Consider the following 144,179-nt stretch of genomic DNA (forward strand, 5'->3'; position numbering starts at 1 on the left):
AGTAAATAAAATACACCTGTTTTCACTCAAAAACCTAGAAACGCCTAGAATAATGTTATAATAAATAGCTATAACTTGCTGAGGGATTGTTACATGTAGACAAAATTTAATCTGGAAGTGTAAAACAACCAAGTCTAACTTTCTAAAGGAAAAAATCCAAACTTCATGAAGTTCGAGTTCACAGTAAAACCATCACATTTTTGCTGCCATTTTTCTTGAAATTTTATTAATTTAATCCATTCTCAGAATAAATAAATGTAAAATTGGGACATCAAATGAGCTAGATGGAAACTTCAGTTTCTCCTGTTTAATATGATATATAGCACTTAATATAGCACTTGATGATAACTGCTAGAATGGGGGAGAAAAACGAAGAAAAGTAGAGGCACATCAGGCGCCCCCTAAATGTTCTAGGTCTTTTAGGGTTAACAAGCAGGATGAAATGAAGCACACTGCTCTCCTTTTCCAATCTCTTTCAGTCAGACAGCCCTAACCATAAATAATAATCATCAGATGCATAAGAAATAGAAATATACAGTTGTAAATAGAATAAAAAAACTATAAAATGATGATTATATAGATAAAACAACAATAACCAAAGATAAGAACAAAGGTAAACTAAAAGAGTTATAAAAAGAATAAAAAGTTGATGCATAGATAAGGTAAGGTGCAATCAGTCAGACATACAGTGGCACAGTGCTCATTCAGTAAATGCACAGGTATGGATTTGAATGTGGCTACTTTTAGAGCACATCTGATTTGTTCAGGAAGCTGGTTCCAACTGTGGCTGGCATAATAGCTAAAGACACTTTGCTTTAAGTGCAATATTGGTATTTCTAACTGACTTGTTCCTGATGATCTGAGTGAGCTGTTGGGTTTGTATTTAATCATGCATTGAGGTCCTACACTGTAAAATATTTTGGTTGTTTTTTGTTGGTTTAACTTAAAAAGTGAGTAACCTGGTTGCCTTAAAATTGAGTTTATTGAAATTAAAAAATTGAGTTGATACAATAAAGGAAATTTGTTTAATAAATAGAGACGCAAAATATTATTGTATCTGAACCACATAAAAAATTAGATAAATCATGAGAATAGCACTATTTGGCATGTTTCACTGCATCATCAGAAATAAAACACACACAGTTACCCAATATGCTTACAAACTCTTTTAATAATATTTTAATAAAGGTTGTCGAAGCTCAAAAAATGTTCATTGTATTAACTCAAAATTTTAATTTCAATGAACTCAAAATTTTAAGGCATTTTAAGTCAGTGTAGGTCATTGAGTGATTTATAAACAAGTAATAGTACTTTAAAATCAATCCTAAATGTAACTGGAAGCCAGTGTAAAGACCTGAGGACTGGTGTGATATGTTCATATATGATTCTGCTCAGAATCCTGACAGAAGTGTTCTGTATAAGCTGCAGCTGTCTAATGGTCTTTTTGAGAAGGCCTGTAAGAAGACCATTACAATAGTCCACCCTGCTGGTGATGAAATCATAGACAAGTTTCTCTAAGTATTGCCTGGAAAGCATCTAACTCTTGCAATATTTTTCAGATGATAGTATGCTGATTTAGTTATTGCTTTGACATGACTGTTGACATATGGATTGTCTATGATTTTTAGTCATAGTCTACCTGCCTATTAACATGTAACCCTGCAGTTTTTTGTAAAATAAGTTTTCCTTAAAATATAATAATAATAATAATAATAATAAATATTATTACCGTATTATTATTATTCTATTTTTTTAAATACTTATTTTTTATTTTCAATAATGAAAATTTTACTGTACACTTTACACTTGTCATTTGTAAAAAAATAATACTTGCATTTTAAATCGCAATTCGCAATTTTAACCAGAATAATCACAATTCAATATTTTCCCCAAATCGTGCAGCCCTACTGTGAGATGTTAGGGGGTACATTTTCAATGAATTTGAAAATATACTTGTCACCTCTTAAGTTAAAATCTGTTTAAATTGTTACAACCGTACAAACTTAAATAATAGACTATTAGTTGTATATATATATATTTTTACACTTTTTCATAGTCATGCTTTTTGCTCTGCTTTCAGCGAATGTTGGTATTGAACCTTACAAAAGAATATTTCAATTGGTGAAAGCCTTACCAAGATACAGCCTAACTGCCTCTTTACTTCATGTCAAAATTGAATGCCATTTTGTAGACCAACCATTTTGTATAAACAAAATGCATTTAGTACTTTTTTTTGCTAGGCTGAAGGTTTGAAGATTACCTGACCCAAAGTTAGTGAAGATTTGATTAGAGTGGAACAATCAAATTCATACAATGTATTTCTTAAGTTGTTCAAAATCTTATAAAAGTCTTTTTTATATTATGTTTGACCATGATGAATACATTTCCATCCTAGTCAAATACTTACAGGCCATGGCGTTGATGATACTAGATTTTGTTTTATTATGCATAAAAACGAAACAAAGCTGTTGTAAGAGAGTAGTTCAGAAGTGCTTTATTTTCAAGTAACACAAATGTTCTCACATTAATACTATTTCTTTTTAATAGAAGGAATCATTGATGCGCCTCATGCTCATGAATCTCATGCCACCCATATTGCTGAAGCTCCTGTACTCTCCAGGCCTGAAGTACCACATCCTGCCTCTGTAGTTTGGCTGCTCATACATGAGCCAGTGGCCGTCCATCACATGACAGGACTGGCATTGAGACATGCGGTAACGGTCCATGATGTTGTCACAGTCATCCATCATCTCGTACATCTTACCCATGAAGTTCTCCCTCTCGTAGATCCTCATTCTGAAGGATCCCCTGTGCTGCAAATATTAAAACAGAAATACTAAAATTGTGCTAAAATTAAGAGCATTTTGTGAAGTAGATATTGTTCTCTTACCATAGGGATCATACGGCAAGATCTGATGCAGTCGCTCATTCCAAACATAGACATGTAATCAGCATACTCGCCCCTTCTAAAGAAATACTGATTTCCCATGTAGTTGGGACGATCATACATCATGAAGCAGCCGCTCTCCACTCTGCAAGAGTGACAGCGACTCAAGTAGGGTGACATGTCAGCTGTGTCACTCATGCACTCATAAGAGCGACCCTGGAAGTTCCTGTCCTCATAAAAGACGGCCTTAAAAGATTAAAGATAAGCGTTTACTAGGGATGCATGCATTTCAGTAAATATTGCATTCTACTAGAGAGAGAGTGAAAGATAGAGAGTAAACAGTATTTTGATATTTTTGTATTACTTACCCTGCACGTGTTCATGCTACTGGTAGTCATTTTTATATTTAATTATTGGCTGCTCTTCTGTTTACACTGCTCTGGCCTCCTGACAAGACTCACCCTTACTTTTATACCCGAGCGAACTGAATAAAACTGTGTGCTTGCTATTGAGATTGAGGACAACCTCCTGACTCAGCAGTCCAGTATGGAAGCATTTAGAGTGCATTCATTGTGGACCGTTTTGACTGAACCTACAGGTTATATACACTCCACAATAACATTTTTCATAATGTTTTTCAAAATGTAATTTCTTTATCAAAAAAAAATTGATCAAAATGGATAAAAATTAAAAAGATGTAAAGTAATGTCTAAACATATTGAGATGCAGAACAATAGGTTTTGTCAAGGTCATTTATGTTTTTGCAAACGCTAGGTTAAAAAAATTACATTTTTAATTAAAATTCTTCTGATTTATGATTAATTTATGATTTTTTTTAAATATACCTTTCAAAAACAATGTCACACTTTTGGTGGTTTGATCTATTGATCAAATGTATGATTTTGAGCTTTGAACACAGTATGAACAGCTGTAAGTTGGACATGAACACAGATTTTCATCTTTCTATTATTTGTAATTAAAGTGAAAATCCAGTGATTATGGTAAGAAGTGGCTAAACGCTATACGTTTAAACGTGTGCTTAATTATTTTAAATGATTTTATTTCTTACGTTATTTTGTGGTTTACGTGTGCGTGCACATGCGTGCGTGTGCATGCTGGGGATGCCCATCTTTTTAAAATATTTATATATTGATAGATATTAGATTAAGGAGATTTAAACACTGGTTTAAAACACATACTCTTAAGCATAGGGAAAGAAAAAGAGATCCTGCTCTTTTAAATTTGTACCTGAAATTGCTGGGAATCTTGTTGATACGCTAGATCTGATGAGATGTTTTGAGGGTTATTTTATGATGAATGAAGATTCTTATTGAATAAATGGATTGACCAGCCTCATGTGACTGTAGGTTCACTTAATTGTTAGTTCAGCACAAAGGAAACACCAAGGTGCAAAACCCATCTACTGGCTACTTGAGACTGATAAGCCTAGAAACAAGAGATTCAGTTTTGACATATTACAAAAGAACTTTAGCTTTTCATTTACCATGCTGCTTTGTCAGGAGTTTTCACAATAGGAGGCACATATTCTTTAGGTTTGGGCAGGTATAAATGTAAGTGTTAACATGAGCAGTGTCAGTGTACTAGTACTAAAGTGCTCTAAAAGACTATCACCATGGGCCGGGTAAGTACTACTGATAAAAAAAAAAAAAAAAAATAGTACCCCAGCAAGCAATTTTGCGCTTAAAAGCTAATAGCCATCCAAATACAGTCCTGATGTCTAGGCTAAAACAAGGCAAAATTTGGGCTGTCAGTAAAAAAATGTATAGACATCTAACATAGCCCAAGAAATGTCAAAGAAATGAATCCAAATCTTGTAATCACTGTTGACTTATTTGGGCAAAAACGACATGTAACCAAGTTCAAGATAATTTTTGTTTGTAGCCGGACTATATTGGGCCTATAGTTAACGGAGAAGGTGAAATGGTGGCTATTGCTTGCTGGGACATCTTTAGGATGCTTTTTTTAAAACTAATTTACACAGGTATCTCATTGTTTCTTTTGTGTTCCAAAATAGATAATCTTCTACGAGGACAGGAACTTCCAGGGTCGCTCTTATGAGTGTATGGGCGACTGTGCTGACATGTCCTCCTACATGAGCCGCTGTCACTCTTGCAGAATAGAGAGTGGATGCTGGATGATGTATGATCGTCCCAACTACATGGGCAATCAATATTTCTTCAGGAGGGGAGAGTATGCTGACTACATGTCTATGTTTAGCATGAATGACTGTATCAGATCTTGCCGTATGATCCCTATGGTAAGAGCGTAATACATACAGCTTTACTCCCCTAGCTCTTCACAAAATGCTCTTATAACAGTTTGACAATTTTTCCCCTTTTCAGCACAGGGGATCCTACAGGATGAGGATCTACGAGAGGGAGAACTTCATGGGTCAGATGTATGAGATGACGGATGACTGTGACAACATCATGGACCGTTACCGCATGTCTCACTGCCAGTCCTGTCATGTGATGGACGGCCACTGGCTCATGTATGAGCAGCCCCACTACAGAGGCAGGATGTGGTACTTCAGGCCTGGAGAGTACAGGAGCTTCAGCAATATGGGTGGCATGAGATTCATGAGCATGAAGCGCATCAATGATTCTTATTTTTAAAATGTTTTTTTGTGTACTACAATAAAGTACAGTTTAACCAGTTCCTAAATTTAAAGTGCACTCAATATTTTTTTTTTCATTAAAAAGTAAAGTGAAAGAAAATGTAAGTGCTTCCGAACAAAACCAAAAAGCTATTTTGTTTATGAAGTTCATGGGGCCTGCCGTTTTTAGATCACATGACCATTTATGTCATGCAATTTGACAGATCAACTAATAGAAGTAACAAAACTATATTAAATGCACTTACTTGGTATATTTAATTGGCTCGTCGTGCTTTAACAAACAAAAATAATAAAAAACTCTCCAAAAAAAAATGTGCCCAAAAAGAAAAATGAAATGTTCAAAGAAACAATGGGTCTTGGCGTAAAAAAAAACCAAAAACACTGCAGCGACTAGCACACCTGAAGTGATGAGCATTGTAAAACAATGGCAATGGCCACAGCATAACATTCCTCTGTTGAAGACACTGCTGCAGCACAGGAAACAATCTGAGACAGTTAGCGAAATAACTCTTTTTAAGTACACCACCACAAAGCAAAACATTTGTAGAGATTGAAGCAAATAATATCAGGGATTTTGTTAGGTATGAGATGGAAAAAGTGTGGAAAAGAAGATAAACTCTAATGTGAAGTAAAAACATTTAATAAGCAAACATCATACATCAGTATGTATCAGTAGAAAGTTCACTGGGTTCGCTGAGTTTTGTGAAGTTGTGATGTTGGTAGATGTTTGGGCACATTTGCCTGTTGTTGAACAGTCTCTCTTGCTTATAATTAGGAATGAAGACAAAATAACTGCTTCTGACATTTATATGTTCTGTCATGTTTGGCCTCTAGGTGTCAGTATAAAGTCAAACACAGGGCAAATAAGAGCCTGTGTAATGCTGATTTGTGGATCATCTACAGTGTAGTGAAAGTGATCATAAGCTAAACTCCTGGCTGTTCACAAGGCTTAGTGGGCTTGAACTCTGTCACATTTATTTGACTAAATGGAGAAGTGACAGCAAGGGCCTGTTTTCCTTTTTCCCAATTAAATAGACTGTCACCTGGCATACTCTGACCTCTCCAACATCAAGAACTCAGATCAGTATCACAGACTTGCTCTTGGTCACTTGCCATTTTCAATCTAATTAGCACAGATTAAGAAAAAAAAAGAGTAAATTTTTGGAATGCAGATTCCTTGTTTTCCTTTACTTCTTGATCCATGTTTCCACTTGTTTGACTTGATGTTACTTTTTTCTTTAGAGTTAGTGTTTCAGAATGAGGCTGCTCTGAGGTTGTGAAAGCTGTGTAAGCTGTTGAATCCAAATTATATGTTCTTTGTTTGTTAATCAGATGTATTCAGATACAAGTTTAAACATTTAAAAACAAGTTATTATGGCATGCTTATAATGCTTTAATCATGACACTTATTTACAGCTCTGAAGTAAGTCATTTTCGCCTATAAGGTCTTTAGTGTTTAATACAATTTTGTGAGACATTTATGTGAGGATACAAATATTATTGACATTGAAACGAGTTTCATGACATAATGGTTTTATTTTTATAGAGAAATGAATGCATCACAGTGCTAAAACACTAGTACCAGGAGTCCATGATACGCCTCATGCTCATGAATCTCATGCCACCCATATTGCTGAAGCTCCTGTACTCTCCGGGCCTGAAGTACCACATCCTGCCTCTGTAGTGGGGCTGCTCATACATGAGCCAGTGGCCGTCCATCACATGACAGGACTGGCATTGAGACATGCGGTAACGGTCCATGATGTTGTCACAGTCATCCATCATCTCGTACATCTGACCCATGAAGTTCTCCCTCTCATAGATCCTCATTCTGTAGGATCCCCTGTGCTGTAGTGGAAGAGAAGTAATTTAATTTTATCAGGTTTAAAAACAGTTAAAACTGTTTAGTTATGCCTCTTTGTAGATCACCAATGTGAAATTGGTTTAGAAAAGTAATTTTTTTAAATAATAATAACTTAAAAATCTTTAGCTATATAATGATCCCCCCCACACACAGTAATTCCCCAAGTTGATTTATTATGGACATGTTAAACTTCTAATGGAGCTCACCATGGGGATCATACGGCAGGACCTGATGCAGTTGCTCATTCCAAACATAGACATGTAATCAGCATATTCTCCCCTCCTAAAGAAATACTGATTTCCCATGTAGTTGGGATGATCATACATCATCCAGCATCCGCTCTCCACTCGGCAAGAGTGACAGCGGCTCATGTAGGAGGACATGTCAGCACAGTCGCCCATACACTCATAAGAGCGACCCTGGAAGTTCCTGTCCTCGTAGAAGATGACCTGCAAATTATGAAAAAATTGTGTTAATTGGTTCATCATGTATCCTGAAAGAATATTTATAAGTTGGCAACATTATAATTTTAGTATAAAAAGGTTGCGATATAACAATTTATCATGTTAATTAAAATGTTAGGAACGTACTTTGCCCATGATGTCAGTCTGTCAACTGTCAACAATTTGATATGGCTCCAGTGCACTGTTCTTTGTGCTTGGCTACCTTTTATATACCTGTCCCAGTTCAAAGACTGTGTGTTCCTATTGTATATGAATGCCTGACCCAGCATTACAGTGCACTGGCCTTTTACGTAGTCAACTGTGTTCTCCATTCTACATGTGACTAGATCATGCTTTCCGCCTGCCCCAATGGTTGCTTTTTGATTCAGTTTTTTTTATTTTTTTATTTAGTTCTTTTTGGTCAACAATCAAAATTCCAGTTGCAATCATTTTACACAAAATAGCACTAGTCATATGGGTACATACATACAATACTGTATATGCATGCACACATACATAACCATAAAATAATTTTATTTATTTATTTTTTAAACAAAATAAAAAATAAAATAAAGTTTACACTCTTATTGACCAAAGGTGTAGGCTGAAGCTAAAGCTTATTATGCCTACCCTTAACTCCACACAAGCTGCACTAATTGACATTAATTTAATACATCAAATATAAGATATTCTCAATGTATGTTTGGAAGAACATACATCGTTATTATTATATTTTTCATATTTATTATTATTATTATTATTATTATTATTATTATTATTATTATTATTATTATTATTACCATTATCATTTCCATTACCACTACCATCAGTCATAATTGCCATCATCATTTGTTATATTTTTTCATAACTAGTCCTTTATAAATTATTTTAAACTGTATTAATGAATTAGCCTTTTTTAATTCATCAGGGAAGCTATTCCACACCTGAACACCTTTATTTGATGGGCAGTTTCTTCTTAAATTGGTTCTACAATATGGTATATCAAACACATATGTCCCTCTAAGAGCATAATTACTGTCTCTCAAATTAAACATAGCTTGCAATGACTGGGAGTAAGTGTTGCCTTGCCTTAAACACCAATATAGTAGTATACAAATCTACCATGTCATAGAATTTTAATGTTTTCAGCTCTGTAAACAAAGAATTTGTTGGGGTATTATATGGAGAATGTGTGATTATTCTTATGGCCTTTTTTTTATAATAGAAAAACTGGAGTAGTTCTAGATGTATATGTATTTCCCCAGATTTCTATTCCATATGTTAAATATGGAGTGATGAGAGTACTGTACAATATATATAATGCACTTTTATTCAAAATATATTGCAATTTATATAAAATTGCAATTGTTTTTTATATTTTCTTTTGAACATTTTGTATATGATATGTCCATGCCATTTTATGATCTATAATCACTCCTAAAAACTTAATGTAATTAACTCTTTCTAATATATTATTATCAATTTTAAGTTTAATATCATTTTCTATAATTGTATTACTAAATACCATGAATTTTGTTTTAGATAAATTTAAAGATAATTTATTTGAGCTCTTTAGTTTGTACAGTTCTCTCTCCACTACCATTACCAACTCTTCCAGATTTGGACCTGAGCAAAAAACATTGGTATCGTCAGCAAACAAGATATAATTGAGTATATCAGACACCTTACAAATCTCATTAATATAGAGATTTTTAACAAGAATGAGGGACATTTTTTCAGCGTTTTCCCAGATTGATTTAAAATACTGTGTGGCATGTAAAGGATTCTTTTGAATGAATACATTTGGAATACATTCAAAATATCTAGTGCTAATTTGTTCATCTGAAGGTAGTAGATTAATTTGTGGTCATATTTTCATAATACAATCAATAGTAATACCAAAATTAAATAAAAATGTAACTTAAATTGGATGCAATAAGTGAAACTATATAGTGCCACTCTATGTTGCATATTCCAGGATCCAGTTAATTACCTGGCATGACAATTCATCCCTGCGTATCGTATGATCTGTTTTTGAAAAGTTTTTAATTTATTGGATGTTATGGTATATGGTAATGTTATAACACAGTAGGGAGTAACAGGAACAGGAACAGGCTCAGTCTAGGTGTTAATTCCGGGTTTAACACCATTTAAGGCCAAATTTTCTAGAGAGTGAAATGAAGAGAGGAGAGATAATTCCTTTATCTGTTTATTCCTTCATCTTGAGTGAGTTTAAATGTGAGTGTAATTTCGAGTGTGGTTTCTATAAAGAGAGAATGAATACAAATGAATAAGGAAACATATATATATATATATGTATATATATATATATATATATATATATATATATATATATATATATATATATATATATATATATATACACACACACACACACTCATTCCTCCTTAAGCACTAATACACATTACAACATAAAATAAACAGTAGTCAGAAGATGACTATATCTCTTAAACTGCAAAATGTAAGCAGAGAGAAAGTATTCAAACACTTCTCGGATTTTCTACCGTGCATTAAGTGACCAATAACGTAGATAGAACTCACTGTCATCTATAATATACTTTAAAGCATCAATAGCGGTCCAGATAATTATATTTAAGACCACCTCATATATTACTCAGCCACAGAGTACTTAACATTCATATCAACACACATTGAATAAAGTATAAAATGTCTAAACACGATGTGACCCATTAAACCCGACATACTAAGTCAGGTGGACCGAAGCTTAAAAGAAACGCATGAACTTGGATATAATTAACACAACGGTCTTGTAACGACCATTAAGCTCCTAACTATCATCCATGTCGAATATCAGAAATAACAGCTGACAAAGAAAACAATATCAAGAGTAATGCAACAGATTTACTTACTTTTCTCATTCACGCACACTCTGAGGAAAGTGTCATTCACAATTATAATCTAACCGAATGATCTCTATCGTATTGAATACTAACTGCGTTGACAACTGACTAACTGTCTCTATCGTATTGCATACTACTGCGTGACGTCAGATATAATATACAAAACCAGGGCGCGCTCTGCTACCCTATTACAAGCACTGAATAAACGGGAGTGAAAGTGAAAGCAAAACATAAAGCACATTATGGTCAACTGTACTAAATAATACAAAATAAACTTCTGCCAAATGTGTAGTGGCAGAAGTGGAACCGTCTCCATCTTCTCCAGAAGGAAGTGCAGGGAGGACAACCAGCCTGGCAACTGGCCGGATGTAGATTCTCTTTTTCACCTTTACATCAGTGGACCTGCTGTGCCCGTCAGGGCTGGGATGAGTCTTGACTACTTTTCCACTGGGCCAGAGCGACCTCGGAAGATGCGGATCAGCGATCATCACTATACAGTCCCTTGCAATATCAGCTGGTGTAGCCTGCCACTTCTGGTGAGCTTGTAGACTCGGCACATAGAGTTGGATGAAATGGGCCCAGAAGTGTTTAGCCAAGATTTGGGAGTGTCTCCAACGCCGGTGACAGATGAGCTCACTTTCAGGGTAGACTACCTGAGGTAGCAAACCATCAGGCCGCCCCATTAGAAGAACACTGGGAGTCACTGGATCTGGATCGCTGGCATCTGAAGATACATAACCCAAGGGTTTACTGTTAAGGATCACTTCCACCTCAGTAAGTACTGTCCGAAGCACTTCTTCTGGAACAGGCTGAGCACCAACTGTGGCAAAGAGTGCGCTCTTAACTGAGCGTATCTCCCTCTCTCACACCCCTCCAAAATGGGAAGCTGCTGGGGGGTTACAGCAGAAGGAGATCTTCTGTGGCGCAAGGAGATGTTGTAGTTCTTCAGACATTTCAATGAAAGTTTCACGGAGTTCTCGCTCACCTCCCTTGAAATTTATCCCTTGATCAGAGAACATCTCTGCAAGCGTTCCTCTACGGGCAATGAACCGACGAAGGGACATCAGAAAAGCATCCATATCAATAGAGGTAAGGAGGTCCAAGTGCACCAGAGGTAAGGAGGTCCCTAGTTGTGAGGCTGGCCCACTCTGATCTCAAAGGGCCCAAAGCAGTCCATCCCCGTAGAATAGAAGGCAGGCTTGAAAAGGCGTAGACGGGCCGATGGCAGGTCTGCCACCCTTCGCACAACAGGTTTTGCCCTCCATCGTCGACAGTCAGCACAGCTGTACTGGTAGCGCCGGATAGCCTCACGCCCTCGCAGAATCCAGAAGTAGCGTTGAAGCTCGGCGAACACCCGCTCTGGTCCTGGGTGATGGAGGCGGTTATCAAAGTCTTGAATCAAGAGTGTAGTTACTCGATGACCTGAGTCCTAGATGACTGGATGAAGAGTGGTCAGTTCTAGGCCTTCTGCTCGGCGGAGTCGTCCTCCAACACGAATAAACTTTCCCTTTTCATCCAGCTCCGGAGACAGCGTGCAAAGTCGACTGCAGCTGGGAACAGGTTTACCAGCTTTCAGGAGGCAGTATTCTTGCTGAAAACTATCCCGCTGAGCCCTCTGAAGTAATAGCTGTTCAGCCTGTCGGTAGTCTACAGCTGTGGGCTTATCATTAGAGTTGGCTGCCCCATGCACCTCCTGCACTGTCCCTTCCAACAACTCCTTCCAAGAGCTGTATTGACCCAGGTTTGAACTTGACTGGCTTGATGCAACAGCAGTGACCCCACAGAAAATAGACTTGCGCAGCTCTGAGGTATCTTCTGCTTGGTCAACAGTGGGGTCTTCTGGCCATGAGTCTGGGCTGGTCAGGAGGAAGGCTGGTCCCAGGCTCCATCTATTTGGCTGAATAAGCTCTCGCAGCTTCTTTCCCCGTGTCATGTCATCCGCTGGGTTTCTTGTGGTATCAACATATCTCCAGGCATGCCCGTCAGTCAGCTCTTGTATCTCGGCCACGCGGGTGCCCACAAAGACCTTAAACCGGCAGGATTCAGACCTCAGCCATGTCAGCACCGTTGTGGAATCCGACCACAGGGTTGTCCGATAAATGTGGATGATAAGCTCCCTCTTCAGCACCTGTGAGAGCTGTGCACCAGTAAGGGCTGCACAGAGTTCTAACCTGGGGCATAGACTTAAATCACTTAGGAGCGATTTTGGCACGGGCCATCAGGAATGACAGATACACTTCACCGTGACGGTCTGTGGTCCAGAGGTACGCCACTGAACCATACACCTCTTCTGAGGCGTCGCAAGACACATGCACCTCTCTCTGAAGACAGGAGATGTCCACAGACTTGGGCAATTACGGTCAGGGCAGGGTGACTTGAGGTAAGACTTGTAGTTCTTCTTCCCAGTCTTTTCATTGCTGCAGAAGCTCCTGCGGTAATAGTGGATCATCCCATCCCCTGTTTGTCCCAAAGGTGTCGGACGCACAAAGGTGTTAACACAAAGGTGTTATCTTAGCCCTGGTGGTGAAGGGTAGAATGAAGCCCAATGGATTATACTGACTCGCCAGCACCTTGTAGATATTACGCATCGTGGGGACACTGTACTCCACATGATGATGCTTGTAACTACGAACATCAGTGTGGAAGAGCTAGCTTAGCCGTAGAGTAGATTCTGGGCTATCGACCTTGTTCCGAGCCAGCCACAGCTCAACACTAGCAGAGCAGCTCTCTTCAGGTAGGTGATTTATTAGACCTGGTTCATTGCTGGCCCACTGACGTAGGTCGAAGCCTGCAGATGCAATAAGGGCTCGTAGTGTGTTGACTAGATGCCTCGCCTCAGCAATTGTGGGAACACTCTGGAGGCAGTTGTCCACATAAAAACTTTTCATAACTGATATCCTCACATCTTCATCTGGCTGGCTGTTATCAGAGACATGGCGCTGTTAGGCGAATGTGGCACAGCAGGGGCTACATGTAGTACCAGACGGTAGCACCTGCCACTAGTACACTGCAGGAGGTCCTTCTTCATTGATGTTGCGCCAAAGAAATCTGAGGAGAGCACTATCCTCTGGGAGGAGGCGAACTTGGTGGAACATGCCTCTAATGTCTTCACTAACTGCAATTGCATGCTCTCCGAATCTTAGCAAATCTCCCAGTAGTCATGCTCCTAAGGTCAGCCCAGGCAGTAGATGATCATTGAGGTTCTGCCCCCAAAACTGATAGGAACAGTCGAATACCAGCCTATTCTTGCCATTATGGCTCACCATATGGTGCGGGATATACGATTCCTCACCTTTCTTTTCTGAAACTTTTGGTCCACACTTGATGACAGAGCCCGCCTTTATTAATTTCTCCATCTCCACTCTGTAGGCTTCTGCTCGTGCAGGATCTCTGGCGAGTCGCCTCTCTACACTTCGTAAACAGGGCATGACAGCTTCTTTAGTAGCCTGAAAGAATGACATGTCTTTCCGGCAGAGCAGTGGAGTTGCGTAACGGAGAATACAATCAACCTCTACCCTGATGCTTTTGGTTTTCAGGATGCTGATGGCTTCTTGGTCCTGCCTTGAATGATTAACCAGTTTCTCACTTCTGAATGGAACAATGTCGACCTGCCATAATCTCTTAACAGGTTTCATAAGGTGTTACTGTTGTAAATAGACACTGCTGTGATTGGGCATGGTAACGGACTACACTCGCTGGTCCCTGCAGAGTCCAGCCCAGCCTTGTGTGGATGGCAGCAGGCCCACCTGGAGGTCCCAGTCTGACAGGTTCAATGGCAGTTACGAGATGGGGATGGTCACTCCCAATGAGTAGCAGGGGTTTGGCTTTCATGAGCTTCTTTATGGGAAGGCCAGTGAGGTGCTTGTAGGTGTTCCGGAGTTGCGCCATGGGGTAAGTATAGGCAGCTAGCCCAATGAGATCACTAGTAAATGCACTTGTAATCTTAATCTTGGCCTTTGGCTTTAATGGAGAAGAAATAAAGAACGACACAGAAGCACCACGGAGGATCTGCACTTCCTCTAATTGTGCATAGTGGTAGGTCCTCTTGAATGAACCGTCATCAAGTATAGCATAGGTGTTGATTGATTGGTCACCATGGTGAATGCGGACTTTGACAACTTTCAGAAGGACCCGACTGCCTTCAGTGGGTCTGTCTAAACACAGAACCTCTGTTGTGCCCCTTGTGCCTTGGCTTTCCACTGCCGGTGTTGACGCTGCTTCCTTGGATGATCTCATATTCACCTCATGCAGAACCTGGAGATGTTTCCTTTGGCAGAGGCTGCATGTCTTTTTTAACCCTTGTGCATCCCTCCAATTCAATACCCTTTCGTTACCCTCGTGGCTGAAAACCGCCACTATATTAAATGTAAATGTATGCTGTAAAAATGTATCAGATAAATATTTTTTTCAATTTTTTTTGCATAAATCTTTTAATCTACCTCAGTCCTGATCAAAATAAAATAAAAATCAGGATTTTAACTCTTTAATTGCCATTTTCCTAAATGATGTCACTGATTTGGGGGGAAAAACAAGAGTTTTAATATAAAATGTAATTGTGGATTGGATTTTTTTTTTTTTTTGCCTTTTAATCACAGTCTCGAAAATGTCATAGATTAGAAAAAAACATTGGCTTTGATGCATTGTTAGTTTTTTTGCAGCATCAGATTAAACATTTTTCTCCCTCATTTACTCCTCGCGGCTGTTTTTGCCCCATTGACTTCCATTATAACCGCATTTTTTGATTGCAAAGCCATGACACCATATACTCATGCATTTTTGATTGTTGATGGTTTTCTCTTTTGGGAAGAGGTAATATTAGTACCATTGGCACCATTAAGCCTTTAGATAGGACTGTGAAAAAAAAGCTTAGTTCCCTTTCGGGGAACTCGAGCTGCGTCGAAACGCTGTGAGAACGCCTCTGCGTTAATGCGTCGTGAAGCGCCTGTAGAACCATTCCATCGGAAAAAAGATCGATCGTCGGCGTGATGACGTCATCGACCGGAAGCTATAAAGCGTCCGTGAAAGCGATCTGTGTGAACCTGTCTGTCTATTTGGTGTTTTTGTCTGTCTATATCCAGAGATTTTCCACCCCTTTGTTAAATATTGCAGTATATATTAACAAACAAAGCGAAAATAAAATAGATAGAATGGCGAGTGAAAGCAGCTTTAAGAGGTGTGTTCATCCCTGCCCACGCTACCTTACGAGCGGGGATACACACTCTCTTTGTGTAGCCTGCTTGGGAGCGCAGCATGCCCAGGCAGCCCTCGAGGGGGCTGCTTGCGAGCACTGTGAGCGTATGCCACTGAGAACGCTGCGCTCCCGCCGGGCACTCTTCGAGGAGGGTGCCTCGGCTCGTGTTCCCCGCGGCTCTGGTCCCGCTTCCGCCGAGGCGGAGCGAAGGCTGCAGTCGTGGGGATCACAATTGGATGTTGCAGAGGGGTTAGAGACGGGCGCTGCCTTATCTCTGCCCTCACCTGCTCCATCCAGCGGCTCTTCTCGGGGCATGGAAGCACGCATGGCGGTTTCTTCCCCCCCGAGAGAGTCGCCGGTGCTCCAACTATCTAGCTCCGAGGAGGTGGACGTTGAGAGCATCGCGACTGAAGATTCGCCACTTCAGTCCCCTGCGAGTGAGGAGCTCGTTGAGGTTTTGACGCGAGCTGTGGCCAGACTAAATATTGACTGGCCCATAGAGAGATCTGAGGCAGGAAGAAGAAAATCTAGTAAATTAGATGAAAGGTTCCTGCCCGCTCGCGCTTCAGAACCTCAGCGACGGGGCCTGCCATTCTTCCATGATTTGCACACCGAGGTGGCAAAGTCATGGAGGAGACCGGCATCATACCGTGTGTTCAGCCCTCAGACTTCGGTCTATAGCAACATCATGGGGCTGAAGCACTACGGTTATGGGGCGATGCCAAAGGTAGAAGAGACGCTCGCGAGCCATCTCTCGCCTTCCTCGGCATCGTCCCTGAAGGCCCCGACTTTGCCCACCAGACCATTAAAAACAACGTCGGCACTGGTGGGCAAAGCGTACTCGGCGGCAGGTCAGGCTGCTGCATGCCTGCATACTATGGCAATAATGCAGGCTTATCAGGCTGACCTGCTTAGGGACCTAGATGGACGTGATGAAGTGGGGGGTGATATTATCAATGAGCTAAGAACATCAGCTGATCTTGCTCTCCGGGCCACCAAGGAGACGGCCAGATGTGTTGGCCGCTCTATGGCAGCCTTGGTGGCTACGGAGAGGCATCTGTGGCTCAACCCCACTGAAATCAAGGAGAGGGAGAAAAGCTTCCTGCTCGACGCGCCGCTGTCTCCTGGTGGCCTCTTCGGTGACGCAGTACACACTGTCGCCGAGAGGTTCCAGGAGTCAAAGAAGCAAGCTGCGGCGCTAAAGCAGTTTCTCCCTCTCCGGGTCCAGGTCCCTGGGGCTGCCGCTGACATCAGGCAGCCCAAGCCGAGTACGAGCTCCGCTCACAGGGCGCAACAGAAGCAGAGCGTCGCCGCTCGAGCTCCCCCTCAGCGCGGGGACGAGGGGCGGCGCTCTCAGGCGAGGCCTTCGAGGGGCAAGGCTGATCTGCGGACAGTCCTGATCGCCAAGAAGGCCTTGTCGAAGCGTTCCTGACGCCAGAAGCGTCAGGACGCTGAGGGTGGTTCCCCCCGTAGGGAAACGGTGTTTACCCCTGCCAACGGTACCCGTTTCCCTACGGCACCCTTGGGGGGCCGCGCTGCCAACCCCGCCGCATTGCCGGGGCGCAGTCGGTCTCCGCGGGCCACCCGAGGGTGGTCCGCACCCCCTTCGGGGGTCCCCCGAGCAGTCAAGTCAGTCGTTCCCTGCCGGTCCGCCGCTTCAGGGCACTGTGCTTGTTGCTCAAAATACACCAGAGGCCAGCCTCGAGAGGCTGGTTCCCTTAGTAGATTTTCTAGACGAGTGGAAACGTCTATCAAATATATCTCGTTGGGTCCTGCAGATAATAGAAAAGGGGTACGCCATTCAATTCAGAAGTCGGCCACCTCCTTTCTGCGGTGTCCTACCTACAGAGGTGGGCCCGGAGCAGGCTCTGGTAATGGCACAGGAAGTAGAGACACTCCTGCAAAAAGGGGCTAAAGAGAGGGTTCCCCCTCCCAGCAGGGAGTCTGGCTTTTACAGCCGTTACTTCATCGTGTCGAAGAAGGATGGGGGCTTACGCCCGATATTAGATCTGCGGCTATTGAATCGCTCGGTGGCCAAGCTCAAATTCAAGATGCTTACACTCAGACAGATTGTAGTGCAGGTCAAGTCGGAGGATTGGTTTGTCACCATAGACCTCAAAGATGCGTATTTTCATGTCTCCATCCTTCCACATCACAGGAAGTTCCTGAGGTTTGCCTTCGGGGGAGAGGCATACCAATATCGTGTACTTCCCTTCGGTCTAGCACTGTCACCCCGCACGTTCACCAAGTGTGTGGATGCAGCTCTGGTGCCGCTGCGTCTGCAGGGCATCCGCATTCTGAACTATATCGACGACTGGCTGATTCTAGCGAATACAGAGCAGATGGCGGTTCAGCATCGAGATGCTGTTCTCGCCCACATGTCGAAGCTGGGGTTGAGGCTGAATGCCAAGAAGAGTGTGCTTTCTCCGGCTCAGAGAACCACTTTTCTAGGTGTGAACTGGGATTCGGTAATTATGCGGGCGCAATTATCGCCAACACGCATAACATCGATCCTGGCAGCCGTCAAAGAACAGAAGCTAGGCCGGGCCGTCACTGTGAAACAGTTCCAGAAACTGTTAGGTCTCATGGCAGCAGCGTCCAACGTGATACCTTTTGGCCTACTGTACATGAGGCCACTGCAGTGGTGGCTCAAAACGAAAGGGTTCTCCCCGAGGGGAAATCCGCTCCGCACGATCAAAGTCACGCGGCGATGCCTACGTGCTCTGGTCATGTGGAAAAACCCGGGGTTTTTATCTCAGGGTCCCGTGTTGGGGGCTCATGTTCGTCGCGTAACGCTAACGACAGACGCCTCTCTCACGGGCTGGGGGGCGACCATGAGTGGTCGCTCGTCCCAGGGTCTATGGCAGGAACATCAGCGGCACTGGCACATAAATCGGCTAGAGATGCTCGCAGTGTTTCTTGCATTGAAACAGTTCCTGCCCGACCTCAGGGGCCACCATGTGTTAGTCAGGACAGACAACACATCGGTGGTCGCCTACATAAATCACCAGGGGGGTCTGAGGTCTCGTCCGTTGGACAAATTGGCACATCGGATCCTCCTGTGGGCCCAGGGGAAATTGCTGTCAATCAGGGCAGTATATATCCCCGGGGTCCTAAATCAGGAAGCAGACAGCCTGTCGAGACAGGGGCCGAGGCCCGGGGAATGGAGACTCCACCCAGAGGTGGTGGAGCTCCTATGGAAGGTTTATGGGAAAGCGGAAATAGACCTATTTGCTTCGGCGGAGAATTCCCACTGCCCGCAGTGGTTTTCTCTGACCCATCCAGCCCTGCTGGGGTTGGATGCCATGGTACAGGAGTGGCCGAGGCTACCTCTGTACGCCTTCCCCCCGATTGTCCTGCTTCCAGGAGTTCTGGAGAGGGTACGCCGGGACGGGGCCCAGGTACTTCTAGTGGCTCCGTACTGGCCGACCCGAGTATGGTTTTCGGACCTGATATCTCTCCTGGAAGGCTCTCCGATGGAGATTCCGACCAGGAGGGATCTACTCTCTCAGGCGGGCGGGAGATTCCTGCACCCACGCCCAGAGATGTGGAAACTGTGGGCCTGGCCTCTGAGGGGGCTAGGCTCATAGAGGAAGGTCTCTCGGCCGAGGTCGTAGAGACCATCCTTCACTCCAGAGCTCCGTCCACGAGGAAACTGTACGCTCTGAAATGGAAACTTTTCTCAGCATGGTGCAGAGAACGCCAGTGGGACCCAGTTAACTGCCCGGTTGGTACAGTGCTGGAGTTTCTGCAGGCAAGGTTCTCGGCAGGGTTGACCCCCTCCACAATAAAGGTGTACGTGGCGGCCTTGGGTGCCTTCCACGTCCCTTTGGGTGGAGTGTCTTTGGGAAGACACCCTCTGATTACACGTTTCCTCCGTGGCACTTTAAGGTTGAGGCCTGTGATGCACTCGAGGGTCCCAGCATGGGACTTAGCCATTGTTTTACGGGGCTTGTCCGAACCTCCATTCGAACCCTTGGAGGAGGTTTCGGATAAGTTCCTTACCCTCAAGACGGTATTCCTTTTGGCTATTTCATCTCTAAAGAGAATAGGAGATATTCAGTCCCTGTCTGTAGGGCCCTCATGTTTAGAGTTTGCGCCTGGGATGGTGAAAGCATTTCTGCATCCCAGGCCGGGTTATGTCCCCAAGGTTCCTACGAGCCCACGGGGCCCCATCACTCTTCAGGCGTTCTGTCCTCCTCCTTTCACGACGTCAGACCAGGAAAGATTGAATCTGCTGTGCCCTGTCAGGGCGCTAGATACTTATGTCCACAGAGCTGCCCTGTGGAGAAAAACTGATCAGCTGTTTGTCTGTTTCGGGCCCCCTAAAAAAGGGGCCCCAGTATCTAAGCAGAGGATGAGCAAGTGGGTGGTCGAGGCCATCTCACTTGCTTATGAAGCGGCCGGGCAGCCGTCTCCACTGGCTGTCCGGGCCCATTCAACCAGGGGTATGGCTGCTTCAAAAGCACTCTTGTCGGGGGCTTCCCTCCACGATATTTGTAACGCGGCCGGATGGTCGTCTCCTTTAACCTTCGTCAGGTTCTATGAACTAGACCTGGCATCTACAGTTGGGGCACAGGTACTCTCGTAACCGTGTGCGCTTCGGCTTCACACATACGAGACACTTGGTCCTATGGCGATGTGGGTATAAGCGTTCTCACAGCGTTTCGACGCAGCTCGAGTTCCCCGAAAGGGAACGTCTCAGGTTACGTATGTAACCCTAGTTCCCTGAGGGAACGAGACGCTGCGTCGCTCTGCCATACTCCCGGCGTGTCCGTGATCACTTACTTCAGGCTTTATCAGAAGTTAGTTCCTGTTTGTTTTCACGGACGCTTTATAGCTTCCGGTATAGCTTCCGGTTACATACGTAACCTGAGACGTTTTTGGCTTTTCTATGGAGTTTTCAATGGACTTTTCTATGGACTTTTTCATGGAATATTATAGCATATTAGTGTGTGTGTGAGAGTGAAAGTGTGTGTGTGTGTGTGTGTGTGTGTGTGCGCGCCCTTGAATTGTACCAAAGTTTTAGAAATGATTATGCAGCCTGACCCCCTCCAGTGAGCTGCAGGATGTATTGCCTTCTCCCTCTGACACCGCAGACTCAGGAGAATCAATGACGTAATTTATGAAATTGGCAATTAAAGAGTTAAAATCCTGATTTAAAAATATATATATTTTTTGTAGTTTTGATCAGGACTGAGGTTGGTTAATAGATTTATGCAAAAAAAATGTAAACAAATATTTATCTGTTACATTTTTGTAGCAGTTTAATTTAGTGGCTGTTTTTAGCCACGAGGGTAACAAAAGGGTAGTGATATTTTTCACAGCATTTTCCCAAAATATGTGTAAAAATAAGATTTGTCACCAAAAATCATTCCATTTGCTGAAACACAGAGAAAGTTATGGTCAAATTAAGACTCAAAAACACCTCATAGTGGCTGAAAACGTCCCCAGGGATGCATAAGGGTAAAGTTACACTGGGTTCCCTGATGTGGCCGTGCACATCGCCAACACCTATTGTTACTTTTCATCCATTCAGTCAGCTTTGATACTTAGCCTGGATACTTCTGAGCACCGGCTACGGTAGTGTTCCTCATTATTACAGAATGGACAATATGGCTTGCTCTTGTTCCTTTTGAAGGAGCTGCTTGGAACTGGAGCTTCAGATTTCTTAGCAGTGTCCTTCACCCCATGGAGGACAGTAGTAGGTTGCTTACCCTTCCTACCCTCTTATCTGGACACCTGCTTCTCCCAAGCTCTTCTCACAGCTAACTGTCCTTCAGAGTCCTGACACCAAGACTCATATTTCAACCAATCTGAAAGATTAGTTAAGGTGTGGGTTTGTGTACCCTGATGGTACATGCAGCGGCGAAACTCTGCTCTCTGCTCAGGTGGCAGTTTGCTCAGCAGACGAGCAACATGTGAGCCACATTGTAGTTCCACTTCACCCTCGTGGCCTAATGTCTTCATTATCCCCACCAGTGATTGTATCTGGAGTGCAAACTTTTCAAATGCCACAAAGCCTCCCCGCTTTATGTCTGGTGAGTCCATCACCGCAGCAATACGCCTCAGTGCTATCTGATGTGGCTGGCTAAACTTGTCATTGAGGGCAACCATTGTGTCTGAGAAAGGTGTTGGGGAGTGAAGGTAAGCATCTGCTATTAACCTAGCTTCTTTTAGTTGCAGGTGATCGACCAACACTTTATATTTAAATAGCTCAGATGCATCATGTGGTAGGAGATTCTGAGATCTTGAGCTACGCAAACTCACTTGGGTCCCGACTTGAGAAGTTGCGGATTGTTGGGCGTGGCCCACGGTAACTTGGCTCTGGGATGCTGTAGTTATGACCCTGAGATGAGCTGAAAGGCAGGGCCTGTGTCCATGCTGTGCTTGGTGTTAGGGTTGTTAGGTTGCAGTCAAGCTAACTCTGTTCACTACCATGAGTAGTAGGGGATTTGGGCTCAACTGTAGGTAATCCGTGTGGCTGCGGCAGAAACTGAACGGGCTTAAACCAGGGAGGTGGGTGATGGGCAGTGTCATTCCATGGCCTGGCAGTGGGAAGGGCCCCATGTGCTGAGTGGTTAACTCGTGGCTTGCCCACAAACATGTCAGGAGCTTGGGCTATCAGTGCTTCTTCCTTAATTCTTGGAACTGCATCTATTCTACTAATAAGCAAATGTGCTATAGGTGGGTCACTAGGGAGAGGCTCGTTCCATTTCTGGGTCTGGCCATGGTGCAGACCAATCATCCTCTTTCTCAGCTTTAGGTTTGCGTTCAACAGGTGGCCATGGCGACATAACTCCGACCGTTAACTCTGGCTTTCTGGTATGAATAGAGGTTGGACTCTGCATGTTGCGAACAGCATCTACTCGGCACTCCTCCTGTGGATGTATGGGGTGCAACGCTGAAGGCAGGGGAGTAGAGTAGTCTTGTAGCTGTTTCCTAAACTCTCTCTCTGAAAACTGCTGGGGGGCTAGCTGTTTCTTCTGGCTGTGCTGTTGGTTCTCCGCCCTATAGCCCAGGTCCATCTCCTGAAGAATAGCATCCCGCCTCTGCAGGCGAAGAGAAGAGTCATGAGGGGAGGTGAGGGGTGTCATCCTGGCCTTTCCCTCCTGGTGAGTATTCTCTAATCCTTCTCTGTAGCCCCTATAATCAACCTCATAATCTGCATAGCACACAGGTGGGCAAATGTGCCGTTTGGGACGTGCACCACAAACATCATACTCTGGATGTAATTTCATCTCTGACGTAAACCCAGTGAATCCGGCTTAAAGGACCATCAATGTAACAAAGATAATGGGTAAAAGCTCAGTCTAGGTGCTAATTCTGGGTTTATCACCAGGTTCACTCAGGTGTGTCGGCCAGAACACCACTTAAGGCCAAATTTTCCAGAGAAGGAAATGAAGAGAGGAGAGAGAATTCGTTTATTCTGTTTATTCCTTCATCTTTCTTGAGTGATATGGCTTCTTTTTTGAACTATAGATTTTTAGCCAACAACGGCGAATGGCACGGTGGATTGTTGTCACCGACAATGTTTTCTGGAAGTATTCCTGAGCCAATGTTGTGATTTCCATTACAGTAGCTTTCCTGTATGTGATACAGTGCCGTCTAAGGGCCCGAAGATCACGAGCATTCAGTAGGGTTTTTCGGCCTTGACCCTTACGCACAGAGCTTGTTCCAGATTCTCTGAATCTTTAGATAATATAATGCACTCTAGATGATGAAAACTTCAAACTCTTTGCAATTTTTCTCTGTGAAACTCCTTTCTGATATTGCTCCACTATTTTTCAACGCAGCATTGGGGGATTTGGTGATCCTCTGCCCATCTTGACTTCTGAGAGACACTGCCACTCTGAGAGGCTCTCTTTATACTCAATAATGTTGCCAATTGACCTAATAAGTTGCATATTGGTTCTCCAGCTGTTCCTTATATGTACATTTAACTTTTCCGGCCTCTTATTGCTACCTGTCCCAACTTTTTTGCAATGTGTAGCTCTCATGAAATCCAAAAGGAGCTATATTTGGCATGACATTTTAAAATTTCTCACTCTCAACATTTGATGTTATCTATATTCTACTGTGAATAAAATATACGTTTTAGATTTGTAAATTATTGCATTCCTTTTTTATATACAATTTGTACAGTGTCCCAACTTTGGATGAGAGCAAAAACGCACTGTTTTCGTGCATCTTAAAAAGCCTGTCAGCTACTACCCCCCTTTCCAGAAACGGGCGGGGCCTTTAAAAGCTTGCTCTTTCCCTTACAAAAAAGTATATTTCAAGTTATTTTTATAAAGTGTGGTTAAGTAAAGTTCAAGTATATTTTTAAGTATACTTTGTGTAGTAAATATAGTAATATCAATGTGTACTAGTACTAAACTTGTAAGTGTACTATTTAAATACTGCTTGGGACTAAATTGGCCCACTTTTACTATATAAAAGTAGGCATATAAGTTTAAGCGTACTACAAGTGTAACAGTAGTAAACTCATTTTTACTGCATCTACTACAAGTGAACTTATAAGTATACTAGTAGTTTACTATTTTAATACAATAGGTAATGTTTTTAGAAGTTTTGAAGTGTACTCTCAGCTAACTATTATTTTAGTAGCTTATAACTTAGACTTGTATAAGTAATTGTAAGTAAATAGCAATTAAATTAAGCTAAGAGTTTTCTCTTAAAACTTATTCACAAAGCTGCTTTTACTAAAGAACAGAGAGAAGTCTTAAGCTGAGATGAGGGCAGTGTTGACCTTGTTGCAATGGATGATGTCATTGCGGTTACTAACTATGCCCACAGTGATTAGCTGATAGGGAAGGGGACTCTGTCAGCGATTTAATCGTAGAAATATTGTAGAATGAGGTATCATGTTTCCATATTCAAATAAGGGTTTTAGAATAAAAATGTTGCCATATTCAAATAAATGATGTTAAAAGTGTCCCTAATTAAACAAGTATAAGTACCGCTACTCTCAGCCTCTTACATGTCTGCATCTAAAGAGATTGTAGAATTCAAGTGAAAAATTATGTTTTCAACTCGTCACTCACTCTCTTAATTCTGAGCTTAATGCCCCTGACCACCTGGACAGCATGGCAAACATAGGCTTATTTGACTCTTTTACTTCGTAAAAGTGAACTTGTGAAACAAGACATATCTTATGCAGTGTATATTGTAAATACAATGACACGCCCACACGGCGCTCACGTGAACAGCATTGGCTGTCGTAGAAATCGTAAATGCTGCATTGTTTATGACGTAAACTGCGTAGGAGACGACGGACACAGTCTTTTTTTTTACTACCTTTCCGGGCCTTGAAAGTGTTAATTATATTGCAGTCTATATGGAGGGATCTTAATTTGTGTTCTGAAGATGAATGAAGGTAGTCTGACAAGCCAGACCCACATCAAGATGTTTGGTCTGAAAACTCACCATAGACAGGGCTCAATCCGAAGGGCGGGATAAACGGTTGTCTTTCAAACTCCCTCTGCACGTGATAGGATAGTGCTACGCCAACCGGAGCAACGACGGTGAAGGGGAGCTCGCTGACTGATTAAACATTCACCGTATCCGGTCGGCTAAACTCCGAACACATCTTCCCTTTTTAAGAATGAATTCAGTGCCGCTCTTTGTTCTTTTCTCAGAGGAAAGCTTAACTCCAAGTCTTCCGGAGGCGCGGGCAGAGCTGATTCGAAAGCCCGCCGCCGTTCGCCAGTTTCTGTGTTACTAGAAGCACGCAAACGCAACTCGGCCATCGTCATTATGGCCCCGCCCGCCGACTCTATACACGATGTGATTGGGCTGTCCAGATTCTGAGGAATACAGCTCAGATAGGAATTGAGAGTTGCTAGACCACACTTGCGGGCAAATTAAATTTGCTGCCGCTAGGGTGCGTCTAGATTTCTAGGCTAGAATGAAGGTCTTACTGGTTTAAAACGACATGAGAGTGAGTAATTAATTACATAATTTTCATTTTTGGCTGAACTAACCCTTTAAGCAGTTGCTGTAAATGTGAGTGGATCAATTTGTGGCTCATTACTGTTCTATTTTTAATATTAATGATGGAGGAGAAAGGGGATAAGGAGCAGGAAAAGACAAGAAAGCCAGGACTTGTTGACTCGTAAACATATATCTCATGAGGTGCATGTGTTTTTTGGTGGCTTATATATGCAAATATTGGCAATAATGATTATTCAGACAGTTTTGTTATAGCGTAATCATTTTATTGAAACATTTGAACACTAGTACCAGGAGTCCATGATACGCCTCATGCTCATGAATCTCATGCCATCCATATTGCTGAAGTTCCTGTACTCTCCAGGCCTGAAGTACCACATCCTGCCTCTGTAGTGGGGCTGCTCATACATGAGCCAGTGGCCGTCCATCACATGACAGGACTGGCAGTGAGACATGCGGTAACGGTCCATGATGTTGTCACAGTCATCCATCATCTCGTACATCTGACCCATGAAGTTCTCCCTCTCGTAGATCCTCATTCTGTAGGATCCTCTGTACTGTAGCGGATGAGAAGCCAGTTATGTATAAATTAATTAGGAAAAAACATTATCACATTTAGTCATAGTCTGTTGTCTAATGTCAGTTAATGTATTTGTCAACAGATTAATGGAGCTCACCATAGAGATCATACGGCAGGACCTGATGCAGTTGCTCATTCCAAACATAGACATGCAATCATCATACTCGCCCCTCCTGAAGAAATACTGATTTCCCATGTAGTTAGGATTATCATACATCATCCAGCATCCGCTATGCACTCTGCAAGAGTGACAGCGGCTCACATAGGAGGAGAAGTCAGCACAGTCGCCAGTACAATTGTAAGAGCGACCCTGGAAATTTCTCTCCTCATAAAAGGTGACCTGAAAATTCATAGTTAATCTCTTAGTGATTTTAAGTGAGTAAAACACCACATTAAAGTAATTTGACAGAAATTGTTTGGAAAGGGAGCTGGAGTAAAGTTTACCTTCATGGTTGCGCTGGCTGATTCTCAGTAGTTCCACAAAGGAGAAGCTGAAGCTGATTCTGCTTGTTGACTGACTGCTGTCACCCCTACCTTTATACTAGACCAAGACTAAAGACTACACAGCACCTATTGTTAGTCAGTTCCTGACTGTGCAAGTTAGAATAGATGCCATTCTAGCTAAAGCTTGGTATGTAGATAGTCCTTCCATTTTCAGGAATATAGCATTTCTTAAGTTTCAACATTTACATTTTTTTCTAAAAGTTTCTAATTTTCTAAAATTGAAATACGGAACACCAAGTATTTTTAATTCTTATACACAACACTGATGAATCCATTTGAATCTAACTGTAATTTGAAAGAAATGTATTTGAGAACTGGATTCCAAATTAAGTTTCCACTTGAAGTTATTGTGTTATATTCTGTTCTAGGTTTACAACCTAATATGTTTTTTATTAGTTTAATTTTTTAATTTTTTAGTTTAATTTTTCTTCTTCAGTTTTTTAGAACCCTTATGTTTCTTTTGTCTTTATGCGTTCTGTCTACTTGCATCATTTTGCTAATGGTTTGTTCTTTGACTCTCCAGTTCTGGATTTCAAATTCAAAGCACATTATATCCAACACTTGGGTTAAATCTTCTTTCCTTGAGCATCACCATTTCTCTTTGGAATAGTGAAAAGTTTTCAGTATTTGCAATAAAAGAATGGTTTATAGTGAATAAACCTTATATCCATGAGGGACCTTTCTGATGCTAATCATGTTGCAATAGTTTTAAATGGCAGACCTTTAACAACATACACTCACCTAAAGGATTATTAGGAACACCATACTAATACTGTGTTTGACCCGCTTTCGCCTTCAGAATTGCCTTAATTCTATGTGGCATTTATTCAACAAGGTGCTGAAAGCATTCTTTAGAAATGTTGGCCCATATTGATAGGATAGCATCTTGCAGTTAAACGAGATTTGTGGGATGCACATCCAGTGCACTAAGCCGTTCCACGACATCCTAAAGATGCTCTATTGGGTGGAGATCTGGTGACTGTAGTGGCCATTTTGGTACAGTGAACTCATTCTCATGTTCAAGAAAACAATTTGAAATGATTTGAGCTTTGTAACATGGTGCATTATCCTGCTGGAAGTAGCCATCAGAGGATGGGTACATGGTGGTCATAATGGGATGGACATGGTCAGAAACAATGCTCAGGTAGGCTGTGGCATTTAAACGATGCCCAATTGGCACTAAGGGGTCTAAAGTGTGCCAAGAAAACATCCCCCGCACCATTACACATTCACCACCAGCCTGCACAGTGGTAACAAGGCATGATAGTTCCATGTTCTTATTCTGTTTACGTCAAATTCTGACTCAACCATCTGAATGTCTCAACAGAAATCAAGACCTTTCCAGTCTTCAACTGTCCAATTTTGGTGAGCTCATGCAAATTTCACCCTCTGTTTCCTATTTGTAGTGGAGATGAGTGGTGGGTCTTCTGTTGTAGCCCGTCCGCCTCAAGGTTGTGCGTGTTGTGGCTTCACAAATGCTTTGCTGCATACCTCAGTTGTAACGAGTGGTCATTTTCAATAAAATTTGCTCTTCTATCAGCTTGAATCAGTCGCCCATTCTCCTCTGACCTCTAGCATCAACAAGGCATTTCCACAGGACTGCCGCATACTGGATGTTTTTCCCTTTTCACACCATTCTTTGTAAAACCTAGAAATGGTTGTGCGTGAAAATCCCAGAAACTGAGCAGATTGTGAAATTCTCAGACCGGCCCATCTGGCATCAACAACCATGCCACGCTCAAAATGGCTTAAATCACCTTTCTTTTCCATTCTGACATTCAGTTTGGAGTTTAGGAGATTGTCTTGACCAGGACCACACCCCTAAATGCATTAAAACAACTGCCATGGATTTGTTGATTAGATAATTGCTTTATTGAGAAATTGAACACGTGTTCTTAATAATCCTTTAGGTGAGTGTATGTTGTTGCTACCGATTGTTTTTAATCATAATGAAGCTTTTTAAATGTACAAATGCTCAATACACTTGAGTGTTGAATTTAAATCACAGTTTATTAAACAATTATAGATCAATAACATCTTAAATTACATCTTAAAAGCCTCATAGTTGTATCTGAATGGGTAGCAACCATGTTGATAGATACTGTGTACTCTATTATTGGAAAAAAATCATCTTTCTCAATTGACAGTTCAAAAGTAGTAATGTACAGAGGTGCCCACAGGATTTTTATCAATGATACACAAAAGAAAAACATGTAGTAGCCCAATCATAGATGACTGCATCACAGCAGCTATTTGTTTACGTTTTGTCATCCTAATTAAACTTAAGTAGACTAATGCATAAAGCATAAAGTGTTAAAAGCATAAAGTGTTCTGTATAAATGACCCCTTTGCTTGTTTAGATCAACACAGTTCGTTTTGTGTAAACACTGTATTATTTATTAACATATATGATAAGTGATATACTTGATATAGAAATCATATTACAGAGTTAATATTGAAATGCTGTTGAAGTCAGAATTCTTCCCAGCAACATATAATTAATTATTTTGCATTTAAAAAAACTAATTGATGGTTTACCCATTATGGTTTTCTTTGGATGTCTCTTAAAAGCATAAAATAGACCTTTGTATGCAGTGAAAATAGGCCTGTCGCGATAGTCAATAAATCAATTAATCGCATGATTAAAAAAAAATAGCTCGCAATAATTTCCATTTGCTCGCTTGCAAATGGAAATTACAAAAAAAAAAAAGTTTGTTTTCCTCGTTTCATTGCTGATTGAGCATTTGCCTGGGGAGGTGTTTATACTCGATGCGCAGACTGGGTGCAGGCGTAATGTGATCTGGTCATGCTCGGCCACATATGCCTGGAACTTGTGCTTCTTGGGTTACGGAGCCACACGAAAAGGTACAAAAAATTTCACCAAGCGAAATGGGGTCTCGTGCACTCCACATTGACATTATTTTTACCGTGGACGCGTCAAAACAAGGCTTAAAGCTACACTGAAGTTGACAGTTTGATAAATGCAAGTTAATTCTTCAGTTCAATCTTTGTGTGCTAAAAAGGCACAAGTTCCTGTAGAGATAGAAATACACATTCTGCTTTTTTTGCCAAATAAATTAAAAGCATGTCATCAATATCATCTCTCTTGCTGTATCAAAATCTCACTTAGCTGTCCTCATAGATGGTCAAGTCAAGTTCAGTTTGTGCATGATTACATAATAACATATACATATAACATATACATAACATAACATATATATATATATATATATATATATATATATATATATATATATATATATATATATATATATATATATATATATATATTTTATACTGTATCCTAAATTGTGAATAATTAAGCTATCATATGCTGAAGTAGATTTCTGGAGTGTTAATGAGTAAAAGAAAAACGACAACAAGAACTGTTCAGAACCGAAAACCGTGACCCTACAACCGTGATACGAACCGAACCGTGGGTTTTGTGAACCGTGCCCCCCAATATGCACCTAAAACACAATCATCATCATTTTTTTTTAAAGCCATATGGTATTTGAATCAGGTGATAATCTTTCCTTGTAACAAAATTGTCTGAGCTTGTATTGATTTCTACATTTATACACTAAAATAATCATTAGAGACAGTAAATTAGTAATATTAGAGGCAGTAAGGAATTTGCAGCCGCAGTTTGTTGTAGCAAAATAATTTTATTGAAACACTTTGTATGTGCTGTATAACAGTTAGACTGTTGAAGCCCATTTTTATGATGCCTTGGCTCCTTTAAATCCAACAGGTGAAACTGCTTTCTAGACTTTGCACTTGCTCTGTAAGGATTTCAGGCTTTTAATAGTATTTTTTTTAACAACAACAACAAAAACGTTGTAATCAAACTATTTTAGTCGTCCTAGAAATTTTTTTTTTTATTATTATTATTGAATAGACATGTAAATATTAGTGGCAACAATAATTTTGCAGGCACAGTGTATGTTGTAGAGAAATAGTTTTATTGAAAATTAGTACCAGGAGTCCATGATACGCCTCATACTCATGAATCTCATGCCACCCATATTGCTGAAGCTCCTGTACTCTCCAGGCCTGAAGTACCACATCCTGCCTCTGTAGTGGGGCTGCTCATACATGAGCCAGTGGCCGTCCATCACATGACAGGACTGGCAGTGAGACATGTGGTAACGGTCCATGATGCTGTCACAGTCATCCATCATCTCGTACATCTGACCCATGAAGTTCTCCCTCTCGTAGATCCTCATTCTGTAGGATCCTCTGTGCTGTTATGAAAAAGAAGTTAGGCATTATTTAGCAAGTGGATAAGAATCAATAGGAAACGTAAAACAAAATTTAGAACAAGTTCATGGGTGTGGGAAGTAGGAGTTACTGCAGCAAATGCAAATGTTGCATGATACGGATATTTTTGTTCATGTATTATTTTTAGCATTTAGTAATGTATTTGTAATAAACACTTGAAATGGGCTAATACATTTTTTTATTTCTATGTTGAATTATGTTTTTAAAAACATGCACGCAGAGTGTAACGTCATATTTTCAACAAATTCGTCCACTGTTTTTTGTGTTCCTTTAAATTTCCTGTCACTGTGCAGGCTTTTTTATGGGATATAAAAAGCTTTCATTAAAAGGCTTAATGTATGTTCCATAAACAAGTCGGTTGCTTTACAATTGCAAGCAGTATCAATAATGTTAAAAAAGTGATGTGCAGTCAAATGTCCTGTGTATGCTATTTAAACGAGTGTCCTCACAGATACGCTTTTAGACTCAATATTTGGTAACACTTTATTTTAAGATTCAGTTATTAACTATTAACTAGTTGCTTATTAGCATGAATATTACTAGGATATTGGCTGTTTATTAGTACTTATAAAGCACATATTAATGCTTTATTCTGCATGACCTTATTCTACATCCCTTAATCCTACCCAATACCTAAACTTAAATGCTACAAAAAAATACCTTACTAACTATTAATAAGCAGTAAATTAGGAGTTAGTTGAAGCAAAAGTCGTAGTTAATAGTGAATGTGTGTTCCCCATACTAAAGTGTTACCCAATATTTTTTTAGACTCAATATTGTTTCTTATTCAGATTTGCTGAACATTGCTCCTCTAACCTAGAACATCTTTCTTTGCCAATAACATCACAGATTTTTGAGCTCACCATGGGGATCATGCGGCAGGACCTGATCCAGCTGCTCATTCCAAACATAGACATGTAATCAGCATACTCGCCCCTTCTGAAGAAATACCCATTTCCCATATAGTTGGGATTATCATACATCATCCAGCATCCGCTCTCCACTCTGCAAGAGTGACAGCGGCTCAGGTAGGAGGAGAAGTCAGCACAGTCGCTGGTACAATTGTAAGAGCGACCCTGGAAATTTCTCTCCTCATAAAAGGTGACCTGAAAATTCATAGTTAATCTCTTAGTGATTTTAAGTGAGTAAAACACCACATTAAAATAATTTGACGGAAATTGTTTGGAAAGGGAGCTGGAGTAAAGTTTACCTTCATGGTTGCGCTGGCTGATTGTCAGTAGTTCCACAAAGGAGAAGCTGAAGCTGATTCTGCTTGTTGACTGACTGCTGTCACCCCTACCTTTATACTAGACCAAGACTAAAGACTACACAGCACCTATTGTTAGTCAGTTCCTGACTGTGCAAGTTATAATAGAGAGCATTCTAGCTAAAGCTTGGTATGTAGATAGTCCTTACATTTTCAGGAATACAGCATTTCTTAAGTTTCTAAATTTCTATTTTTTTCTAAAGGTTTTTAATTTTCTAATTGTCTAAAATGAAAATAAAATAAATTGAAATATGGAACACTAAGCAAATATTTAACCCTCTGAAGTTTGAGCGGTTTTGGTGCCCTCTAGAAGTTATGATACACTTACATTTGTGCTTTTTCAGTTGTGTTTTAGTAAACACATTAATGGCAAAAGTGTCATTACACTATTCAGCGCAAACTGGACTACCATAATACAATAATGCAAGCCACTGAATTTAGTCCACAAAAAACTGTGGATTTGTGTCCATAAAACTTCTGACTAATGGGTGTTGTCAGAGTTTTTGCTTCAAACTGATTTTTGTGCCCAATCATTAACTTTAAAATGTGTATTGATTAAAATGTTAAAAAACACCTTTTCTTTACAAAGGCTGTATGCAAAGGGGTGTGAATGATCACAAATAATAGTGTGATAGTGTGAAAAAATAATAATAATGAACTGTATAATGTCAGGTATTTGACTGAGGGAGCTAAAGCTTTGGTTATACAAAACAAAATTAAGTTTAACAGTCAATGTTACAGAAAGGTAAATCACCTGACCCTGATGGAATTCCTCCAAAACTCTACCTAGTTATCTTGGACATTGTTGGTCCCTTAATTTTGAAGTCCATGAATTATGCCATTGATCATGGTACACTTCACAGAGACCAAAATGTAGGCCTCATTACTATATTGCTTAAAAAAGATAAAGATCCATTAAGTTGCTCTAGTTATCACCCAATTTCTTTGATTTCAGCTGACGTAAAGATTCTAGCTAAAGCATTGGGAGCCATACATTGCCAATCTGATCCCTTATTACCAGACTGGCTTTTTGAAGGGTCATCTAGCGGCTAGTGTTGTCACGATACCACATTTTTGACTTCGATATGATACCAGACTAAAATACCTCGATACCGATACTAAATCGATACCACGGTAAAAAACAAACAGAAAACAGGTAATAGGAATAATATGACAACAGAACTTTTTTTTACTAAAAATTCACTTGGCCAGCATGTTCCTGCCCTGGTTTCTGACTATTCCCTTCTGTTATTGCTATAATAACTGCATGCTAATGTGACGATCTTTACAGAGATCATCATTATCAATCATGTTATCATTTACTAACCTTTCACTTCTCAACAGGTTGGGATGACCAAAATCTTATTTTATGATAGGAGTAATTTTATATTTTCTAAATGTAATCTTATAATTATAATAGCCTATAGATTTTTATTGTATCTGTTTTTAAAAATAAGCAAAAAAATGCAAATTACAAACAATATGACAAAAACAGTGCTTTATTTTTCAGCTTCATTAGGTCTATTTAACAGTAGCAAGTCAAGAAAGAAATTAAATAATCAAATATAAAACTGCTTACTTAGTCTTCACTCTATAATTAAACTATAGACTTATTCTTAACAAATAGGCTATATTTTAGTTATTTAGCCAAAAAAGTGGTGGTTTTCTATTTTTCATTGTTTGCTTAACATTAATCACAGAATATTAGGTCTGTCTTAAGACCTGCACTGATCTAATTACCTCAGCTGTATACGTTCACTAAAGACATTTCCAACTGTTTTTACCTGAATACTCCCCAGACCATGCATTTTTACAAAAGTTTGACCATTCAAACCCAAATAATAATCCGCGAAAGAACTGAATGGCGATCGCTTGTCTGTTGTCTGAAAGGCGTGTACGTGCGCTTCAGGTTAGAGTCCCGCACGTCCCGCACCACGCTTTTTCTTCTCATGCGCGCATATTTCTGTTGCGTTCTCTGTCATGCGCTGCGCGTTGTGGGAATATCAATATTATCTGTACTGCCCCTTTTATTTTACTTTCACTTTGACACCTCCTTCCCAAACCATACTCTTCACAGGATTGGAGGAGAGGAAAATTAATGAATTGAGTACATGTATATAAGGGCCGGGTTAAACAAGTTGAAAGGAATGTCCGACTGACGAGTAACCTTGTTCTCATTGGAGGCAGTCATTGCGGGTGGAACGTGTGCATTTCCGGGAATCGTGAGGAGGAGGTGGGGCTACCAGGTTAGCCTCACGACAGTTGTCTCTTGGCCTGTGTGTGAAATACTCTGTCAAGTTTTGAATGGGACGGTGGTCTGTACCGTACTCCTAATTTCGGTGGCTTGTCGGAGAAAGAATTAAAGTCAAGAGCAAGACGGACTGACGCTGACGATGTCCCAGGGTCACTCTTAACCACCCGTGCTGCCAACCTGGGTCAGTGTTACATTCCCAAGAGACGCATTCAATCATTACATATCCCTGACACACACACACACACTCACACATCACATCCAGCACTCCATACCACAGATTTAACAAGTGTTGATTTGTCTGACTATATTTTTTTTCTTCTTTTCTTTAATTATATTATTAACGTGATTTAAAGAGTACGGATACTTGTTTATTTTGTTAGTGTTTTTTTTCTCTCCTTTTTTTTTATTTAAAGAAAATTGTGGTTATCAAAAATACTTTCTAATCTTATTAAAGAAAGTTGTATCCATTATTTATGTGAGTGTAGTTTTTCGTTTTTTTTGTATGTATGGTTTGTTTTGCTGTCCGCGATGGTAAATCTTTGACAAGTATATACTTGTCTGGCGCCCGAACATTATTGCTTGCTAATATATACATATTTTTTGTTGTTGAGGTTTTGGGACTGCGAGTCGACTTAACCCAGTTGTCAGCCAAAAAGCATCATCGTTACAGTGGTCTGGCGGTTAGCGCTCTTACCACCCACGCTGGCGACCCGGGTTCGATTCTCGCCTCTGAAGATTTTTTTTTGTTTTGTTAAAATTGTTATAGTGTTGGGCGACCACCGTTACAGAAGTGGCGCCCGAACAGGGACATGAACTTTATGTGAACTCTACACTAAATATGAACACTTGAAATTTGTGACTGTGAAAAACTTTTTTGAAAATGTATGGACTGTGAAACTGCTTGATGTAAATTGATGAATAACTGACCCCTTGGGGAAAAAAGACATCCATGTGGTAGCTCTTTTTTCTTTTTGTTTTCTTTATTTTGAGTGAACATTTAAATGCTGTGTTTTTGGAAATTGTGAAGTGTATTTGAGTGATCTTAGTATTTTGGGTCATCTGCTGTTGAATATGTATCTGTTGTTTTTTTTTCTTCTCAGAGATGTTTGGGGAAATTTTCTAAACTGACTTGAGCATGTTGATTTTGTCATTGTACTAAGCCTTGTCTCAAATACATTATCTTTATTTATTTATTTTTTCCTTCCCCCACTATTTGCACTACACTCAAACATTACTTGACATGGCCAATACCCCTCCCCCCCATTCCACTTATGTGGACATTGATGCACCAGATGCACCCAACATTGCCACTCCAATCTGGCCACCTCTTGTACAATCTCAGATCCTTCCTGGGCTTCCTCTGCGTGAGCCGACCCTGTATAACATTTCCACTCCACCCAGCTTCACTTATCCTGGAACCCAGGTGCGGATGTTCACCCCTGCTCTAGGAGGCAGCACCCCAGTGCAACCCCTCACTTGGGCCCCAGAATCTGACCACATGCAACTTTGTACATCCCCTGATGTTACCGCTCCTTCCTCAATGGATCAGCATGATCTGCCCGGCATCCTGCCAACCCCTGGTAGGGGAATTCACCATTTCACTGCTCAGGTACAAGGTAACTGGAATGATCTGAGGACGTTCATGGAAAAACAGGAGAAAACTGTAAATGATCTTACCCAGGCACTGAAGGCCTCTTCTTCACACCGCGAGAGCCAGATCAATGATCTTTCAGCCAAGGTGGAGACCAACAAGCAAGAGGTTCTTACTCTACTGACTGCATCTAAACAACAAGAGGCAGCTGAGGCCGACCAATTGGTTAAAGCAATGAAACGGCTCGGGTTATGTATATAACCCTTGTTCCCTGAGAGGGAACGAGCACTGCGTCGAAACGCTTTGGGGATGCTCCCTAAGCATCAGCGAATCTGAAGCCTGAATAAACACTAGTCCAATCCGATTGGTCGTGCGTGATGACGTCATTGTGACGGCGTACCCGGAAGTATAAAAGGGGAGCCGGCGCATAATGGCGGCAGTTCTTGCTCTGAAGCATGCGCTCCAGGCGTGCCGAGGTGTGGCGGTACGACGCAGTGCTCGTTCCCTCTCAGGGAACAAGGGTTATATACATAACCCGAGCCGTTCCCTTATCGAGGGAACTTCCCACTGCGTCGAAACGCTTTGGGGAACGAGTACCCACTAGGCCACACCGAGGGTAGCGCCTGTCCTAGTGTGAAGCCGGAAACCGGGCACAACTAGGGTTGGAGCACCCTCGCGCCAGGCGTCGCAGGGAGATCCAGGCTATAAAACCTGATAAAAGTGTGTGGAGTAGCCCACCCCGCCGCCTCGCAGATATCCTGCAGGGGGACCCCAGAAAGGAGGGCCACCGAAGAGGCCATGCCTCTGGTGGAATGTGCCCTCACGGCTACAGGTGAAGGCAAACTGCGCACCTGGTAAGCCATGGTTATTGCCTGGACTATCCAGTTACTGATAGTCTGGGTAGACGCAGGCAACCCCTTCTTGGGTGAGCCAAAACACACCAACAATTGTTGCGATCTCCTCCACTGTGCGGACTTCGCCAGATACACCCTGAGTGCCCTGACCGGGCAGAGTAGGTGAAGCCTCCCCTCTTCCGCCGTCACGTGAGGCGGAGGATGAAATGCCTGCAGAACCAAAGACCTGACCACCCTTGATGGGACCTTGGGCACATAGCCCGGCCTAGGGTGCAAGATGGCCTTTACTCCACCCGGGGCAAACTCCAGGCAAGTCGGCGTTACTGCCAAGGCCTGGAGATCCCCTACTCTCCTTAGAGAGGTAATGGCGAGTAGAAAGGCCACCTTAAGGGTCAGATTCTTAGGTTCTGCTGACTCTAGTGGCTCGAAGGGGGCCTCAGCCAATCCCTCGAGAACCACTGCCAGGTCCCAGGTTGGAACTCTGGACTGAGCCACAGGCCTCATCCTCCGAGCCCCACGGAGGAACTGTACAACCAGCTGGTGCCTACCCAAAGGCCCATCACCCAGAGGAGTGTGGAAAGCCGCAATGGCAGCCACGTACACCTTGAGTGTGGACGGGGTTAGGCCCGCAGAGAAGCGATCTTGGAGGAACTCCAGCACTGAAGCCACTGGGCAGTTAACTGGGTCCTCCTCACGCCTCCTGCACCAAGTGGAAAATACATTCCACTTGAGGCTGTACAGTCTCCTTGTGGACGGAGCCCTGGAGCTGAGTAAGGTCTCTACCACCTCTGCCGACAGGCCAGCCTCTAGGTACCTGGCCCCCTCAGGGGCCAAACCCAAAGGTTCCATATCTCCGGCCGGGGGTGGAAAATCGACCCCGCCGCCTGAGACAGGAGATCCCTCCTCAGAGGAATCTGCCATGGATGACCTGCCAGCAGGGCTATGATATCCGAGAACCAAACTCGCGTCGGCCAACGGGGTGCTACCAGAAGTAGACTGACCCCCTGCCGACGGACCCTCTCCAGGACTCCCGGGAGCAGAGCAATCGGGGGAAATGCGTACAGACGCAGCCTCGGCCACGTCTGCACCATGGCATCCAACCCCAACGGGGCTGGATGCGTGAGGGAGAACCACAGTGGACAGTGGGACGTCTCTTGAGACGCAAACAGATCCACTTCCACTGGGCCGAACCTCTCGCATATGGCCTCCACCACTTCGGGGTGGAGCCGCCACTCCCCGGGCCTCAGCCCCTGCCTCGACAGGATGTCTGCTCCCTGATTTTGAACCCCCGGGACATACATTGCCCTGATGGACAACAGTTTCCCCTGGGACCACAGGAGGATTAGATGCGCCAATCTGCACAGAGGGCGCGATCTTACCCCTCCCTGGCGATTGAGGTACGCTACGACAGCCGTATTGTCTGTCCGCACCAGGACATGTTGGCCGCGGAGGTCCGGGAAAAAGCTCCTGAGAGCTTTGTAGACCGCCATCATCTCCAGGCAATTTATGTGCCAGGAGGAATGACGGCCCTCCCATGGGCCCCTCGCAAAGCGGCCGTCCATGACCGCGCCCCAACCAGTGAGGGAGGCGTCTGTTGAAACGGATTTCCGGCAACAGGACGCTCCCAACACTGGTCCCTGGGACAGAAACCAAGGTTTCTTCCATATGACTAGGGAACGAAGGCATCTGCGCGTTACCCTGATCATACGAAAAGGATTCCCTCTGGGGGAAAACCCCTTGGTTTTCAACCACCACTGGAGGGGTCTCATGTGTAGCAGGCCGAACGGTATCACGTTGGACGCTGCTGCCATGTGCCCCAGCACTCTCTGAAAGTGCTTCACAGTGATGGTGTGGCCTAGCCTTATTCCTGAGACCATCGCCAGTATGGTCTCGACGCGCGCGGGAGACAATTGTGCCCGCATCGTCGTCGAATCCCATACTACCCCTAGGAACGTAGTCCTCTGGGACGGCGTCAACACACTCTTGTTCGTGTTGAGTCTCAGCCCCAAGCACTTTATGTGGGCTAGAACGACATCTCGATGCCGAACCGCCATATCGTACGACTGGGCCAGTATGAGCCAGTCGTCGATATAATTCAGTACACGGATGCCCTGAAGCCTCATAGGAGCCAGGGCTGCATCCATGCACTTTGTGAATGTGCGTGGGGAGAGGGCTAGGCCGAAGGGAAGAACTCGATATTGGTATGCTTCGCCCCCGAAAGCGAACCTCAGGAACTTCCTGTGACATGGAAGGATGGAGATATGAAAGTATGCGTCCTTCAGATCTATCGTGACGAACCAGTCCTGGGACTGGATCTGACTCACGATCATGGGGATAGTGAGCATTTTGAATCTGAACCTCCTTAGAGACCGATTCAAATCCCTTAGATCTATAATCGGACGCAACCCTCCATCCTTTTTGGGAACTATAAAGTACCGGCTGTAGAAGCCGGACTCCCTCTCTGGCGGAGGAACATGTTCTATGGCCCCCTTTGCCAGTAAGGTCTTTACTTCTAGTTCCATTACCCGACCCCGCTCTGGTACCACTGTAGTCCAGGTCACCCCCCTGAACCCAGGGGGAGGCCGACCGAACTGCAGTCTGTACCCATTTTCTACAATGCGCAGGACCCATGTGGATACACTCGGAAGGCATTTCCATGCGCCGAGATAATCTACTAAGGGAACCAGCCTCTCGAGGCTGGCGTCGGGTGTTACACGAGCCTCGTCCCCGACCCCCTGAAGCGGTTGCCCGGCAGGAAGTGGTTGGGGACGAGTCTCTGTGTGCGGACGCGCCAGCTGCCCAGCCGCAGGTCTTTCCAGAGGCGGCTGGAGCAGCGTGCGTTCGCGGGAAATCGATGTGGCCCGAAGCGTCGTAGACGGCGGGATTACCACATCGATTTCCCCAGGGCGCCGCGAAGGAAGCAACCTCGGTTGCCCCCTCGCGGGAGGGACCGCCCTGAGAAGTCCTGCCGAGGCTAGGACTTCTTTGCGGCAGCCTTTCGCGCCTGAAGGACGTTCCTCAGATCGCCCTTCGGAGCGGAAGGCTGCTGTTGAGCGCGCCGCCTCTGTTGCCAAGCTCCCGGAGGAGGGGCTCTAGAGGCGACGCTCTCTTTTTGCATCTGACGATGCGAGGAGGAGCTGGTCGGCGGCTGAGGCTGCCCGCTAGGGCCAGCCTTCCCGGGCTTAGAGCGGCGAGGGAGGTACTGCTGGAAGGCCGCTGACTGTCTCTTCGCCTCCTGGTGTCTGGAGACGACGGAGTTAACCGCGTCCCCAAACAGACCAGAAGGCGAGATCGGGGAGTCCAGGAGGAAGGATCTGTCCTTCTCCTTTATCCCCGACAGATTCAGCCAGAGATGTCTCTCCGTTGTCACCATAGCTGCCATGGAGCGGCCGATGGCACGGGCCGTCTCCTTGGTAACACGGAGAGACAAATCTGCGACCTTCCTGAGTTCCAGTACGTCCTCCGGAGAGGGACCCTCGCCCTCATCCAGCTCTTTTAGAAGGTCAGCCTGGTAGGCCTGCAAGATCGACAGAGTGTGCAGCGCACTACCAGCCCGCCCAGCCGCCATATAAGCCTTGCCCACCAGCCCTGAGGTGTCCCGACAGGGTTTGGTGGGCAGCACCGGGGTTTTAAGGGACGATGCCGATTCGGGCGAAAGATAGCTCGCGAGAGCATCCTCCACCCGCGGCATCGCCCCATAGCCCGCCTCGCGTGCCCCCAGAACGTTGGAATAGTCCAACAGTGGGGGATTAGAGACACGCGAGGAATAGGGCTTCCTCCACGATCTACACACCTCGGTGTGCAGATCGGGGAAAAAAGGCAAACCCCGGCGCGGTGTTTGGACCCGGTGTGCGAGGAACCGGTCATCCAGCCTACTGGGTGGCCGAACTTCCTGTTCCTCCTGTGGCCACTCAATGTTGAGTTTAGCCACAGCCCGGGTCAACACCTCGACCAATTCCTCCTGGGCGGGCGGATGAGGCGATGGAAAAACCTCATCCCCCGCCCCGATGCCCGCGCCCTCCGGCTCCTCAGAACCGGAGAGAACGAGCATCGGACCCTCCGCCCCGGGGGAAGAAGCCGCAAAGCGGGCTTCCACACGGGGAGGAAGATCATCGGAACTGTCCGAGGAGGATTGGGAAAGTGCCGCAGCAGTCCCAAAGCCCTCGGACAGATCCCGCTGTGAGCCCCATGATCTGCGACGCCGCGACGCCTCAGCGACCGCGGGTCCAGAACCCTGGGGCTCACGAGGCTGGCCGGTCTCATCGAACACGGCCAGCCTAGAGCGGAGCAGCCTGAGTGTCAGCCGCTCACAGTGCTCACAGGCGGCTCCCTCGAGAGCCGCCCGAGCGTGCTGCACACCCAGACACTGCACACATAACAGGTGTGTATCCGATCCCGAGATGAAGCGGGGACACGGATGCACACACTGTCTAAATCCGCTCTTTCCTTCCATACTTTTACTATAAAGTTTTCACTCACACACACACTCGCAACTGGACAGACAACAGTAAATAGACAGACCAAACAGAGAGCGCTATGCTGAAGAGCAATAACTGCCGCCATTATGCGCCGGCTCCCCTTTTATACTTCCGGGTACGCCGTCACAATGACGTCATCACGCACGACCAATCGGATTGGACTAGTGTTTATTCAGGCTTCAGATTCGCTGATGCTTAGGGAGCATCCCCAAAGCGTTTCGACGCAGTGGGAAGTTCCCTCGATAAGGGAACTGATGTTCTCAGAGGAAATTCAGAAAATGGAATCAACTATCACCTCTGCAGTTCAAGATCAGGTCAAACAGCTACGGTTGGAGGTCAAACGAGACGTCCAAGCCATTCAACACACACTTTTGAGTAGCATGGATCAGGTAACCACAAATGTTCAACAATGTGAAACACAAATTGACAAATGTCTTACCTGTGTAGATGAGCTGCGACAGGATTTCCAAATGTACAATAAGAAAAGTGGTGACTCGCCAATGAAAAAAACAATAGCTCCACCCCCTAGTACCACACTTCCAACAACTCCTCTGGTAAAAAGTGACCATATTAAGTTAACTTTTCCAATGTTTGGTCGGACTATAGATGATACTGATCCCTTGTTGTATCTGACTAAGTGTCAAGATTTTCTGGCTCTACATCCTTTAGCAGATGCAGATATCCTGGCTACCTTCCCCACAGTGTTGCATGGCACTGCACGGGACTGGTGGGAAGTAAGTCGTGCCACTATAAACACATGGAAGGAATTTGAGATGGCATTCCTCTCTGCTTTTTTGTCCGAGGACTATGAGGACGAGCTGGCGGAACGCGTTCGTATTAGGGTTCAAGGAGACAGAGAATCGGTGAGAGACTTTGCATTCACTTATAGAGCACTGTGCAAAAGATGGAAATCTTCTCTTACAGAAAATGAGATTGTCAAAATGATCCTAAAAAACATCAAGCCCTACCTTGCAAGCCAGCTGCGGAGTCGGGTAAACACTGTTGAAGATTTGGTCAAACTCGGACACCAACTGGAAAAAGACCATGAAGAACAGCTTCGTTATGAAAGTCGTGGAGGTGTTAAACAACAAGCCAATTCACCAAAAAATGTACCCAATCGATCGGCTGAGAAACCACAGGTTCAGTGTTGGAAATGTAATGGATCACATCACCCAGGAAATTGTCCTCAATATGTACACCCACCTTCTCATCAGTCTTCTGGTCAACATTTCAGCCAAGGGAAGTATTCTCATCACTCTGGAAAATCAGGGGGCCGACCTTCTACTAACACTGTCTCAGCCTCTGCAACATCCCAGTCACCAGCAGAATCCCAGGTTTTAAACACTCCAAGAGCCAACACATTCAAGACTGTACCACAGCAATTAGTAGTCCCAATCAGCATTGGATCCTGGATGGGAAAAGCCATCGTGGACACTGGAGCAAGCTACACGTTAATACATGAGAGTCTTATGAAGCAGCTTGTAACTCCGGACCAGCTCCACCCATGGTCCTGTGGCCCTCTCTATTTGGCTAATGGCAAAGCTGAGAGTCCCTTAGGATGGGTAAACATCCCCATTCATCTGCATTGTAAAACCATTACCTTACCTATTGTTGTCCTCCCTTCTCAAGCCCTTGCCTATGCTATCGTCCTGGGTTTGGACTTTATCTTCTTCAGTGGCCTGCAGATTAATGTCAGTGAACAAAAATATTCCTTCAAGTCTGACCTTGCTGAAGAATACCCATTTCAACCTGGTAATGCTAGTGAACCCCTTGTTAACTCCCCAACCATAAAGGAAGAGAAAAGAACCGGCAAACTAAACTTGACCCTATTGAGTGCTGTTCCTCCTCCCCAATCCTTCTTGACTGTGCTACACACAGACAGCGTGGATGATGCAACACTAATCAGGGATGCTGTAAGTAAAGCTCATCTACCTCTGGATGGTAAGCAGAAGTTACTTCAGATCCTAGAAAGCAACCCACAAGTATGTACTCACCGAACTGGGCGAACAGATGTACTGCAGCATCGTATTTACACCACCTGTCAGGCACCTATCAAGCAACGACCCTATCGGTTGTCCCCTGTAAAACAACAGGCAATGGAGGAGCAGTTGGAGGTAATGTTGAGGGAAGGAATTGTGGAGCCATCACATTCTGGTTGGGCATCACCAGTGGTGCTGGTTCCAAAGAAAAATGGAGAACTTAGGTTCTGTGTAGACTACCGTAAAGTTAATGCAACTACAGAAAATGACGCTTACCCTCTCCCAAACATCACAGAGATACTAGAATCACTCTCCGGGGCATCCATTTTCTCTACCATAGACCTCAACAGCGGGTATTGGCAAGTGGCAATGGACCTTGATAGTAAGGCAAAGACTGCTTTTATCACACCTGCAGGTTTATATCACTTCAATGTTATGCCTTTTGGTTTAAAAAATGCACCGGCTACCTTCCAAAGGCTGATGGAGACAGTGCTGGGGGAGTTGAGAAGGAAGGTATGCTTTGTCTACATCGATGACATCATTATTTATTCCCCCTCAGTGACCCAGCATTTCTGTGACCTTCAAATTGTGCTCCACAAGCTGGAAACCGCTGGTTTGACCATAAACTTGAAAAAGTGCAAGTTTTGTCTTTCAGAAATCTCTTTTCTGGGTCATGTGGTAAGCACCAAAGGCATTACGGCTGATGCAAGTAAAGTTGAGGCCATTCGCGCTTTTCCTGTTCCCAACAACTTAAAGGAAGTTCAGCGGTTTTTGGGATTAGCCGGCTGGTACCACCGTTTTGTGCCAAACTTTTCCAAGATTGCCGAACCCCTAAATTCTCTGAAAAAAAAGGGACAGGTGTTTAAATGGACGATGCTGTGTCAACAAGCGTTTGACCAGTTAAAAGCATGCCTCATCTCGCCACCCATTCTCGGCCACCCCGATCTTCGAGTCCCTTTCATCATCTATACAGATGCCAGTGACACGGGACTGGGGGCCATTCTCACGCAGCGGAAGGATCTAGGCAGAGAGGAGGTCATTGCTTATGCGAGCAGAACATTAACTGGAGCAGAAAGCAACTACACAGCAACAGAGAAAGAATGTCTGGCAGTTGTATGGGCTTTAGAAAAGTGGCAACATTATCTTGAGCACAAACTCTTTACAGTTGTCACGGATCATTCCGCTCTGCAATGGGTCATGGGATCCACAAAAACCAACAGTCGTCTCATCCGATGGGTCTTGAGACTGCAAAAATTCAACTTTGTCATTGAATACCGTAAAGGGAAATTAAACGTAGCCCCTGATGCTTTGTCCAGGTCGCCCATTACAGAAAGTTCTTCCATCACACCAAGTTGTACACTATACACAAAGCAAAAGATGGACCAACACGCAGAGCTTCCTGTATCAGATGTTATCCTATGGGAGGAACAGCATAAAGATAGTGAAATAACAAAGTTGTTACAGGCAGTAGCGGAAAAGAAACACCCTCAAATGGACCAATACAAAGTGGTAGAGGACAAGCTGTATCACACAACTCAGCTGAAAAATGATCAGATACACTATAGAGTGTATGTTCCCAGCAGTCTTCGACCAACACTCCTTCAGCATTACCATTCACATCCTCTAAGTGGCCATAGGGGAATTTTTAAGACCTATAAGCGGCTCCAGGAAGTAGCATTTTGGCCAGGAATGTGGACTGAGGTAAAACATCATGTCAGGAGTTGTGTGAAATGCCAAACCCTCCGGCATGATAATCAGAAACCTGCAGGAAAACTGCAATCAATTACCACCAACCGTCCAAATGAAATGCTGGGAGTTGATATTATGGGTCCACTACCCCGGAGTACACAGCAAAATGAGTATTTGCTGGTTTTTGTTGATTATTACACCCGATGGGTTGAGTTTTTTCCCATGCGTCACGCCACGGCTCAGAGTGTTGCAACAATTTTCAGAAAAGAGATCTTAACCCGTTGGGGAGTCCCAGACTTCATTCTTTCTGACAGAGGCACCCAGTTCGTTTCCTCTGTGTTCAGAGAAGTATGTGAAAATTGGAGTGTTTCCCACAAGTTAACCACTGCGTATCACCCTCAGACCAATATGACGGAACGTGTGAACAGAACTCTTAAAAACATGATTGCGGCATATGTGGATGACAACCACACAAAATGGGATCAGGTTTTACCAGAGTTAAGATTTGCCATGAATTCTGCAATCCAGGAAACCATTGGGGTGACCCCTGCAGAATTACAGCTCGGTAGGAAACTGCAAGGGCCAATGGATAAAATACTTCACGGTCCAAATCTCACTCCTGACGCTTCCTCCTATGATGTGGTTTGTCATGTACAACAACTGCAGTCTCAAGCTAGAGAGAGCAGCAGAAAAGCCCAACATCGACAACTCCGGAACTATAATAAAAAAAGACAAGACATCATTTTCAAAATCAAAGACAGGGTATGGCTTCGAAACTTTCCTCAGTCCAGTGCACAACACAAGTTTAGTGCAAAATTGGCACCTAAATGGAAAGGGCCTTACAGGATTCTGAAACAATTGGGACCTTTGAATTACCGCATAGCGTTGGAGGAAACTGGAGAAGATGTGCGAACTGCACATGTGTGCAATCTCAGGAGGTGTTTTCCAACAGCGGAGGAGTTGGAGGACCAGGCGAAGAGGAGACTTCAGGACCTCTTTCAAGAATCCTCAGATGAGGAGGAGTTCTTGGGTTTTTGATTCTCTTAACAACCATGGGTTGTTTCAGCCAGCGGGGGAGAGTGTGGCAATATCAATATTATCTGTACTGCCCCTTTTATTTTACTTTCACTTTGACACCTCCTTCCCAAACCATACTCTTCACAGGATTGGAGGAGAGGAAAATTAATGAATTGAGTACATGTATATAAGGGCCGGGTTAAACAAGTTGAAAGGAATGTCCGACTGACGAGTAACCTTGTTCTCATTGGAGGCAGTCATTGCGGGTGGAACGTGTGCATTTCCGGGAATCGTGAGGAGGAGGTGGGGCTACCAGGTTAGCCTCACGACAGTTGTCTCTTGGCCTGTGTGTGAAATACTCTGTCAAGTTTTGAATGGGACGGTGGTCTGTACCGTACTCCTAATTTCGGTGGCTTGTCGGAGAAAGAATTAAAGTCAAGAGCAAGACGGACTGACGCTGACGATGTCCCAGGGTCACTCTTAACCACCCGTGCTGCCAACCTGGGTCAGTGTTACATTCCCAAGAGACGCATTCAATCATTACATATCCCTGACACACACACACACACTCACACATCACATCCAGCACTCCATACCACAGATTTAACAAGTGTTGATTTGTCTGACTATATTTTTTTTCTTCTTTTCTTTAATTATATTATTAACGTGATTTAAAGAGTACGGATACTTGTTTATTTTGTTAGTGTTTTTTTTCTCTCCTTTTTTTTTATTTAAAGAAAATTGTGGTTATCAAAAATACTTTCTAATCTTATTAAAGAAAGTTGTATCCATTATTTATGTGAGTGTAGTTTTTCGTTTTTTTTGTATGTATGGTTTGTTTTGCTGTCCGCGATGGTAAATCTTTGACAAGTATATACTTGTCTGGCGCCCGAACATTATTGCTTGCTAATATATACATATTTTTTTTTGTTGAGGTTTTGGGACTGCGAGTCGACTTAACCCAGTTGTCAGCCGAAAAGCATCATCGTTACAGTGGTCTGGCGGTTAGCGCTCTTACCACCCACGCTGGCGACCCGGGTTCGATTCTCGCCTCTGAAGATTTTTTTTTGTTTTGTTAAAATTGTTATAGTGTTGGGCGACCACCGTTACAGCGTATATATATTTAACTCTTCTACTTGCTCCAATGTTTAGTGAACAGTGGAAGCAGGGCTCTGCAAACACGTCCTGACACCTGCTGTCACACATCCACGCACATTAAGAAATACAGCTCATATTAGCGCTGTCCTCCTTAAAGGGGTACTTCAGCGCTGGGAAGATGAATCTGTATTTAAACTGGGTCATTAATGTAGTAGAAATTTGAAATTATTTTTGAATTTGGTGCTTTCTAGACTGAGAAAAGATAGAAAATGTATTTTTGTCTCATGGGGATGAAAGACTACAATTCCCAGAATGCTTCGCTGCCCTTTGAGGCCATTCCCAAAGCCACCGCTACTGGATTACAGTGACTGAGTTCAGAAAGTACAATTAAATACTGAACGTGTCTGTGCAATATAACGATCGAGTTGCCGCGTGAGTCTCACAGCAGACTCAGATTAGGAGTCAGATTACATTTAACGTCATAAATAAGTTGATGAGCTCTCGTGATGAGAGCTGAGGTAATCGCGACCACATTTGCGGCATACATTCACAACGCGTTTTCAGTTCATGCCTTTGAAAGCTTAACTTTCATAGAAATTAATTTGAGAAGTTAAAACACTTACATTGCTTAGCATCCGTTTAAATTAATGCCTGTAGCTGAGCTGTGCTGTAAGTGTGATCTCCATTCCCCATGCACGAGTTGAAAACATGCGGAAATGGCTCCCTCTGCTGGCTGTAGTCTTTAGCCTCTGGGCAAACATTCCTCTCGTGACGCAAATATCGTCAATTTGCGTCACGAGAGGAATTTTTCCAGAAATAAAATGCATAAATCTCTCGTCTCAGGGGGATATAAGAGGGGGGAGCACGGTCATTTGAATATACTCCAGGGTTTCTACTGATACAAAGCCATATGTTAATCACTGAAGTAACCCTTTAAAGTGCCGGTACTAATAAAAGTCCATATCGTACCGTTTGTAATAGCAGAGTATCGCAATACTTTTCTAGTACCGGTATATCGTGCAACACTACTAGGGGCAGATAATATGCGCCGACTGTCACATTATCAACCATGCTCGCAATAACAATGCTACCACTGCTATTTCCTCTTTGGATGCTCTCAAAGCGTTCGACAGACTTGAATGGGACTATTTATTGGCTGTTCTGGTGCGATTCGGATTCGGTTCTAAATACTTAATTATTATATGACTGTTATATAAATGTCCAACTGCTTCTGTATTGACAGGTTCCTGTCAATCTCAGCCTTTTCCACTCCAAAGGGGTTGCCAGCAAAGTTGTCCCTTATCACCACTTTTATTTGCACTAGAACCTCTCGCCCAAGCCCTTAGACAAAGCCAAACAATTTCACCTATAACTATTAATAACTCCCATCATCACATCTCATTGTATGCTGATAATATTATGCTTTATCTCTCAGATTGAAGTACTTCCCTTCCAGAGGTTTTGCGATTATTCAATACCTTCAGCACTATGTCTGGATATAAAATAAATTGGGATGAGTCATTCTTAATGGCACTTAATAGTATCACCAAAGCAACTGCTCTTCCAAATGGTCTTACATTTGCTAATTTATGTACTTATCTCGGTATCAAAATTGTTGACTCTGTCTAGGATTGCTCAGACAAATTTTTATGAAACTGGTGAGAAAATCAAGAGGGATATACAAAGGTGGGATAATTTAAAAATGTTAATGCAAGCTAGAATTAGTACAGTAAAGCTTAACATCCTAGAGTAAACTTTTTATTTTCTATGCTTCCGTGTTTTTCTCCCCCTAAATTCATCAAAGAAATTAATTTATTAATATCCAAATTTATCTGGAGTGGTAAGAACCCCAGAGTTAGTTTTTCAATATTGCGGCGCGCAAAAACGCATGGCGGTCTTGCTCTCCCTAACTTAATTCTTTACCACCTTGCTTTCCAAATTAGGGTCATGCGTGTCTGGATGGACGGGACACTCACTCCAAAATACCTTGGAGGAGTATTGAATCTGAATGTTCTCTCCCTCATAGGCTTCAAGATCTGCCTTTTACTGGTATAGGCTCAAGAAATCTCGATCAAAAATTCAGAAACATTATTTCAGCTACTTTAAAAGCCTGTTTTAATGCAGAAAAGATTACAGGTAATTTTAAAAAGTATTCACGCCAGTCTCTTCTCTGGAACAATATTCTGTTACCTGGTGGCCAACCTTTTAAGTTTCCCTGCCCTGGTCCTTAAAAGGGCTACACACATTTGGCAACAGACTGTGCACATTTCAGGATATTCAAAAAGACTACTCCTTGCCAGGCACTTATTTTTTTATGTATCTGAAATTAAGGTCTGCAATGAAAGTGTATGGTGTGCCTTGGAACTCTATCTTAGACGATCACCCATTGTTTAAGTGGATAAAACACACCGGAAACTCTCAGGGCACAGCCTCCTTTTTCTACAAGCAACTACTTGAATGGCAGAGAGAACTTTACAGTCCTGATTGGAATAGAGTCTGGTTGTTTCTCTTCTCCACATCCAAAAACCGCTCGCACATTCTTATTCATTTCAAAACACACACAAAATGTATTGTACCCCATATAAGTGATACCTGATGAAACTTTAATTCAATCCTAATTGTAGTCTGTGTATTAAAGGTATCTTTTTGCATATGTTTTGGGATTGCCAAGTCATATCCAACTTCTGGAAACATGTAGTTCAGGTGTTAAAAAACATCACAAAGTTGCAGTTTGACCTTGATCCCTGTCTCATGTTGATAAATGATGATTCTTCTTATAAGCTTACATTATTTTAGAGAAGACTGTTAATGTCCGGCTTCACCTAAACCAGTGGTCACCAACCTTTTTGAGCCAAAGTTCCATGACCTTGAAAGGCAAGATCTACACATAGATTTTTCATGGGCGATTCATTTTTTTTTTTTTGGAGACATCTGGCGATTTTTTGTTTTGTTCTTTTTTTTAAAGCAAATTTATTTGTTTATTTGCTCTATAACAGGCCAAACTGGCCCTAAAAAATTGTCGTTTGAAATGAGGCAACCCATGCATTTTAATCCTGATACAAACAAAAATACAAACATGTAGCATGAGCAGTTTTTTAAATTATTTAAATAAGATTGCATAATTTCAAGACTTAGAGCAAATACAAAATGGTCTGACTTTAGCTTTGTGAAATTGTTACATAAGACACCTGCACAAAACAAAAAACAGATGGACTGAATAAAAATGCAAATTCCCACTCTGACAACAGGTGCACTGTAATTTTTTTTGTTGGTTTAACTTAAAAAAGTAAGTAACCTGGTTGCCTTAATTTTGAGTTGATACAATGAAGGAAATTTGTTTAATAAATAGAAACTCAAAATATTATTGTATCTGAACCACATAAATAAATTATAAATCATGAAAATAGCACTATTTGGCATGTTTCACTGCGTCATCAGAAATAAAACACACAATTACCCAATATGCTTACAAAATCTTTTAATAATATTTTAATAAAGGTTGTCGAATCTCAAAAAATGTTCATTGTATTAACTCAAAATTTTAATTTCAATGAACTCAAAATTTTAAGGCAACCAGGTAACTTTTTTCAAAATATTTTTTTACAGTGTGGTGCTTAAAGGAAAGAAGTGTTTTTTTGGGTACTGCTGTAGAAATGCCATCGAAACTTTAGTGAAGACTGTCAGTTTTGTTCAGAGATGCATTCATAAAACCTATTCACCTATTGAATATTTATATTTTTCTTCCTATATTTCAAGCATCCCGAACAGTGATCTTCCTGGGCTAATTTATACCTGGTCCACTTCATGCGTTTTAAAGATCAAACATCTGATTTATCAAAACGATTCCATTTACACTTGATCACATAAATGTGTCTCGGCAAAACGGATATAAATCCAATCTTAAATTCCCACTCTATGCATTTTTAATGGAGTTCACGTCACCGAGATCAACAAATATGAGCTGCATTTTATTGATTAACAGCATTTTATGAGAGTAGCATAAGCACTGATAATTTAGTTTCTTTAGTTTTAATGATCATGATTGTGTATTGAGCGTCTGCATCTTTTACTTTCATTTGCGGCAGTTTGCTAAAAGAGATATTCAGCTGCTTGTCTGCAGTGATGCATGCTTCAGTAGTGTTGTCATATCTAACTATATCATCGGTCGATTTGTCCGGTGCAAATTTTGATGTTGCAGAGAATACATTTTGGGAGCATATGGAGCGATTTCGAGCCTTTATAATGCTTAATGCTTTACACAGAGAGGCCAGATAGCTGGCTTGAATGGTTGTAGCCAAGTGTAAGCACAACTCACATATCTGATATTTCACAGAGGTTTATTATCAGCGTCGTCGATCCCACACACACATGGGGCCATTTGCAAAACACTCCACTAATAATTGTGTTACTGAACAGAAAATAAACATTGCAAAGGGCAACAGAAATATTAAACGCATGCGATGTTCACAGCTCGCACTCCATCCAAGCACTGCCCACTCATCAGCGAGTAACGAGAGCCCTTCGTTCTGCCTTTACTTGCTTATTTTTTGGTTATTAATTGGGAGCTACCGAGACCACTTAGATCTACCAAGATCTACCAGTCGATCGCAATCGACGGGTTGGCGGCCACTGACCTTAAGAGTAATAAACAAAAACTCAATGGCCGTGTGGTCAGAGCAGGGTGTCAAGTCGGCGTGCCTGGAATGGTGGCGACCACCAGAGCTGTAGCCACTGTAACTAAGTCCACCGGAACACAATCCACCGAAACTGGGATCACCAGAACACGATCCACGGGAATGGAGCCCACCTGAACTGGGACCACCGGAACATGATCCACCGGAACTGGGGTCACCGGAACACGATCCACTGGAACTGAGTCCACCGGGACAGGGACCACCGGAACGGAGTCTACCTGAACTGGGACCACCGAAACACGATCCAACGGAATGGAGTTCACCGGAGCTGGGACCACCAGCACACGATCCATCGGCACATGATCTAGAAGGAACAGGGACCACCGGAAACCAGGACCACCGGAACACAATCCACTGGAACACAATCCATTGGAACAGTCGCGGAGGAAGCCTTTCTCCTCCTCCTTTTCAGAACCACCGGAACAGCGACCACTGGAACACGATCCACTGGAACACAATCTACCAGAACAGAGACCACCGGAACTGGATCCACCGGTACATGGACAACCGGAACCGGGTCCACCGAAACACAGACTGCTGGAACACGGACCGCTGGAACGGAAGGGAGCCTTTCTCCTCCTCCTCCGATTCTGTACCGTCAAACTCTGGACCACTGGACTCAGGACCACTGGACTCAGGACCACCGGAACACAATCCACCGGAACTGGGACCCTTCTAACTGGGCTCCTGAGCCAGGAATGATGCCTGGAATGGTGGCGACCACCAGAGCTGTTGCCACCGGAACTAAGTCCACCGGAACACGATCCACCGAAACTGGGATCACCGGAACACGATCCACCGGAACGGAGCCCACCTGAACTGGGACCACCGGAACATGATCCACCGGAACTGGGATCACCGGAACACGATCCACCGGAACTGAGTCCACCGGTACAGGGACCACCGGAACGGAGTCTACCTGAACTGGGACCACCGGAACACAATCTACCTGAATGGAGTTCACCGGAGCTGGGACCACCAGCACACAATCCATCGGCACATGATCTAGAAGGAACAGTGACCACCGGAAACCAGGACCACTGGAAACCAGGACCACTGGAAACCAGGACCACCGGAACACGATCCACCGGAACTGGGATCACCGGAACACGATCCATCGGAACAGTCGCGGAGGAAGCCTTTCTCCTCCTTTTCAGAACCACCGGAACAGGGACCACTGGAACACAATCTAACAGAACAGAGACCACCAGAACTGGATCCACCAGTACATGGACCACCGGAACTGGGTCCACTGAAACACAGACTGCCAGAACACGGACCACTGGAACTGGGTCCACGGAACAAGGACCGCTGGAACAGGGATGAAGGGAGCCTTTCTCCTCCTCCGATTCTGTACCGTCAAACTCTGGACCACCGGACTCAGGACCCCTGGACTCGGGACCACCGGAACACAATCCACCGGAACTGGGACCCTTCTATTCTTGCAGTGGTATAGATCATTTGAAAAATTCCAAAAGTTCAAGTGGCTCACCAACTCCATCTCACAATCCAAGCAGAGATTAAAAATGTCCTTGAGGCCCATATCAAGGCAATTAATTAAGGCTCTCTGCCCTCTCCCAGAACCTCTGGGCAAATCTCTGTATGTCAATACCCCTTTGGTGGAGCATATTCAAACAGCAAGGATGGACCGGGTTTCCACTTATCCTGCCTCTGTAGTGCCTCGGAGTCCTCTGTAGTGGTCGGATCGTTCTGTCACATCAAAAAAGGAAAACTGGTGCGAGGACTCAAGTGCAGGTAAAGGAAGGTTTATTTAGTGATGTTAACAGTGATACCAAAGTTCAGAAGCTAGTGTCAAAAAAAATATGGAATGATTTTCAGTGAAGCTTTGTATCGATGCTTAATTCGTTCGATCAAAATCAAGTGACTTATGACGTCCGAAGCTTCGTTTCAAACACGCCCACCTGACTGCTTCATGCTCTGATTCAAAAAGCACGACACGGGTGGTTAGAACCTTTGTATTGTGCTAGTTTATTTTATGTGTGTGAGTGTGTTTATTTAGTCTACTTGCTTTATTCTGTATCAAGTTTTATTTGTTTACAAACAGGAAAAATGTCCTCATTCACCTAGAGAATAGAGGGGAATGCATGTGACGTCACCGTCAGCTGGAGCGACTGCAATTACGCCCCGCTGAGTGGCAGAAAGACAGCACTGGTTTACAGCGTGAATGCAGCAAAAACACACAAAACCAGGCCCGGCGCCAGAGGGGGGGGGTAGGGGGAGGCTTGTCCACGGACCCAATGGACATTGCTGTTCCGAGCTTGAGACAGACTTGTTAATAGCGTGCAGTTTTCTCACTCAAGGCAAGGCAAGGCAAGGCAAGTTTATTTATATAGCACATTTCATACACAATGGCAATTCAAAGTGCTTTACATAGAAAGGAATTAAAATAGGGCTAAAAAAATGCATAAGAAAAAGAATAGTGAAAAGAAGAGTGAAAAGCTGCCCATAACTGCTTAACTAGGATATGTAATCCTCCGTAAGAATTCGTAATAATTAGGGGTTGTAACGATACGCGTATTCGTATTGAACCGTTCGGTACAAGGCTTTCGGTTCGGTACGCGGTACGCATTATGTACCGAACGGTTCTTGGTCTAATTAATTAGATTTGGAAAATAAAAAAGTATGTAAAATATAATATTATGCGTTCAACTAGGAAGCCAATAACCAAAACGACGTAACAGGCAATGCCCCTGACTAAGAGAAAAAAACAAAAAACAAATATTTTTTAGACTGCTCAGTCAGGTGCTCGCTTACTCAGTACACGCTGAATGCTCATTGCAAAATGGCTATTGCGTTTAACAGACCAGAAATAGAAGATCCTCCAATAACCAACGGGTCTGGTGTGTTAATGAACTTTGGATTCTCTGTAAGCTATGATGGTGTTGGCAAGAGTGATGGATTAAAAAACAACGGTATGTCGCATTTGCTACATGATGGTACAGCAGCGGGAATAACTCATGTCATGTCAATCAACTCATTTACGCCGACAACAAGACAATAAAAAGAATAAACAGCCACAAACTATCCCACAAACTATCCCCGCAGCATTTAGACAGACATTTCCAACTTATTCAAATGGATAAAGACATTTATAGCCATGGATATGAGACCTTACGCCCGTTTCACACAAATTCCGTCTGCAGTGCGTAGCCTATGCGGTGCATATTTTTTCTGTACCTATGTTAACGGTTGCGGACTGAAAACACAACATGAAAGGACAACAGGGCGTGCGGCTCCTGCACCGCATACGCACTGCAAAACGCACCGCATACGCACTGCAGACGGAGTTTTAAGAATGTGCTTAAAGTAATTGAGCCCCGTTACAATGTTCCTTCACGAGCCCATTTTAGCCAGTAATTCCTGCTTTGTACTAAAAAACAAAAGCCCAAATAGAGAACAAATTGGCCAAAGCAACAGCGGTTGCTCTGACAACAGACGGCTGGACGTCAAGGGCTACACAAAGCTACCTGAATGTAACGGCACATTACATTACCGATGAATAGGAGCTGAACAGCCACGTTCTTCAGACACGCCCCTTGAGTCACACAAGTCAGGATTTGGCCAAAGGGATGACAGAAGCAGTAGTGTGTGAAAAAAGTGTGGAGAGAGCTATTGTAAAGAGCGAATGTCTATTTCTGTAACTTCATAGGAGATGGGTAAAGTATAGCTCCATCTTTGTTCAATGTAAAACATTTTTTTTTTTAAATCATACTTTGTTAGTTAAAAAAATAAATAAAAAAAGGTAATTTATCTGCCAATTTTTTTTTTTTTGCTGTATCTAAAACGTACCGAACCGTACCGAACCGAACCGAACCGAACCGTGACATAAGTGTATCGTATTGAACCGAACCGTGAATTTTGTGAACCGTTACACCTAGTAATAATAGCATATTATTAACAAAAAGAAGCTTGCAAATGATCCAGTGTGTATCTGTATTTGCACTTGTGAAATGATTACATTTCCAACGTGTTTTCGCTTCGGTGAGTAATGTAGTCAATCACAGACTTGTTTGTAGATATCTACAACGCAGTTGGCCAATCACAGGTGTTGAACTTGGAATCCACACACCGCTTGAGTGTTTGTCCAGGTGCTGAGTTCAGTTAAAACGCGCGTCTCTGTAAAGTAAGCCTCTCAGAAAATAAGAGCTTCATTGTATACCAGCTTCACTGTGGAAATCTGTGAGATTGCGTTTATTGAGTGACAGCTTTTAGTGATTATAAAGGGAGCACTCTTTGCACACTGTCTTGGCAATATAATATTTTTTTTTTATTTATTAATAGGTCTTCTATTCAGAATTTGAATAAAACTTTTCCATTCGTGACAAGCGGCCACATACACGCTTCAATACACTGACCCATCCACATATACAAGCGGGATTCCCTCGAAAAATGAGATGACTGATCAGTTATAAATAATCATGTTGAAATCAGGCTCATAAAAATGTCAGGAAAAGATGATTCCTGGCTGCATGTCATTTTCCATGGATCACTGAATCTGTGGTAAGTTGTAAGGACCACTATATCGAGCCCAACCTTTAGTTTAAACTGATAATTGTTTGCTATACTCGTGTTTTCCTCTAACGGCTGTTTCACACCGCAAGCGTGAGTGGCGTACGTTATGTGTGCTGAATGTTGCACTGGTACAGTCTGTGGAAGCATATTTCCTCTCCTGAGGACAAATAAAGTATAAATCTGAATATGATGAAAACATTGAATTGTACCTATGTATGACTTGTTAGCCTAGAAATCTAGACGCACCTTAGCGGCAGCAAATCTAATCTGCCTGCGAGTGTCGTCTAGCAACTCTCAATACCCATCTGAGCTGTAAACGGCAAGCTCTTGACGGGCCAATCACATCATGTATAGAGTCGGTGGGCGGGGCTTAACATAATGACGCCAGAGTTGCGCTTACGTGCTTCTAGTCAACACAGAAGCTGCCGAACGGTCATTCGAATCAACTTGACCGCGACTCTGGAAGACTTGGAGTTAAGCTTTTCTCTTAGAAAAGAACAAAGAACGGCACTAAAGTCATTCTTAAGAAGGGAAGATGTGTTCTGAGTTTTGCCGACCGGATACGGCGAATGCGTAATCTATCAACGAGCTCCGTTTCACCTTCATTGCTCTGGTTGGTTGTGGTGCTATCCTAACGCGTGCAGAGGGAGTTTGAAAGACAACCGTTTATCCCGCCCCTCGGATTGAGCTGTCAATGGTGAGTTTCCAGACCAAACATCTTGATGTGGGTGAAAATATGAGACAAATCTTGTTTGTTCCAGAACTTATTTGTTTATAGATCCTTTTCCACTATAATACAATTTCATTAATTGCACTAAGGACGATTTCCCCTTTGAATTCTTGTAGCTTGTCCAGCATAACGTAACTGGGACGGTTATAGTGTTTTCCAGATGATCTACCAAAACATAAGCCCTTTGGGAGCCCGGTGAATCTCAAATAGTGAAATAATGTTCCTTTCTTGATTCTTGATGAATGTTATCATTGTGGATAAAGACGTTTACGAGCACTGTAATCGAGAGAATCATTCCAGTTGCCGCTTTCAAAACAATCTCTCCCTTTTGTGAACTGACAGGGCAGGGAGCTGAAGCTCATTAAATATGAAAATCGTATCCAATCGTAACCGTGGGCGTTTACTTCCAAGTCTCCAGTGCGGCGCGCCCATCAAAACCCAGCGTTCAGGAGAGAGCCTCAAAACCAGTGTAGAAAATAGCCTATTACTTATTCATTATGATGTTTTTGAATGTAAAAACCACACAAATATCATTTGTTGACTAAAGACAACAGTATAAAAAAAGCCAGTTCATAAAACCTTTAATATTCACAGACACTAACAAAATAAACATACCTCACAATCAGCGGTTAAATCTGCTGCTCTCAGAAATAAACTGGCTAAAGCAGTTACTGTTCAACAGCAGGCTACAGAAATGTCATTTATTAATCATTAATTTTGGGGGGCTTTTATTTGCTGCTTTCATACCATTTTTATACAGTAAATGTGTTATACAGATATCTTTGACCATTATGCTGCATTTAACTAATTATTCAGTGTCTTAGGCATGAGTGGCGAGTTCAGCTTATAAGCATAAAATGTTAAAAGCATAAAGTGTTCTGTGTAAACGACCCCTTTGCTTATTTAGATCAACACAGTTCATTCTGTGTAAACAATGTATTATTTATTAACATATATGATAAGTGATATACATGATGTAGAAATCATATTACAGAGTTCATATTGAAACGCTGTTGAAGTCAGAATATGCTGAGTATGACACTCATCTTACATGCAGGTACAGATGCTCTATTCTGACAAAATACAATTTTTCCCAGCAACATATAATTTGTTATTTTGCATTTTAGTAGATGTTTTACCCATTATGGTTTTCTTTAGGTGTCTCTTAAAAGCATGAAATAGACCCTTGTGTGCAGTGAAAATGACTTTCCCTGTATGTTGCAAAGAGCTTCTAATTTTATTTAAAAAAAAAAATAGCCATATGGTATTTGAATCAGGTGATCATCTTTCTTTGTAACAAAATTGTCTGAGCTTGTATTGATTTCTACATTTCTACACTAAAAGAATCATTAGAGACAGTAAATTAGTAATATTAGAGGCAGTAAGGAATTTGCAGCCGCAGTGTTTGTTGTAGTGACATAATTTTATTGAAACACTTTGTATGTGCTGTATAACAGTTAGACTGTTGAAGCCCATTTTATTGATGCATTGGGTCCTGCAAATCCAACAGCTGGAACTGCTTTCTAGACTTTGCACTTGCTCTGTAAGTAATTCAGGCGTTTAATATCATTTTTTGACAACAACAAAAACTTTGTAATCAAACTATTTTAGTCTTCCTCTTTTGAACCTAGCTTTAAATAAAAACTATTTTTTTTGTTTTAAATTGTTTCCCCCTGTTTAATTAATTATATTATTATTATTATTATTGATTAGACATGCAAATATTAGTGGCAACAATAATTTTGCAGGCACAGTGTTTGTTGTAGAGAAATAGTTTTATTGAAAACTAGTACCAAGAGTCCATGATACGCCTCATGCTCATGAATCTCATGCCACCCATATTGCTGAAGCTCCTGTACTCTCCAGGCCTGAAGTACCACATCCTGCCTCTGTAGTGGGGCTGCTCATACATGAGCCAGTGGCCGTCCATCACATGACAGGACTGGCAGTGAGACATGTGGTAACGGTCCATGATGCTGTCACAGTCATCCATCATCTCGTACATCTGACCCATGAAGTTCTCCCTCTCGTAGATCCTCATTCTGTAGGATCCTCTGTGCTGTTATGAAAAACAAGTCAGGCATTATTTTTAGCATTTTTTAGCAAGTGGATAAGAATCAATAGCAAATGTAAAACAAAATTTAGATCAAGTTCATGGGCGTGAGAAGTAGGAGTTACTGCAGCAAATGCAAATTTTGCATGATACGGATATTTTTGTTGATTCACTTGTATACATTTTTAGCATTTAGTAATGTACTTGTAATAAACACTTGAAATTGGATATTACTTTTTTATTTCTATGTTGAATTATGTTTTTCAAAACATGCACACAGAGTGTTACGTCATATTTTCAAATAATTTGTCCACTGTTTTTTGATTTCCTTCAAATTTCCTGTCACTGCGCAGGCTTTTTTATGGGATATAAAATGTATATAAGTCCAAATAGCTTTTATTTAAAGGTTTAATGTATGTTCCTTAGACAAATTGGTTTAGTGCAGTATCAATAATGTTAAAAAAGTGATGTGCAATCAATGCACATCAGTCAAATGTCCTGTGTATGCTGTTTAAACAAGTTCTTCATAGATACGCTTTTAGACTCAATATTTTTGTAGACTCAATATTGTTTCTTATTCAGATTTGGTGAACATTGCTCCTCTAACGTAGAACATCTTCCTGCTCCAATAACATATAAGTTTTACTTTAGAGCTCACCATGGGGATCATACGGCAGGACCTGATCCAGTTGCTCATTCCAAACATAGACATGTAATCAGGATACTCGCCCCTTCTGAAGAAATACCCATTTCCCATATAGTTGGGATTATCATACATCATCCAGCATCCGCTCTCCACTCTGCAAGAGTGACAGCGGCTCAGGTAGGAGGAGAAGTCAGCACAGTCGCTGGTACAATTGTAAGAGCGACCCTGGAAATTTCTCTCCTCATAAAAGGTGACCTGAAAATTCATAGTTAATCTCTTAGTGATTTTAAGTGAGGAAAACACCACATTAAAGTAATTTAACAGAAATTGTTTGGAAAGGGAGCTGGAGTAAAGTTTACCTTCATGGTTGCGCTGGCTGATTGTCAGTAGTTCCACAAAGGAGAAGCTGAAGCTGATTCTGCTTGTTGACTGACTGCTGTCACCCCTACCTTTATACTAGACCAAGACTAAAGACTACACAGCACCTATTGTTAGTCAGTTCCTGACTGTGCAAGTTAGAAAAGAGACCATTCTAGCTAAAGCTTGGTATGTAGATAATCCTTACATTTTCAGGAATACAGCATTTCTTATGTTTCTACATTTCTATTTTTTTTCTAACATTTTCTAATAGTCTAAAATTAAAAATAAAATAAAATTTGAAATAATGAACACTAATCAAATATTTAACCCTCTGAAGTCTGAGCTGTTTTGGTGCCCTCTAGAAGTTTTGACACACTTACATTTGTGCTTTTTCAGTTACTTATAAACACATAAGTGGCTAAAGTGTCATTACACTATTCAGCACAAACTGGGCTACTATAATACAATAATGCAAGCCACAAAAAAAAGTGGATTTGTGTCCATAAAACCTTTGTCTAATGGGTGTTGTTGTCAGAGTTTTTGCTTCAAACTGATTTGTGCCCGCTCATTTACTTTAAAATATGTTTAACATTTTATAAGACATTTTTTCTTTACAAAGGCTGTATGCAAAGGGCTGTGAATGATCATGAATAGTGGTGTGATTCATACCCGAGAGAACAAAAAGAGAGATGCACTGTGCAATGTAATGATTATAGGCTATTGTCTGCTATATTTGCTTCTTTATTAAATCCATGCATTTGGCTAATGAAACCTTGATTAAAATTAAGAGAACAATTATACAAAATGAAATTCAGTTTAACCCATTTGCAGTCGCCCCTATTTTGGCAAGTGGGGGGTATTTTGACCTACCCCAAATAAAAGGGCTGCTGCTCGAAAGTCTTACTGAATATACACATAAGTAAGGTAAATCTGAAATCCAACACTTGAGAGTTTACAGCTGAATACTCAGAATTACTCAGACTGTTATTGATATATAGGCTCAAGCATAAAAAATATATTTTTTAGAGATGCCATCAAATATGTTGTTGGCCTCCAGACACCGATTTAAATTATTTTGTCTAATGTCTGGTGAGGTGAACAGCTCAATTAATGCTACAATGTGCTCACTCGATGATTGTTTTACAACTTTACAGAGGTGGACAAAGTACATAACTCTATTACTTGAGTAAAAGTAAAAGTACTATTGGTCAAATATTACTCTGTTTCAAGTGAAAGTTGTAAAAACAGATTTTTACTCAAGTAAAAGAACAGAAGTATTTGTTTTCAAATGTACTTAAGTATAAAAGTAAATTTCCTTTTTTATGCCAATGCATTATTTTATTATTGTTGTATAAATGCACACTGTCATCATGGTTTAAGCCATTCAGTGATGCTCCATCTGACGTACTACCATACGACTAACTTAAACTCATTTAAATACTTGTATCATTTAAATACTTGTATAAGTTACAAAGCTCTTTACAAAGCTGCTGTCACTTTAAGGCCGAATGCACGGATCCAATACACTGATACACATGATATTCTCCCAACTTTGCCATTCTCTTTCTCCCAGACATTTATATTTTTAATATTTTATAAGGCATACACCAAGTGTATGGCAACTAAACTAATCTTGATTATTATTTTTTTACTGGCTATGGGTGCACACACTTGTGTCTAAGAACTGTCTTCTTCCATTTTGCTATGAACAGATCAGTGGTTAAAAAAAGTTGGGGAAATGTATAAGACCCTATAAGAGTGATTTCTGTTAGACTGTCTGCAACAACAACAACAAAAAACCTTTTAAAGAAGGAAAAAATCATCCATCAACATTCAGAGCTGCTACAGAAACGACTTTCAACCTTGATAGAAATGTAGTGGAGTAAAAAGTGTGATATTTGTCTTTCAAATGTAGTGAAGTAAAAGTCATAAGTTTCCAGAAAAAATAATACTCAAGTAAAGTACAGATACTCAAAAAGTGTACTTAAGTACAGTACTCAAGTAAATGTACTTAGTTACTGTCCACCTCTGCAACTTTAAGTATATGAGACGTAATTGTCATTATTCTTTTATTGTGAATCTTTTGTTTTTTAACAGCAATTATTCAAATCCATTACAACATGTATGCCTGGCTAAATGGCCCATTAACAGTGCAGTATTTCTTTTAGTAGTCCATATATTATGTAAATTCTTTCTAAAAGAAAAAAAAAACTAAACTAAAACCACATTATGTGAATTATTGTAACAAAATAGACAAAGCTCCTGGTCCAACATGTGCATTAGAGCTTCAGTTAGCATCAAGCTACATAACACAATTCAAAAGATTAAAATTACATCCTCAATCTATGTCACTTTAGACCACCATATAGTGTTTGTATTAGCTTTTTGTCGCGATATAATGGGGATTTCATTCATATGGTGATGTTAAAACAAAGTTGTATTTATCATTTTATATGGAGCTAATCGCTACACCAGTTAGCAGTCATAATGTAAACATCCATTTTTAATATAAAATAGCCAAATCACATGAAAAATCAAACACAATCTTATTCCATATTTATTGTGTGTTTATTAGCTTCTTAGTACACGTGTAGAAATGTAGAATTGGCTCGTTCTTCACAGAGACAGAATGAAGAAGTGTCCACACAGAAGAGTGCCTTATGTGGAGGGCAGCATTGAGCATGTAAGATGATTGACAGCTCAGTGAGCAACTGAACGCCTGATGACTCATATCTGATGTATATCATGAAGAGGCGACACAGAGAGAGCTCTATACAGGCTTTAGCTCTATCAGATCGGATAATTCAGTGAGAAATTAATATAAATGGTATTCTGTATGACGAAATATTTTGCAAACGTGATAATAAATGAATATTTCTCCAAATATGAGCACTTTTGAACTAAGAGCTAAACTGAAAGCTGTTCTTTGCGAGCTGTGTGAACACAACTGAGCCACTGCAGATGAGAGAGAATTAATGTGCGTGTGATATTCCATTTAAAAAATCGTTCATAACGGATCGATTATTATGCACTCTAACCGCTAAAGCCAGCACGCGCACACTACCAGGGATGTGGCAACTATATTAGCTATGGCATGAAATATCTGATATTCCGATTGTCAAATACATGCAAGTGGAAGTATATTGTTGTTTAAACACCTTTATAACTATCACGTTAGTTGAGCTGTATGCACGATGGGCGCCGCCGTGTTAGTTTGTGCTGCAGACGCAGTTCAGAGAATCGGTTCTGTTGGATTTACAACCTCTATGTTTACAACATATGAATTCATCCATTTCTCCCGGAATACTTAAAAGTAAGTGGCTGGTGAACTGGGTATAGAATAGAGTAAACATTGAAGTTACTTACACAATGTGTATCTGATATGAATAAAACGTGTCGAATTTTAATGGAAAGGATTATTATTACCTCTTCCATAGACATGTGTATTTTACAAACTCTAAATGTATTGTTTTTTTTTAGTACTTATGTGAATTTATATGTTTCAAACCTAAAATAAACAGTATTTGGTTGAAAACACTGAAAAGTTGTGATATATGACAGCTCTGAGCGCGCCTGTCTCTGGCTAAATTCAACATTTGAATTTAGCAGTTGATCGTGATGCACTTGATCATACGCTCCAGGGACCAGCCTAGACTGATTACACCTGTGTGATCGTACATGCGAAAGGCTTAAAAACAATACATTTTCTGACACAAATTTTTGAAATGTAGGCTTAAAGCTTTTATTTTTCTGAGAAATGCTTGCTTTTCACCGAACACGTAGTCATATTGTATTGTATCGATATTGAGATATCGGGCATGAAAATCGAGATATTAAATTTTGTCCATATCGTTCAGCCCTATTTCACGCCCGCTGTCGTTACGAAGAAACCGTGTTAACAGCTGCTGCTTTGACGCTCTACTCTGAAAGATTCATTAGAGGCAGTAAATTAGTAATATTAGAGGCAGTAAGGATTTTGCAGGCACAGTGTTTGTTGTAGAGAAATAATTTTATTAAAACACTTTGTATGTGCTGTATAACAGTTAGACTGTTGAAGCCCATTTTTATGATGCATTGGGTCCTTCAAATCCAACAGGTGAAACTGCTTTCTAGACTTTGCACTTGCTCTGTAAGGAATTCAGGCTTTTAATAGCATTTTTTTTTATAATAACAAAAAAACTATGTAATCAAACAATTTTAGCCTTCCTCATTTGAACCCAGCTGTAAATGAAAACAAAACCTAAATGTTGTTTTATTTGTTAGCCTGTTTAATTCATTAGATTTTTTTTATTGATTAGACATGCAAATATTAGTAGTAGTAAGGACTTTGCAGACACATTGTTTGTTTTAGAGAAATCATTTTATTGAAAATTAGTACCAGGAGTCCATGATGCGCCTCATACTCATGAATCTCATGCCACCCATATTGCTGAAGCTCCTGTACTCTCCAGGCCTGAAGTACCACATCCTGCCTCTGTAGTGGGGCTGCTCATACATGAGCCAGTGGCCGTCCATCACATGACAGGACTGGCAGTGAGACATGTGGTAACGGTCCATGATGCTGTCACAGTCATCCATCATCTCGTACATCTGACCCATAAAGTTCTCCCTCTCGTAGATCCTCATTCTGTAGGATCCCCTGTGCTGTTATGAAAAACAAATCAGGCATTATTTTTAGCATTATTTAGCAAGTGTATCAGAATCAATAGGAAATGCAAAACAACATTTAGAACAAGTTCACGGGTGTGGAAAGTAGGGGTACCGCAGCAAATGCATATTTTGCATGCTACGGATATTTTTGTTAATTTACATGTATTCATTTTTAGTATTTAGTAATTTATTTGTAATAAACACTTGAAATGGTCTATTAAAAATTGTTATTTGTATGTTGAATTATGTTTTTAAAACATGCACGCAAAGTGTGACATTTTGACATTGCAGTTCAAAGAATTTATTCACAGTGTTTTGTAAGGTAGGCAGGCTTTTTGTGTTCATTTTAATTTCCTGTCACTGTGTTTTTTTATTGTATATAATAATGCAAATAGCTTTTATTTAAAGGCTTAATGTTCCATAGACTAGTTGATTGCTTTACAATTGCAAGCAGTATCAATAATGTCAAAAATGTGACGGTTTTAGCAATGTATATTTTATCTCCTTCAAACTTGAAAGAGAAGCATGCAACTGCAATAGTAAGGCACATACATTTCAAAATAAGAGTCAATGTGTATTTCGAGCTTGTTAATTAAAAGTCACACATTATATTTACATTTTTGGTTACACAGTAAACTATTTAATTACATACCCATTTAATTAATAGTCTGGAGGAAAAACTAAGAACAGTATTTGACACATATTATTCAATAAAGTATCGGGGTTATAATAATTAACTAAAACCATTAAAAAATATTTGTTACTTGAAATGAAATAAATGTTAGCTGAAATAAAAAAATAAAAAATAAACTTAAACTTATTTGAAGCTTTAGCTTAACCTGATATACTAAATAAAACAGAAATACAACAATATAAAAACTATATAGATATTTAAAAAACAAAAAACGTATTGAGCTGTCTTTCATGTATTTGTGCGTTTGAACGGTCAAACACACAATTATGTTAAAATGTTAGTTTTGGCATGTATTTAAGTAACAGTCAGTTATATAATGTGTAAATGTTCAGTTAATGCATTATAATTTAATCTTATGATATCTAGTTGACTAAAACTAAAAACTTTTCATGTGACTAAAATATGACTAAAACTAAATAGCATTTTAGTCAAAAACCTGACTAAAACTAAATCAAAATTTGCTGTCAAAGTTAATACTGCGTGCAGTCAAATGTCCTGTGTATGTTGTTTAAGCAAGTTTTCTTCATAGTTTGTATGAAGTATTTTTTTTTAACTCAATATTGTTTCTTATTCAGATTTTGTGAACATTGCTTCTCCAACCTAGAACATCTTCCTGTGCCAAGAACATATAACTTTTAGATTAGATTAGATTAGATTAGATTTAAATAAGTTTTGCTTTAGAGCTCACCATGGGGATCATGCGGCAGGACCTGATCCAGTTGCTCATTCCAAACATAGACATGTAATCAGCGTACTCGCCCCTTCTGAAGAAATACCCATTTCCCATGTAGTTGGGATTATCATACATCATCCAGCATCCGCTCTCCACTCTGCAAGAGTGACAGCGGCTCAGGTAGGAGGAGAAGTCCGCACAGTCGCCGGTACAATTGTAAGAGCGACCCTGGAAGTTTCTCTCCTCATAAAAGGTGACCTGAAAATTCATAGTTAATCTCTTAGTGGTTTTAAGTGAGGAATATACCACACTAAGTAATTTGAGTGAAACGTTATGGAATGGGAGCTGGAATAATAAAGTTTACCTTCATGGTTGCGCTGGCTGATTCTCAGTAGTTCCACAAAGGAGAAGCTGAAGCTGATTCTGCTTGTTGACTGACTGCTGTCACCCCTACCTTTATACTAGACCAAGACTAAAGACTACACAGCACCTATTGTTAGTCAGTTCCTGACTGTGCAAGTTAGAATAGAGACCATTCTTGTTTCTTTTTTTTTTAATTTTCTAATATATATATATATATATATATATATATATATATATATATATATATATATATATATATATATATATATATATATATAATGTGTGTGTTTGTGTGTGTGTATATATATATATATATATATATATATATATATATATATATATATATATATATACACACACACAAAGTAATACTATATATATATATATATATATATATATATATATATATATATATATATATATATATATATATATATATATATATATATATATATATATATATATATATATATATATATATATAGTATTACTGTTTTTTATTTTAAATACGGAACACCAAGCAAATATATAACCCTCTGAAGTCTGAGTTGTTTTGGTGCCCTTTAGAAGTTTTGGCATACTCTTACATTTGTGCTTTTTTCAGTGCCTATAAACACATTAATGACAAAAGTGTCATTATACTGTATTCATCACAAACTGGGCTACCATAATGTGTGAGCAACATGCAAATACATGCTTGTATTTTTGAAAGAAATGACTTTTAGGCATGTTTTTAAAAAGTAATTGAATTAAGTTCACAAAACACACAGTACATTTGTGTCCACAAGATTTTTTAATAATTGATGTGACTAACTGTCTTCTGTAATTTTCCAGAATGATGTGAGAATCATTGTGCCTGCTCATTCACATAAAATTATATTCTAATTTTAATTTTGTAAGACAAAATTACTTTTCTTTACAAAGTGGTGTGAATGATAATGAATAATGCTGTTGTCACACCTAAAGAACAAAAGACCCACATAATGAGCTGCATACTGAATGAGCATTTGAGTCAGGTATGTGACTGAGGGAGCTAAAGAACAGAAGAAAAGGAATATATTGTTGTAGTTTTTTTAGAATATAGTTATCAAAGGCACATTACATAGGCCTATCATATTTTAAATTATCAAAATATTTGGCTACTATTTTTAATGTTTTTGAAAGAAGTCTCATGCTAAAAAAATGTCTCAGTTAACGACGCCTTTGGCATATTCTGTAACTGAGTTCAAACAGAGAGAACAATTAATCACTTTAACCACGTTACTGGGCATCCACATCTTTTAGTGGCTCTTTCAACTGGATACAAATGAGAGAGCGGTAAGTAGGTTCGGACACAGCAATGGGCATTTACCACTTTTAGCATCTTCTGTAACTGAGTTCAAACAGAGAGAACAGTGAACCACTTCAACCACGTCACTGGGCATCCACAGCTTTTAGCGGCTCTTTCAGCTGAATACAATAGAGAGAGCGGTAAGTAGGTTCGGCCACAGCAACGGGCATTCACCGCCTTTAGCATCTTCTGTAACTAGATTTAGCAGAGAGAAAGGTAAGTATTTTCGGATTATTGTCCCAGAGTTAGGGCTGGGCGATATGGCCCCCAAAAAAAATCCCCGATTTTTTTCACTAAAAATTCGATTTACGATTTAAAACGATTTTTTCCCCCTCCTACTTAAAATCAATCTGCAGATGACAAAGAAATTGTTCATATCAAAGGTTTATGAATTGATATGCAGATAAAATTAACTTTTATTAACAACAGTAATGTGCAAAAAAAGTATAGGGAAAATTTAAATGTTATGCTCTTATCAAATATAGATTAGCATTGCTTTTCAATAGTCTCACACTGAACTGATCGACAGCTTCAGTGATTATTAAAGGAGCTCTTTACTTTACTGTAATTTAGTCACAATTTGAAGAAAAGTTTAGTTTTTCCTGAGACTGTGACTTCGTACTTTTCTCCATACATTAGGGAGTGGAAATCGCTAATAAATCAATAAGTGCTCTTCTGCTGGTTATAGTGGTGGGCATTTCATATCTTTTTTTAAATAAAAATGCTACAAAATGTATTACACATTTTAAAAAAATAAACTTAAAAAAACATTCCACTATTTCTTTCACAAGACCCCTTTAAACTTTTAGTTTTACAAACCATCACATTAAAAATAACATTACAATCGGATATTTAGAGCTTTGAAGTGCTGGAAATAAGTGTGAAGCTCTTGAAAACCATTGGAAAGTGCTTGAATTTCGATCTCAAAAGGTTGTACGAATCCTGAGATAAATAATGACAACAACAACATTAAATCCATGTGGTTTTACAGTAATTCATGGTGAATGTTGGTGATTTGTGACTGAAACCCCTGACCTTCGCTCAGCTCTGTTTGATCTCATCTGATATCTGTGGTTTATAACAGAATTGTGCGCCGACCGCTTCCACTAGATCACAGTAGCGATGGTGTGTTGATTTAAACGGTCTCTCACTGGATCACCAGCGCTGTGTATCGTGTCTGTCACGAGATTGGCCCGCGTGTGAGCTCGCGCTGCGTTCGTGTCAGCGCAGCTTTAAATGAGTATAGCGCCTAGCGCGGTTCCGTTCAGACTTCAAACACACTTTGCAGCGGGTATTGTTAACTGTTCTGTGAAAAACTGAACCAATTACGAATGACACTGTATGTTGACGCTATCCTTGTTGTTTGTGTGTACCTCTGTGGCAAACGCGCGCGGGGAGTGCTGAGCCATTACGGGAGCCCAGAGGGGAGCGTCGGCGGATTTTAAAGAGAAAACCGATTTTCATTCACAAAAATCGTCGTAAACTAAAAACTCGAATTAATCCATAAAATCGATTTATCGCCCAGCCCTACCCAGAGTCTTCCGCAATTCAATCCCACACTCGTGTTTTACTGTAACCCACACAAATCATCACACGTACACTTGTATAAATGACACTGCAAATCTCATAACTCACAGAAAAGGTGTGGACATGGGGTCTCCTGCATCACTCACTAATGTTGAATTAGACGGGAAAATAGCTGTATAGCGTAGGTCATTTGATGCAGTCACAATCCTCTTCAAACAACTTTCAATCGTCATCTAGTTCCATAGACTTCATCAAGGCAACTATTTTTCCGTCATTCTCCGTGAATTCGACTTTCTCACCTCGGGTGCTGCCCTCACATCAATCTCTCACACAATCCCCCTCTCATGCCTTTTCTCTCCTTGGCCGCACCTCTGCCCACCGCTCTTTTGCGTTTCCTCTCTTGCACTGCCCCTCAATTCAATCGCAATGCCCTTTTTATATTCTCTTCAGTCGAACGCGCCCCTATCGCCGTTCTGTTTCTCCGGCTTCCACACCTGATGGTAATTCCCATAATCAACTCATACATCTGGAACCAGCAGCCTCCTCTTTCCTTTACCGCAAGTGTTTCCCACGGAAACTCCTTACTCTCATTTCGGGTTCCGCTTTGGTTCTAAAATTCGTCACCCGTGACAGGTATATTCTGCTGGGCAGCAATAGCACTAGATCGAGGTATGGGTAAGGGGACTCCACCCTTCCGAAGGTAGGCGAGTCTTACCCTATGTGCCAAGATAGTGGCCACAGTGGGCACATGAACTATCCACAAATGCTGCCTTAGTTTGCTCTAAGTCCAGGCATGTGATGCAGCGATTGTGACCATCAGACCGCAGCCACACAGGAAAATAGTGCAGCCTGTGTGGGCAATCACTGACAAATGCCCTCTGAACCAACAGCAGTTTATCACAAGCAGCTTGAGATCGCGGTCGCGCTGATCGTGCCTTCTCACCAGCACCCGAGTGTCTTTGGCACAATTCTCTCTATATCTCTCTGTGTATGTTCTAGTTGAACAGCTCTTCATCAACGCCTATTCGGCTCCAAGGTGATTGCTTTTGCTTTATACCCATGCCACGGTGCGGGGTATATTTTCAATGGCCTGTTCTCTATATCTTGAAGTTGATAGGGCTCTCTGAAGTGATCCCTAATTCGTCTTTGATGTCCGACATACAGTAAAGGTCCTTCTCAAAAAATGTGCATATTGTGATAAAGTTCATTATTTTCCATAATGTAATAATAAAAATTAAACTTTTATATATATTTTAGATTCATTGCACACCAACTGAAATATTTCAGGTTTTTAATTGTTTAATACTGATGATTTTGGCATACAGCTCATGAAAACCCAAAAATTTGGGGTTTTGAGATTTTAATCAAAGATTTTTTTTTGCATATTTCATCCGACCAATAAAAGAAAAGTGTTTTTAATAATACCATGGTCAGTAAACCATTTACCAATGGTTTTGGCACTGTGAGCAGGTGCCAGGTCGTGCTGAAAAAACAAATCTTCATCTCCATAAAGCTTTTCAGCAGATGGAAGCATGAAGTGCTCCAAAATCTCCTGATAGCTAGCTGCATTGACCCTGCCCTTGGTAAAACACAGTGGACCAACACCAGCAGCTGACATGGCACCCCAGACCATCACTGACTGTGGGTACTTGACACTGGACTTCAGGCATTTTGGCATTTCCTTCTCCCCAGTCTTCCTCCAGACTCTGGCACCTTGATTTCCAAATGACATGCAAAATTTGCTTTCATCCGAAAAAAGTACTTTGGACCACTGAGCAACAGTCCAGTGCTGCTTCTCTCTAGGCCAAAAGTTCCTTGACCTGGGGAATGCGGCACCTGTAGCCCATTTCCTGCACACGCCTGTACACGGTGGCTCTGGATTTTTCTACTCCAGACTCAGTCCACTGCTTCCGCAGGTCCACCAAGGTCTGTAATCGGTCCTTCTCTACAATCTTCCTCAGGGTCCGGTCACCTCTTCTCGTTGTGCAGCATTTTTTGCCGAACTTTTTCCTTCCCACAGACTTCCCACTGAGGTGCCTTGATACAGCACTCTGGGAACAGCCTATTTGTTCAGAAATTTCTTTCTGTGTCTTACCCTCTCGCTTGAGGGTGTCAATGATGGCCTTCTGGACAGCAGTCGGGTTGGCAGTCTTACCCATGATTGCGGTTTTCAGTAATGAACCAGGCTGGGAGTTTTTAAAAGCCTCAGGAATCTTTTGCAGGTGTTTAGAGTTAATTTTTTGATTCAGATGATAAGGTTGTTAGTTTAGAGAACCTTTTCATGATATGCTATTTTTTTGAGACAGGAATTTTGGGTTTTCCTGAGCTGTATGCCAAAATCATCAGTATTAAAACAATAAAAGACCTGAAATATTTCAGTTGGTGTGCAATGAATCTTAAATCTATGAAAGTTTAATTTTTATCATTACATGATTACATGAACTTTATCACAATATGCTAATTTTTTGAGAAGGACCTGTATGTCAAATGTGACCGACTGAAAGGGAACAGTAATATTGTGACATTGAACACAATTCAGTATTAATAATTAATAACTGGTAAGGATGAATGGTATAAGTAAATTGGCTGATGAATTGGCTAATGAAACATTAATTTAAATTAAGATACAATTTATACAAAAATATATTATTCACTTTAAATAAAGGCTTTCTACTGAGGAGGAGGCCTGAGGAGAACTGGCACCCCGACTGAGCCTGGTTACTTCCAGGTTACTAAGTTTTTTTTTCCTCCATTCTGGCCCTGAAGGAGTTTTGGTTCCTTGCCAACCTTGCCTTTGGCTTTTGGCTTGCTCTGTTGGGGACACTTACATTTGTTCTGCCCGCATTGGCACTATATGATAATTTAAATTAGCTGGATACTGTGTTGGGGTTGACGAGTTACAAAGTAACGGATTACAGTAACGATATTACTTATTTGAGTAACAAAGTAAATCTCTGTTCTCAGGAGAAGAGATTTGTTCTCATGTTTCCTAAAGCCTGTGTTTTGAATCTTGTGTGTTGACATTTTAAAATGACCCCATTATAGCCTCCTTTATCCTGTTGTTTGTGGATTTTACATAAGGCATATTTCTTTGTGCAGACAGGGATATTGTTATTTCATATGGTTTTACATGCCATTTTGTAAACATTTATATAAAAAACACTATGCTGATAGGTTAAGTAATGATAGGGCTATGGTTTTTGTTCCATGTATCTACACTCTAAATTAAGAAACAGGAAGGTAAAGTAATAAGTAGTGAAGTTACTTTTCAAATGCAGTAACTAGTAAATAAATCTTATTACACTTCACCACGTGACAGTAGTAAGCAGGCTTCTCATTGGTTAACGCGGCGCGGATATCCGCCAAAGTTCAGATTTTCAACTTGAGCGATTTGCGTGATCCTTGCCGCGTCATTCGCGCAAATTCGCGCTATTTGCATTTCTGCATTGACTTAACATGTAAATCACTCGAGCAAAATGCATCATTTGCATGCGGTGTGAAAGCAGCATTACTCATGCTGTTCACTTTTCATAATCAACATTTCATAATCTGTACAAAACAGGCCACAGAAATCTTGTCTAAACAGTCTTGCGTCTATGGCATTTTATGATGCAGCAGGATTCATATTAAAATTTAAAGTGGTCATATAATGGTACATGCACATTTACATGTTGATTGTCCACCATTGTTTATACACTGGCTTTCATGTTTGCGCAAATCATTTCTTACCAGACTGTTTTATAAACAAGGGTCAGTATAAAGCAGGTTTTGCTAAGAAGCTGCTCCTGAAAAAAGGATTAGTAGCCTAACAACTGTTAGTGTTCCTGCTGCACCTACAGAAAAAGTGAGTGTTACATTTGAATCGCTTGCATGCTTCATGATGAATGCAAGACAACATATGCATGAGAAAAAAGAATACCATGTGTACAAATTAAAATTTAAAAACAAGGATAGTTAAAATAGTTGTAAAGATAATTTAAAATATAATAAAATTAAATAGTCACATCCACAAAAGTGGTCTGAAATAGAAATAAAACATCCTTCAGTTTACAGCCTACATACATGTACTATCTTAATTAGAACACCTCTCCTTCATTTCTTTCTCAAACACGTTCATAACATCCATTTTAATCATTATTCCCTGATTTTCACTCGGGAACCTACTTAACCCATTTTCACTCATCATACCCTTCCATAGATTTACACATACTCAAACCTTGTATGCGGCTAAAGTTTACATTAGTTACATTACGGCATGCTTTCTATGTATGACGTTCTTAATATAATTCATAATCCCAAGTTTATAATGGACAACGCGTTATGGCTGTTGTGTTAAAGGTGCCCTAGAATGAAAAAATGAATTACCTTGCCATAGTGAAATAATAAGAGTTCAGTACATGGACATCACATACTGTGAGTCTCAAACACCATTGTGCTACAACACCTTGACTCGAGGAGAAGTAACATGAATAGAGAGGCCATACACGTAATCCAGTTTGCCAAGCAATAAGTGTTTAATCAAAAAGACAAACATAACTACAAGTAAGGATTAAAATAACAAGTTACAAAACACATCAAGTCTTGACTGGAGAGGATGAGAGAGCCAACAGGATGTCCAAGCTACCAGGACCGCAGAGATCACGCTCCTAGCCTTTTGTCCCAACACATCATATACCAACTTGTCAACTCTCAAACTTCTTATAAGCAGTATGGTCAATCACCGTCAATTCTCCACACCTGTGTCACAGCCCTCAACCTGAAAACACACAACATTTACCCAGAGACTCCTGCTGGACAAAATGAAGTACTACACCCAGTGAGTCTTCACAATTGCCTCATCCTTCATATGTTAATCTCGTGAATCAAAAACACCACGGAAAAATAAGTGCTTCTCAACATAACGCCAACCGTGACGCAAGCATCCAAACATTTTTATTGTCAGGTGGAACTGATGGAGCCGAATCATCGGGACTGCAGGTAAACAAGACACTTGAGAATAGCAAAAACGGCAACTCTCATGGACACACGTCATGTTCAGGCTGTGCAGGGGAAGTGAGGACTTTTCAAATGTCATGGCAACCGCAAGCACGCAAGCTCTTTCTTGTGCTCGGATGATCTAAAAACACCAAGAAACAAAGTGTGCTGCATTTTAGCAATCTCCATTTGAGATGTTCTGCTTAAAGGATCATACAGTCGGTTTGTGTTCTGTCAGGACTCATGAGCCGCTTCGCTGAACTGCTGTGAGCGGCTGAAATAAGCCAATCAGAGAAGAGCTCAACATTAATATTCATGACTCTTCCAAATAAGGCAAAACAGAGCATTACATCCTAGGGACAATTTATAGGGTGGTAAATGGACCTGTAAAACTGTATCTGGACAATTTTTGCCCTTAAATAAGCATCATACCCTCTATGTAGATATCAGAGAACAATTAAACATAGATTCAATTCATTCTAGGGCACCTTTAATACAAACTGTGTACGCTGGTGATAACGTTAATGTGGTAACACTACACTAAGCTTACTTTTGTAGATTGTTTATTACAGTGTCTATTATTGATTAAGAAGTAATGTCAAAAAAATCGTGTTGTAACAGTTATTACACTGCATAGATAACATTACACACCACTGACAAGCCTACATTTACCGATAAAATGTTTTTATTGGCATTAGCTGTAAAAATCAATCTGTCAATGAACTAACGAATACATCAATAAACACATAGCATTTGTATCTCACTATGCTAACATTACCGTGCCATACCTACAAAGATAGATCAAAGTGACATTACGTTAACCAACCATTTTGAAACATCCTATTTGAGCCCACATTTTCGAACTTCGTTGGGGCCGTCATCTTGTTCCAGGTACGACTCAAATTGATACAATGTGTCCTCAGAGACACCCTTTGACATTCTTTCTCTAAAATTTACCCTCAACTATTGTCAAGGCAACACTCCATGTGCCCCACAGAACAGAGGGGTGGGGTGAGCAAAGCTTATTATCATTTAAAGTCACTTGCATTGAAATGACTTGCTGAAAACAGAGCTGTTTTTGACCAGGTAAAATGAGTGTTTTCTTACAATACTGAGAATTTTGAATTGAAGTATATTACAAACTTTTCATTAGACACTAACAAATCATATTAACTTTGAAAAAAAAGGCATTTTATGACGCCTTAAAATATTTAAAGTCTTTTTGTGGTTTTTTAATTCACAGACACTAACAGAATAAATGTATCCTCACAATCAGCGGTTTAATCCTCTGCTCTTAGAAATTAAACTGCTTTTCTTTTGAGGTAAATTATTCCAGTATTATTCCTCACAGCATCTTAAAATTAGGTAAAGTAGGCCTACATGCACGAATCTTGATGTGTTTATTTGAGTTGATGTGGGCTTTGACTCAAATTGTCAAATTGATCGCGTCAGTATTTGAATCTCAAAAGAATGTGCGCTCCATGGGCGTGGCCACATTAACACTAATGAATGTCTTTATTTATTATTGTTCTGCATATCTGCATCATTCTGCTAATTGTTTGTTATATGTCTCTCCAGTTCTGGATTTCAAATTCAAAGCACATTATATCCAGCTCTTGGGTTAAAACATCTTGCTTTAAGGTTCAACATTTCTATTTAGAATAGTGCAAAGTTCTCAGTATTTGCAATAAAAGAATGAAACTTACCTGACCCAAAGCCTCATAGTTGTAGCTGAATGATAGCTTTGTACACTATTATTGGGCAAAAATCATCGATTCTCGATTGACAGTTCAAAAGTAGTCATGTACAGGGGTGCCTACAAGATTGCCTAATCATAGATGACTGCATCACAATAGCTATTTACAACAGCTCCTAAGCTGGCATCCTAATTAAACTTAAGTAGACTTAGGTTTTCAATTTCACTAAATAGTTTTTTCTTGTTTACCACATCATGCCTTTGAATAATGATGGTTTGTTGAACCTCCTGAATGAAATTCCTACCTACTGGCTAACGCAGTTACTGTTTAACAGCAGGCTATATTAATGTCATATAATTTTTTTCGGGCTTTTATTTGCTGTTTTCAAACTGTTTTTATATGTGTGTTATACAGATGTCTTTGATCATTATGCTGCATTTCACTGCTTATTCAGTGTCTTGGGCTTGAGTTCAGCCTTTAAAAATGTGCCTCAAAATCCTGTAAGTTTTCAATTACACTGCACTGCATGGCATGTTTTTTAAAGCATAAAGTGTTCTGTGTAAACGACCCCTTTGCTTATTTAGATCAACACAGTTCATTTTGTGTAAACACCGGACACCTTATTTATTAACATATATGAGTAGTGATACATGATGTAGAAATCGTATTACAGAGTTCATATTGAAACACTGTTAAAATCAGGGTATGCTGACTTCATCACAGTCTCCATGCAAGGAGGGACAGTGCTCTATTCTGACAAAATAAGATTTTTCCCAGCAACATATAATTCATTATTTTGCATTTAAAGCTGTCATGAACTGGCTTTTTAAAATGTGTTATACTGTTGTTTGAGGTCAACTAATGACGTTTGTGTGGATTTCACATTCAAAAACATCATAACAAATAAGAAATAGGCTATTTTTCTACACTGGTTTTGAGGCTCTCTTCTGAACGCTGGGTTTTGATGGGCGTGTCGCACTGGAGACAGTAAACACCCACGGCTAGGATTGGATAAGATTTGCATATTTAATGAGCTCCAGCTCCCCTGTCAGTTCAGTTCACATGAGGGAGAGAGGGATTGTCAAACAAACACAATGATTTATTTCTCATCCATCCGCGATTGATTGGAATATTATATCTGTATTACATGGCCCGCCTGATCGGTTGATATATGCGTGAAACACACACACCCACACACACACACACAGCACGCACCCAGATCTAGAAAGGAATGTAATTAAATTTTATTTAATTACAAACCAATTATGTATAAAGCTTATGTAGTGACTGTGTTCTTTCACGATATCTTGCTATCTTCTTCGACATGTTTCTTGCTACTGGCTATTGTGAGTCGGTGGGCAGGGCTACTGAATAACGTGCTTATTATTCTGTAGAGGCTGTGTTTCTTTGTGCGACGACGTAAGGATAAAGTACACAATCGTTTCTGTGGCCTGGTGTCTATAAAAGCTTTTATTTGACTAATAAGGAAGTTTTCAGCTCTGAAACTTACAGGATATTCTTATATTACCATGACCTTTCATATATCAAAATCTCAAGGGAAAGTTGATTTCTCAATTCATCACCCCTTTAAGTAGATGTTTACCTATTATGGTTTTCTTTGAGTGGCTCTTAAAAGCATGAAATAGACCAGTGGTTCTCAAACTTGTCCTGTAGGACCACCAGCCCTGCTCATTTTGTATGTCTCCCTATATCTGACACACCCATTTCAGATCTTGCAGTCTCTACTAATGAGCTCATGAGTTGAATCGTGTGTGTTAGATGAGGGAGACATACAAAATGTGCAGGGCTAGTGGTCCTCCAGGACAGGTTTGAGAACCACTGAAATAGACCCTTGTAGGCAGTGAAAATGACTTTCCCTATGTGCTGCAAAGAGTTCTAATTTTATTTTAAAAAATAGCCATATGGTATTTGAATCAGGTGATCATCTTTCTTTGTAACAAATTTGTCTGAGCTTGTATAGATTTCTACATTTCTACACTAAAAGAATCATTAGAGCATGGGTCTCAAACTCGCGACTCACAGTATGATATTTTGTGGGCCCCTACTTGACATCAAAGTTTAGCCCAAACATTGTTGCATTGCATGTGCCGTGCTTACCACGCTTTTATTTTCAGAAATGGAAGCTGCCTCACTTTCTCTGTGTGTGTGTGTGTGTGTGTGTGTGTGTGTGTGTGTGTGTGTGTGTGTGTGTGTGTGTGTGTGTGAGAGTTGGCTTGGCCATCCCTCATGCAGTATAATTGGTTGATGCCGCTTGATTGACAGGAACAGAATGTGAGGCTGATCATACAGTTGAAAGGAATGGGGTCTAACAGCGCTCGTCAATGTCATAATGATTGAGATGGCCAAACAAATCAAAGTAGGCAGGGTTTACGTTCTCTTTTGGCTCGTACACCGTCTTCACACACAGACGAGTGTGTCAATCTCGCTTAATGTCGTTGCGGAGATGGACTCTATTCTTTCCAGTGAAATCACAAAATGCACACAAACATGTCCATGCTCTTAATATACAATCATTGATGGAAATCTTTGGTTTTAATAAAGAAGAGAAAAAAAAACTATAGGAGGGCGGATTAGATATAATAGATATAATTAGTTGTTTACTATTATAAGTAATAATAGCAAATTTATGTACAGATACTGGTCATATAATTAGAATATCATCAAAAAGTTGATTTATTCCATTCAAAAAGTGAGACTTCTATATTATATTCATTCATTACACACAGACTGATATATTTCAAAGGTTTATTTATTTTAATTTTGATAATTATAAATAACAACTAAGGAAAATCCCAAATTTGGTGTGGTGTGGCATGGAGTCGATGCGTCTGTGGCACTGCTCAGGTGTTATGAGAGCCCAGGTTGCTGTGATAGCGGCCTTGAGCATTGTTTGGTCTGGCATATTGCATCTTCCTCTTCACAATACCCCATAGATTTTGTATGGGGTTAAGGTCAGGCGAGTTTGCTGGCCAGTTAAGAACAGGGATACCATGGTCCTTAAACCAGGTACTGGTTGTTTGGACACTGTGTGCAGGTGCCAAGTCCTGTTGGAAAATGAAATCTGCATCTCCATGAAGTTGGTCACGGGCAGGAAGCATGAAGTGCTTTAAAACTTCCTGGTATACGGCTGCGTTGACCTTGGACCTTAGAAAATACAGTGGATCAACACCAGCAGATGGCATGGCAACCCAAACCATCACTGACTGTGTAAACTTTACACTGGACCACAACATGGATTGTGTGCCTCTCTTCTCTTCCTCCAGACTCCGGGAACCTGATTTCCAAAGGAAATGCAACATTTACTTTAATCAGAGAACACAACTTTGGACCACTGAGCAGTCCTTTTTGTCTTTAGCCCAGGATTAGACGCTTCTGACGCTGTCTGTTGTTCAAGAGTGGCTTGACACAAGGAATGTGACAGCTGAAACCCATGTGTTGCATATGTCTGTGTGTAGTGGTTCTTGAAGCACTGACTCCAGCTGCAGTTCACTCTTTGAGAATCTCCCCCACATTTTTGAATGGGTTTTGTTTCACAATCCTTTCCAGGGTGAGGTTAAGCCTATTGCTTGAACACCTTTTCAAGCACGCATCTACCACATCTTTTCTTTTCTTTCAATTTGCCTTTCTATTAATGTGCTTGGACACAGAGCTCCGTGAACAGCCACCCTCTTTTGCAATGATCTTTTGTGTCTTGCCCTCCTTGTGCAAAGTGCATTACCATCTTTTAGAGAACTGTCAAGTCAGCTGTCTTCCCCATGATAGTGTAGCCTACAGAACTGAGAGACCATTTAAGGGCCTTTGCAGGTGTTTTGAGTTAATTAGCTGATTAGAGTTTGGACTCAGGTGTCTTCAATATTGGACCCTTTCAAAATATTCTAATTTCCTGAGATATTGAATTTGGGATTTTCTTTAGTTCTCAGTTATAATCATCACAATTAAAAGAAATAAACATTTGAAATATTTAAGTCTGTGTGTAATGAATGAATATAATAAGTTTTACTTTTTGAATGGAATTAGGGAAATAAATAGACTTTTTGATGACATTCTAATCATATGACCAGCACCTGTATTTATTCACTAATGCAAAGAATCTAAGGACTAATAATATATTTGATGCAAATGAGTGCAAATATTGTTTGTAAATAGTCCTAAAAAGATTATTTTCCAACTAGAATTAAACCTAGAATTCTGTTCACTGTTCTGTTTAACCTGGTTACGTCCTTGCTTTGAATTAGTCTATTATTTTTTAATATAATTAAAATCATTCATAATTTCAATGATTTAATTTCTATAGGCTATAGTTTAAAAAAGATCATTTATATTCAGAAGGACTGTTCATGAAGAACAGTTCATGTTCATAAAGCAATGCTCAAATTCTGAGGAACAGTTCATGTTCAAAAGAAACATTCATGTTGATAATAATAATAAAGATTGTGAAGACCGGGTCAGTTGTGCTCCTTTTTTTTGGAAATCTTAAACTTTTTTGTGGAATGCTTGATGCGGCCCAGCTTGACCCAGCTAGAGTCTATCTCTAGCGGTCCCCAGGTAAGTTGTTTTAGATCCCTGCATTAGAGGCAGTAAATTAGTAATATTAGAGGAAGTAAGGATTTTGCAGGCACAGTGTTTGTTGTAGAGAAATAATTTTATTGAAACACTTTGTATGTGCTGTATAACAGTTAGACTGTTGAAGCCCATTTTTATGATGCCTTGGGTCCTTCAAATCCAACAGCTGGAACTGCTTTCTAGACTTTGCACTTTCTGTGTGAGGATTTCAGGCTTTTAATAGCATTTTTTAAATATATATATATATATATATATATATATATATATATATATATATATATATATATATATATATATATATATATATATATATATATATATATATATACAGAAACTATGTAATCAAACAATTTTAGCCTTCCTCATTTGAACCCAGCTGTAAATCAAAACAAACCCTAAATTTTGAATTTAAAAAAATGTTTTATTTGTGAGACTGTTTAATTTATTAGATTCTTTTTATTGATTAGACATGCAAATATTAGTGGCAGTAAGGATTTTGCAGTCGCAGTGTTTGTTGTAGAGAAATTATTTTATTGAAAATTAGTACCAGGAGTCCATGATACGCCTCATACTCATGAATCTCATGCCACCCATATTGCTGAAGCTCCTGTACTCTCCAGGCCTGAAGTACCACATCCTGCCTCTGTAGTGGGGCTGCTCATACATGAGCCAGTGGCCTTCCATCACATGACAGGACTGGCAGTGAGACATGCGGTAACGGTCCATGATGCTGTCACAGTCATCCATCATCTCATACATCTGACCCATGAAGTTCTCCCTCTCGTAGATCCTCATTCTGTAGGATCCCCTGTACTGTTGTGAAAAAGAAGTCAGGCATAATTTTTAGCATTATTTAGCAAGTGGATAAGAATCAATAGGAAATGTAAAACTAAATTTAGATCAAGTTCATGGGCGTGGAAAGTAGGGGTACTGCAGCAAATGCAAATTTTGCATGCTACGGATATTTTTGTAAATTTACATATATTAATTTTTAGTATTTAGTCATTTATTTGGATTATAATTGGATAATGTTTTTGAAACACTTTTTGTTTCTGGTGTTATTAGAGGATGCTTTAGGCCAGTCTAAGTTGTTTACTCACAGGCCTGTATTGCAGTTACAGGAAAGTGAGACCTTTTTGGAAAAAACTCAATTGTTATTGGGAGATTATTTAGTAAGGGCAAGTAGGGTGTTTTCACACTAGCAGTATATGTGGGAGAGAGTTGCTATAGTTTGAGTACACTGTAATGCAATACAGGTGGTAACTCATTCTGAGGGGCATTTTAAGACTCTCAGAATTTGCTGCATATCCGTATGGACCGTTTTATCAAGCCAGAACAGGTTTGTCCTACTGTAGCGTCCCATGGCCAAAGCCTGGCTCCCCACCGAAACTAAGTGGGTTCAAGCCAGGATGTAACGTGAATTGGATACTGTTTTTGAAACACTCAATTGTTATTAGAGGATGCTTTAGGTAGGCCAGACTTAGTTGTTTACTCATAGGCCTGTATTGCAGTTACTTTTTTTTTTCTATGTTGAATTATGTTTTTCAAAACAGTGTGACGTCATATTTTGACGCTGCAGTTCAAAGTAGTGATCAACCGATACTGTTTTTTTATAACCAAAACCGGTTTATTTGCATGTATATGTGCCGATAACCGATATATAGAACCGATATTTATTGAATGTATTATTTGTATTTTTTACAATTATAGCAACAGCACCGGACTGAACTTTTTAAACACTGTAATTTTTGCATTTTCACTCCCTTACATACAGAACAAAAGACAATTCTTCATCAATAAATAGTCAGAAAGAGGTTTTTTTTTTTTTATACAGTGCAAAGTGTTTAACATTAACCCAGTTGGTAACACTTTATTTTAAGGTTCAGTTATTAACTATTATCTAGTTTCTTATTAGCATGCATATTACTAGGATATTGGCTGTTTATTAGTACTTATAAAGCACATATTAATGCTTTATTCTGCATGACCTTATTCTACATGCCTTCATCCTACCCAATACCTAAACTTAAATGCTACAAAAAATAACTATTCATTATTATAGATAACTATTAATAAGCAGTAAATTAGGAGTTTACTGAGGCAAAAGTCGTAGTTAATAGTGAATATGTGTTCCCCATACTAAAGTGTTACCATGCTGTTTCATCTTTTTATTTATAAATACAGCATATGTGACCCGTCACGGATACCTCGGACACAAGTCGGCAGCACTACTTTCGAGCAAAAGGAAAAAGGCGCGTTTTTTTCTTCTTCTTAAAAATAGGTGATTTTCTCTTTTTTGCAGAATCTGTTAGTTGAAATCACGAAGAAGCCTCTCCTTGTTTGAGAAAGCAGTATTGATATTTTTAAAAGCGTACATTTTGAGGTTGAAATCGGCTTGTTTTTCTGAGATTCTACATTGCAGTAGGGGCGTTTCATTGTCAGTGTGTATTTGCATACTGGATAAACTGGCTTGTTATTGCCCCGCCCTCCAAAGGGAAGCATGGTTACTTATGCGACGATGAAAGCGGCATAATAAGACTGAATAATATCCCTAATCTACAACTGAGCGAAGATGAAGAAGAGGAAGAATGTATCGGACTGGCGTCAGACGAGTTGGACAACAAAAAAATTGGAAATGGAAACTTTCACTGCACAAGGAGCCTGTAGCCAGAAACTTTCTCCAAACATTATGTACAACATACGGCTGGATTCTTTAGCTGTGAAAAAAGAGTGGCAGGACATGCAAATTATTGGACATTATTGGCCTGAATCCACTTGAATTAGTTTGGACTACTCTTTCAGTAGCCGCGTTTCCATTACAGATTTGCACAAAACCTTTGCTATATTTAGGCTGCTAAATGTCGATAAAAAACTATTGTGAAATGATGGCGTTTCCATTAACCGCTTTTATGCATCTAAAACGTTTTTTTCCTCCTGAGAAGTCATTCCAAAAAGTATGCAAAGTATGTTGGTAAGTTTGTGTATATTCCAGCTCCGCAATAGCCATTATTTTTAATGGAAGGATAGGTGTGTTATCCAAGCATTAATTAAACTAAACTAAATGAACTAAATGTTTGATTTTGCATGGTGGTAACTTTGTTTTGACAAAGACATTTTGGCTTTGAATTTCGTTTGTTAGAAATATGAACTGAATTTAGAAAACTTTGCAGCGTTTTAAATGAGTGCATTCAAAATAATCCATTCTCTGAATCAACAACCTTTGTGAGTGTACAGAAATAAAAGTTGACAGTTTATAGTTTATAATTATGTTTTGCACATATCTGTGTGGTATTGAGTGTTATATCTGCTGCCATAAAGGACAATGTCCATCAGAATTCACCGACAACTTTGTCGGCCATGGGTTAAAGAAAACGTATAGCCTATTTAATTAGGCTTTGTTTAAATATTAGCCTGTAATATTTTTTTATTTCATGTGTTGATAATTTAAAAAAGCAGCATGAGTAAGATAGGTTTGAATGAATTTCAATTCCCGAATAAAGCTCTCTCTACGGGCCTGATGTGCGATGCCGCGCTGAGTGACATATCACTGTCTCACGCAAAGAAAAATGTTGCAAGTTAGCCTACTACATAATACACATTTGAACACATAGATAATACAGAAGACAAACAGAATGTGGGACCGGACAGCCAAAGGTGAAGGCTGTTCGGCCGCCACATACGACAAACAGAAAGTGTGCCTGAATGACTTATTTCATTGGAGGCAACGAGATCTGCAAGAATACTATTCTGTTTCTTATGAGGTGTTTCCATAAACATTAAAATTTCTCATTTTGTGTGCATTCTCAGAACACGTAGACTACACGTTATCTTATGTTGAGACCTTCCCATACCTACCTATTGTTATTAACTGTCGTTTTAATTTTAATCGTTAGCATCGTATCATTGCTAAAAAAACCAATTACTATAATGGGCTTTTAGATGGTAATGTTAGCTTCTGCTATCCTTTATTATTAATGTGCGGTCCGATTTTTATCTGTTGCGTCTGTCGTTACTATGCATTATGCAACCATGCAACCATGCAACTTTACGGGGGGAGCTTTACAGGGGGTATGACTTATCTAAATGGGATGTAAATAACCCCTATTGTCACTCCCCGCAGGTGAGAACTGCAAAAAGTTTTCTCCAATTTAAACATTGTTAAATGTCTACATTCAAATGGCCAAAACTTTTCCAAATATTATCAGATTTCCATGTGTTACACATTATTGGAAAGCTTGAGTCTACAGTTTCAAGACTACAATTCAGAATCTGCAAATAAGCCCCAGAACTGACTTGTGTCCCTACTTTCTGTGATTGGTCACATATTAACAACAGGCAAAATTAATTTACAAAGTCTAATGTTTTCAAATGGAAAAAAAATAAATGAGAGTGGAGTCTATCAACTCCCCATAACTATAAGCATAAATATAAGCATTCATTTTAAACTATAGTTTTAAAAGGTTTATGTATTTAATAGACTAAAGAGTGAATATTTCTGGAATAATAAAATAAACAAAACCACAAATTCATCATAGCTATTAGTCCATCTCATTTTGCACGTTATCAAAATTATTAATAATGTTTGTGTCGATCTAGATTATGAAATACTGATGAAAGAGCACTGTTTCATCTCAGTGTTTACACGTCTAGCCGAGGCCTAAATTAATTTTCACAGAGCTGTAATTATTTAGAGGTTTATCATATAAATGGTTTATTCATATAATTTATGAAAATAAATAGCCTATTAAGTCTTTAAGTATTAATTATTTGGTGCTGAGCCTATAATGAACAATATTGTGATTACAAAAAATGAATAGCTGTTTGGAGCATTGAAAACTACACTAGCGCGGTTGCTTTTGTTTGCGGGGTTTCTGGGGTTACTGCTGCATTCTGCAGTTCCATCAGTCTCCTTCGTTCAGCTCATGCATGATGGGCTTGTTGTTTACATCTGTCCCTTCGACACGGAATACAGCGGTGTTGAGCATTTTATATGAGCAAAGTATTCTTGAGTGCATTATAAATTTTTTAATAATTGTTAATAAATTATTATTTATGGTATTTTGAAGTGCCCATGATAAAAATATTGTGCATATTTATTATCGTGATATATCGCATTACCGAAAATCGGCACGTCTACTAAGCATAAAGGTACAATGTTATACACTTAGCCATTAGTAGAGATGATAAATACTCAATATGCTTAGGTCAAGTTGATTGCTGTCATGTTGAATTTCGCAAAATTTAATTGATGACAAAATGCATGTGTTGCTAGTATGCTGCATCCAGGAACTTTTTTTTTAGAACTAAGTTAGCTTTAGCTACTACTAATCGACAATGCTTTCATCATGGAAACTCTTACATGCAAAACACAGTATATGTTATGAATCTTACACGAAATTCATCTTTATCACTGTATAACTGATGTTATTGGAAAAACATGTATCAATGCTACCCGTTTTTAGATTTGCCTTATAAATATAACTAGCTTGTTACCGAATCAAACAAAAATATATTTAAAACTTTACCAGTATCGGTATTCTAGCTTGATAGTGAGTACTAAAAGACATCTTATTTGTTTATATTCATACTGATAAAGTTAGATTTCTTATTACATGTGGTTTTGACATGATGTCACTACATACACACCGCTCCTCTCAGGTCAATAATGCGTCTTCCAGCTGAGCGGTCGGTGAGGCGCGTTCATGTATTTTGGGGGCGTGGCTTTGGAAAGAGCCCAGAAGGGAAAAGGTGGAGTGAATGAAAATAATGAGCTGTCTTTAAAACTGTCGTGATAGGTCTACAGACACTCAATTTTTATACTTTCTTTTTCAAAGTACTTACATTTTAATTATGTATTGATATATAAATAAAGTTTAAACAAATTTGAAAACCTTAATAATTCTTACCTACCCTACCTTTAATATAATTTAAGAAATTTAAAACAAGTCGGTCTTGTTTAAAGTTACATACAGTGACCTTTGCTGGAGGCTGGAGCAACAACCAGTGAGTGAACGGCTGAATGTTACTTCACCAGATGAACATAAACAGAGAGATAAGTTCAGCGCTTATATTTCCAACATGCTTTCATTCATGGCTGTTTTATTTAATTCATGTAAAGTTACGTCTTTATTGTGACATGACGGATTACCTGACTGACTCTGAGTTTGTCTCTACTTTTAGCACCAAGTTTAAACTACATAACTACATAGTAGCATCTCACAATTGTAACATCTTATTTGTGCATTACTGTTATGATGGATAAAGTTAATTAATTAAGGGATTTTAACTTTGAAAACTGTTGTTGACTCATCTCCCCTCAGACGCATGTGCACTTGTATGCATTTGTCAAAACGCCTACAAGATGGGCCATTTATCGGTGAATCTGATATTACAAAACCGATACCCGATTATGGGAAATTGCTTAAATATAGGGAAACCGATCTATCGGTCGACTGTTTTTTTTTCTTCATTTTAATTTCCTGTCACTGCACAGCCTTTTTTGTTGTATATAACAGTGTGAATTGCTTTTAAAGGCTTAATGTATGTTCAACAGACCAGTCGGTTGCTTTACAATTGCAAGCATTATTATTAATGTCAAAAAGTGATGTGTAGTCAAATGCCCTTTGTATGCTGTTTAAACGAGTGTCCTCACAGATACGCTTTTAGACTTAATATTTTTTTAGACTATTTTGTTTCTTATTCAGATTTGGTGAACATTGCTCCTCCAACCTAGAACATCTTCCTGCGTCTAAAACATATCACAGATTCAAATAAGTTTTACTTTAGAGCTCACCATGGGGATCATGCGGCAGGACCTGATCCAGCTGCTCATTCCAAACATAGACATGTAATCAGCGTACTCGCCCCTTCTGAAGAAATACCCATTTCCCATGTAGTTGGGATTATCATACATCATCCAGCATCCGCTCTCCACTCTGCAAGAGTGACAGCGGCTCAGGTAGGAGGAGAAGTCTCCACAGTCACCCATACACTCATAAGAGCGACCCTGGAAGTTCCTGTCCTCGTAGAAGATGACCTGAAAACACAAAGTACATATTTTATAAGTTTTCACTTTATATAACTTTATATCAAAGTAATTAGGTGAAACTGTATGAAATGGATGCTGGAATGAAGTTTACCTTGCCCATCATGGTTGCGCTGGATCCTCAGTTGTTCAGACAAAGGAGAAGCTGAAGCTGATTCTGCTTGTTGACTGACTGCTGTCACCCCCCCTATATACTAGACCAAGACTAAAGACTACACAGCACCTATTGTTAGGCAATTCCTGACTGTGCAAAAAGAACTTATTCTAGCTAAAGCTTGGCATCTAGATGTTTGAGTTCACTTTTTAAAGGAATGTTCAGGGTTTTTAAAATCAAATGTAATGTATTTAAATATTTTTTTAATGAACACATACATACTTTTTTTAATGAGCATAAATAAGATAAATAAAGTGTACCAGTGTAGGTGTTAATGCTAACATGTTAAACTATAAAATGACTGTAAAACAATGATTTTAAGAACTTTATAGTTTTGACAAAAACAAGTTTTACACAATTATAAACCTCATATTTTAGCCTTTAAACCATTTTTTTAGGAAAAAAACATTTGACCTAGTTTCTAGTTTATTCCTTTGTTAGCCTTATTTAATCCTGTTAATTAATTAATTATATCATTAGTCCCTTGTTTGCTTTAGTACTTATAGTCCTTGGTTTCCTGAAGTTCCTTTGTCCGTTCTCATCTAAGTATATCTAATATATGGGCAAGTATGTTAAAAACAATTCTACATATTCCTTGTTTTCATGAGCTTTGCTACTACATTATGTGACAATATGATATGATATGGATATACTATTCTAGATACCTTATTATTTAACTTTTTTTGAATGTACATTAGTTTCATATCGATAACATTTACAACATTGTGTGAAAGCTTCCTGGACAACCTGGACGTAGGCCTATATTTAAAAGTACAAGGCAGTAGTGCCTGTGAAGTATGATGATGAGTGTAGCACACAATCTAAAGCCCTATTCGGAATGTGGAAATGAGTGGAAATAATTAATACAATTTACCCTATATAACATTACTGCCATAATAACAGCTGATTTCAAATGTTTAGGTGTTTTTCTTCTCTGAGCGGTGATGAAAGATTATTCTTGTAAATATTTTCCAGCATTTCAGTAATAAAAGTGTAGGCTATAGATCTTTAAAATGTATTCAAAGCAATTATACAGCAAAGCGCAACTATACGGTGCCCTGCAGGGGTCCAAAGCAATCTTTTCTTGAAAACTTAGAGATGTGGATTGCAATTAAATTACCACACGACCTAGGTGTTTCACGAGTTCACACTTACATATAATTATATAGAGTAATATAAATGCGTATTTGGCGTGCTGTCCGGGGGGAGGGATTCGAGCTCGAACTTAGCCCGAACCCAGAGTACCCCCCCTCTTCGTGTAAGTGGTTAGAACTAAAAGAGCAAAATGTGGAGAAGGGGTGGAGGAGGGATGCTGATAAACTGTCAACAGAATGGAGGTAAGACTGCTGTGTATATATATGCACCTCTCGTTGATTAGCTGAGTGCTATCCACCTGTGTCAATTATCTGAAAGCCCTCCTCCTGAATCTTTGTTAATTAACATCGTTTGTCAAAAAACAGTAGGTATTTCGACCAGAGTTTTTTACACGGGTGGTGGGAGAAAAACTGACATTCTAAAATAAAATCCGAAAAATATACGGCAGTAAAATCACTGACTACACTGCAAAAAAATACTTCTCTTACTTAGTATTTTTTCTAGTCCATTTTTCCTAGTCTTGTTTCTAGTCCAAACATCAAAAAATTCTTAACACAAGACGTATTTACTAGACAAGCAAAAGTAATTATCTTGTTTTGGGAAAAAAATAACTCCACAGTGGGGTATGCAAAATAATCTTAAAACAAGATTATTTTGCTTACCCCACTGGCAGATCATTTTTTCTTATTTCAAGCAAAAACTCTCTTAACTCTCTGCACCCCCCCCCCCCCCTGCATCATCATGATCTTTAAAAAAAAAACTTGCGCACCACAAAAGTCATATATGGTATAATTTGAAAGATTAGAACATCAGCTTTCTTAATAACCCAATAACTTCTGCATTTATATTACATTGAAGAAAAAAATACGGTCTGAATTAGACCCCCCCCCCTTTGAGAAAATCATGCAAATAATATACAATGTCATATTTTTATCACACAAACACACCTAAAATAGACAAGTCATATATAAAATGAAAGCTATCGGCCTCAGGAATATCGCTGAGCAGATCCAATTTCACCGATCCAATAATTTACAGAAAATTTATTATCAAAAGAATCACAAAGATGGAAATGACTCCTTTGAACAAGCAAACACATGAGTCAAATTCCTGTTCAGATCACAAACTCGTTGTAAAAAACGCTATATCAGCTTGTTCCTTAGGTTGTTTGCTTCAAAATGAGACTATTTTTACATGTCTGAGAGCAAGCATGTCCAAATAACACTGTAATATGTCACCGATGTCCAGATCAAAACGTGATGCAGACAAATACTCTAATTATTGCTAGTTTTGATTGTCGATGTTAGCCATGATTTTTGATGTCATCACATATTGTATCTTGCGACAGAAAAGCTGAGAATCTCAGCTCTTTATATACATATGGATCATGATTCTAGACCAATCAGAGCCCGAGATCTCCCTTTACAAAGTTGAAGAAGCGGAGCCTTCTTTTCGATTTCCTAGTGGCCAGTTTGTCATTGCAGATGAGTAGGAGTTATTAGACACTTTGGTCAGATAAACTTTTATTTGCATTTCCCCTGTTTAGTGCCAATTTATAGAATCAACAGAAACTTCCAAAAAGCTTGGAGAACAAAATGATTAAAAAAAAAAAAAAAAAATATATATATATATATATATATATATATATATATATATATAGGTTTTTAAACAACAAATTAATTAAGAATAAATCAAAATATTTATTTTTATATATGTTTATCATAAAATTGTGAATAGATACAATAGAATATATGCAATATTCCACCTCTGAGTTTTTTCTGTAAAATGAGACCATTTTTATCAATTTAGTCCAATGTATGTGGGTAGGGCGCTCTTTTAAATTCAGATATTCCTAATTCTCTACAAAAAAAAAAATGCTAAATGTGCTGCAGAGCTGAAGTGGTTAATTTTGATTTATTTTTCCTAAAACAAGGCAATTATTTTTACTTGTCTTGTAAATGTTTCTTAATGTAAGAATTTTTTGTAATTTTGACTAGAAACAAGACAAAAATACTAAGTAAGAAAAGCATTTTTTTACAGTGTAGCCCCTGTAAATGATGAATATACCTTACGACCACACGAGAAACACTTACCGCCCAAATAGGGCTTTATACAGCTAGTAAGTTATCGTTACATTATTTTGTTAATAAATGTTTTCAATTTGACAATGTAGTAGGGATGTCCCGATCAGGTTTTTTTGCCCTCGAGTCCGAGTCATTCAATTTTAGGTATCTGCCGATACCGAGTCCCGATCCGATATTTCTATAATACATTAAAAAAAGAATAAATAAGTGCGGAAAAAAAACGATCCAGGATGTTCCTTATTTTTTATTTAATTCACCTTATTTTAACATTCAACAACTCTGTTAACAAACAGAGCACTTCTGTAAGGTAGCTTGAACAATCAAGTAATAAATAACATAAATTCTTCACTTTTTAATTTTAGTGCAACAGTAAATATATAAAAAGTCTGGGACCGGAGTTGCGCAGTAGAGAGCACAAAGTCCAATGGCGATATCAAAAGCTCGCCCATACTCTCACATAATGCAGAACAATTAATTATGTTGGTGTAAAATAAAGTTATTTTATTTTATTTTATTTTATTTTATTTTATTTTATTTTATTTTATTTTATTTTATTTTATTTTATTTTATTTGTCTGTTTATTTTATTTGTTTTATTATCTGCTCCCAAAAATCCAGAAAAAAAAGTCCATTAGTGCCTTAGTGACAACTTCACTCAGAGAAGACATCTATCTCTGCTGTCAAGCTTGACATCACACACCCGTTTTTATAGCATCAAATAATTGACTAAAACTAAACTTTAAAAAAAAAAATGAACACTAGAAATGAAATCTTTGTGATGATAACTGCCTACAGTGACATAAACTAACTTTGGGGAAAAAAAGATTGTTTAGTTTGCCTCGCATCCATTAGAAAACACAAAGATGTGGCTATACTGGGAGCGGTCACCTGGGGGCTGTTTCTGTGTGGAGTTAAAAGGTTCTAACTCTGTGCCACCGCATAACTATTGATGTGTTAAAAAAAATTATGAGATATCCGAGTCCTGATAGGGAGGTAACGTCCCAGTCTTAATCGGGAGGTAACGTCCGATTCCGATCAAGTCTGAAATCACGTGATCGGGCCCATTTTCAGATCACGTGATCGGATCGGGACATCCCTACAATGTAGTGTGGTACATTGAGAACAATGGTCAGAATGGTCCCCCTCCCCCCTGACTCGAGGTTGCCAGACAGGCTGCAGGATCCAGCAGGAACGTTTGTAGCTGCAGCTGTGGTAACTAGAGCAGATCTGGCAACCCGGGTGCCGAAACACTACTGACTCGTGATTGATAGATAGGTGGAGGGTGGCGCTTCAGGCCAAAACACAACATGTCAACATCAGTTGATGGCTGCAACAACAAATTTTAAATGACAGTATCCTGGCCAGACTACTGTTGTCAGTGATAAAGATTAAGTATTTGAAATTAACATCATTTCTTAATGTCTAGTGACGTAACAGGGCCATTTTAGGATTAATTGAAATACATTTCTTACATATAGTTCCTTTAAATTTCATCCTTAAACCTTAACATAGGTGTCACTTATAGGTGTCACGGCCTGCATGGGCTTTGCACTGGGCAGGTTCCATGCTACACGCCATGTTTGTTTTAATGCATTATACACTAGTTGACAAAGATATCAGTAGTACAACAATGAAAGCAGACATTCTTATAAATAAAAAATAAATAAATAAATAAAAACATAAAGATAGGGTCAGCGTGGCATGGAACAGCTGGGGGATGGGCATGGATTTCAGGACCTTGGCAGCACCTCACCTTGGCAGCACCTCACCTTGAATGATAGCCCATTGCATTGTGACTCCATGAGGGGTATCAAAGCTTTAAATACCTTGTTACTTAGAGCTGATCAATATTATCATAATTATTATTATTATGTTTATTGTTATTATTATTAACATCATTGTTACTACTACTATTATTATCACTATTAATGGCTTTATCAATATTTGCCATTATTAATATAATTATTGCTATTACTACTATTGCTTCTATTTGTCCTCCTCCTGACCCTTTAACCTTCCCCTCATTCCGGATGAAATGAGTATTTGTTAATATGTTTGTCATTACTACTACTGATAACACTATTATTACTATTTGTCATTTCTAATTAATTGGATTTATCATTATTATTGTCATTATTATTAATATTGCTATTACTATTGCTGTTATCACCTTCTGCATACCCCATTTTATTTTCCTTTTTTATACACATATATTTTTTGGTTATGTCTGTTGTACTTCCCTACATGATCCTTTATTCATACATCAACACTCCCACACCAGTTACATTCACAGTTACACACACACACACACACACACACACACACACACACACACACACACACACACACACACACACACACACACACACACACACACACACACACACACACACACACACACACGTACTGGCATGTTATGTTTTGTTGCCCTTTGTATTTGTATTTTGCATCTAACTTCTCTTTTGTAACTATTGTACTTGTCTGTTTGCATAATAAAAATAAATAAATTAAAAAAAAAAGTATATTTGCATTAAAGCCAAAAAAACAAAAAACAAACAAACATAGGTGTCATCTCAGGACATTTATTTATAATATATATATATATATATATATATATATATATATATATATATATATATATATATATATATATATATATATATAATATATATATATAATGTTAGCAGTAAACTTTGTACTGTCTTACCTGATATTATTCTGTAAGAAAACTAGGGTTACCACAAATTTGAGATCCAGGTTAGAACTTAAAGGCCCGTGGAAGTGCCTTGAAAAGCGCTGCGTTATTCAATGTGTTGAAATGATTTCCCCTGAAATGGCTCCAGCGGTTAGGCTCACCTTTTTTGAAACAGCCAATAACGTTTCATTTATACTAGTGTTGTAGTACTCGAGATCGGTCTTGGTCTCGAGACCACTTTTTAAAGGTCTTGGTCTCGTCTCGGTATCGACTGCATTTTTACTCGGTCTCGTCTCAGTCTCGGGTGAAGATGACTTGGGATTTTGTCTCAAGATTGGTCAAGACCACAGCTGAAGGCATATAAAGAACAGAGAACTCCACCCCGCGCACACTCTCTCTGTCTTCAAAATAAGCACCTTCTTAGCTCTCTCTCATATTTCATATATTAATCTAAATCAAAAGTTCAGAAGACCGAATCCATGTTGAACGTTGCACGTTCGGACAGTTGTTTTGAATTACCGCTCGGCGTGAATTGCGCTCATAAAACGTTGATCTTCTCTGACCATCTAAACAGCTGACATAAATCATACTTTAAATAAACAATAAACAAATTCTATTCAGTTATGAAGTGTTTTCTGTGTTACAAACCTTCCGCGATGTTCTAACAGCTGGGATTCACACACAACGGGTCTGCTAATGTCCAATTCACGACCAAATGACTAATTTGAACCAAATTATTTTAACAACGGTAATAAGAACTAATCTGTTGAACACTGAACTGAACAAATCAGTTTAATCATTTACTCAGAACACCTCAGAAATGAGAACACAAGTGTGCTTACCCAATTTAGCAAGAGTGGAGAGTAAGAATGATTAGTTTTAACAATCCACAGTATCTGGTGATATGTAGTAAAATAAATAGTCTAAAATAATTTAGTTTAGACTGGAGTGAGGTGAAAACAGAACAAAGTTGTTTGTTAGCTAGCTGATCATTTTTATCATCACACTATTTGTACATTGTGTGAGTGAGATCCCACTCCCTATGGGCAGGTTGAAAACCTGATTTAGCTCCTACTAGTGATGCAGAATTAGCTCCTACTAGTGATGCGTGGGTAAATCCAAAATGATGGGTGTCCACGGTTACGAGTCATCCAAAAATATTTGTAATGATATTCGGGTCGTAAGAAATAAAGATGACGCAGGACAAAATGCCAATTTCCCAACACGTTAAACACTTTGATAGGCTATCCTTTTTTAAACGCATATAGCTCAATAATGTCCAACACGATCACATGGTAATGCGTATCAATAGTATGAGTGTGCAATCCCATGGCATGTATACGGCAAAATGAGTTTTGGCGTGCATATGTTACGCAGTTTTTTGTGTGCATATGATACGCACTTTATGGCGTATCTTCCCTAAACCTACCCATTTGTGTATAAAAAAACAGGATATAACAGGCAGATATGACTGCAGACAAAATTTATTCAGAAAGTACAAATATCCCAAGTGTTCCAAGGCCAAATGATTTATTTGTGTGAAATAAACCCCCAAAACCGATCAGTAATGTCGAGTCCACCTAAAAAAGAGAAATACATTTCAAACATTGCCGCCGGAAGAAACGTCACGTCAGCTTTGACAGCATTGGTTGTCATGTGTCTCGTGATCAATTGTGTCATTACGTCAGCTTTGATTGTAAAATGCCATTGGCTCTCGTGTGTCTCGTGACCGATCGCGTCATTCTAAACTTGTCGAGTGTATCATTTGAATCAGAAATATTAATGAGTGCATGTGTGCTCTGTTCACAAAGGGGCACAATCATCATTTCAACGACTAAAACATTAAGATCAACTCTGTTCTTCACATGAAGATATCGTATGACTCCAGAAGACTTGGAATGCAACATGAGTTAATACTTTTATACTGTTTTTTTTATCCTTTTTTGCAATAAATACATATGACTGTACATTTATTTGCCTGTTACGTGCTTTATATTGTTGAGAGTGGGTAGGTTTAGGGTAGGAGTTAGTTGCTACAAAATATAAAATTAGGCTATAAATATTAGATCTGTGAGATCAGGTTGGCGGAATCACATGGCGTAAACATGCACACGGAGATGATGGTTCGTTTAGGTGTAGACATACACGCGGAATCACACAGTGTAGACATACACGCGTATAGCTCAAAATGCATACAGATAACACGCCACTTGGCTTTAGAAAGTGCAGTGTATGTTTACCCAAAGTCATGATGTCATGTTGACACCCCCACGGCATGATGCTGCCCCCACCATGCTTCACTGTTGAGACTGTATTGGACAGGTGATGAGCAGTGCCTGGTTTTCTCCACACATACCACTTGGAATTAAGGCCAAAATGTTCTATCTAGGTCTCATCAGACCAGAGAATCTTATTTCTCACAATCTTGGAGTTATTTCTCACAATCTTGGCGTTTCCTTACAGAATAATATTGGGTAAGACAGTTCAAAGTTTACTGCTAACATTTTATATATATGTTTTTTTTTTTTAAGCAGTGTTTTTTTTAAGCAAAGTCCATGCAGGCATTCATGTGTCTAACACTGAGAAGAGATTTCCATCGGGCCACTCTGCCATAAAGCCCTGGTGGACGGCTGCAGGGATGGTTGACTTGCTACAACTTTCTCCCATCTCCCGAATGCATTTCTGGAGCTTAGCCACAGTGATCTTTCGGTTCTTCTCTACCGATCTCACCAAGGCTCTTCTCCCTTGATATCTCAGTTTGGCCGGATTGCCAGCTCTTGGAAGGGTCCCAAACGTTTTCCATTTAATGATTATGGAGGCCACTGTGCTCTTATGAACCTTAAGTGTAACATAATTTTTTTGTAACCTTGGTCAGATGTTTGCCTTTGCCTTTCTCTGAGCTCTTGAGGCAGTCCTTTGACCTCATGATTCTCATTTGCTATGACATGCACTGTAAGCTGTAAAGCCTTATATAGACAGGTGTGTGGCTTTCCTAATCAAGTCCAATCAGTATAATCAAACCCAGCTGGACTCAAATTAAGGTGTAGAACCATCTCAAAGATGATCAGAAGAAATGGACAGCACAGTTAAATTATATGAGTGTCACAGCAAATGGCCTGAATACTATACCATGTTATATTTCAGTTTTTCTTTTTTAATAAATCTGCACACAAAAAATCTGCAAAAAAAAAAAAAAAAAAAAAAATTCTGTTTTTCTGTCAAAATGGGATGGCAATTTTTTTTTTACTTAAGCAAAACAGAAGAGATGGCTGACCGCACACTGGATCCAAAAAAGACTAAAAAGTCTAAGAAACTATATCATTTTTATTTTTTCAATTGCATAGTGCAATAACGTGCAAAGTGCAAGTGCGTTAAAAACAGAGGAGCATGAGCAAATGTTTCAGCAGATTGCTATCCTCAGTGCTCAAAATGCAACACAAAATCACTCCTTTTCTAGAAGGAAAAGGCAATTAGAAGCCATCAGGTTAATCCAATTATCACAATCATCAATTAACACCGGTCACAATCGATTATCATAAGTGACACAGTAGAAGAGTCTGAAAAGCAATGTCCACCACAGACTACATGAAATATACATTCAAAGAAATGAAAACAACATTGAATGTAGAGGATCACAAGAAACAAGAAAGTTCAAGTTCTTCATTCATGCCATCAGGAAATAAAGATTTAAGTTCAAAAATCCAAAACGCCTCCCTTTGCAGCAGTTTCTTGTCTCTATCTCCGCCTCTTCTATGAGGTAAAATCCTCTCGATACCCAGGAACCTCATGTCTGACAAAGAATGTTTGGCAAGATTGAAGTGACGATAGATGGGAGATGTGTCATGCCGTCTACGAATTGCACTTGTATGTTCAATCATCCTAGTGCTTAAAGAAGCTTATGTTTTACCCACGTATAACAGAGAACATGGACAAATGATAATGTAAATCACATATGTGCTCTTGCAAGTTATCAATTGTTTGATCTTATATGTTTTTTGTGTACACGGATGTACAAATGATTGGCATTTCACATATTTTGTGCATGAGGTACACCTGTAGCATGGAAAATTACCCTGGGCATCAGCTAAGGTGGTCGGAGAGGAAACATGAATATCTGCATGAACAAGCTTATCCCTCAGACTAGAACTCCTGGAAGAAACAAAGAGTGGTGGATCATTAAATGATGTTTCTTAAAAAACTAAGTTCGGGAGAAGCACGTTCAAATGATCTACCTAATCATGATGTCATTCCAACCAGCTGTCAACAATCAGTAATCAACATGTCTACCAATCAGCTCAAGTGGAGGATCACATTAATACCCAGTCAACTCACCAACGTTCCTTGACAAAGTTTGCAGCATTCTGGCTGGTCACTTTTTCTACCCACGCTGTCAACATGGCTCCACACGCTGCTCGAAGCTATGCTACAATGCTAAAAAAAAACTTTCCTTACAAATTCCTAAGCTACCTAAAGCCCCTTTGGCCGCTTTTCATCAGCATTATTTCAAACCAATGGCTCCTCAACATCACGGTAAAAGAATTCCTGTTTTTTTCCAAAGTGTAATGTGGTCTTTGCCACAATTCAATCAATGAGGAGTCAATTGTTTGAGCAGCGCTCAGACACTGTAAAGAGTGCACACTGCACAGACTTGCAGCAGGACAGCTACAACAGCTCCTGTCCCAAGAAATAGAAATGTATCTTAAATAACATAGTTCCGGCACGCATCAAGCTTTGTTGTGATCTTGCTGCCTCTGTGTACAACAGACAGAAACTTGTCACACACAAAGTGCATTTGCCGTGGTGATGAACAATAAATTTACTCGCTCGCAAAGCGAATGAATGTATCGTGAGGCTAAGTAACTTAAATGTTGACAATACAGCATAATGATTATTTAAGCCATCTTATATTTTGAAGACAGAAACATACACCATATCTTCCTAATTGTGATTAAACTTTTGAATGTGGCGCCGTGTTGCGTTCAGAATAATACAGTTTCAGAGCATTTACAATCAATGTATGGCGCCAAGTTCTTATGAACCAGGACTGTTTTCTTTATTGTGATTATATTGTAATGTTGTATGCTAAATTTAATAAGAGTTGGACCCAAATGGGGCTCCTTCAAAATAAGAGTCCCATTATGGTTTTACAAACATGCTTTTCCATTTTGTTCCATCTAACTTTTTCTCCACCACAGAAGCAGTGATGTTCCATCTTCTCCCACAGGAGCTCAGTTTCTCTGGCTAATTTCTCCTCTGCCATAACAGTGCTATTCTCTCTGCTCCCACAGGAGCTCAGTTTCTCCGGCTATTTTTCTCCTGTGCCACAGCAGTGCTGTTCTTTCTGCTCCCACAGGAGCCCAGTTTCTCTGGCTAATTTCTCCAGTATCCATAACAGTGTGTTTCCTTTTGCTCCCACAGGAGCTCAGTTTCTCTGGCTAATTCCTCCAGTGTCCATAACAGTGTGTTTCCTTTTGCTCCCACAGGAGCCCAGTTTCTCTGGCTAATTTCTCCAGTATCCATAACAGTGTGTTTCCTTCTGCTCCCACAGGAGCTCAGTTTTTCGGTCTAATCTCTTCTCTACTGCTGTAGCAGTGCTGTTCCCTCTGCTCCCGCAGGAGCTCAGTTTCTCTGGCAAATTTCTCCACCGCCAAAGCAGTTGTTGTTACCTCTGCTCCCACAGGAGCTCAGTTTTTCTGGATAACCGTTTTTCCACTGCTCCCACAGGAGCTCAGTTTTTCTGGCTAACCGTTTCTCCACTGCTGCAGCAGTGCTGTTCCCTCTGCTCCCACAGGAGCTCAGTTTTTTCTGGCTAACCGTTTCTCCACTGCTGCAGCAGTGCTGTTCCCTCTGCTCCCACAGGAGCTCAGTTTTTTCTAGCTAACCGTTTCTCCACTGCTGCAGCAGTGCTGTTCCCTCTGCTCCCACAGGAGCTCGGTTTCTCTGGCTAACCGTTTCTCCACTGCCAAAGCAGTGTTGTTCTTTATGCTTCCGCAGGAGCTGAAGAAAATCAGCATTTGGTCCTACCCATTGCAATGTTTGAGAATGAAATTTATCCATCTGACGAAGATCCTCTACAGCATCCCACAGCTGCAAGGAGCACCACAACCCAACAAGACACCGTGACTGAATCTCCAGCAACACAGCGTGGCCGTCGGCCCAGCCGAGCCACATCCCGTACACCGAGACGCAGAGGCTTGCCATCGCCTCCACCTTCAACACATCCACCATCTCCAGCTTCCTCCTACTCCTCAGTACAACCTACGATTCCAGCAATAGAGAAATGGACCGTACTAGGGTTAAGACAAGTGCTAATCAGTGTCGATGATAATTTTTCCAGAAGAATTAATAAAGCCAAATTATACAACCTGTACGTGTCACTTCAAGCAGCTTCTCCATCTCCAAAATCCACTCCACCTTCCAAAACTACAAACAGGTCAAGGAAACATAAGGATCCGAACTCACGCTCTCAAAAGACCCCTTCTCCCACAGAACTGGTTCTTCCTCGAGCACCAGGCCACTGCAGCAGGCCCTCAGCTAGCCCGGGCCGCGCCCCAGTTCCAGCCACCGCTGCCATCGTCGCCGCCACCCAGCCCAACTCATCTCTCTGCTCCGCCGAGCCAGAGACCGTGGGTGTTTCCAGCATTGCACCTCAGGTTACAATACCAGTTTCCTCTGCCCCAGGCAATCCTTTAAGCGTAAGTACGCTTCCGCCAGCCGCTCAAGCTTTGTATCACAGCCTTTTCCTGTCACTTTTTCTAACCCCTTCCCTTGGCCTGCAGCCCCACCATCAAACTCTAGTGCGAGGCTGCCTCCGCTAGCGGTGCAGGCCCAGCTGCTTTTTGTCCTCCTTAGCTTTCCTCTTTCCCCTTTTTTCCCATTCCTCCTTTGTCGGGGACCGACCGAAACGAGAGGTTGCCTCCGCAAGCGGTTTTCGGCCCCTGGTTTCTATCCGCCTAACACTTTTTCCGAAACTAGTGCTCCATTCACTCTGTTTTCTGCAACACAGATGCCCTTCCCGCCGAATGCTACAGCCTTGGAACTGCCCCCTGTCGCCAGCAACATTAGAGCACAGATCCTCACAGTAATTCAGGCTGTTGGCGCCAGAGGCGGACCCATTCCCATTCCCAACCCCAGTACCAAAGTATTGAGAGCTAATATTCCCATAAACCACCCATTGAGACCCCTCATTGACGCTTCTCTCAATTCCATCCTTCAAGCTGTTTCCCCCAGAGCCCTTCAATCCTACCTAACTGCATGGAAGTGTTTCAAGTCTTTTCACTCCATATACAAGCTGAATTTTCCAGATTATTCTTTGCTTACCATCACTTCATTCATATCTTATTTCAACAGCATCAAGAACCTCCAAGTCAGCTCCATCAAGGGTCATCTAAGCTGAATTCAACAAACTTGTGTTTGGTCTGCCCTCTCCAGAAATAACCAATTCACAAACATCCATGCTCATCAAAGGCATTCAAAAAACTCAACCCACCCACCCAGACAACCAATAACTCTAGACATACTTACCAAATGTATCTCCACCCTCCGCCAAGGCTACCACTCCACCAATACTGCCTGCACTCTGGATGCAATGTTCATATTGGCTTGCTCCGGTTTTCTCAGAAGCTCAGAAATTACCATCACGTCCACCTTCAACCCAAAGCTTCATTCTATAATTTCAGACCTAGCAGTGCTAGATGACGAAACAATCTCTTACTTCATCAAACAAAGCAAGACGGATCAAATGAAAAAAGGGCAATCCATTTACATTTTCAACCTTCCATCACCAATCCAGCCGTATCAATCCATTTTAGCCAACCTACATTTCAGAAGTTTGCAGACTAAACTTTATCTGAACCACTCTTCACAGACAATGCTAACCGCCCTGTCACACGTTTCTGGTTCCAAAAACACCTCAAGTCTATACTGATTCTATCCGGCATCTCGGCAGACAACCTTTCTAGCCATTCATTCCGCATAGGTGCAGCAACCACAACTGCTCAAAAATGTCTCTCCCAGCACCAGATCCAAAAACTTGGTCGCTGGTCGTCAGAGGCTTTCAAGAGCTACATCCGCTCCAATCGCTCCCACATCACAGAAGCCCAACAGACCCTCATCAGCTAAAATTGTTTCAGCTTCAGCTTGTTTCCATACACTCAATCCTACAGGATCACCACATCCACTCCAATTCAACATCACCAAATTCACTAAATGAATCAATAATATTCACTGCCGTAGCAGCATCTCTCCAGTCACTCCCGCAGGAACCCACCTCAAATTTTTCACTGCAGCAGTGTTATCTCCTCCGCTCTAACAGAAGCTCAGGATTCTCCATCCAGCTGGCTCTCACTGCCACAGCAGTGTTATCTCCTCCGCTCTAACAGAAGCTCAGGATTCTCCATCCAGCTGGCTGTCACTGCCGCAGCAGTGTTATCTCCTCCGCTCTAACAGAAGCTCAGGATTCTCCATCCAGCTGGCTCTCACTGCCGCAGCAGTGTTATCTCCTCCGCTCTAACAGAAGCTCAAGATCCTCCATCCAGCTGGCTGTCACTGCCGCAGCAGTATCTCCTCCGCTCTAACAGAAGCTCAGGATTCTCCATCCAGCTGGCTGTCACTGCCGCAGCAGTTATCTCCTCCGCTCTAACAGAAGCTCAAGATTCCCCATCCAGCTGGCTTTCACTGCCGCAGCAATGTTATCTCCTCCGCTCTAACAAAAGCTCAGGATTCTCCATCCAGCTGGCTCTCACTGCCGCAGCAGTATCTCCCCCGCTCTAACAGAAGCTCAGGATTCTCCATCCAGCTGGCTGTCACTGCCGCAGCAGTTATCTCCTCCGCTCTAACAAAAGTTCAGGATTCTCCATCCAGCTGGCTCTCACTGCCGCAGCAGTGTTATCTCCTCCGCTCTAACAGAAGCTCAAGATCCTCCATCCAGCTGGCTGTCACTGCCGCAGCAGTATCTCCCCCGCTCTAACAGAAGCTCAGGATTCTCCATCCAGCTGGCTCTCACTGCCGCAGCAGTGTTATCTCCTCCGCTCTAACAGAAGCTCAAGATCCTCCATCCAGCTGGCTGTCACTGCCGCAGCAGTATCTCCCCCGCTCTAACAGAAGCTCAGGATTCTCCATCCAGCTGGCTCTCACTGCCGCAGCAGTGTTATCTCCTCCGCTCTAACAAAAGTTCAGGATTCTCCATCCAGCTGGCTGTCACTGCCGCAGCAGTGTTATCTCCTCCGCTCTAACAGAAGCTCAGGATTCCCCATCCAGCTGGCTTTCACTGCCGCAGCAGTGTTATCTCCTCCGCTCTAACAAAAGCTCAGGATTCTCCATCCAGCTGGCTCTCACTGCCGCAGCAGTATCTCCTCTGCTCTAACAAAAGTTCAGGATTCTCCATCCAGCTGGCTCTCACTGCCGCAGCAGTGTTATCTCCTCCGCTCTAACAAAGTTCAGGATTCTCCATCCAGCTGGCTCTCACTGCCGCAGCAGTGTTATCTCCTCCGCTCTAACAGAAGCTCAGGATTCTCCATCCAGCTGGCTCTCACTGCCGCAGCAGTGTTATCTCCTCCGCTCCAATAGAAGCTCATTATTCCCCATCCAGCTGGCTCTCACTGCCGCAGCAGTGTTATCTCCTTCGCTCCATTAGAAGCTCAGTATTCCCCATCCAGCTGGATCTCACTGCCGCAGCAGTGTTATCTCCTTCGCTCCAATAGAAGCTCAGCATTCCCCATCTAGCTGGCTCTCACTGCCGCAGCAGTATCTCCTCCGTTCTTACAGAAGCTAAGCTTTTACATCCAGCTGGTTTTCACTGCCGCAGCAGTGTTATCTCCTCCACTCCAATAGAAGCTCAGAATTCCCCATCCAGCTGGCTCTCACTGCCGCAGCAGTATCTCCTCCTTTCTAACATAAGCTAAGCTTTTCCATCCAGCTAATTCTCACTGCCGCAGCAGTGTTATCTCATTCGCTCCAGCAGAAGCCCAGTTTCTCCAACCGACTTTACTGCAAAACAGTGTCATCTCCTCCGCTCCAACAGAAGCCAGTTCCTCCACCCAAAGGCCTCCACTGCCACAGCAGTGATACCGCCTCAGCTCCCACAAGAGTTCCGTTTTTCCATTCAACTTGCTTGTACTGCCGCAGCAGTGATTTCTCCATATTTCCGCAGGAGTGTCAGTTCTAAGTCCAACCCGGCTCACTGGTTTCGAAAAACAAGTTAAAATGGCTCGTCTCCACGGCTGCAGCAGTATCGACAACTCAGCTCTCGCAAAGCCCGATAATCCATTCAAACTCGTTTCAATACCACAGCAATGTCGTCATCTCCATTCCCACAGGAGCCCAATCATCCGTGCAAATTGTTCGTTTGGATAGTTGGAAAGCAAGTTGAAACGTCTCGTATCCTCTGCCGCAGCAGTTATAGTCAATTTCGCTCCCGCAAGAGCTCTGATACGTCTTTTCAAAACCTGTTTCACTGTCTCAGCAGTCTCACCTTCTCCACCCCACAGGAGCCCAATTCTCTGTACAACTGGGTCTTCGGATAGTTTGGAAAGCAGATTTAAAAGGGCTCATCTCCACTGCCACAGCAGTATCACCAACCTCACTCCCGCAGGAGTTCTGTTCCTCCATCCAAACTTGTCCCACCCCCACAGCAGTGTCATCTTCTCAACTCCTACAGGAGCCTAATTCTTTGTACAGCCAGCTCATTGGATACGTTTGAAAGTATGCTGAAACAGCTTGTCTCCACTGCCACAGCACTGCTATCTCCTCTCGCCTACACGCAACCACCCCAGCTGACTACCAACGAGGTTCACCTTTCTGATATCACGACCATACAAACCTCAGACAATAATGAACAAGATCTCCCGATCCAGTGACTATCCCCCCCTTCGATTGGCACAGCACCAGTTCATGCTCTGCAACTTTTGGGGGGCATCAACATCATTTACTGGCTGCTGTCCTATGCTAGTAGCAATTTTTTGGGGGAGTACTCTGGGTTCGGGCCAAATACCGAGCTCGGAGCCCTCTCCTCGGACAGCACGCCAAATACGCATACCATTTATTCTATCTGAATTATTTGTAAGTGTGAACTCGTGAAATGATGTTTCTTAAAAAACTAAGTTCGGGAGAAGCACGTTCAAATGATCTACCTAATCATGATGTCATTCCAACCAGCTGTCAACAATCAGTAATCAACATGTCTACCAATCAGCTCAAGTGGAGGATCACATAAATACCCAGTCAACTCACCAACGTTCCTTGACAAAGTTTGCAGCATCCCTCCACCACCCCTTCTACCTCACACGCACCTGGTTAACTTTCCTAACCAGAAATACGGGGGGAGTACTCTGGGTTCGGGCCAAATACCGAGCTCGGAGCCCTCTCCTCGGACAGCACGCCAAATACGCATACCATTTATTCTATCTGAATTATTTGTAAGTGTGAACTCGTGAAATACATTCAACAACTGAGGATCACTTTGAATGATATGCCAATGACTTTTGATAATCCTCCTGATGTCATTACTCAATGGACTAAATGTGGATTTAAAAACGCATGAGTAGCTTTTTTTGCTTTTATCTACGCTCAAGTTACCTTCTTCACGTTCTCGTAGACTACTTTTTTTTTTTACTTAAATTATTTTAGCAAATGGCTGCAATATAACAAAAAGTGAAACATTTAAGGTTGACATTTAAGTCTGAATACTTTCCGTACCCACTATTGAAGCATGTGTTGAAGTTAGTGTATAAGAATATGTATATTAAGTGTATATGTAGATGTATACTGTATGTATATTGAAGCAGCAGTGGATTTCAGAATCCACCTTTCAATGCTAAATAATAATTTGTGCATCACCTGAGGGTTTTTTTCATACACAAAATACAGAAATCTCTCGTCTCAGGGGGACATGAGGGAAGGGTAAGCACAGTCATTTGAATAAACTACTGGGTTTACACTTAAGTGCCCCCCCCCCCCACACACACACAACTGTTTTTTGTTTTTGTTGACTGAACAAGCAAATATTAAACTCAGTTTTCACAAGCTGTTTTCAAACCACCTTTGTGGATTCAAATCAGCTTTTGTTAATGCATCTTAGATTTTTCTTGTTATGTTATGTTAATGCTGTTGTCTGTCACATTCTTTATGTAAAATCTATTACTTAAGTCTTGAAATCTATTGGTTTAAAGTCTATTGCTAAAGTCTGGTGTTGCCAACCCCTGTAAAGAGTGTTATTTTCAATTTTCTGTTTCTAAGTTAATTTACACTGGTATTTCAGTTCTCAGCCAAAACAGACAGGTCAGGATAAAAAAAAAAAAGGTAGAAATTCGTAGAAATTTCAGTTCAGTTAGAACCAAATGCATATTTGTATTGATGATTGTGATTTTATTATTTTATATGGAAATGTTAATGTTTGACTCCTATCCAATTTTCCACATTTTAAAAAAGGTTGGGCTAGTTAAATTATTCGGGCTAGTTAAATTAATTTTGGGCTACCAAAATCCCAAGAGATGAGAATTTAGTCAGAAGGGCTACCAGAGATTTTGAAATTTTGCCAGCCCTGCATGGTTGTAGACTGCTCATAGAAATATTGCCATTTAATGACTTTTCAAGACAGTGTTGTAGAATAATTATTTTATTAACAATTTAAGAAATGCTAGAAAAATACTAGAAAACTAGTACCAAGAGTCCATGATACGCCTCATGCTCATGAATCTCATGCCACCCATATTGCTGAAGCTCCTGTACTCTCCAGGCCTGAAGTACCACATCCTGCCTCTGTAGTGGGGCTGCTCATACATGAGCCAGTGGCCGTCCATCACATGACAAGACTGGCAGTGAGACATGCGGTAACGGTCCATGATGCTGTCACAGTCATCCATCATCTCATACATCTGACCCATGAAGTTCTCCCTCTCGTAGATCCTCATTCTGTAGGATCCCCTGTACTATAGTGGAAAAGAACTTAGTTATGTTTACAGTGTAGTGAACCTCTCTGAAAGTGTTGTCTTTTTGAGATTTTAACATTTTCCTTGATTGTAACATTTTCCTCTTTCCTCCATTTTCCTCTAACATTTCCCCCAAAAAATGTAATCGGCTCTATGCTTTGTGTAATATTATTTTAGTTTATTAAAAATAGCTTATTAGGAATAAAAATATTTATGGAGCTCACCATGGGGATCATACGGCAGGACCTGATGCAGTTGCTCATTCCAAACATAGACATGTAATCAGCGTACTCGCCCCTCCTGAAGAAATACCCATTTCCCATGTAGTTGGGATTATCATACATCATCCAGCATCCGCTCTCCACTCTGCAAGAGTGACAGCGGCTCAGGTAGGAGGAGAAGTCTCCACAGTCGCTCATACACTCATAAGAGCGACCCTGGAAGTTCCTGTCCTCGTAGAAGATGACCTGAAAACACAAAGTACATATTTATGAATTTTCACTTTATATAACTTTATATCAAAGTAATTTGGTGAAACTATGAAATGGATGCTGGAATGTTTACCTTGCCCATCATGGTTGCGCTGGCTGATCCTCAGTAGTTCCAGAAAGGAGAAGCTGAAGCTGATTTTGCTTGTTGACTGACTGCTGTCACCCCCCCTATATACTAGACCAAGACTAAAGACTACACAGCACCTATTGTTAGGCAATTCCTGACTGTGCATGTTGGAAAAGAGGCCATTCAAGCTTGGCATACTAGATCTTACTACTCACATTCATCACTCTTTCTGAAGAATTTCTGAAGTTTAATTATGAAGCACTATACTAACACAATAATTGAGGTTTTAAGTACTTTACTAATTGTATTTTTTTTTTTTTTTTTTTTTTTACTTGAGGACTACTGCAATAATTTAGTTTTTACTCATTTACATATTCAAGGAAGGAATGATATTGCTTACAGTTTCATTTTGGAAATTAGAAGTATAACAAATATTTTGCACGTCATAATGACTAAAAAGATGACTTCATGTTTAAAGGCCCACTGAAATCAAAATTGAAGTTTCGAAGCTTTTAGTATGACTGTGTTAGCCTTAAAGTTATGAATAAGCTGGTGTGTTCTAAAACAATGACAAAATTAGCATTTAGAAGATATAAGCTGTAAGAAATTGATTCGGATCAAATAACTCAAAGGGGTATTGAATTACAGTGAAAGGAACCATGATACATATAAAAGGATTCAAAATATTGAGTACATTATCAATCTTGAATCGGGATATTACCCGTTGCAACGGCAATAATATCAATTTTATGTTCACTGTTTGTGAGCTTAGGTAACACAATCGATCAGTTTGAGGCAGTGACTTATAAACACCAAAGACACTTGTATAGATGAAAAAGGTAAACAAAAGTTTATTGGACTATTCTAAACACACACAAACTAACAAAACACACATTCATTCAGTTACTGGGAGAGGGATGTTTGTTAATGGAAAGGAGTGAAGCCCCAATGATTTCTTAACCACAACCTGAGAATCAATATACTAGCAGGTCAACCTTAGTTTGCACACTTAGATACGATTTTTACCAGTTCAGCCAGAATGAAGAGTCATGTACTTGCGTTTGAATGCTCCGACGAGCATGGGTTCCTCTTAGCACGGTGTTGTTCGGCTGGTGGTCAGTTGTTGTGGTCAAAGGGACAAATAGTTGGTTTTGCGGGGTGAAAAGCCGGATCCTGGATTGCGTTCGCTGGTTGCTACGCGACGGGCATCTCTGTGGCGCTACTGCACGGTCTCCAGGAAGTTTTCTACGGCGAGGTTCAGACAGAGTTTTGGAGTGGTGATGAAGAGCTCTGGGTAGCTCGGAGGATGCTGCGTTCAGGCAGGAAAGACCCGCACAATCAAAGCAGAAGTCACTGCAAAACCATGGCAGTTAGTAAAGCGCGAAGCAAAACAAAAAGCAAAGATATCTCGTTGCCCGGAAGATTTAAACGGGCCCCAAGGTCCCTCCTTGGGGGTGTCTCCGGCCAATGAGATATTGTTGTGGGTGGGTGTCTTGCCCACTTGTCCTGTTCATGTATATCATTAGTGTAATGTCTGATTAAACACTTTTAAGGACCCAACTTTCTATTGTGATCACAGTACATTTTACACATTTACCTTGCATCAAAATGATGAGAATCATTTATCCATCACATAGACATCAAACAGCTTGCTATTCCCATGATGGGAGTAGGAAATAGTAAAGATTCATATGTAATACATGTCTCGCGTATAGAGAAACTCTACAAGTTACATGAAAGTATACATAATTCCTTAGTATATGTTTAAGTCGCTGTTGGGTGGATTAATTCATGTTATTGAATCTATGGTTTAAGTTTACTCCTCATGTCTACATTGGTGTGAGGTCTTTGGGTAATGTTCAAAGAGCCTTTGGAATGCGCGGGTCAAGAAAGGAGGGGGGACGACAAGGTATCCTGGATGGTGTCAGGGTTGATTTCGAGCCTTCGAAAAGCTCTTAGCAGCTCTGTGTCCCGATAACGATTTGAATTTATGCCTGTCGGTAATAAATGAGTTCCTTCTTCGTGAGGTTCTATTCGCTGTTATGCTTGTAGAACAAAGAGGAAACACGTCATGTGACTCATCTTGTCCTTGTGCTGGTTTTGAGATAACTCAGATAAAGGGGGAGAGATGTTGTCTTTGGGCCAGTTGGGGCATCCTTGATTGGTTTTAAGATCGGTTTAGGTTTCAGAGAGGGGGTCTCTGGAATGCTTTGTTATGTCGACTCACTGCTGGAATATACATATTCCTACAAAGCATTCAAAACGTACAGTCTCTCACTTCCGTTAAAACGAATCACAGATTTTGATGACTTCATCGCAGACTTCACTTTCTCATCAAATCTAAAGCCCACCCCCTACACTGCTGAAGCTGCTGCTGAAATCGGTCAGTTACACATTTACTGATTTCTACATGGTGAAAGGCACATAGCATACTATATAAGCGATAGGAAACGATTCAGTGCAAATATGCTTTCAGTTGAAGCAAATGAAGTCTGGTTTCACATTAGTTTCACACACTGCGGCAGTGCGAACACACCCACACACCAACACATTGAATAATGTGACGCGTTTCAAGGCACTTCAGTGGGCCTTTAAAGGGTAAGTTCACCCAAAAATGAAATTGATGTCATTAATGACTTACCCTAATGTAATTTCATACCTGTAAGATCTCGGTTCATCTTCAGAACACAGTTTAAAATATTTTATATTTAGTCCGAGAGCTTATGCAAGTGTATGCACACTACTGTCCATGTCCGGAAAGGGAATAAAAACATCATCAAAGTAGTCCATATGTGACATCAGTTAGTTAGTTAGAATCTCTTGAAGCATCGAAAATACATTTTGGTCCATTTGGCATTCAGCATTGTCTTCTCTTCCTTGTTTGTTTTCAATCCTCAAATAAAGATTCAAACAGTTGTGAATCAGTGTATTGATTCATGAAATCACGTGACACTGGAGATCCGAATCATTGATCGATTTACTGATTCATAACCAATCTTTATTTGAGGATTGAGCACAAACAAGGAATAGAAGACAATGCTGAATGAAGTCATAGTTTTTGTAATTTTTTGACCAGAATGTATTTTCGATGCTTCAAGAGATTCTAACTAACTAACTGATGTCACATATGGACTACTTTGATGACTTTTTTATTAGCTTTCTGGACATGGACAGTATAGTGTGCATACGCTCTCGTACTAAATATAAATTATCTTAAACTGTGTTCTGAAGTTGAACGGCGGTCTTACGGGTGTGGAACGACATTAGGGTGAGTCATTAATGACATCAGTTTCATTTTTGGGTGAACTAGCCCTTTAATACAAGTTAAATACAAGCTGCTCTATAGACTTTTAGCAGAGAATAAAATGTGTATATTTTTCTTGTTTTGTTTGTGAAATAGATTGTGTTTTCAGTAATGTAAATTAGTTTTAAGTTGTATTGTCTTCTAAAATGTCTTTGAGGTGGGGTTTATTTTTTAAATTATTGTTCTTGGAGTTTGTTTCTAATAAAAATTGCATTACTAGCCACATCCTGTCCTGGCCTGCCCTGCCCCTCATATTGTTGTAGAGGGATTTGATGCAACTGTTTATTTTATTTTTAGCATAGTTAATTTGAATGTATCCTAATTTTCATTTTATTCATCTGAATATCATAAAAACTAAATGAGATTAGGATTAGTCTGTAAAATCATAGCACTGTATAGTAGGGCTGCCCCTTAATAGGCGACGAGAAGAGGCTTAGTTGACCAAAATTGTATTAGTCAGATAGTCGCAGAAAAGAAAAGAAAAGAAAAGAAAAGAAAAGAAAAAAAGAAAAATCAACTCCATAGGACGGGGTGATGTCATGCAGACCATAAGAGACAGGCCGTTAAGGGCAGGTCCTTGTGGTAATTACAGTATGTCTTGCAGTAAATCCAAATGTTCGCCTATTATCCATCAACATTCATCATAGAAACTTTACTTGGCAGCTTACTCTAATGTTAAAGGGTTAGTTCACCCCAAAATGAAATTGATGTCATTAATGACTCACCCTAATGTCGTTCCACACCCGTAAGATATTCGTTCATCATTGGAACACAGTTTAAGATATTTTATATTTTAGTCCCAGAGCATAATGCAGTCAATGCCCACTTCACTGTCCACGTCCAGAAAGCTAATAAAAACATCTTCAAAGTAGTCCATATGTGACATCAGTTGGTTTGATTAGAGTCTCTTGAAGCATCGAAAATACATTTTGGTCCAAAAATATAAAAAACTACGATTTTATTCAGCATTGTCTTCTCCTCCATGTGCCTCCAAAAAGAATCAAATGGTTAATGAATTAGTGAATCGATCAATGATCCGGGTCGCCAATGTCACGTGATTTCAGCAGTTTGGCACTTCAGAACTGCTGAAATCACGTGACATTGGCGACCCGGATCATTGATCAATTCACTGATTCATTAACCGTTTGATTCTTTTTGGAGGCACATGGAGGAGAAGACAATGCTGAATAAAATCGTAGTTTTTGATATTTTTGGACCAAAATGTATTTTCGATGCTTCAAGAGACTAATCAACCAACTGATGTCACATATGGACTACTTTGATGATGTTTTTATTAGCTTTCTGGACATGGACAGTGAAGTGGGCATTGACTGCATTAAGCTCTGGGACTAAAATATAAAATATCTTAAACTGTGTTCCAATGATGAACGAATATCTTACGGGTGTGGAACGACATTAGAGTGAGTTATTAATGACATCAATTTCATTTTTGGGTGAACTAACCCTTTAAAGCTACACTGTGTGATATTTTCCCCTATCTAGTGGTGAAAAGGTATATGACCATTCAGTGAATAATAGTTTCTGTTCCTCTCAATTTCGATTTCGTTTCAACTCCTACTGTGGCCGATTTAGTCATGGCTTCCAGTTCGACCTCTTCGGTGAGTGTTGCTTCAAGTGATGAGGTTACTTTTGAAAACTATTATAATTTGCAGTTATTTAATTTGCCAAATGATCTATGATCAAATTAATCTATGTAAAATGAATAATAGTTTTACGTTTTCGTTATTTTTTACCATTTCATTGCTAACATCAGCTATCAGGTTCCCAGACGAATGCAAGCTAATCTTAGTAAAGTAACTTTTATCAGTGCTATCGTTATTCTGTATATTGTACGACATCACTAGCGTAAGGCAAACAAATTATAATGCAATTAAAATATTAATCTCATGTTATCCGTCATAGAACACGGATTTATGTTATAAGGTAAACAATACTTTTTCATCATTGACGCGAGGAAAACTATCCTAGACGTCATTCTAGTGTTATGCACAGCACACCATGATATAATTAGCCAAGCAACAATAAAACTTCCAATATACACAAATAGGCTGAATTAATATTACCTGTCGAGAAAAAAGCAGGCAACGTCGGCGTCCTTTTTAAAATCGTTGCTCCTCATGAGCTCTTTCCATCTTAGAAAGGCCACTCCAATATTTACTTTTGTCTTGTTGATTTGCCCGTCGCGTTGCCGTCTTAATTCTCTTTTCCGCTTCCTTGGCGACTCTGATACATATCCCGCAATGTTACTAGGTCCCCGACCCGGGTCGAATTCGGTAATCAATTCCGGGACGTGGTTGCATTCACACAGAAGGCGACCCGGCAATGTTCTGGGAATATTGCGGGTCCGACGTGCAGTATGAAAGGGGCTTAAGAGTGATCCTCCATCATCATATAGCAGCCTCAAGCAATCCTCCTCTTCACATTCGACACAGTGCCATTGAGTGTAAAAACGCGAAAAAGCGAAGCTTGAATTTACGGATATGTCCCTCTTTGGTAGGGATGGGTACCGAAAACCGGTATTAAACGGGCCCCGGGGGTGAATTTTGAAAGACCGTTGTATCGATAAGCTCGGACGTTATCGGTTCTGCTGTCGGTACTTTTGAAAATACACGTGGCGAGAGAGAGAGAGAGAGAGAGAGAGAGAGAGAGAGAGAGAGAGAGAGAGAGAGAGAGAGAGAGAGAGAGAGAGAGAGAGAGAGAGAGAGAGACGCAAAACGACAGCCCTGATTAGTGATGACGGAGGACAGAACTAAACATTAAAACATAGCCTGGTTACACTTTAGATCTGTGATAGTCTGATTTTATTTTAGATTTTGGCTTCCAAAGATTATAATAATAATATTTATGTCTAGCGCAACTTAATTCCCTTTGCAGCAACGCTGTCATTTCTAAAACTCAAACGCAATGACAGAATCAGCACGATCAGTGATTGTTGTAAAATACAGTCTAGCTACTGTTGGTAAATTGTGGGATGCGTTTAATAACAAAAAGAGCGATTAAAAGCACAAAAATGTGCGCAAGAGATTGTTCCCAAATCGGCGCGCGCTCTGAAACAGCCGCAACGAGACGAGCAAATCACACTTTCGGTTTCGCATTTTAAGTGAAAACGGTTTCGTCTAAACGATCAAATGTACACAAACATCAAGTCAAAATGACCGGCTTGGAGAGTCTCTTTAACACAACACAGTTTGTGTCTAAAATTGACGTTGTTATTATGGATACAGTCGGGAGAAAATGTAGTGCATCTGCCTATATTATCAGTCGCCTATAGATCTGCACGTCTGTCTTAAAGAGGCAGCAGTGTAAATAAATATGCTGATGAATTAATGCGAATTAAACAACCAAATGCAAAGAGCAAATCACTCACAGCTCTTGAATAAATAACTTCAGCTTTGATAAGCATTATTTAGGCTATTTATGATAAACTATGCAGTGTTATTTTACATTTGATTACTAGAATTCTTCCTGAAATGTAGGCTGTGTATTTTTGTTAAGAGTGTGTGTGTGTGTCTGTATATATATATATATATATATATATATATATATATATATATATAAATCAAAAAGTACCGATAAGAATACCGTTAAAGTACCGGACCGATAAGCAGTATCGGTAAGAGTAGTAATACCGTTAAAACCTTAACGATACCCATCCCTACTCTTTGGCAAATGTACTTTCAAGATGGAGGAGGAACATGGCAACCGCCATCCGAACCCTCACCCGTATGTATTTTCAGTGGTATATTATAAAATTACGAGAATACATTATTACTTGAGAGAAGTAAATATACATTAATGAGCACATATATATTTGAAATAACTAAGTGATTTTAGCTAAGAATGAACTAAAAAACTTACACAGTGTAGCTTTAACCTAGATAAATGTGTGCGGCATGTGGAAGCTAAAGCTCACTACATGACATGAAGGTGCCATCGCATTCAATTGTATTTTTTCCTAATAACGTTGGAAACAGCTTTTTCATTTTTGGTCATAAAGAGAGTAAAACATCATTCAAAACTGTAAAGGGTCTGTAAATGGTAACTGTAAAGGGTACTTTTGTGTAAACTCACAAAAACAACACAACCATGTTTTTGTAAAATAAAGAAAGCAAACGCAACACATTTTAGCCATCTCAGTCTTCGTGAACTGGAGCATTTCACTAACATGAACCGAAACTCGGTAGTAGGTTACTTGCCTCACAGACATAAATATATCTACATAAAGCTTGAATTTTCTCTCTAAAGGCATGTCCATTATACAGTGGGGATGGTGAGTCGGCATCATCAACTTTATCTTTGCAGATGACACGGACTCTAAAAAAAAAAAACCTAGTTTATTAATAAATTGTTAAAGGGGGGGTGAAATGCTGTTTCATGCATACTGAGCTTTTTACACCTTTAACGACTTGGATTCCTATCCTAAACATAGACAAAGTTTCAAAAACTAATGTTGGACGTTTGATGGAGTATTTCTGTGTTAAAAATACTCCTTCCGGTTTCTCACAAGTTTCGGCTAGTTTTTTTCGAGTATGGGTCTACTTGACGTTAAATAGAGCGGAAGGTCCTTGTATGGGCTGTACGGGCTCTTCTCCCGGAAGGGTGCGCGCGCGCGTGACTAGAGGGAGAGAGAGGAAATGCACGCTGTAAACAGTCTCTCAGGTGCAGATCCAGTCGTCCGTGAACACTTATGTCGCGCCGTGCTCCACTTTATTCCTATGGGTGACGTCGAGCGACTTCAATGCTTCAGCACAGCATTCCGGGAAGGCAGCGCTGCATTTGAACCGATTTGAACGCAGAAATGACGGGAAGCTTCAAGGCATCGCTTCAGTCGCGTCGCAAAGTGGATTTCCACGGTCACTGCTGTCACAGGACTTCACCAAATCACACCAAAGAAGTGTGTTTTTGACAGAGCGGTCCTGCTTTGGAAGATGCCGGTGAGTGAATCAACTTCAAATGTCTCTGCTATTGGCTACCGTCGCATGAGTAAACATCAGTAAACGATACGATCGCGTGCTTCGTCATTCAAATGCGCTAACGGTTACTCCATTGTTGTTCTGTATAACGTTACACTATTCTGACGTGCAAAACCGTTTTGCTTGCTACCTCTAAGGTCTAGTCACATACAATAGTCCATAAACTGAATCATGTCCTCATAAACTGCACACAAAGGCCCCTAAATACAGTACATACCACAGAGACGGACATCCTGATGTTGCCGTTTTTCCTGTTCAATTTATTTCAGCCTCAGATTTGATTGTGGATCATTATCTGTATTAGCTGAGATAGATGGGTTTCTCCACGCTTGAGGACGTCACCGCTTTGCGCGCTTGTCATTCTTTAGCTCCGCCCACACGATACGCCTCCAGGCGCTCGGTTTTTTCCGGAAAGACTCGGTACAGCCCATATTTCTTTTATAAATATGATAAAACTAAAGACTTTTCGGAGATATGAAGGATGCAATACTACTCTATAGGTACTCAAGATTGACATGAGATTGACTGAAACTGAGTGTTTCACCCCCCCTTTAAAATGTCTCCTGGACAATTTTTCTGGCACATTCATAATAATTACTTTTGCCTCACCCCAGTAAATATAACTCACATAAATGTGCGATTAGTAAACCAATTGCAGGGCTGGACTGGGATACAATTTCAGGCCGGGAAATGTCACACATCCAGGCCATCCCATACACCTACTAAATATAGAGAACCATATTTTTTTGTATGGTCATCATATAAAAAAGGTTTGAATCCTTAGGATGAGGTCATGCAAAATAAATAAAGGTTCTCTCTTGAACTGCATCTTTACTTCACTTCCCTTTTCAATTTCATTATCTTAATTGTTCCTGATATCTCTCTGTCTTGAGTCTCCCTTGTGTGTTTACTCTTTTGCTACTTTTCTTGTATCTGTCACTTCTTCAGAAGGTCTAAACATATAAATTGATGTGAGTATCTTTCTGCTTAATTACTACTGTAACTTTACAATAGAAAATTATGTAATTTAGCATCCAGTTGTTTTACGATAGTAAAGGGGTTCTACTGCTAACATTCGCTAGCAGTTTAATACTTGGTTACATTAAAGAAGACAAAACCACAGTAGTAATTGTTCTGGGTAATTTTGGTGGAAACGGGGCTATAGTCTGGACATAGTCATAGTCTGAGCTAATGTTGCTTACTCACAACCCCTCCCTCAATTCACTGTAAAAATATTTTTCAAAGCCAAATAAACAAAACAAAGATCTGAGTACATTTTACAAGGAATACTATTTAAAGGTGCCCTAGAATGAAAAATTGAATTAACCTTGCCATAGTGAAATAATAAGAGTTCAGTACATGGACATCACATACTGTGAGTCTCAAACATCATTGCCTCCTACTTCTTATGTAAATCTTGTAAATCAAAAACACCATGGAAAAAAAGTGCTTCTCAACATAAACCCAACCGTGACGCAAGCATTGGAGATCATTTATATGCACGCCCCCAACATTTACATCTGTCCAAACATGTTTATTGTCAGGCGGAACTGACGAAGCCAAATCTACTGATGGTAAACAAGACACTCGAAGATAGCAAAAATGGCAGCCCTCATGACACGTGTCATGTTTAGGCTGTGCAGGGGACGTGAGGACTTTTCAACAGTCATTATAATCGGATACCACAACAAATCGTTCGTTTGTTCGGCCCATTTTAAGCAAGCTTCGCTCAGAGTCTTAAACTGAAGAAAGGGGCAACTGTATTCCTGCAAGCAGTAAGGAATGATTTTATCCACTTATTGACAGTTTAAACAATTTCTGATTGAATTTAAAGTTTTTTTAGAGAGACTGCATTGTCTAGATGACGCAAGATGCTAGTACAGTAACAATAGGAAACTCCAAGTACCATACAAAACTAAATAGTGTGTTTAATGACAAAGGGTAATATTATTTTGTATTACAAAATACAACCGTAGATACGTTGCTTACAGATCATTTACTCGATCCTTCTAGCAAACATCACCTTTTTCACCACATAAGTTAAAAGGGACCTGTAAAACTGTATCTGAATCATGAAATATAAAAGAGCTACCTGAAAAACCTGAAAAGCATTGTTTATTTTAATGATATATTTGCTCAATAGTATATATTTGTGCTGCTGCTTGTATTTAAGTTATTTGTTCTTATTTTCTTTATTTTTATTTGATAGTAGTCCTTTTTTCCTTGAACATAGTAAAAACAGAACCGTACTGAAACCGTGAACCTAAAACCATGATACAAACAGAACCGTGAGCAATCTGTACCGTTACACCCCTATCGTAACGTATGTTAGAGGGTGCCTCAAAATTTTCCTAAAGGTGCCCTGACTGAAAAAAGGTTGGGAAACACATTTATTCTTCCAGTCTCGAGTACCTCCTAAATGCATACTTTTTTGTCATTCCGATTGAAAGATTCAGTGGACTGTTTACATGAGACGTTAAATAAACCGATCTTCCCAGTAGCCATAGCAACTCTCAACAGCCACCAGGACTTATACGGCTTTATAAAAGCTATTTATTTCTTGTAAACTGTAATAATCAACTCAGAAAATAAATTATTCTGTCAGGCGCAGTTGAAGTAAAAAGTGCCTTGGACAAACGCTGTCAAGATGAGAGGGTGTACCCAGGCTGTGTCTGTCATTATTCCAACATTATCGTCATAACTTCTTACGAAATAAAAAGTTTAAGTTACCCCTCAGAAAAATTAACTTTCTTTTCTTGTCAACTTTATAGCCTGGTGTGAGCGTGGCGCGCGCTCTTCAGGAGTGAAGGCATGTGATATATAATACCTCACATAAGGACGCACACTCAAAAGTAATCAGGTCAGGTCATTTACATTGTGAATTTTTCCGTTTGATCAGTTTATGAAAAGGTTTATCCCACCCCTCTCAAACCGATTACAGTTTCCTTCGGTTTGGCCTTCCAGTTTGTTTATTCTGATTGTGGTGTTAATATGATGCATTTTCATTAAGACTGGACTTTTAAGCCAATTACAGTGCTCCCTTAAACCAACATATTATTTGGGTAGCACACACATTCTGAAAGCCTTTGGCAGAATTCAGATGAGCCATTTTAATCTAGATTAATTTAAAAATAAATCTAGATTAATCTAGACTAAAAAAAATCTATGCCCACCTGTAATATATATATATATATATATATATATATATATATATATATATATATATATATACATACACAGTCTTGTTCAAAATAATAGCAGTACAATGTGACTAACCAGAATAATCAAGGTTTTTAGTATATTTTTTATTGCTACGTGGCAAACAAGTTACCAGTAGGTTCAGTAGATTGTCAGAAAACAAACAAGACCCAGCATTCATGATATGCACGCTCTTAAGGCTGTGCAATTGGGCAATTAGTTGAAAGGGGTGTGTTCAAAAAAATAGCAATGTCTACCTTTGACTGTACAAACTCAAAACTATTTTGTACAAACATTTTTTTTTCTGGGATTTAGCAATCCTGTGAATCACTAAACTAATATTTAGTTGTATGACCACAGTTTTTTAAAACTGCTTGACATCTGTGTGGCATGGAGTCCACACATTCCACAATTCATTCACATTTCTTGGTTTTGTTTCAGAAACAGCATTTTTGATATCACCCCACAAGTTCTCAATTGGATTAAGGTCTGGAGATTGGGCTGGCCACTCCATAACATTAATTTTGTTGGTTTGGAACCAAGACTTTGCCCGTTTACTAGTGTGTTTTGGGTCATTGTCTTGTTGAAACAACCATTTCAAGGGCATGTCCTCTTCAGCATAGGGCAACATGACCTCTTCAAGTATTTTAACATATGCAAACTGATCCATGATCCCTGGTATGCGATAAATAGGCCCAACACCATAGTAGGAGAAACATGCCCATATCATGATGCTTGCACCTCCATGCTTCACTGTCTTCACTGTGTACTGTGGCTTGAATTCAGAGTTTGGGGGTCGTCTCACAAACTGCCTGTGGCCCTTGGACCCAAAAAGAACAATTTTACTCTCATCAGTCCACAAAATGTTCCTCCATTTCTCTTTAGGCCAGTTGATGTGTTCTTTGGCAAATTGTAACCTCTTCTGCACATGCCTTTTTTTTAACAGAGGGACTTTGCGGGGGATTCTTGAAAATAGATTAGCTTCACACAGACGTCTTCTAACTGTCACAGTACTTACAGGTAACTCCAGACTGTCTTTGATCATCCTGGAGGTGATCATTGGCTGAGCCTTTGCCATTCTGGTTATTCTTCTATCCATTTTGATGGTTGTCTTCCGTTTTCTTCCACATCTCTCTGGTTTTGCTCTCCATTTTAAGGCATTGGAGATCATTTTAGCTGAACAGCCTATCATTTTTTGCACCTCTTTATAGGTTTTCCCCTCTCTAATCAACTTTTTAATCAAAGTACGCTGTTCTTCTGAACAATGTCTTGAACGACCCATTTTCCTCAGCTTTCAAATGCATGTTCAACAAGTGTTGGCTTCATCCTTAAATAGGGGCCACCTGATTCACACCTGTTTCTTCACAAAATTGATGACCTCAGTGATTGAATGCCACACTGGTATTTTTTTGAACACATCCCTTTCAACTAATTGCCCAATTGCACAGCCTTAAGAGCGTGCATATCATGAATGCTGGGTCTCATTTGTTTTCTGAGAATCTACTGAACCTACTGGTAACTTGTTTGCCACGTAGCAATAAAAAAATATATGAAAAACCTTGATTTTTCTGGTTAGTCACATTGTACTGCTATTATTTTGAACAAGACTGTATATATATATATTAGTATAAAAGTATATCAGTCTGGTTACTAAACTAAATAATTTACTTGCCAATGGTGATTCTATTGTGTGCGTAGAGGGTTGAGCCTAGCAGCAATATAAAAAACACTTCATTTTGTAGTTCTATTTAGCAACAATATAATACAATATGTATAATTAAATTATTAATTTTCTCTTTATTCAATAAAATGCATAACATCAGCATCAAATGCATACATGCAATTATAATAGTCATTGCAATTGAAGTGATATCATAAATGGTAAAACTTGAAAGCCAAAGAAAACATCTACATTTTTTCTATACAGCTTTCTTTAGACAATATATAATATTACTCAGTATTACTATTAAATACTATGGTAATGCCATATGAGTCCTATCTCTCACGAGATTCCCTTCTCTGCCTTCTCTTATAAAATTACCTTTTTATCATAGTAAAATCTACATATAATTCCCAACATAAGTATTGTTTATCATAAAACATATTGAAATTTAGTGGACAGGCAGTCAATTCACTAAATGATAAGCTATTTCCTCACAAAGGCGGTGTAATGAAGCCTTTTCTCCATTGACATTCATTAAAAAAAATCCATTCCCTGCAGTGTTATGCTTTGCAGGCTTTCCTTCTAGTGGAATTGAATCATTAAAAATCCCAGAAGATGCTGTGGGCAGTCGATGTCATTTTATTTAAGTGATAAAGTAAAAAAAAAACACAGTGATAAAGTTAAGTCCTCTCACGTGGTGGAGAGGACGCTGGCGTTGTCTGTTCGCCGCTTCTCCACCCACAAATCATGTTAATGTACTATTAGATTTAGATTTTATTTTAACAGTCAGAGCTACAATTGGGACTGTTGCTGATTGCTGGCAGCCACTGAGAGGACGTTGTTCGTCGTTTCGCTGTTTTCCACCGCTTCTTTAATGTTTATGTTTGAATTGCTGCGGTTGGTTCTGGTTTGGAGGACATTTGATGTTTCTCGCCGCGACTGCTCACTGGTGGTCTCCCTTGGGCTTAAGCTGCATGGTGGCTGAAGTTTGCACCGGGCTAGCGTCATCCGGGCCATCGTCATCAGCGTCCGGCATGATGTTGGGATGTTCCGCTTCTCGGCTGCGCCGCTGTTCCGTCCTGCATTGTGGCCGTGGAGCGGCTTGGACTTCTGCGCCGACCCTGGTGTGTCCACAGAAGTGCCCGGAAAAATGTTCTGCCTCCTGCATGGTGCTGCGTCGATCCCCATCGTTTGAATCTTCATGAAGACCCATCATCTGGTCTTCAGCTGTCGTGCCTCGACGATGTCATCAGGACACTGCCGCTGGGAGAAATTTAAAACATGGAGTGGACCACAGTGTGCTGCGGCGCTAACAGAGACTTCCACCATCAGCTGTTTTCTGTTCACCATCAGCTCTGTTTCTGTTCACCATCAGCTCTGTTTTCTGTTCACCATCAGCTCTGTTTTCTGTTCACCATCAGCTCTGTTTTCTGTTCACCATCAGCTCTGTTTTCTGTTCACCATCAGCTCTGTTTCTGTTCACCATCAGCTCTGTTTCTGTTCACCATCAGCTCTGTTTCTGTTCACCATCAGCTCTGTTTTCTGTTCACCATCAGCTCTGTTTCTGTTCACCATCAGCTCTGTTTTCTGTTCACCATCAGCTCTGTTTTCTGTTCACCATCAGCTCTGTTTTCTGTTCACCATCAGCTCTGTTTTCTGTTCACCATCAGCTCTGTTTTCTGTTCACCATCAGCTGTTTTCTGTTCACCATCAGCTCTGTTTCTGTTCACCATCAGCTCTGTTTCTGTTCACCATCAGCTCTGTTTTCTGTTCACCATCAGCTCTGTTTTCTGTTCACCATCAGCTCTGTTTTCTGTTCACCATCAGCTCTGTTTTCTGTTCACCATCAGCTCTGTTTCTGTTCACCATCAGCTCTGTTTCTGTTCACCATCAGCTCTGTTTCTGTTCACCATCAGCTCTGTTTCTGTTCACCATCAGCTCTGTTTTCTGTTCACCATCAGCTCTGTTTTCTGTTCACCATCAGCTGTTTTCTGTTCACCATCAGCTCTGTTTCTGTTCACCATCAGCTCTGTTTCTGTTCTGTTTTCTGTGTTGGCTGATTGTTTGCAGTATTCTATATTTTTACTTGTTATTCTTTTTTTTTTTGTTATCCCCCCCCCCCCCTTGTTGCACTTTGAGATTCTTCGGAATGAAAAGTGCATTATAAATAAAATCTATTATTATTATTATTATAAAGTCCTGTAGAAAGCCTGCAGCATTTTTATTGGCATATTAAAAATAATCTTAACATCTTAAGTCAAAAGAGTGTACAACACAAATCAAATGAGGATTTTTATTTCACTATTTATAATAGCCTATTATTCAATTCTAATAAAACATAAGCATTTGTAATTTCACCGGCTATGAGGAAAAAAATATTTTAATTCAATCTGTGTCTAATTTCATAGTTTTCATAGTTTCAGAAAAGGGTTTGACTGGAACTTGACATTTGAAAGCCTGCATCTCTCATATTTACTGTACATTGGTTAGATTTTACTATATTATACAAAACATTTATTTACAGTTCTGTTTAATTTATGAGGTATTTTTTGTATTGGCTACTGATGCAAATATTATTGACATCAATAATTGTCAAGACGGAATGTGTAGTGTTGTAGAGAAAATATTTTATTTATATGAAACCTAGTACCAGGAGTCCATGATACGCCTCATACTCATGAATCTCATGCCACCCATATTGCTGAAGCTCCTGTACTCTCCAGGCCTGAAGTACCACATCCTGCCTCTGTAGTTTGGCTGCTCATACATGAGCCAGTGGCCGTCCATCACATGACAGGACTGGCAGTGAGACATGCGGTAACGGTCCATGATGTTGTCACAGTCATCCATCATCTCGTACATCTGACCCATGAAGTTATCTCTCTCGTAGATCCTCATTCTGTAGGATCCTCTGTACTGTAGTGGAAAAGAAGTCCATTATTTACAAGTTTAGCCAGTAGAAACAACATCTAATGTAAAAAAATAGGACTAATGGAGCTCACCATGGGGATCATACGGCAGGACCTGATGCAGTTGCTCATTCCAAACATAGACATGTAATCAGCGTACTCGCCCCTTCTGAAGAAATACCCATTTCCCATGTAGTTGGGATTATCATACATCATCCAGCATCCGCTCTCCACTCTGCAAGAGTGACAGCGGCTCAGGTAGGAGGAGAAGTCTCCACAGTCACCCATACACTCATAAGAGCGACCCTGGAAGTTCCTGTCCTCGTAGAAGATGACCTGAAAACACAACGTTCATCTTTTATGAGTTTTCACTTTATATAACTGTATATCAAAGTAATTTGGTGAAACTGTATGAAATGGATGCTGGAATGAAGTTTACCTTGCCCATCATGGTTGCGCTGGCTGATCCTGAGTAGTTCCACAAAGGAGAAGCTGAAGCTGATTCTGCTTGCTGACTGACTGCTGTCACCCCCCCCTATATACTAGACCAAGACTAAAGACTACACAGCACCTATTGTTAGTCAGATCCTGACTGTGCAAGTTGGAAAAGAGGCCATTCTAGCTAAAGCTTGGTATGTAGATCTTAGTGTTCACATTGTTAGGTCTCTATCATTTCTGTTTATATTTATGTTGCTAAAATAAAATAATATAAATTGCTAGTACTAAAGAGCTTTTATTCTTGCAAATAGTTTTTTCCAGATTGTAGTATAGATTTGGTTCTTTAAATAAAAAAAAATGTTTAATACTGAAGGGTTTTTATACAGATTGTTTGGCGTTTCACATTTCCACATTCTGGTTATTTGGATTTGGTTTGTTTTTGGTTTGCATTGGTGTTAATTTCAAATGATGCTTCCATTTGATTATACTCTTTATGTAAAATATTGGGGATGGAGGACACAATGAGGAAAGGCATTCATATCCATTTGAACCTGGGTGTATTATACAGTATATCTAATTAGAATATTGTTACCATTTGTTCATATTGCTGGTAACCAATGGAAAATGTAAATGTATATGTATAAAATAATTTAAGTCTTTTCTTCTGCACAGTAATTTAATATTTATGTTACTAATGTTCAAAGCATCACAGTAAAAATTCCAGTTTGTATATATATATGAGAGTAAATACTGATATATAAATATAAATCCCCTATTTGAAAATATTTTCTAACAAAAGCTCTATTAGGATGGTAATTGTTTATCGTGGGGTCATAAGTTATTTTCATCCTTTACAGGGGCTAGTCAGTGATTTTATTTTCGTCTGAATCCAGAATGTCAGTGTTTTTCTCCCACACCCTCATAAAAATCCTGTTATTTGACAAATACCAAGGTTATGTCGTAATTTAATTGCCATCCGAATCCACATTTCTGAGTTAAGAATATATAACTGCAAAATTCACTGTTTATATCCTTTTTAACTACTGCAGAGTGCCGTACATTTGCGCTTCACTGTTGTAATGAACTGTTAGAAGAGTCAAAGGTTGAGGATCCAAGCACAGTATTTATTCAGAGGGTAATCTAAAATCATAGTCAAAAACAGGCAAAATGTCATAGACAGGAAAGCAGTCCAAACAGGCAAACAAGGCAAAAGGGTAATCCACGAAACAGGCAAGTGAGATAAGAGACAAGGTTCAGTAATTTTTTTTCAAAACCACAGTTCTTTCTGCGTGATTTAGATGTTCGTTCACATGCAAACGCTGTATCCAGTTACTGAAACCAGACTTTTTTGAAAACTTCGGCCAGGGTGAAGATTTTTAGAAACTCCGGTTGCAGCATTGTCTTGTAGATGGTGAAACCAGAGATTTCGGCTTGTGAAGTCGAAGTGTGTGCCATTTTCTCTTTTGTTTGACATCAGATTGTGCACATTATCTCCTTTGTTTACAGAACAGAGGTGTCAGAATGCAATAATACAAAATAGCTAGGCAAGTGTGTGAAGCTTTTACTGTCAACTTGGCCCCTGCCCCTGTCTATATAAAGTTACCTGTCAATTTCACCGAGCCCATGGCATCCCTCTGTGCATCGGTGCCGTGGATGGGACCCATGTGGAAGTCAGACAGCCAATCATAGTGTGTTTTTTGCGTTTTGCTGTGGACATAGGTTTTTTAAAACCATACTTGTGTCGACTGTTTGGATGATTGTTTTTTAAAACAGAGGAGGAAAAACTGGTTATAAAAATACCCATGTATGTGTGAACTAGACCTTAAGGCTGCAACACACTCCGCAAGAACAGACAAAAAAGTTCTCGCTCCAAGGGCTGAGAGAACAAAATGACGTCATTTTGTTCTGGCAGCCCTGGTTTGGGAGTTCTCACAGCTTGTTCTCGACACATCGCCTCAGCAGAACTTTTTTCTTCTGGGTGTCCGAGAACTATTGTGTGATTGGTCATACATTTAAAGTAGGCATGGTTAATGCGGAGAAACGCAGATGATCGGCACCTGCTTTTCTTGTGAAGTATGGAATGTACTGACAAGAACAAACTTTATTCTTGTTCTTGCCACCATGAGAAAAGTAACAAATTTCTTTGTTCTTGCAGAGTATGTTTCAAGCTTTACACTTAACAAAACTTCGCAGTGAATGATAGAGTGAACATGATTCATATAGGCTGAACAGAAACAGATTTGAAGAGAGAAACACCACCTTTACAGATACATTTGTGCGCCTGCTTCCGTTGCCCTGTCCCCTGACGCGTGCAGCTAAACAAGCAATAAACATGCAGAAGATAGCAAGATAATCATTTGTCAACATGACACAGGTCAACACTGGATTTGCAGACATATTGAGATTAAAACACAATGCTGTGTCTTCTATATTGGATACGACAGGAATGGTGCAACACTTATGTGAGTAAATCATGTTTTTTATTTGCAATAGTATTGCTTTGTTACAGATCATATTGATGATGTGTACGTGACATGTCTAACAGAGCATACCAGCACGCTGTCACAGGCTGATTCGGGATCAGACTCCAAGGGCTCGCAAAGACCAACATCACAGGGCTATGTGTTTTCCAGACGGGCTACCAAAGGGTAAGCTCGTCGGCTGACCAATGAATCTCAAATAGTGAAATAACATTCCTTTCTTGGAATATCCACCAGTTGGGCGGGCCAAGTAATAAAAAAATAAATCAAGCACAGGTGGATGAGAGACAAACCATTGTGTTTGTTTGATAAATACGTTTTAAGAGCCCTGTCAGAGAATTATTCCGGTTGCCGCTTTACAAAACAATCCCTCCCTTGTAACCTGACAGTGAAGCTGAAGCTCATTAAATATGGAAATCTTATCCAAATTCTAGCCGTGGAAATTTACTGAATTGATTCTAAAAACACTGTCATTAATCTGGGATGTAAATTAATAAATACATCAATATCGATACAATGTTTATCTCAAAACGTAACGTTGTTGGAGAAGAGCAAGGTAAAGGTGCGTGCATCGCTAATGTTTGCATTAGCAAACCCAACTCACAAGGCAATATAATTATTCCACTCCCGCATTATACAGAGCTGAAGTTTGGACTCATTTTGGCTTCAGCAATAAAAAAAACCAACTAAGGAAATCGAAAAGAGCCATTTTTTAGGCATTTTCTGCTGTTAAATAGTTTAGAAATGAAAACCTGCTATGCTGTGAACCTTTAAAACATATACACATAAAGAATCCTACAGTCACTATGTATTACTTAGATTGCACAAAGTAGTGATTAGTGATAAAAATTATACTCTTATATATTAATTAAATAAAATAGCTACTTGTCATTTATTATGTATATAGTTGTGTTCTTAATTATTTTAAATTCGATCGTTCTTTAAAAAATAAATAAATATAGCAATATATTGCCTTTCCTACAATATCGCAATATTTAACAATATTGTAATTGCTGTATTGTAATACGTATTGTATCGCCAGGTTCATGCCAATACACAGCCTTAATCGGTAATAATCAAACTACAATAATGTAGACAAAAAGATCATTTAATAGATAATAACAATGAGTAATTTAATCAAATTAATTTGACACATAAATTTGATATTCTATGTAAGGGTGCCTAAAGATACCCACCCCTAGTCAGTAACTAATTTTCTTTCCTTCCAGAGCAAAAGGTGGGTGGGCTAGTTGGTTAGAAATATATATTTGCTTGGAAAGTCTTTCAAACACTGTATAATAAAATTAATAAATAGCTGTGATAATACTATAATTATAAAAGTGATGACAATTTAACAATTTAATTGAAATGTTTATATTTTTTCCTACCAGTGATCCCTAAGTAATGTCTAGTCCACGCTATAAATATGTGCAAATAGATTTGGGAAGTTGTAAAGTTAAAAAAAGAAAACTACACATGTAGGCCTACTGAAAACACATGTAGGCCTACTGTAAACCTACATGCTATCACATTTTATTGACAAACTTGTGAAGGTGTTTTTGTGGAGTCCTTAATCAAATATTAGTGCCATTAATGATTTTCATGAAGACAATGCTTAATGTTTTTAGAGAAATTATTTTATTATTAAAACACTAGTACCAGGAGTCCATGATGCGCCTCATGCTCATGAATCTCATGCCACCCATATTGCTGAAGCTCCTGTACTCTCCAGGCCTGAAGTACCACATCCTGCCTCTGTAGTGGGGCTGCTCATACATGAGCCAGTGGCCTTCCATCACATGACAAGACTGGCAGTGAGACATGCGGTAACGGTCCATGATGCTGTCACAGTCATCCATCATCTCGTACATCTGACCCATGAAGTTCTCCCTCTCGTAGATCCTCATTCTGTAGGATCCTCTGTACTGTAGTGGACGAGAAGTTAGTTTCATTTAAGTTAAGCAGCCATAAAATATTTTAAAATAAAAACATAAATATATAAGAGTTCACCATGGGGATCATACGGCAGGACCTAATCCAGCTGCTCATTCCAAACATAGACATGTAATCAGCGTACTCGCCCCTTCTGAAGAAATACCCATTTCCCATGTAGTTGGGATTATCATACATCATCCAGCATCCGCTCTCCACTCTGCAAGAGTGACAGCGGCTCAGGTAGGAGGAGAAGTCTCCACAGTCACCCATACACTCATAAGAGCGACCCTGGAAGTTCCTGTCTTCGTAGAAGATGACCTGAAAATGAAAATAAAGTGACAGTTATTTTTTTTCCACTTTTATTTTCAATTGAGTAAAACTTGTGTTTACCTTGCCCATCATGGTTGCGCTGGCTGATTCTCAGTAGTTCCACAAAGGAGAAGCTGAAGCTGATTCTGCTTGTTGACTGACTGCTGTCACCCCCCCTATATACTAGACCAAGACTAAAGACTACACAGCACCTATTGTTAGTCAGATCCTGACTGTGCAAGTTGGCATAAAGGTTGCTAGTAAGCGTAGTATCTAGATCTTAGTACTTTGTCATGATTGTCTTCTTAAAATAATATTTGTAAAAATTAAAGACTTTAGCCTCACGATTGCATATACGATAAGAATATGATTTTTTTAAATACATACATTTATTTCCTAGAATAGATATATTAAAAGACTATGAAATGATAAAAAAAGAAACATTAATAAAAGGTTTTCATCTTTTAACATTTTAGTTTTCCTTTTTCCCTTTGGTTTGTTTTTTTTGATGGGGGTTAGGGTAAGGAATGGTGTATATGTTCTGTACTTTCTGATTTCCCGAGTGTTTTCTATGATTAGAAAAGGTCTAGATCATTACTGTAGCCATGGTTCCCTGAGAAGGGAACAAGATACAGTGTCAGCTATGGGGATGCATCCTGCGGAACCCAATGTCTGAGGCATGTAGACCAACAATTTATTTGTGCTAAGCATTTTTGGGACACCTGCTTTTTTATGTTACACTGAATTCGTCATCCAGAGTACACATCTCTACTGCTATAGAGTTCAGTGCAGCATGCTTTACAGGACTGCATCCAATGCTTTGCATTCCTCTTGGTTATATAAAGCTTGAATGCAGCTGCTTGGCTATGGAAAACTATTCCATTAAGCTCTCTACACACTGTTCTTGAGCTAATCTGAAGGCCACACAAAGTTTGGCGGTCTGTTGCAATTGACTGCAGAAAGTTGGAGCCTTCTGCGTATGGTGCCTCAGCATGATTTTATGTGCTGTACCACTTCATAGCCGAGTTGCTGTTTTTCCCAAATGCTTCCACTTTGTTATAGTACCACTAACATTAGCCATAGAATATTTAGTCGTGAGGAAATTTCATGGTAGACTTATTGCACAGGTGGCAACCTATCATGGTACCACACTTGAATTCAGAGGTTTAAAGGGGTGTTCCAATATTTTTGGCAATATAGTGTAAATTGCACAACATTGCTCACAGTAATCTAAGGGATGATAGGAAAGATCCTGAAGCTTCTATTCCCAATTTGGAGGGACAACTAGTCTGAGTCACACTCCTGGAGTGAAGACCCCTTAAGTAGAGCTACCAGAAATTTGACATAGCCCACGTCTAACAATTCCGCAATAATTGGGGCATTGCGAAGAAGCATAACCTTACTTAATTTCCAGTTGCTTGGAGAAGGTGACTGAGAAGAAAGAATAACTTTTAGTCATTGAGATCATCATCTCAAACTCCTGTCAAGCACTATTCCCAGGAAGCCTAACACCACAGTGCTGGCTTGACTTTTTATTCTCCTCTAAAAATAAGTTTTTGTTTATTTTTCTCTAAAAACAACTTAATGTATTCGAACAGTCAGAGGTGGAGGGATGAGATTAGGAGATTTTTATTCTCCTGTAAAAAAAAGAAAAGTTCTTGGACCTCTTGAAGTCCACTTTTTTTCTCTAGGAACTCATCCCTAGTGGAAGCTCAGATGATTTAGGAGTGGCCTACTCTTGGCAATGGATACACTTGCCAAAGGTAACTGATTGCATTTTCACCTCTCTAAACCTGACCCCCACCATTTCAACAGCAGTGCCAAATAGTCCAGAGTGTGAGACAGGGGCATCTATGAGGACATTCTTGATACCAGACAAGTTAAGCCACAGATGCCTCTCTGTAGTCACCAGTTCCAAAAGTTGCAAAGGTCCACCAGTCTGACCAGCCTTTGCATACATTTTGCCTCTGCAGGCACTCTGCATATCCTTTGATGAGGATGTGCCTTGAAAAAGGTAATTCTCTAAATTCCTCTCCCCTGAGTCATCGTCCCATAACCTGCTTAGCCCCTTTACGTTTGAATAATTGAAAGTTGAATGAGTCACACGAGTGGAATATGGAGTTCTCCATGACCCCTCCGTGTGAAGATCTAAAAGATCTGAAAGAAATGGAAGGCTCATTAGGACTTTGCAGTCTTGCATTTCAGGCCGGACCATTCCAAACTCAGTCGGGGTGTGGCAAGAGTCAAAAGTTCCACTAGCTCATTGTATTTAGTACAGCTGCAGGGAGTGGGAAACCATTATCCATTTTAACTGACACCACGTCTAAATGATCAGTCACCAACAAGCAGTGAGTCCTTGCTCTCTGTGGAAGAAGCCTCTGACTGGTCTTCCGCTTCTGGATTAAGGACAATGTAGCTAGTGCGAGATGTGAGGGAAAACCCCCACACTGCTTAAGCCTCTCTGTCTCGGCAGGCTTGTGACTAAAGAGCAGCAGCTGAGAGCGGAGCTTTCTCAGGGAGAAACCATCACAATGAATGCATTCAGCTCCCTCGAGGACTGAATGTGCAAACTTCACTCCCAGACAGATAACACCCAGCTTCTGACCATCGCCAGACATTATAAAACGAGGGGATGGAGGGGACACACTCTCTGCTTTTTGCCATTATTCTGCTCTTACCTTCTCTTCCTTTAATATATTCACACAGCACACAGACAAGTGGCTTCCTGATAAAAATGTTAATTAAAGTTTGTGGAACAACATGGACCGGAGCTAAACTATGAAGATGATAATCTCAGGTCCTGATTAGTTTTAATATCATTTTGCATGACTGTTACAGCCCAGCTGAGAGCAACAATTGATCATTCACCTCAGATCTTGAAAATAAATAGAAGGAAGCAAGCATGTTCAAACTGTGAACTCAATGTGAATTTTGTGGCAAAGATTGTCAGTCCCTCATTAGGTATTTTTCAAAATGTGTATTAATGAATTTGATTATGTACTTATCCATTTCAATTCAAGTGATTATGATTATAAAGAATTTGATTATATACTTATCCATTTCAATTCAACTTTTGATTGCCCTTCAAAATTTTTCACTTATAAGAGTCATGCCGTGTCTGGTTTTGAGAGACAAATTGCATAAGTAACACTTTATTTTGATGGCCCCTTTTTAACATTCTGTTGACTCTAAGTATCTTTACAACTAAAATTCATCTAATTCATTAGAGTATTAGTTGACTGCCAGCTTAATATCTGCTATCACTTTATTGTGATTCCACTTTAAAGAGAGATAATAGACATGCAACATCACTTATAGTCAACAGAATGTGTTAAAGGGATCATCAAAATAGTGAAACCTTTGGTTGTTGCTGGGATCTTATCACATTGCATCTGCTTAGGACAGTGTTAGGCCTGTCCATCTGCAGAACAAGCGTATGTAATGTGTTTTTTGAGAATTGGTGTGACTGTGCAGTCTGATACAGGACATGTATATATATATATATATATATATATATATATATATATATATATATATATATATATATATATATATATATATATATATATATATATCCATTGAGATTGGGTTCACAAGAATGAGACAGAAGATTTTTGCACAGTATTTTTAGTATTTGCACAGTATTTTTAGAAATCCTCAAATAACAAAAATAAATAACAGTTCCCTTTCGGGGAACTCGAGCTGCGTCGAAACGCTGTGAGAACGCCTCTGCGTTAATGCGTCGTGAAGCGTGTGTGGAACCAATCCATCGGGAGATCGATCGGTCGCCGACGTGATGACGTCATCGACCGGAGACTATAAAAGGTCCGCGAACACAAACAGGAACTAGCTTCTGTGTCTTCAGTAAGCGATCTGTGTGAACCTGTCTGTCTATTTGGTGTTTTTGTCTGTCCATTAGAGAGAATTTTCCACCTTTGTTAAATATATCTGATATATATTTTATAACATAAAGAGAAAAAGGAGATTATGGCGAGTGAACAGCATTTTACAGTGTGTTCATCCCTGCCCTCAAAAAATATATATATATTGCGTGTGGGAAACACACTCATTGTGTATGGCTGTTTGGGAGCACAGCATGCTCAGGCAGCCCTTGAGGGGGCCGCTTGCGAGCATTTTTTGAACGGCTTCCGTTAAGAATGCTGCGCTCTCGCCGGGCACTCTTCGAGGAGGGTACTTCGACTCGTGTTCCCCGCGGCTCGGTCCCGCTGCTGCCGAGGCAGAGCGGTGGCTTCAGTCGTGGGGTTCACACATGGACTTTACAGAGGATTTTGAGACGGGCCCAGCCTTATCTCAGCCCTCACCTGTATCGTCCAGTGCCTCGTCTCGGGGTTTGGAAGCCCGCTCTGCGGAGTCTGTGCTCCAACTATCCAGCTCTGCGGAGGTGGACGTTGAGAGCATCGCGACTGAAGACTCGCCACTTCAGTCACCCGCTAGTGAGTTGAGGTTCTCACGAGAGCTGTGGCCAGGTTAAATATAAAAATAAAAAACGACTGGCTGGCGGAAATATCTGAATCCCATCGAAATCAGAGAAAACGAAATTAGATGAGCGATTCCTGCCCTCTCGTGCAAAGCATCAATGTCCTGCAGTTCTTCCCTGACCTGCACACCGAGGTGTCTAGGTCATGGAGGAAACCGGTATCATATAGAGTGTTCAGCCCACATACATCTGCATATAGTAATATATTTGGGCTGAGACACTATGGTTATGGGGCGATGCCGAAGATCGAAGAGACGCTTGCGAGCTATCTCTCGCCTTCAGCTGCATCGTCCCTGGCATTTCCCCTCCGAAGGAAATCGGTGCTTACCTCAGCACACGGTACCCGTCTTCCTTCGGTGCCCACAGGGGGCCGCGCTGCTAACCCCGCCGCAATGTCGGGGCGCAGAGGGTCTCCGCGGGCCACCTGAGGGTGGTCCGCCCCCTCCTCGGAGGGCATGCGAGCAGTCAGGTCAGGTGTTCCCTGCCGGTTCGCCGTTTCAGGGCACTGCACTCGCTGCTCAAATTACACCAGAGGCCAGCCTCGAGAGGCTGGTTCCCTTAGTTTCCCCTCCGTGGGAAGACGGTGCTTACCTCAGCATACGGTACCCGTCTTCCTTCGGTACCCTCAAGGGGCCGCGCTGCCAACCCCGCTGCAATGTCGGGGCGCAGAGGGTCTCCGCGGGCCACCTGAGGGTGGTCCGCCCCCTCCTCGGAGGGCAGGGAAACAAAAGGAAAGCGTCAGGACGCTGAGGGTAGTCCCCTCCGAAGGGAAACGGTGTTTACCTCTGCCTACGGTACCCGTTGTCCTGCAGCGCCCTCTGGGGGCCGCGCTGCCAACCCCACCGCAATGCCGGGGCGCACACTCGAGGGTGGTCCGCTCCCCCTTCGGGGGGCTCCCGAGCAGTCAAGTCAGTCGTTCCCTGCCGGTCCGCCGCTTCAGGGCACTGTGCTTGCTGTTCAAAGTACACCAGAGGCCAGCCTCGAGAGGCTGGTTCCCTTAGTAGATTTTCTAGACGAATGGAAACGTCTATCAGATATATCTCGTTGGGTCCTGCAGATAATCGAAAGGGGGTATGCCATTCAATTTAAAAGGCGGCCACCTCCTTTCAGCGGTGTCCTACCTACAGAGGTGGGCCCGGAGCAGGCTCTGGTGATGGCACAGGAAGTAGAGACACTCCTGCGAAAGGGGGCTATAGAAAGGGTTCCTCCTCCCGGCAGGGAGTCTGGGTTTTACAGCCGTTACTTCATCGTGCCAAAGAAGGATGGGGGCTTACGCCCGATTTTAGATCTTCATCTCTTAAATCTCTCAGTGGCCAAGCTCAAGTTCAAGATGCTCACACACAGACAGATTGTGTCGCAGATCAGATCGGAGGATTGGTTTGTCACCATAGACCTCAAAGATGCGTATTTTCATGTCTCCATCCTTCCACATCACAGGAAGTTCCTGAGGTTTGCCTTCGGGGGAGAGGCATACCAATATCGAGTACTTCCTTTCGGTCTAGCTCTGTCACCCCGCACATTCACCAAGTGTGTGGATGCAGCTGGCGCCGTTGCGTCTGCAGGGCATCCGCATACTGAATTATATCGACGACTGGCTGATTCTAGCGAATATAGAACAAGAGATGGCGGTTCAGCATCGAGATGCTGTTCTCGCACACATGTCGAAATTGGGGTTGAGGCTGAACGCCAAGAAGAGTGTGCTTTCTCCGGCTCAGAGAACCACTTTTTTAGGCGTGAACTGGGATACGGTAATTATGCGGGCGCAATTATCGCCAACACGCATAGCATCGATCCTGGCAGCAGTCAAAGAGCAGAAGCTAGACCGGGCCATCACTGTGAAGCAGTTCCAGAAACTGTTAGGTCTCATGGCAGCAGCGTCCAACGTAATACCTCTTGGCCTACTGTACATGAGGCCACTGTAGTGGTGGCTCAAAACAAAAGGGTTCTCCCCGAGGGGAAATCCGCTTCGCACGATCAAAGTCACGCGGCGATGCCTACGTGCTCTGGTCATGTGGAAAAACCCAGGGTTTTTATCTCAGGGTCCCGTGTTGGGGGCTCATGTTCGTCGCGTAACGCTAACGACAGATGCCTCTCTCACGGGCTGGGGGGCGACCATGAGTGGTCACTCATCCCAGGGTCTATGGCAGGAACATCAGCGGCACTGGCACATAAATCGGCTAGAGATGCTCGCAGTGTTTCTTGCATTGAAACAGTTTCTACCCGAACCTCAGGGGCCACCATGTGTTAGTCAGGACAGACAACACATCGGTGGTCGCCTATATAAATCATCAGGGGGGTCTGAGGTCCCGTCCGTTGGACAAATTGGCATGTCGGATCCTCCTGTGGGCCCAAGGGAAATTGCTGTTAGTCAGAGCAGTATATATCCCGGGGGTCCTGAATCAGGAAGCAGACAGCCTGTCGAGGCAGGGGCCGAGGCCCGGGGAATGGAGACTCCACCCAGAGGTGGTGGAGCTCCTATGGAAGGTATATGGGAAGGCAGAGATAGATCTATTTGCTTCGGCGGAGAATTTTCACTGCCCGCAGTGGTTTTCTCTGTCCCATCCAGCCCCGCTGGGGTTGGATGCCATGGTACAGGAGTGGCCGAGGCTACCCCTGTACGCCTTCCCCCCGATTGTCTTGCTTCCAGGAGTTCTGGAGAGGGTACGGCGGGACGGGGCCCAGGTACTTCTAGTGGCTCCGTACTGGCCGACCAGAATCTGGTTTTCGGACCTGATATCTCTCCTTGAAGGCTCTCCGATGGAGATTCCGGCCAGGAGGGATCTACTCTCTCAGGCGGGCGGGAGATTCCTGCACCCATGCCCAGAGATGTGGAAACTATGGGCTTGGCCTCTGAGGGGGCCAGGCTCATAGAGGAGGGTCTCTCGGCCGAGGTCGTTGAGACCATCCTTCACTCCAGAGCTCCGTCCACGAGGAAGCTGTACGCTTTGAAATGGAAACTTTTCTCAGCATGGTGCAGAGGACGCCAGTGGGACCCAGTTAACTGCCCGGTTGGTACAGTGCTGGAGTTCCTGCAGGCAAGGTTCTCGGCAGGGTTGACCCCCTCCACAATAAAGGTGTACGTGGCGGCCTGGGGTGCCTTCCACGTCCCTTTGGGTGGAGTGTCTTTGGGAAGACACCCTCTTATTACACGTTTCCTCCATGGTACCTTAAGGTGAGGTACCTTGGCTAAAAATATTTTACTGCTAAGATTGTTAAATTAACAGATATTGATATACACCCCAAAACCAAAAAGGGACTAAAATATAGCCTGTCCGTATGGGAGTTAAGGCATATAAACTAATGCAGATCAATCACACAAGCTCTGAGAGCTTTGAAACTTGACATGTTTGTAGTCAGGAAGTTGAGTTAACTGCTAGAAAAGACTGGATGTGAATATATTGATGTATGGAATAAATAGAGACATATAAACACATACCTAAAATAACCGGACATGCACAAATTGAATATCTATACAGAATGTTTTCATTTACTTTATGGTTGCTTAGCCAGGGATTGTCATATAAACACATATGATGGCTTGTTGGAAAGGTGAGGTTGTGCTGAATCCAGCAATACCAAATATGAAAATATAGCATGATCAAATCAGGGTATTTTGTTACTCAATGTATGAGGTGTCTAAAATGAATGGAAATGGAACACTACCATAATTTAGTAGGCCTACAAAGCCCATTATCAGTGGTGAGAAGAATGTTGAGAAATTCAAATATGAGATACATCTAATAATGAAACATTTCATATGGCACCTTGTACTATATGGAAACAAAGACTGAAATCGAAAGATAACACGTTACCATAGCACAAACAGGAGACTCGGAGTCAGGATAGCAGTTTGACTTTAATGAACCTTTTAATAGAACTATAACTTAACATCACACAATACAAATTAAATTACTGTCTTAAATCAAACAAATGGCAATCTAACTAAACAAACACTCCACGGGGGAATGAGCCCTGTCTTCTCAGGCTGTTTTTTTTCTAGTAGCAACCATTTGGAACATGAACTGCTTTTGGTAGCCATTCTTAGGTCATCCCTTCATGATGTTACAACTGCAACACACCACTGTCACTCATCCACATTGTCATCAGTGACAAAGTTGGTCATATTTGGAGAGTCTGGGAAAGGGCAAGAGCAAAACCCTGTGCAGGTCAAGCCCACTGAAAGACACTGGCATTTGGTGGCATCATTGCAGTTTTCATCTTTACAGTAGAGGTGGGTGATGTTTCTAACTTCTTTAGGTGCTGGTGCCTTCTGTAACATCACAGGTTCAATACACCCATCTTCTCTGAGCCTCCATCCTCTACCAACTGGGTTCCAGAGAAGAGGTTTGGCCAGGTGGCTGTGGCGCCACACTGCTGTTTGGTACAAAGCTCTCAGCACATGTTGCTGGAAGGCATCTTCTGTTGGGGGTAGATTTGCTGCTGACAAATCTGTGGTAGATGCTAGTGTGGACCTCAGCTCATCCAGGTTGGTGCAAGGATGCCTATCCACCTTTTTCTTTTGGCCATACAGGAGGAGGGCATACCTTCTTGCCACAGGCAAAGCCTCTTCCAGGCTACCAGAGAGTCCAAATTTGGTCATTTCCTGTAACTCACAAAGATGGGTCTTCAGTCTTGTGAGGGCAGTGGCCTTCCCAATTCTGTACAAACTGCTTGTGATGTCACAACCCGTGAGGGCGTGGCATGCAGGTAAACACTCACAAAGCACTGCTCCAAGCTTCTGAGCGATCGAACAGATAGGGACAAATCTTTCCTTAAGGCCATGTCCCGAGTGCATAAACACTACTGAGGATCCAAACATCCCTTTGCTTGAATAGTACAGAAGCAAAACGAGTACATCTGTATCATCACATTTGACAATTAGACAAGAATGTGACTGTGCAAGGTGTATTGCATGTAACACCAGCCTCGTGTCAGCCTCCTCTTGGTCACTGTAAAGGTCTTTCAAGCAGTCAATGCCTGACTTGCTAACACTCTTAACCTCCTGACCATTTTCAAAGCCACCTGCCAAGATGACAGTGTTCCCTGAAGGAATTCTCATTGGCCCAGTACTGGTGATGTGGGTGCTGACAAAGCTACATAGAGCAGCCTTGTTTCCACTGATCCTGAGGTATTTTCTGTAGTTTGGAACACTTGTTTGTCCTGTGATGATGTGTGTTTGTCTGCTGGTGTGAATTGTGCCTCTTCTTTGTCTTTCAAGATCTTTGACGGAGTGTTGGTGGTCATATCTATCAAACACTATAACGACACAGCTGTTACCTTCCTTTCCCATTAAAGTTGCAATCTTTTTCCAGACACACTCACCCAGGTCATTGAACGTTTGAAAGACTGAATCATTGAGACTCTGTAGAAGAGCCATGCCATCAATGATATATGCTGATGGTTCTTTAACATTTGGCAGCTGCTGTGTCTCTTTAACAACAGCTATTATACAATGATCTATTGCTAAGGGTTCTTCGCTCAGAGCGTGAAGCTGACTTTCAACTTCACCTGAATTGCATGTGTGAAGTGATACCTTGGTTCAGAGCTGCTGGCAGGACCAATTATGGCAAGTACATGCCAGTCTATGTTGCAGAAATGAAAGCACTTGAACATGAACAACCAGAAGCATACACATTCATGCAGCAAGGCGGTTTTGTTGTTCGCCGGTCTGAGCATCGAAGCTTCAACTGTGTGGCTACTGATCAGGCACTAGAGCAAACCATTAATTGAGAAGGCAAGAGTCAAGGTGGAGTTGTTGGGAGTTGTTGGGTTCACATTACGAAAAGGAGCTCTCACAAGATGGTTGATGACAAGACATGTGACCACAGCATATGTGGATGCCATGAAAGAGCTTTGCGACACTGATGATCAGAGCTCGAAAGCACACAAGGAGCATGGAGCATCCAGAATGGACAGAGATGAAAGAGACATACAGAAGATAATGGAAGCTGTGGAGCAGAGGCAGAATCCCTTTGATCTTGATAACATTCCTGAGGAACTGATCAACATTGCAAGTGGTCAGGTTGCATCTGAGAAAGTTAAAATCTGCCAAATGTTAAAGAACCATCAGCATATATCATTGATGGCATGGCTCTTCTACAGAGTCTCAATGATTCAGTCTTTCAAACGTTCAATGACCTGGGTGAGTGTGTCTGGAAAAAGATTGCAACTTTAATGGGAAAGGAAGGTAACAGCTGTGTCGTTATAGTGTTTGATAGATATGACCACCAACACTCCGTCAAAGATCTTGAAAGACAAAGAAGAGGCACAATTCACACCAGCAGACAAACACACATCATCACAGGACAAACAAGTGTTCCAAACTACAGAAAATACCTCAGGATCAGTGGAAACAAGGCTGCTCTATGTAGCTTTGTCAGCACCCACATCACCAGTACTGGGCCAATGAGAATTCCTTCAGGGAACACTGTCATCTTGGCAGGTGGCTTTGAAAATGGTCAGAAGGTTAAGAGTGTTAGCAAGTCAGGCATTGACTGCTTGAAAGACCTTTACAGTGACCAAGAGGAGGCTGACACGAGGCTGGTGTTACATGCAATACACCTTGCACAGTCACATTCTCGTCTAATTGTCAAATGTGATGATACAGATGTACTCGTTTTGCTTCTGTACTATTCAAGCAAAGGGATGTTTGGATCCTCAGTAGTGTTTATGCACTCGGGACATGGCCTTAAGGAAAGATTTGTCCCTATCTGTTCGATCGCTCAGAAGCTTGGAGCAGTGCTTTGTGAGTGTTTACCTGCATGCCACGCCCTCACGGGTTGTGACATCACAAGCAGTTTGTACAGAATTGGGAAGGCCACTGCCCTCACAAGACGGAAGACCCATCTTTGTGAGTTACAGGAAATGACCAAATTTGGACTCTCTGGTAGCCTGGAAGAGGCTTTGCCTGTGGCAAGAAGGTATGCCCTCCTCCTGGATGGCCAAAAGAAAAAGGTGGATAGGCATCCTTGCACCAACCTGGATGAGCTGAGGTACACACTAGCATCTACCACAGATTTGTCAGCAGCAAATCTACCCCCAACAGAAGATGCCTTCCAGCAACATGTGCTGAGAGCTTTGTATCAAACAGCAGTGTGGCGCCACAGCCACCTGGCCAAACCTCTTCTCTGGAACCCAGTTGGTAGAGGATGGAGGCTCAGAGAAGATGGGTGTATTGAACCTGTGATGTTACAGAAGGCACCAGCACCTAAAGAAGTTAGAGACATCACCCACCTCTACTGTAAAGATGGAAACTGCAATGATGCCACCAAATGCCAGTGTCTTTCAGTGGGTTTGACCTGCACAGAGTTTTGCTCTTGCCCTTTCCCAGACTCTCCAAATATGACCAACTTTGTCACTGATGACAATGTGGATGAGTGACAGTGGTGTGTTGCAGTTGTAACATCATGAGGGGCTGACCTAAGAATGGCTACCAAAAGCAGTTCATATTCCAAATGGTTGCTACTAGAAAAAAAAACAGCCTGAGAAGACAGGGCTCATTCCCCCGTGGAGTGTTTGTTTAGTTAGATTGCCATTTGTTTGATTTAAGACAGTAATTTAATTTGTATTGTGTGATGTTAAGTTATAGTTCTATTAAAAGGCTCATTAAAGTCAAACTGCTATCCTGACTCCGAGTCTCCTGTTTGTGCTATGGTAACGTGTTATCTTTCGATTTCAGTCTTTGTTTCCATATAGTACAAGGTGCCATATGAAATGTTTTATTATTAGATGTATCTCATATTTGAATTTCTCAACATTCTTCTCACCACTGATAATGGGCTTTGTAGGCCTACTAAATTATGCTAGTGTTCCATTTCCATTCATTTTAGACACCTCATACATTGAGTAACAGAATACCCTGATTTGATCATGCTATATTTTCATATTTGGTATTGCTGGATTCAGCACAACCTCACCTTTCCAACAAGCCATCATATGTGTTTATATGACAATCCCTGGCTAAGCAACCATAAAGTAAATGAAAACATTCTGTATAGATATTCAATTTGTGCATGTCCGGTTATTTTAGGTATGTGTTTATATGTCTCTATTTATTCCATACATCAATATATTCACATCCAGTCTTTTCTAGCAGTTAACTCAACTTCCTGACTACAAACATGTCAAGTTTCAAAGCTCTCAGAGCTTGTGTGATTGATCTGCATTAGTTTATATGCCTTAACTCCCAAACGGACAGGCTATATTTTAGTCTCTTTTTGGTTTTGGGGTGTATAACAATATCTGTTAATTTAACAATCTTAGCAGTAAAATATTTTTAGCCAAGAATCCATTTCATAAATGGGAGACCTTAGAGAGGAGGAAAAACATTGTTGGGTTTGGTTCTACCTCCGGTAGGGGTATCTCAAAAACTAAAGCACTTTTTGACCATTTGTCACTAGCCTATATCTTTCTTTGGCCATATCATCTCTCAAATGAATAGGAGATATTCAGTCCCTGTCGGTTGGGCCCTCATGCCTAGAGTTTGCGCCTGGGATGGTAAAGGCTTTTCTGCATCCCAGACCGGGTTATGTCCCCAAGGTTCCTACGAGCCCACGGGGCCCCATAACTCTCCAAGCCTTCTGTCCTCCTCCTTTCACGACGTCGGACCAGGAAAGACTAAACTGCTGTGCCCTGTTAGGGCGTTAGATACGTATGTCCACAGAACTGCCTTGTGGAGAAAGACCGATCAATTGTTCGTCTGTTTCGGAGCCCCTAAGGGGGGGCTTCAGTGTCTAAGCAGAGAAGGGGCAAGTGGGTGGTCGAGGCCATTTCACTTGCTTATGAGGCGGCCGGGCAGCCGTCTCCACTGGCTTGTGGACATTTGTAGGTCATATCTGTTTGATCTTCACCACATGGTATTTAAATAAGCTATTTAACTTAACACACAGGAAATGTGCTGTGCCACTGTGCCACATAAAGTAGACCAATCTTTGGCCTTTTGGTTTTCCACCTTTATGACATGTTCTTTATGACATGATCATGTATTTCATGATAAGTTTTGTTTGTTTGTGCATTACTTAAGCAGATATATGTGGCATAAGAATTAAGACAATTTTTAATGTTGTTGAAATTGTTTTATTATTCGACATACTGGAATGCTAGTACCAGGAGTCCATGATACGCCTCATACTCATGAATCTCATGCCACCCATATTGCTGAAGCTCCTGTACTCTCCAGGCCTGAAGTACCACATCCTGCCTCTGTAGTGGGGCTGCTCATACATGAGCCAATGGCCGTCCATCACATGACAGGACTGGCAGTGAGACATGCGGTAACGGTCCATGATGCTGTCACAGTCATCCATCATCTCGTACATCTGACCCATGAAGTTATCTCTCTCGTAGATCCTCATTCTGTAGGATCCTCTGTACTATAGTGGAAAAGAAGTCCATTATTTTTAGGTTTGCCAGACAGAATCATCAAATATATATGTATGTCAAGAAATAGTTTTGTCTCAAATCACCATTCTAATAGGATCCTCTTTTCTTTTCAAACATTTTTTTCTTTTTCTTTTCATTTTTTCCCCAAAAAACTTTTGTCAGTTTTCTGCTTCATGTTTCTAAATTAATATAAATTAAATATTTTATTTTAACAAATACTTACCATGGGGATCATACGGCAGGACCTGATGCAGTTGCTCATTCCAAACATAGACATGTAATCAGCATACTCGCCCCTCCTGAAGAAATACCCATTTCCCATGTAGTTGGGATTATCATACATCATCCAGCATCCGCTCTCCACTCTGCAAGAGTGACAGCGGCTCATGTAGGAGGAGAAGTCTCCACAGTCACCCATACACTCATAAGAGCGACCCTGGAAGTTCTTGTCCTCATAAAAGACGACCTGAAAATTAAAAAGTTTAAGTTTTAGTGATTTTATTGTATTATTATCATTTGAATTCCCCCTTCAAATTTTAGCATTAACGAAGTTTACCTTGCCCATCATGGTTGCACTGGCTGATTCTCAGTAGTTCCACAAAGGAGAAGCTGAAGCTGATTCTGCTTGTTGACTGACTGCTGTCACTCATACCTCTATACTAGACCAAGACTAAAGACTACACAGCACCTATTGTTAGTCTATTCCTGTTTGTGCAAGTTGGCATAGAAGCTGCTAGTAAACGTAGTATCTAGTTCTTTGTCATGATTTTCTTCTAAATGTAATTTTTGTTCAAAGAAAAAATTAAGCCTCATGATTGTGAATAAAATAAGAATACATACATTTATTATATAATTAATATATATTTCCTGGCTCAAAAGGAGGCATAGGTGGTAAAATCCTGCTGATCCCGTGACTCATGATTTTGGCGATTAGTTGTCAGTTTTACGGGCTTTGTCATAAAAATGTTTGTGTGCTTCGATCATTAAATAATTATTTTATTTTTTATAAAAAGTTGTCATTTAGCAGTGTGAGATTAAAGCTAACACCTTTAAATATGTAATTATTTATTCAATTTAGTAAATCACAACAAACTGGCTAAATAAAAGGGTTATAAATGTATCATTAATATATTAATGCATCAGTATAGAATATCTATGTGTTTTTGGAACTAATGGTCACTCTTTTATTTGTTAAACACAAATCACAATCCACTAAGTACACACTACTACATTATAGAGAAAACAATAAATGGATTCAAATATAAAATAATAAGCTATGAAAAAAAAATATTAAACTAGGGGAGTGAATAGTTACCAAAATTACAATTACAAATGACAAAAGTAATTGTTGAAAAAAATCTTTGGTCTAATTTTATAAAATCTAAACATGTTAATAAAATGGTACAAATTACTTTGTTCTTATAAAATAATTTTTTGAAAAACTATTTATATTATTATATATTAATGTAAATAATTATAGGCCTAAACAAATATTTTTTTTATTGTGTATTTATAAATGTTTATTGTAAACAAAATGTGCATTTTTAATGAG

General features: G+C 40.6%; 12 protein-coding genes across 13 annotated transcripts in view; 1 reads left to right on the forward strand and 11 right to left on the reverse strand.

The window, feature by feature from the left end:
• Positions 1-5,554, forward strand: part of LOC137075318 (gamma-crystallin M2-like) — a 61,826-nt gene extending 56,272 nt beyond the window's left edge. For both annotated transcript variants that reach the window (XM_067443711.1, XM_067443710.1), the window contains exons 3-4: positions 4,923-5,165; positions 5,251-5,554. In XM_067443711.1, coding sequence (XP_067299812.1) covers positions 4,971-5,165; positions 5,251-5,523 — 468 coding nt within the window. In that variant the 5' untranslated portion in view covers positions 4,923-4,970 and the 3' untranslated portion in view covers positions 5,524-5,554. The remainder of the gene's footprint in view (positions 1-4,922; positions 5,166-5,250) is intronic.
• LOC137075308 (gamma-crystallin M2-like) lies at positions 2,541-3,307 on the reverse strand. The gene is made up of 3 exons (XM_067443698.1): positions 3,256-3,307; positions 2,891-3,133; positions 2,541-2,813 (listed from the first exon to the last, which is right to left on the reverse strand). The coding sequence occupies exons 1-3, from the start codon at positions 3,283-3,285 to the stop codon at positions 2,541-2,543; spliced, it is 546 nt and encodes a 181-aa protein (XP_067299799.1). The 5' UTR covers positions 3,286-3,307.
• Positions 5,555-7,100: 1,546 nt separating the features above from the next.
• Positions 7,101-7,988, reverse strand: LOC137075315 (gamma-crystallin M2-like). Its single transcript, XM_067443707.1, has 3 exons — positions 7,980-7,988; positions 7,596-7,838; positions 7,101-7,373 (listed from the first exon to the last, which is right to left on the reverse strand). Exons 1-3 carry the CDS (start codon positions 7,986-7,988, stop codon positions 7,101-7,103), a joined length of 525 nt encoding a protein of 174 aa, XP_067299808.1.
• An 18,155-nt stretch (positions 7,989-26,143) lies between these two features.
• Positions 26,144-26,816, reverse strand: LOC137075309 (gamma-crystallin M2-like). Its single transcript, XM_067443699.1, has 2 exons — positions 26,537-26,816; positions 26,144-26,416 (listed from the first exon to the last, which is right to left on the reverse strand). The coding sequence occupies exons 1-2, from the start codon at positions 26,789-26,791 to the stop codon at positions 26,144-26,146; spliced, it is 528 nt and encodes a 175-aa protein (XP_067299800.1). The 5' UTR covers positions 26,792-26,816.
• A 4,101-nt stretch (positions 26,817-30,917) lies between these two features.
• Positions 30,918-32,345, reverse strand: LOC137075300 (gamma-crystallin M2-like). Its single transcript, XM_067443688.1, has 2 exons — positions 32,091-32,345; positions 30,918-31,190 (listed from the first exon to the last, which is right to left on the reverse strand). Exons 1-2 carry the CDS (start codon positions 32,343-32,345, stop codon positions 30,918-30,920), a joined length of 528 nt encoding a protein of 175 aa, XP_067299789.1.
• Positions 32,346-59,197: 26,852 nt separating this feature from the next.
• On the reverse strand, positions 59,198-60,377 carry LOC137075299 (gamma-crystallin M2-like). Its single transcript, XM_067443687.1, has 2 exons — positions 60,123-60,377; positions 59,198-59,470 (listed from the first exon to the last, which is right to left on the reverse strand). The coding sequence occupies exons 1-2, from the start codon at positions 60,375-60,377 to the stop codon at positions 59,198-59,200; spliced, it is 528 nt and encodes a 175-aa protein (XP_067299788.1).
• A 4,464-nt stretch (positions 60,378-64,841) lies between these two features.
• Positions 64,842-66,811, reverse strand: LOC137075319 (gamma-crystallin M2-like). Its single transcript, XM_067443713.1, has 2 exons — positions 66,503-66,811; positions 64,842-65,114 (listed from the first exon to the last, which is right to left on the reverse strand). The coding sequence occupies exons 1-2, from the start codon at positions 66,755-66,757 to the stop codon at positions 64,842-64,844; spliced, it is 528 nt and encodes a 175-aa protein (XP_067299814.1). The 5' UTR covers positions 66,758-66,811.
• A 14,691-nt stretch (positions 66,812-81,502) lies between these two features.
• LOC137075313 (gamma-crystallin M2-like) lies at positions 81,503-88,113 on the reverse strand. The gene is made up of 3 exons (XM_067443705.1): positions 88,102-88,113; positions 87,756-87,998; positions 81,503-81,775 (listed from the first exon to the last, which is right to left on the reverse strand). Exons 1-3 carry the CDS (start codon positions 88,111-88,113, stop codon positions 81,503-81,505), a joined length of 528 nt encoding a protein of 175 aa, XP_067299806.1.
• An 18,574-nt stretch (positions 88,114-106,687) lies between these two features.
• On the reverse strand, positions 106,688-107,536 carry LOC137075314 (gamma-crystallin M2-like). The gene is made up of 3 exons (XM_067443706.1): positions 107,525-107,536; positions 107,185-107,427; positions 106,688-106,960 (listed from the first exon to the last, which is right to left on the reverse strand). Exons 1-3 carry the CDS (start codon positions 107,534-107,536, stop codon positions 106,688-106,690), a joined length of 528 nt encoding a protein of 175 aa, XP_067299807.1.
• A 15,784-nt stretch (positions 107,537-123,320) lies between these two features.
• LOC137075311 (gamma-crystallin M2-like) lies at positions 123,321-124,037 on the reverse strand. The gene is made up of 3 exons (XM_067443703.1): positions 124,026-124,037; positions 123,680-123,922; positions 123,321-123,593 (listed from the first exon to the last, which is right to left on the reverse strand). Exons 1-3 carry the CDS (start codon positions 124,035-124,037, stop codon positions 123,321-123,323), a joined length of 528 nt encoding a protein of 175 aa, XP_067299804.1.
• Positions 124,038-128,156: 4,119 nt separating this feature from the next.
• LOC137075312 (gamma-crystallin M2-like) lies at positions 128,157-128,841 on the reverse strand. The gene is made up of 3 exons (XM_067443704.1): positions 128,830-128,841; positions 128,515-128,757; positions 128,157-128,429 (listed from the first exon to the last, which is right to left on the reverse strand). The coding sequence occupies exons 1-3, from the start codon at positions 128,839-128,841 to the stop codon at positions 128,157-128,159; spliced, it is 528 nt and encodes a 175-aa protein (XP_067299805.1).
• A 13,503-nt stretch (positions 128,842-142,344) lies between these two features.
• Positions 142,345-143,747, reverse strand: LOC137075307 (gamma-crystallin M2-like). Its single transcript, XM_067443697.1, has 3 exons — positions 143,184-143,747; positions 142,851-143,093; positions 142,345-142,617 (listed from the first exon to the last, which is right to left on the reverse strand). The coding sequence occupies exons 1-3, from the start codon at positions 143,193-143,195 to the stop codon at positions 142,345-142,347; spliced, it is 528 nt and encodes a 175-aa protein (XP_067299798.1). The 5' UTR covers positions 143,196-143,747.
• Between the last annotated feature and the right edge of the window lie 432 nt (positions 143,748-144,179).

This window comes from Pseudorasbora parva, chromosome 5 (assembly GCF_024679245.1).
Source record: "Pseudorasbora parva isolate DD20220531a chromosome 5, ASM2467924v1, whole genome shotgun sequence".
NCBI classification, from domain to species: Eukaryota; Metazoa; Chordata; class Actinopteri; order Cypriniformes; family Gobionidae; genus Pseudorasbora; species Pseudorasbora parva.

Coding starts and splice junctions, on each gene's coding strand:
- LOC137075313 (XM_067443705.1), bottom strand. Junction 81,776..87,755: donor CCTGCCGCATGATCCCCATG/GTGAGCTCTAAA, acceptor TTTTCACAACAG/TACAGGGGATCCTACAGAAT.
- LOC137075299 (XM_067443687.1), bottom strand. CDS start 60,377: ATGAATTTTCAGGTCACCTTTTATGAGGAGAGAAATTTCCAGGGTCGC. Junction 59,471..60,122: donor CCTGCCGTATGATCCCCATG/GTGAGCTCTAAA, acceptor TTTTCATAACAG/CACAGAGGATCCTACAGAAT.
- LOC137075315 (XM_067443707.1), bottom strand. Junction 7,374..7,595: donor CCTGCCGTATGATCCCCATG/GTGAGCTCCATT, acceptor CTTCCACTACAG/CACAGGGGATCCTACAGAAT.
- LOC137075308 (XM_067443698.1), bottom strand. CDS start 3,285: ATGACTACCAGTAGCATGAACACGTGCAGG. Junction 3,134..3,255: donor GTAGCATGAACACGTGCAGG/GTAAGTAATACA, acceptor TAATCTTTTAAG/GCCGTCTTTTATGAGGACAG. Junction 2,814..2,890: donor CTTGCCGTATGATCCCTATG/GTAAGAGAACAA, acceptor TAATATTTGCAG/CACAGGGGATCCTTCAGAAT.
- LOC137075319 (XM_067443713.1), bottom strand. CDS start 66,757: ATGAATTTTCAGGTCACCTTTTATGAGGAGAGAAACTTCCAGGGTCGC. Junction 65,115..66,502: donor CCTGCCGCATGATCCCCATG/GTGAGCTCTAAA, acceptor TTTTCATAACAG/CACAGGGGATCCTACAGAAT.
- LOC137075311 (XM_067443703.1), bottom strand. Junction 123,594..123,679: donor CCTGCCGTATGATCCCCATG/GTGAGCTCCATT, acceptor TTTCCACTACAG/TACAGAGGATCCTACAGAAT.
- LOC137075309 (XM_067443699.1), bottom strand. CDS start 26,791: ATGAATTTTCAGGTCACCTTTTATGAGGAGAGAAATTTCCAGGGTCGC. Junction 26,417..26,536: donor CCTGCCGTATGATCTCTATG/GTGAGCTCCATT, acceptor CATCCGCTACAG/TACAGAGGATCCTACAGAAT.
- LOC137075300 (XM_067443688.1), bottom strand. CDS start 32,345: ATGAATTTTCAGGTCACCTTTTATGAGGAGAGAAATTTCCAGGGTCGC. Junction 31,191..32,090: donor CCTGCCGCATGATCCCCATG/GTGAGCTCAAAA, acceptor TTTTCATAACAG/CACAGAGGATCCTACAGAAT.
- LOC137075307 (XM_067443697.1), bottom strand. Junction 142,618..142,850: donor CCTGCCGTATGATCCCCATG/GTAAGTATTTGT, acceptor TTTCCACTATAG/TACAGAGGATCCTACAGAAT.
- LOC137075312 (XM_067443704.1), bottom strand. Junction 128,430..128,514: donor CCTGCCGTATGATCCCCATG/GTGAACTCTTAT, acceptor CGTCCACTACAG/TACAGAGGATCCTACAGAAT.
- LOC137075314 (XM_067443706.1), bottom strand. Junction 106,961..107,184: donor CCTGCCGTATGATCCCCATG/GTGAGCTCCATA, acceptor TTTCCACTATAG/TACAGGGGATCCTACAGAAT.